This window comes from Zea mays, chromosome 7 (genome assembly GCF_902167145.1).
Source record: "Zea mays cultivar B73 chromosome 7, Zm-B73-REFERENCE-NAM-5.0, whole genome shotgun sequence".
Lineage (NCBI taxonomy): Eukaryota > Viridiplantae > Streptophyta > Magnoliopsida > Poales > Poaceae > Zea > Zea mays.
The window spans coordinates 37144933-37289111 of NC_050102.1; the positions used below are offsets into that span (position 1 = coordinate 37144933).

General features: G+C 45.8%; 1 protein-coding gene and 1 pseudogene across 1 annotated transcript; one reads left to right on the plus strand and one right to left on the minus strand.

Annotated features, from left to right (window-relative positions):
• Window positions 1-3113: 3113 nt before the first annotated feature.
• LOC103633828 (uncharacterized) lies at window positions 3114-35050 on the minus strand (annotated as a pseudogene).
• Window positions 35051-57521: 22471 nt separating this feature from the next.
• On the plus strand, window positions 57522-111403 carry LOC103632253 (myosin-6-like). The gene is given in 39 exon segments (NM_001301539.1): window positions 57522-57767; window positions 59315-59443; window positions 59869-60012; window positions 60237-60382; window positions 60462-60618; window positions 60822-60880; window positions 61009-61168; window positions 61353-61502; window positions 61588-61724; window positions 61803-61949; window positions 62049-62150; window positions 67135-67192; window positions 67275-67376; window positions 67708-67745; window positions 67816-67942; window positions 76337-76501; window positions 76578-76709; window positions 77557-77666; window positions 77749-77809; window positions 78393-78570; window positions 78661-78866; window positions 81302-81421; window positions 85550-85648; window positions 86974-87183; window positions 96591-96730; window positions 96830-96938; window positions 97098-97136; window positions 97215-97292; window positions 97392-97562; window positions 97797-97946; window positions 98511-98684; window positions 100511-100663; window positions 100737-100807; window positions 100898-100997; window positions 101584-101640; window positions 109840-109896; window positions 110194-110274; window positions 110612-110697; window positions 110777-111403. Coding segments are annotated over 39 exon segments (4521 nt in total). The 5' UTR covers window positions 57522-57764; the 3' UTR covers window positions 110892-111403.
• The last annotated feature ends 32776 nt before the right edge of the window (window positions 111404-144179 follow it).

Consider the following 144179-nt stretch of genomic DNA (forward strand, 5'->3'; position numbering starts at 1 on the left):
GCTGTATGTGGAGTTAAGGTTAAGCAGTTGCTTTTAGTTGGCCCCGTATTTATTATTATTAATTGAGCCAAGTTTTAGTAATAAACCCAGTTATTACCCAAATGTACTCCCTCAAAGAGGAAATACCAGAGATCATAATTATAATCATCATCATTAAACATCATCATAAGAGTATACAAAGTTCTTCTAATCAAAGAGGATCCCAAGGCCGCTCTTAACCATGAGCTCAGCTGATATACCAGTTTCTAACACTCTGCAGCGGTTGCACACTTTACCCACAAGTCATGGTTCTCATTCTGCTCGGAGATCATGACTCTCCATTCATCACTACCAAGGTGACCTAGCAGGGTCTCACTACGTAGTCGTTACAAAGACTCACTACGTAGACTGTACAAAGACTCCCCTGGTGCATTGCTACAAAACCAAATCGAATGAACCACTGCACCACCCCCTTGGCAGAGCGAGCACTACGCCCTGACCCCCATTGGCGGTCCTCCGGCAAAGCCAACTACAACCCCAGGTTCATCTAATTATTTAGCTAAGGGCGTCCCATTCCACCTCATGATTGCACTGTTATCCCGGGTGGTCACTCAACGAACATGTCCTTACGGAGAGGTACTCAGGAAAATGGCTTGGGTCCTCTAAAATATCACAAGATCATCATCGGGATAACATCATCGTATCATAAATATTCATGTCATGTTCATTGATTAAGTTGAAGCAATAGCATAAAGCTAACCATGATAACCCAAAAGGTAAGCAAGGACAAGATAAATACAGACTAGTCAATCCTTAGGTTTCAATAATGTAATGCAGGACGGTGAATTATAAAGTAAGTAGGACATAATAGGTCAGAGGACACTTGCCTTCACCAGGTTGTTGCTCAGGAAGATCTTCGGCAACACACTCAGGAACCATGCTCGTCGTCTAAATAAAGCGATCATACATTCAATACATTTGGAAAATGACAAATGAACAACACACCAATCGTGTACAAACAATGGAACACATCTCAAAAAGAAAAGTATAAACTCAAAAAATTCTAGGTTACACTCAAGAAATTTTATACCCCAAATTTAGGGTGTTACACCGACCCAGGAGCGTGATGGGCCCACGCCCGAACTAGTCGAGGTTTGGGCGTGATCATGTTGAGGTCGTTCGTTTTCCCCCCGCCCGACATCCTCAAAGGCCGGAGATAGCTCGGAGCGGAGGCGTCGGGTTTTCCTCGGGACAATGAAGGTTGTTTGCTATTAATTAGGAGATAAGCAGGAAAAGTATGATCAGCATGTACGCGGGAAGCACCCTACGATCCAGTTATGATCTGCGACACCGTCCTATCCAAAAGCACCACGAGGGTACCCCGGGTGTGCAGTCGGACACAAAACACCGACATTTACATTAAGTTCTTAGAATATTAATGTTATAAGATTTATAAATAACATTTTAACGATACATATACTTTCTATTTAGAAAGAAAAGATAAAACCAAAAGAATATTATTGGTCATAAAGAAAATGATTAATTAGCTATTTATTTCTATAGAATTTGTTAAGTCATTTCATCTAAGCTATGCTAGGTGAAATACTTTTGTAGTCACACGCCCATATAATTTTCACCAATGATAATTCAAAGTGGAGATTTTAGTGGATTAATAAGATAATTATGATTTAGGCATTATTTATAAGTGTGATTTGTGTGGTATATGATTGTTCATGTAATGGTGAATGTTACCCATGTAATGGCATAAGTTTATTTATTTGGTGTATGTTCTCTTTTGTATGTACTATATAGTAATCGATATTAGAAGCTGACTGTGTGGTACACAAACCAAACACGTTCGAAGACGACCCGCAAGACACGTTCGAGCAAGACAAGTGGATTCTCCCTCTGCATTTCTATGTGTACCCAAGTAATGCATATAATAATGTTTAATTTTTGGATATTGCATAATTTGATGGGATTTGCCTAAATATGATTTTCCTAGAATTACCAACCCTATTCCTTGATTACCCTAGGATAAACACTATCCTTAGCAATTTGTGCTACCGCTCAACTTGATAATTATGATGTCACTCGTTAATGATACTAATGTTCCGGAAATGAAGTTTATATTATGATGTTAACCCGATGGTTAAACAAGATCATTTCGTATTAAATGGAACATGGAGTGGCCACCCAGGATAACAGTGCAACCACGAGTGCTATAATGGCTCTGGCTTTGGTAAATAGCTCTATAGACTTAGTGCTTAGCAACCCTACCTGAAAGAAGGGCAAGAGGGGGCGGGAGTGGTTTGGTGACAGCTCATGTTAACATGTGGTGGTAGTCTTGGCTAAGTTATCTCGCCCAGAGGGCCATCAATATTGACGTGGAAACCTTAGCGAGTGGCTTTGTACTAAGGATATTTTGTGAAAGCCTCATAGTGAATCCCTAGCCATTCACCTAGGAAGTGTTTATGGGTCTGATCAACCCAGGCTAGAGGGGATACACGGCTTGTGGGTAAAGTTGTACCACCTCTGCAGAGTGTAAAACTGATATGTCAGACGTGCTCACGGTTAAGAGCAACCTGGACCCTCACATGATAATTGAACTTAAAGATGGAAAATAAATCATGATTCGATGATTTATAAATGGTTTGCTTAAGTGGTTTCGCTTGAGTGCTTTTGATATAATTTTTTACTTGTGTTTAATTGGGAATTTTGAGATACACTTACAATTAGTAAATCAGGCATTGTTAATAAAATATTGACCAACTAAAATGCTTACCACTTATCCATAGCCTACCTTGTTAAACTTGCATTACTCCTCCCACTTGCTGAGCCCCAACCATAAGTGAGCTTACCCCTTGCTAATATTTTTATCAGAGGGTGATGAACAAGACTTTGCAGATGATGTCGACGAGTACTAAGTCTAACGATGCCCCAGTCACCTTCCTGTGGAAGAGTGTCTATGTTTTATCCGATGTACTTTGATGATGATACTTTTAAGACACTATTGTCTAGATGATGTAATAAAGTTACTCTACTCCCTTTTACGCCTTTATTGCATTGTCTTTTGATATATTACACTTGTGACGTCAACATATGTGTGGAAAATGAATCCTGGCACACATATGCTATGTGTTTGGTTTTTCCCCCAAAACCGGCTGTGACAAACTTGTAGCAAAATGACTGCAATGGGAGGTACACTCGGTGTTGCTGGATTGGAATAAGTCTCCTCTAGCAGGTAGGTCAATTCTTATGTGCCTAAATGGCAGCCTTGATGCACGTCTGGTGGAAATATGATCACAGACGGCGGACGCCACTTCGGTTAGCTCATTCATGTAGATCGCATATCTGAACTTTGGAACCTCCTTCACATGTTCAGGAAGCACCTGGATCAACATTAGCATGAAGAATCATTTGAGTGGGCATTGCAAAATTGATGTTTACTGATCTTATATAGATTTAGGACACATAAGAGTTCTTACCTTGAAGGTGTGTGCCTGTGTGTTTCCACAACAGTGAAAATTAGTATAAAATCTGCCTACATTATCTTCACATGTGTATAGAATTTTATATATGAACATAGAATGTACAAATTCTTGTGTTCCTAGAAACAAGTTCCTCTTGTTATAAAAATTTGTTAGAGCCATAATATGTTTGCTAGCTATTCACATCTAAACAACCAAACTTTTTTAGGGCTACCACTGACATATAGAAAATATGGTGAAAAAAAGTTCTGATGCTTCAAGAGAGGATAATGTTACAATTGGAGATTATAACTGAAAGTTCACAGTATACTCAAAATGAAATATTTGCAATGTCGAAATTCAGTTATATGATTATGCTCACCTGAGACATCATTGGACCAACATTATCATAGCAAGGGGATACATCATTGCTGGGGTTGGCCAATGTGGGTAAACAACAGCTCTAGAAGACCCCATTATTAGATCAGGCTGTCAAAAGTACACATTATGCTGGTTTGTGGACATGCCAGGAGACACATAACCAATGCCATACTGCATAAACTGAGGCACAACAAAGTTGAAAACAAATGGGCTCAAGTTGAAGTCAGGCACTGAGCTCCTAACATACTTGCAAGAAAATAAGTGTTACACCTTACCATCTCATTATTAACACTAATGTTGGAAAATTAACAGGGCCTAAGGTTAATTTGACAATGCAGCATAAAACAAAAAACCCAAATCTATTGACAGATAATATCCACGACATTAGAACAGAACAGATCTGAACTAACTCGATAAGATTAACGCATAAAAGAAGAATCGACAACGGATCTAACCAGAAGACCGTCATTGCAACAAACTGAAACTGCAGATTTACTCACAATGATTTCCACGAGTTTTGTAGAGGAACCCGAGAAGACGTGCGCGAAGCACTTCCCAGAAACCTGATTCGTCGGCACCCGTGCAGGTCGTCGAAACGCCGATAGTCGTTCGTAGACGTTGCTCTCTCTTGATCTGCTGCACGACAAACGAAGGGACGGCGGGGCAGAAAAGCGGTGGCACAGAGAATTGAGAAGAAGAGGATGAGTCGGTTGTTGTTTGCCTCTATCCTCCGACTGAAGGACATCTACCCTTTATAGACCGGCCGCCGCAGCCCTTGATTCGATCTGCTAAATTCTAGAAACCGCCCCCTAGAATATCTCTACATGCAACCGTCCGGAGATATCGCACATAACATGCATGCTCGTAACTCCTAGTTTACATGGCAATTTAGGTGTGATATTTGATAACCAAATAAATAAAAGGAAAAAAATAAGGTGTTGTTTAGAACACGCCACGACGCGATCACGCATCGTCGCAAGTCACAAGTCACGCGATAAATAACGCAAAAAATGTGAAACGCGAGCGAGAGCGCGCGCGTGTGGCAGCCTCCATAGCCCTTTATTTGTCTCATGTGAAGAGTAGGGATCACTCCCGCTGTTGGGGACTTGTTCTCAAATGCTATGAATTAAGAACAAGGCAACATGAAATGTTAAATGTTAACATCCTTCGTCCATGAAACATTATTCTCTTGAGAATAATGTTTTCGAACGAAGGCTGACAAGAGCATAGTTACGAAGCTTAAACCTTCGTAATAAAATTTCAGCGGAAATTATAAGATAACATAAAATAAAAGGTATGAGAAGGACAAATAAAACATGTACAAATCACATTATAATTACTTAATATATTGAATTATTGGATACAGAAATACCTTTGCCTTGGCAAAAGGTTGAATTCCGACAGATGCGATTGCAAAAATACCAGAATCTGTGAACAGCAACGGAATACTGTTCACTATTTATAGGCACAGGACGCAGCCTGTGAGGAATTACAAGTATGCCCCTTATAAAAGCTTACAACATTGACTCAGACCTTCATGGACTAAAAAGTCATTCTATCTTTAAGTCGGTTTATACTGTCGAAGCTTCATGGAAAGGAACCTTCGGCCATCTCATGCAAACAGCTTCAGCCGAAAGCCGCTTCTCCCTTGAAGACCTTCGGCGACGAAGCATAGACCCAACAGTAGCCCCTTTCGCGGTGCTAGATCGTTTTTCGTAACGAGCTTGATCCGTGAAAAAAGTCTCTTAAGCTTCGGGGAGCCGAAGGTCCAAAAAACACCTTCCCTGAGCTCGTTGCCGAGAAACGATTTAATTTCCCAGCACGTAGCGGTCCCACCTTGCAGAGTTTACTGTTTGTCCCTGCGGTCCACCGCGCAGCGAGCGCAAGCGGGTGTGCGCCTGGTGTAAAAACTCTGGCGCTTCGCCTTCTTACCTGCAGCACTATATAAACAGACGAGTAGGTGTGAAGTTACCACAGCATTCATTGCTATTTGCATTGTTTTCCTGCCAAAATTTTTAACCATCACCGAAGCTTGTCTGTTAGAATCGAACGAAGCTCCAGTTTGAAACCTGCTTCGGAGGAAGAAAATATTAAAGTTTCACAAGTTCATAATTGAATGGCCAGAGTCCGCTCTACCGCCAGGGTTGAGCGCGAGGGGGAGGAAACTGAAGCTTCGGAGACTCTCCCCATCTCCGAAGCCATGCAACGATCGGGTCTAGTGACTTCGGAAAAGATCCCTCATGATGATGCAGAACAAGCAGAACAAGCAATCGCTGAAGCAGAGGAAGAAGATATTGAGGAAACTGATTCCGAAGATGATTATCGCATTGCCATGCCAAGCAAGCCGAGCCACTTGGACTTCGGAAAATCTACTGTTTCGAAGGCTGATCTGTCCAAGATGGTAAAATCGGGCTTTTTCACTGAAAATCAGAAGAAGCTTTTGCGCTTCGGGGGAGAAGAGACTACCCCAAAACCGGAGAAAGATGAAATTGTTATTTTCAAGAGCTTTTTAAAGGCTGGATTAAGATTCCCCCTTCATGGGATCATTGGAGAGGTGCTGAAGAGGTTCGGTATCTATTTTCATCAGCTGACCCCTAACGCTATCGTTAGGCTTATTGTTTATATCTGGGCACTCCGAAGCCAAGCAGTGGAACCATTTGCGGACAGCTTCTGCCGGGTTCACGAGCTGCATTATCAAACAAAGGCTAGAAAAGATGGATTGCACGATAATTTTGGTTGCTATAACTTTGCCTATCGGAAAACTACAAAGTTCCCTGTAATTAGCTACCGAAGCAAGTGGGCAACAGGCTGGAAATCAGAGTGGTTCTATGTCAAGGTTGATGACGACAAGGAAAAGCTTGTACAAAGCCCGCTGGAATTAATCTTCGGAGAAACCCGACCTCGCTGCAACATGACACCCGAAGGTCCAACACAACAAGCAATGAGTGAATTCAGAATTATTGCAGAGCATATCAGCACAAGGGACCTGGTTCAAGAGTTTTTAGCATTCAAAGTTTTTCCCAGTTTGAAAGAATGGGAAATGCCGAAGCTACAGGGGGAAAAGAAAGAAGGTGAACTCGTACGTTTACCTTACTATTTCAAGTTTAAAAAGTTCTTTAAAGCACCTTGCCAAGAGTGGCTAGATACGATTGAAGCAATGTGCAATGAAATACTTGGCAATTACTCTAAAAAAGAAGATCAATTGATGACTGCGGCCTTCGGCACCCGTCCGAAGCGAAGGCTAAACCGAGTGTTGGACGCTCTGGAGTTTGAATACCCAGACTATGAAAATTTAAACAAAAATGCCGGAGGCCAAAAAAGGAAGAGGATGACCGAAGCTTCAAACAAAGATGAAGAAGAGACACCGAAGAAGAAGATTCCAAAGAAGAAGAAAGCATCTTCTCCGAAACAAAAAATATCTGATGAAGAAAAATCCCCCGCATCACCCTCTACCACTGATGTAGAGGCCATTCTGCAGGTAATGACTGAATCCATGCCTGCGAAGCTAAGTCCACTAGGGCCTCGACTGACAAAATTTTTTCCGAAGGAAAAGGAGCCCGAAAGAATGAAGAAAACAACTAAAGTAAAAAGACAGAGGATGATCGGTGTGACAGAAGTTATCGACAAGACACCGCCAAGAGCTTCAGCTCGAAAAATACCAGCGGCTGCGGAAGAGACAAATATTGAAATTGCACCTTCGGAGGTCACAGCCGCCGAAGCTGCCTCAGTTGAAGATCTGAACCTAGAGAGCACATTTGAACATATTGACCAAATACTGCTAGACATGACTACAGAAGAAGTTACCACCACCGCCGAAGAGGCCGCGACCGTAGCGTCGGTGAAAGGGAAAGAAATTGCTGATGAAGCTTCGGAGAACGAAACTTTCATGTTCCGGAATTTAATCGGAGAACAATTATCAAAAGCGGAAATAAAAGAGCTTAAAGAATACGCCAAATCGTGCGGATACAAGCCTGGAGCGCTCCTCTTCGGAGGCGTTGATGATGAAAAATTGGGCTGTATCCGAGATCAAACTGGAGCCAAAATTATCAGTACTCTGTCCAAGAATATCGGATTTCCGAAGCTAGAAACGGACATCAGCCGCTACCGACGACAACATGTCGTTGGCAGCTTATTTTATTCCAACTTCAAGGTGAACTGCTTTTCCCTTAACCTTTATTGTTTCTAAGAACGAAAACATGTCTGACGAAGGTTGTTTTCGTGCAGAGTATGCTTCTGAGCAAAGCCTTGCAGATGCAACAAGATTTTGAAGATAAAAAGCACGAAGTCATGATTGAAAATTTGGAAAGCAAAATAAAGGAACAATCAGATGCCTTCGAGAAAAAGAACTTTGAGCTCCAGGCAACCGAAGGACTATTGGCGGAAGCTGAAGCAAAAATAACAGAACTGAACACGAAGCTTCTCCGCCAGTCTGAGCAGTTCGAACAAGAAAAACAAGATCTTAATGCAAAACTTAAAGCCGAAGCTCAAAAGAATTCAGATTTGAAAAAACTACTGGCAAGTCTTCAAGAAAACTGCTTGGAATTCAGCCACAGATGCATTCATCGGTTAAAAAAGATTTTTTACTCAGTTGGAGCCAGCAGTGGAAAATTTACCCCCTCAGCTGAAGATCTACCAAAAACCTTCGAACATATTGAGGGGGAGATTGACGAGCTCGACGAAGTCATAGCTGGGCATGGTGACTTCTGTGCCTGGGTGGCTTCTCGAGGCACTGCTGCGGCTTTCCTGAAGGCTGGCTGCGAGCATGGAAGGATTGTGAATAGGCCAAATTTCACTTTGTCGCCATCAATCCTGGACGACATTCCTGATCTTGCCCGAAGTATCTCGAATAGATTTATAAAAATGATATGGACAAAAGGTGGGCGAGAAAAGGCAGGAGACGAAGCTCGTAGCCACCTTGAACCAGTAAGAAACCATACCTTGTGCTTACCTTTTCTTGTAAGCTCGATTTTGACTTACAACGATCTTATTCATGTAGGATGACGAAGCTGAAGTCGAAGGTCAAAAATGATGCCGAAGCCGCCGAAGCCGAAGCTCCTTGGGGATTAGATAGTAGACTGTAAACAATGCTTGAGAAACTTTTGAGAGCATTTGTAAACATAACTTTTGTAAATGTAAACAATGCCGAAGGTCTTTAATGAATTCTGTTCATACCTTATTATATATCCTTACCCTCCCATTGCTGTATAGGAAATGCTTTGATGTGGACGAAATTTTTCTTTTTTGAGCCGTCGGCGAAAAAACACCTTCCCTTCTTTTCGTACGCAGCGAAGCATAGAGAACAACATTTTCCCTTTTTCCGAAGCTCTCTTTTTTGTGCACGAAGCTCTTTCTTCCCCTTCTTTTTCCTCTTTTTGCTGAAGCAACCATTTATGCCATGAAGATGACTATCCTACTTATGCCTAGATGAATGTTTATGAATGCAAATGTTATGATGTAATGTGATGTGCAAATGCATGGCCAAACATGTATCCGAAGTCATATTCATAACCATTTTAAGAACAATCACACCTCAGCTCTGCATTCCCTTAGGAACGACTTTGGAGCTTCTTCGCCTTTACTTTTGGCGGAATCAGCGTCGACTTTTCGCTGTAAGCTCTGCATTCCCTTAGGAACGACTTTGGAGCTTCTTCGCCTTTACTTTTGGCGGAATCAGCGTTGACTTTTCGCTGTAAGCTCTGCATTCCCTTAGGAACGACTTTGGAGCTTCTTCGCCTTTACTTTTTGGCACTCGATGGTGCGTTCTCAGCTTTTACATTTACATTCTTTGGGGGATTTTGCTCTTATAGAACTAAAAAAGAAAATTACACGTGATGGCCCCATTAAAAACCTTTCTCCCCCTTCGGAAAGGAAAAGGGTGCCATGAAAGAAAAAATAAAAAATAAAAAATATGAAAAATTACATCGAATTATACATAATATCGCCGAAGCTCATCCGCATTCCAAGATCTGGGAATGTCGTTGCCGTCCATATCCTTCAATCTGTATGAACCGGGTCTTGACGAAGATGCTACTAAGAAAGGTCCATCCCATTTCAATTGTAACTTGCCCACTGTTTCTGGATTGGCCACTCTCCGAAGCACCAAGTGTCCTGGCTCAATATTCTTTAGTCGAACCTTTCTATCTCGCCATTTAATTGTTTCGGCTTGATATTTGTTGATGTTTTCCACGGCTTGCAACCTGATCCCTTCTAAAGCATCTTTTTCCACAGAATAATCAGCTTCGGAACCTGATGCTGCCGAAGCTATTACCCTTATTGATCCGGTTTTAGCTTCTTCTGGAGTTATTGCTTCGTCACCAAATAATAACTTGAATGGGGTAAAGCCGGTAGACCTTGATGTTGTTGTATTATGGCTCCACACCACTTTGGTTAACTGATCTGGCCACTTTCCCCTTGGTTGATTGAAAATTGACTTCATTATTCCTGTCATTATAATACCATTGGCTCTTTCAACAAGTCCATTTGACTCCGGATGTCTGACTGATGCAAAATGGATCTTCGTACCAATTTGATCACAGAAATCCCTAAAAGCTTCGGAGTCAAACTGTGTTCCATTATCCACAGTGATAGCCTTTGGTACCCCGAAACGACAAACAATATTCTGCCAGAAAAACTTTTGGACGGTGGCCGAAGTTATTGTAGCTAAAGGCTTTGCCTCAATCCACTTAGAAAAATATTCCACCGCCACTACAACGTATCTTAGGTTCCCTTGGGCCGGTGGTAACGGACCTAACAAGTCAAGGCCCCACCTTTGCAATGGCCAAATGGGTTGTATGAGTTGTGTTAAGGACGAAGGTTGTTTTTGATCTCGTGCACATTTCTGACAACCTTCACACTTTTGAACTAACTCCGCTGCATCCGAAGCCGCCTTCGGCCAATAAAATCCTTGGCGGAAAATTTTTCCAAGCAATGGCCTGAATCCAATGTGAGATCCGCAGAGGCCTGCATGTATTTCTTTCATCAACTCAATACCTTCGGTTCTGGATAAACATTTGAGTAGCGGAGCACAAACTCCATGCTTGTACAATTCTCCTTCTATCATGACATATGGACGAGCCCTTGCCTCTATCCTCCTGTTATAAGCTTCGTCATCTGAAAGGAATTTTCCCTGAAGGTAGGAGATGATCTCAGTTCTCCAATCCTCGCTATAAACAGGAGATATGTTGAGGACTGCTCTTTCAAGAAGTTCTACCGAAGGAGCTTTTATTGTTTCAAAGAATACATCCGAAGGTAAGGGCAGCCCCTGTGCTGCTGACTTAGCTAGCAAATCAGCATGTTCATTTTGTCCTCTAGGGATATTTTTGACAGAAAACCCTTCGAAGGAAGCTTCAACTCTTCGAACCATATCCAGATATTTTTCAAGCTTCGGATCCTTAGCCTTGCAACTCTTGTCAACATGACCCGAAACAATCTGGGAATCAGTTTTAAGTATGGCCCTTCTTATTCCCATTGCTTTTAACTTCCGAAGACCTAAAAGCAAGGCTTCGTACTCGGCAATGTTATTTGTGCAACTAAAGTCAAGCTTTGCCGCATAACAAGTTTTAACCTTGGAAGGTGAAACCAACACAGCAGCCGCTCCTGCTCCGAAGGTTCCCCAAGATCCATCGCAAAACACTGTCCATGCTTCGGCATCTTTATTTGTTTCTTCCTCCTGAGCCCCTGGCGTCCAGTCAGCAATGAAATCTGCTAATGCCTGAGACTGAATCGAAGATCTATGAACATATTCAATACAGAATTCGTTGAGTTCTGCAGCCCATTTTCCAATCCTTCCAGTAGCTTCTCGGTTCCTCATGATATCCTTCAGAGGTTGTGAAGAAGGAACAATTATGTTGTAAGCTTGGAAATAGTGCCGAAGCTTCCTGGAAGCCATCAAGACAGCATACAGTACCTTCTCCAACTCTGTATAATTTTTCTTTGATAAACTAAGAACCTCGGAAACAAAATATATCGGGGCCTGCCTCTTGTCTTGACCATCGATCTTTTCCTGGACAAGTGCTGCACTTACCGCTGAGTGCGAAGCTGCCACATATAATAATAAAGGAGCGCCTGGCATTGGTGGAGTCAATGTTGTTAGGTCTATCAAATACTGTTTCAGTTCTTCGAAAGCCTTCTGCTGGATTGGTCCCCATTGAAAGACTTCGGCTGACTTCAGCACTTCGAAGAATGGTAAGTTTCTCTCTGCTGATCTAGATATGAATCTATTGAGAGATGCCAATCTCCCTGTCAATCTTTGAGCCCCCTTCTTTGTAGTTGGTGGCTCCATCCGAAGTATAGCCTCAATTTTACTTGGATTAGCTTCAATTCCCTTTGTTGAAACCAAGCATCCAAGAAATTTCCCCTTCTTCACTCCGAAGACACATTTTTCTGGATTTAACTTTAAGCCAGCTTGCCTGAAACTGGCGAAGGTCTCCTGCAGATCAGCAATATGATTTTCCTGCTTCGTGCTTTTTACAATGATGTCATCAACATAAGTTAGCACATTTCTGCCTATTTGAGATTGGAGAACCTTCGCAGTCATTCGGCTGAAACTTCCTCCAGCGTTTTTGAGCCCTTCAGGCATCCGAAGATAGCAATATGTGCCACTTGGAGTTATGAAGCTAGTCTTCGGCTCATCTTCCTTCTTCATCCAAATTTGGTGATAGCCTGAATAACAGTCTAACAGACTCATGAGCTCTGAAGAAGCTGCTGCATCAACTAAAGAGTCTATCCTTGGTAATGGGAATTCATCCTTCGGACAAGCCTTGTTAAGATCTGTAAAATCGATGCACATTCGCCACTTGCCATTGGCCTTTTTTACCATAACAGTGTTAGCTAGCCATTCTGGGTACTTCACTTCTCTGATAACTCCTGCACTGAGGAGTCTTTTGACTTCGTTGCGAGCACCTTCAGCTTTATCATCTGACATTTTCCGAAGCCTTTGCTTTCTGGGTCTAAAGGATGGATCGACATTGAGCGAGTGCTCAATAACATCTCTATTAACTCCACAGAGATCATTGGCTGACCATGCAAAAACATCTTTGTTGTTGAACAAGAACCTTAGCAAGGTTTTCTCTTGTGCTTCGGATAACTGAGAGCCCAACAGCACCTTCTGTTCTGCTACATCCTCACATAAGAGCATGGGCTTCGGCTGATCTGCTGAAGCTGCTTTCTCCCTTCTGAATTTGTATTGTTCGCAAGCTTCAGCTCCATCTATGTTATGGATTGCTTTTGAATCAGTCCAGTTTCCTTCGGCCCTTCTGGCAGCTTCCTGGCTTCCATGAATAGCGATGGGTCCCTGATCCGAAGGTATCTTCATGCAAAGATAAGCGGGGTGAAGGATTGCTTCGAAGGCATTGAGGGTACCACGACCAATAATTGCATTATAAGGGTATTCCATGTCAACAATGTCAAACACAATTTGCTCAGTTCTAGTGTTATTGATGAATCCGAAGGTCACTGATATGGTGATCTTTCCCAGTGCTACAATCTGTCTCCCTCCGAAGCCACAAAGAGGATGTGTAGCATCATGAATCTTATCTTCTGGCTCTTGCATTTGCCTGAAGGCTTTAGCAAATATGATGTCAGCTGCACTGCCTGTGTCAACCAAGACATTGTGAACCAGAAATCCTTTGATAACACAAGAGATAACCATGGCATCGTTGTGTGGGTAATCTTTGAGCTGAAGGTCCTCTTGGGAGAAGGTAATAGGAATGTGAGACCATCTTGACTTGATGAAGGGTCCTTGCACCCCAACATGCTGTACCCTTCTCTGTACGTCTTTTTTCTGCTTCTTATTGGCTGGCTCTGAGGACGAACCGCCTGTAATCGGGAGCACCAGCTTCGGGTCCGAAGCAGCCCCAGCTCGATCATTGAACGAAGCCATCAGCTCAAAAAGTGGAAGTGAGTTCACCGGAGGTGGGCGCCAATGTTGGGGACTTGTTCTCAAATGCTATGAATTAAGAACAAGGCAACATGAAATGTTAAATGTTAACATCCTTCGTCCATGAAACATTATTCTCTTGAGAATAATGTTTTCGAACGAAGGCTGACAAGAGCATAGTTACGAAGCTTAAACCTTCGTAATAAAATTTCAGCGGAAATTATAAGATAACATAAAATAAAAGGTATGAGAAGGACAAATAAAACATGTACAAATCACATTATAATTACTTAATATATTGAATTATTGGATACAGAAATACCTTTGCCTTGGCAAAAGGTTGAATTCCGACAGATGCGATTGCAAAAATACCAGAATCTGTGAACAGCAACGGAATACTGTTCACTATTTATAGGCACAGGACGCAGCCTGTGAGGAATTACAAGTATGCCCCTTATAAAAGCTTACAACATTGACTCAGACCTTCATGGACTAAAAAGTCATTCTATCTTTAAGTCGGTTTATACTGTCGAAGCTTCATGGAAAGGAACCTTCGGCCATCTCATGCAAACAGCTTCAGCCGAAAGCCGCTTCTCCCTTGAAGACCTTCGGCGACGAAGCATAGACCCAACACCCGCATATAAGTTGGTTCTCTCCTACCTAGATGGGCAATATGGGACTAAAGCCCTATGCCATCTCTACACACCACCTTGGCTTTCTTATTGATTTGGGCCACACACTAGTGGGCCTAATTCCAACAACTAATTGGTAGCAACAAAAAACACTGATGAATATGCTAACCTTTTGTAGTTTTGATCGTAGTCTAGGTCACTATGATCCTTTTAGTATCCTTAAAAACAACAATATGAAATAGTTGTTCATTGTGCTGACTTTGATTTCATCAACAGAAAGCTCAACATTTACCGGTTCATCTTTGCCAGTAGAAAGAGTTCCCAAAATACTTGCACAATTAGAATCTGTAGAAATGGAACCATGGAAGATGTGTGCTCATGCTTTATTATATTCCTCTATTCTCTGCTCAATAGTTTTTAGTGCACCATTATGGTTTCTAGAATTAGCGCTTCCATTTTGGAATGCTTTTGGCCTTTAAGCTTCTCCTTCTCAGCTGCTTCATGATCATTTCTTGCTTGTTAGCTAGTGTAGGAAACGGGTGACGCCTAAGAGGGGGGTGAATTAGGATTTCTAAAACTTTTACTAAACTAGGCCACAATTAAATCCCTAGAGCAAAACCTATGCAAATAATCAAACTAGAATGTGCAAACTAGGTTTTGTCTAAGTGTTGCTATCTCTACCGCATAGTCTAAGTTTCAATCTACACTAGATAAGTATGAATACAAGATTGAAACTTAAATGCTTAATATAAATGCGGAAACTTAAAGAGCAAAGTAGAGAAGCAAACTCTCGTGGATGACGCCGGTATTTTTTACCGAGGTATCCAGAACCGCGCAAGGTCCCGACTAATCCTCGTTGGTGCCCCTACGCAAAGGGAAGCCCACGTGAGGGCCAAGCACCTCGGTCGAGTAACTCCGTAGAGAGTCGCGGGCCTTCTCCACGCGCAAGTGGTGCTCCGCTTCCGGCTCCTCTCGGACGCTCCACGCCGTCTCCACTTCGCAAAGCACCTACGCTAATCACCGAGTGATTCTATTAAGCACTTGGGTGTAAGAGCACTTGGGAATGTCTACTATATGCCTTGGTATGTCTCTTGGGATCCCACACTTAGAAATGGCCGGTTGGGGGTGTATTTATAGCCCCCAACACAAATAGAGCCGTTGGAGAAAAGCTGCTGCTTTCTGTGTCACACCGGATAGTCTGGTGGTGCACCGGACAGCGCACTGTAGCATGTCCGGTGCACCTAGGCATTGCCCTGTCAGAGCAGGTGACCGTTGGCGCCACAAGCTTTTCACACCGGACAGTCCGATCCTCACACCAGACAGTCCGGTGGTCTTCTCTCCGGGTGCCACCTGGAACTAGCCGTTGGGCTGTTGTTCCCTGGTGCACCGGACAGTCCGGCGTGTGGGCACCGGACAGTCCGGTGCTCCACGCACAGACAGTCCGCAGGTAGCACACTTGGACTTTTCTTAGATCTCTTTAATGTCTTCTTTTGAGGTGTTGCTTTCCTCAATTTCTTAGTCCAAGTTAATCTTGCATCCTGTGAACTACAAACACAAACACTTGAAAACTTATATGTTCACGGATTGTGTTGAACATCAAACACCAAAACTCATTTAGCCAAATGGTTCGGGGTCCATTTTCCTTACAATCTCCCCCTTCTTGGTTATTGATGACAACACAACCAAAGCAAGTAAATAATACAATTATTTGAATGACAATAAGCAGTCTACTTGCTAGGATGCATGTATGTCCCCACAATGTGATATTATAGACTTAAGCCTCCCCCTAACTCCATAATTCACTTACTTCCTATTCTTGGACCAAATAACCAAAACCACTTGAAAAACCATTAAAATTTTAAATTGGTGGTGTTTGGTGTTTGATATAGTTTTCATTGCTTTGGTCCCTAAACTTCTTCCCCTTTGGCATTAACCACCGAAAAGGAAGACATTAAAAGCATGTAGGAAGTAAAAAAAATTCCCTCAGATGATTACTCCCCCTAAATGAGTGTTCTCCTTTAGAAAGAATTTTCTCCCCCTTTAAAGACGAAGAAAAACTCCCCTGACAGAGATCTTCTACTTAGGAAAAAGCATGTGAGAAATAGAGGTGCAAAACTTGATTTGAAAAGACTAACTTCCTTTATGCATAGGTAACAGAATATGAGTTAACCACTTATGCATTTTTAGCAACATGGAAGTATATGATATGAAATATAGTCTAATCAAATATTGGAGAAGACATGTAAATGATGCTAGTTGTAGTCTCAAAAGATACCGATTGAAATTCAATGGCGAGCTTGAGAGACATGCGAGTTATTGGAGATTTTGTAGTGGAAGATTGTTGTCTTTCTCCGGGGACTTCATTTTCCTTACAATGAGACTATCACATAAAAATAGACTTGAAAAGGTGTTAGTCTCAAAGTCTTAGATTATAGATTAACCTCCCCCTGAAGGTGTGCATACAAGTTTTGAATACTTGCAGGAGACATGCACTTTGATTTGATATCAAGAGGGGCAAATGATCTATAATCTGAACTTTGGCACATATAAGTTAAATGATACAAATTGTAGAATATGAGTGTTTTACCACTTGAAGAATTCACAGTTATCAATTGATGTATCATTTACTATGGTGTTATATTGAAGCTATGTGCCGTGCTTAAATAAACATTTTAAGCCATGTAGGTTTGCTTAAGTGTATGAATTGAGAGCAAGCAATCCTACCATGTGATTTACCTAGTATGCATAATTTTAAACAAGAGTAAAAACCAAATGTAATACTAGGCATGAGAGGTAAACTAGATACAAGGTAAATAGATATGCATATATAAAAACAAGAAATACAATAAATCTAGTTACCTTAGTCATGGGTGGGGAAATTTGGGTCCAAAATTTTTACTAACCCATTTGGAAATAAACTTGATCCAACATGATGTATCCCATGATATACATCCCAACTTTGCCAAGTCTCCAAATTCCCCGACGACCTTCGGTCCACTCACTTACCTTTCGGGATCCAAACCTTCTTGGTGCTTTTCATGGTTGAAATTATTTCCTTTGGCACCCAGATGTGTTTGGCCCCCTTTCCTTTGTTGGCTTGCTTGTTGGCCTTGATTGCTATCACCTTTCCATTCTTTTTCTTCTTGATCAAGTATGGTGTAGCAGCCTTTTTGTCCACCTTTTTGATTTAGGTGTTGGAGATTTTGCTTGATGGTTTTTGCTTGAGCTTTTGCCTTTGTTTATCCCCGGTCATCGCCTTGCATTAGAAAGAGTTATGGCCTTCTGAAAGGGAATTAGGCTTACACCTATTTCCTAATTGATTTTGGTGGTCGAATTGCCTAACACAAATAATTTGACTAACTAGTTTGCTCTAGTCTATAAGTTATACAGGTGTCAAAGGTTCACACTTAGCCAATAAAAAGACCAAGAAATGGGTTCAACAAAGAAGAGCAAGGGATAACCGAAGGCTGCCGTGGTCTGGCGCACCGGACTGTCCGGTGTGCCACCGGACAGTGTCCGGTACACCAGGGAACTCGACGCCCAACTTCGCACCCTCGGGAATTTTCAGAGGCGCTTCGCTATAATTCACCGGACATGTCCGGTGCACACCGGACAGTGTCCGGTGCTCCAGAGGAGAGCGACTCTGAACTCGCCAGCTTCGGATTTCTGCTCCGCTATAATTCACCGGACATGTTCGGTGCACACCGGACTGTCCGGTGACCCAGCCGAGCAACGGCTACTTCGCGCCAACGGTCGTCTCCAATGCATTAAATGCGCGCCAGCGCGCGCAGAGGAGCAGAGCACGCGCGGGTGGCACACCGGACAATCTACAGGACTTGTCCGGTGCACCACCGGACAGCCAGGCGGGCCCACACGTCAGAGCTCCAACGGTCGGAACCCAACGGCCTGGTGATGTGGCTAGCGCACCGGACAGTGCCCGGTGCGCCATGCGATAGCAGCCTCCACCAAACGGCTAGTTTGGTGGTTGGGGTTATAAATACCCCCAACCACCCCACATTCAAGTCATCCAAGTTTTCCACCTTCCAACTACTTACAAGAGCTCTAGCATTCAATTCTAGACACACTCAAGTGATCAAATCCTCTCTCAATTCCACACAAAGCATTAGTGACTAGTGAGAGAGATTTGTTGTGTTCTTTTAAGCTCTTGCGCTTGGATTGCTTCTTTTCTTTCTCATTCTTTCTTGAGATCAAACTCACTTGTAATTGAGGCAAGAGACACCAATCGTGTGGTGATCCTTGTGGGAACTTTGTGTTCCAAGTGATTGAGAAGAAAAGCTCACTCGGTCCGAGGGACCGTTTGAGAGAGGGAAAGGGTTGAAAGAGACCCGGTCTTTGTGACCACCTCAACGGGGAGTAGGTTTACAAGAACCGAACCTCGGTAAAACAAATCTGCGTGTCACACTCTTCATTCGCTTGCGATTTGTTTTGCGTCCTCTCTCTCGGAGTCGTTTCTATTTCTAACGCTAACCCGGCTTGTAGTTGTGATTAATTTTGTAAATTTCAGTTTCGCCCTATTCACCCCCCCTCTAGGCGACTTTCAATTGGTATCAGAGCCCAGTGCTTCATTAGAGCCTAACCGCTCGAAGTGATGTCGGGAGATCACGCCAAGAAGGAGATGGAGACCGGCGACAAGCCCATCGGCGACAAGCCCACTACAAGCCACGGGAAGGCTTCATCGGAAGAGTCCCGCAAAAAGGGGAAGGGGAAGGAGAAGAAAGCCTCTTCCCACAAGTCGCATTGGAGTGGCGACAAGAAAAAGAAGATGAGGAAGGTGGTCTACTACGAGACCGATACTTCATCACCTTCCACCTCCGGCTCCGACGCGCCCTCCGTAACTTCTAAGCGCCATGAGCGCAAGAAGTTTAGTAAGATCCCCTTACGCTATCCTCGCATTCCTAAACATACGCCTTTACTTTCCGTCCCATTAGGCAAACCACCAACTTTTGATGGTGAAGATTATGCAAGGCGGAGTGATTTAATGTGATTTCATCTAACCTCACTCCACAAAAGTATATGGGATGTTGTTAAGTTTGGCGTACAGGTACCTTCCGTAGGGGATGAGGATTATGATGAGGACGAGGTTGCCCAAGTTGAGCACTTCAACTCCCAAGCCACAACTATACTCCTCGCCTCTCTAAGTCGAGAGGAGTATAACAAGGTGCAAGGATTAAAGAGCGCCAAGGAAGTTTGGGACGTGCTCAAGACCGAGCACGAGGGAGATGAGCTAACCAAGATCACCAAGCGGGAGACAATCGAGGGGGAGCTCAGTCGCTTCCGGCTTCGCAAAGGGGAAGAGCCACAAGACATGTACAACCGACTCAAAACCTTGGTGAACCAAGTGCGCAACCTCGGGAGCAAAAAGTGGGATGACCACGAGATGGTTAAGGTTATTCTTAGATCACTTATTTTCCTTAACCCTACTCAAGTTCAATTAATTCGTGGTAATCCTAGATATACACTAATGACTCCCGAGGAAGTAATCGGGAATTTTGTGAGCTTTGAGTATATGATCAAGGGCTCAAAGAAAATCAATGAGCTAGATGATCCCTCCACATCCGAAGCACAACCGGTCGCATTTAAGGCGACGGAGGAGAAGAAGGAGGAGTCTACATCGAGTAGACAACCAATCGACGCCTCAAAACTCGACAACGAGGAAATGGCGCTCGTCATCAAGAGCTTCCGCCAAATCCTCAAGCAAAGGAGGGGGAAAGATTACAAGCCCCGCTCCAAGAAGGTTTGCTACAAGTGTGGTAAGCCCGGTCACTTTATAGCAAAATATCCTATTTCTAGTGACAGTAACAGGGGCGGCGACAAGAAGGGGAGAAGAAAGGAGAAGAAGAAATACTACAAGAAGAAGGGTGGCGACGCCCATGTATGCCGCGAGTGGGACTCGGACGAGAGCTCCTCCGACTCCTCCTCCGACGAGGACGCCTCCAACATCGCCATCAACAAGGGTCTTCTCTTCCCCAACGTCGACCACAAGTGCCTCATGGCAAATGACGGCAAAAAGAAGAAGGTTAAATCCAAATCCTCCACTAGATATGAGTCTTCTAGCGATGATAATGCTAGTGATGAGGAAGATAATTTGCGTACACTTTTTGCCAACCTAAACATGCAACAAAAGGAAAAATTAAATGAATTGATTAGCGCTATACATGAGAAGGATGATCTCTTGGACTCCCAAGAGGACTTCCTTATTAAAGAAAACAAAAAGCATGTTAAGGTAAAAAATGCTTATGCTCTAGAAGTAGAAAAATGCAAAAAATTATCTAGTGAGCTAAGCACTTGCCATGAGACTATTGACAACCTTAGAAATGAAAATGCTAATTTGTTAGCTTCAAATGTATGTAATGTTTCAATTCCCAATCCTAGAAATGATAATGATGATTTGTTTGATAAGATTGAAGAATTGAACATTCCTCTTGCTAGCCTTAGAGATGAAAATGAAAATTTGCTTGCTAAGGCTAAAGATTTTGATGTTTGCAATGCTACCATTTCCGACCTTAGAAGTAAAAATGATATATTGCATGCTAAGGTTGTAGAATTAAAATCTTGCAAACCCCCTACATCTACCATTGAACATACTTCTATTTGCACTAGATGTAGAGATATTGATATTAATGATATACATGATCACATGGCTTTAATTAAACAACAAAATGATCATATAGCTAAACTAGATGCTAAAATTGCCGAGCATGAACTTGAAAATGAAAATTTTAAATTTGCTCGTAGTATGCTTTATAATGGGAGATGCCCTGGCATCAAGGATGGCATTGGCTTCCAAAAGGGGGACAATGTCAAACTTAATGCCCCTCCTAAGAAATTATCTAACTTTGTTAAGGGCAAGGCTCCCATGCCTCAGGATAACGAGGGTTACATTTTGTACCCTGCCGGTTATCCCGAGGACAAAATTAGGAAAATTCATTCTAGGAAGTCTCACTTTTGCCCTAACCATGCTTTTATGTATAAGGGTGAGACATATAGTTCTAGGCAACTAACCCATGCTAAGTTGCCTAAGAAGAAAACTCCTAGTGCATCAAATGAACATAGCATTTCATTTAAAACTTTTGATGCATCTTATGTTTTAACTAACAAATCCAGCAAGGTAGTTGCCAAGTATGTTGGGGGCAAACACAAGGGGTCAAAGACTTGTGTTTGGGTACCCAAAGTTCTTGCGTCTAATGCCAAAGGACCCAAAACCATTTGGGTACCTAAAGTCAAGAACTAAACTTGTTTTGTAGGTTTATGCATCCGGGGGCTCAAGTTGGACTATCGACAGCGGGTGCACAAACCATATGACAGGGGAGAAGAAGATGTTCTCCTCCTATGAGAAAAACCAAGATCCCCAACGAGGTATCACATTTGGGGATGGAAACCAAGGTTTGGTCAAAGGTTTGGGAAAAATAGCTATATCTCCTGACCATTCCATTTCCAATGTTTTTCTTGTAGATTCATTAGATTACAATTTGCTTTCCGTATCTCAATTATGTCAAATGGGCTACAACTGTTTATTTACTGATGTAGGTGTCACTGTCTTTAGAAGAAGTGATGATTCAGTAGCATTTAAGGGAGTGTTAGAGGGTCAGCTATACTTGGTATATTTTGATAGAGCTGAACTCGACACTTGCTTAATTGCTAAGACTAACATGGGTTGGCTCTGGCACCGCCGACTAGCCCATGTTGGGATGAAGAATCTTCATAAGCTTCTAAAGGGAGAGCACATTTTAGGATTAACAAATGTTCATTTTGAGAAAGACAGGATTTGTAGCGCATGCCAAGCGGGAAAGCAAGTCGGTGCTCATCATCCACATAAGAACATCATGACGAATGACAGACCACTGGAACTCCTACACATGGACCTATTCGGCCCGATAGCTTACATAAGCATCGGAGGGAGTAAGTATTGTCTAGTTATTGTGGATGATTATTCTCGCTTCACTTGGGTATTCTTTTTGCAGGAAAAATCTCATACCCAAGAGACATTAAAAGGATTCTTGAGACGGGCTCAAAACGAGTTCAGCTTAAGGATCAAGAAAATAAGAAGCGACAACGGGACGGAGTTCAAGAACTCACAAATCGAAGGCTTCCTTGAGGAGGAGGGCATCAAGCATGAGTTCTCTTCTCCCTACACGCCACAACAAAATGGGGTAGTGGAGAGGAAGAATAGAACTCTATTGGACATGGCAAGAACCATGCTTGATGAGTACAAGACTTCGGATCGGTTTTGGGCCGAGGCGGTCAACACCGCCTGCTACGCCATCAACCGGTTGTATCTACACCGAATCCTCAAGAAGACATCATATGAACTCCTTACCAGTAAAAAGCCCAACATTTCATATTTTAGAGTCTTTGGTAGCAAATGTTTTATTCTTGTTAAAATAGGTAGAAAATCTAAGTTTGCTCCTAAGACTGTAGAAGGCTTTTTACTAGGATATGATTCAAACACAAGGGCATATAGAGTCTTTAACAAGTCCTCTGGACAAGTTGAAGTTTCTTGTGACGTTGTGTTTGATGAGACTAACGGCTCTCAAGTAGAGCAAGTTGATCTTGATGAGATAGGTGATGAAGAGGCTCCATGCATCGCGCTAAGGAACCTGTCCATTGGGGATGTTTGTCCTAAGGAATCCGAAGAGCCTCCAAATGCACAAGATCAACCGTCCTCCTCCACACAAGCATCTCCACCAACTCAAAATGAGGAGGAGGCTCAAGTTGATGAAGGAGAAGATCAATAAAATGAGCCTCCTCAAGATGACGGCAATGATCAAGGGGGAGATGCAAATGATCAAGACAAGGAGGAAGATGAACCAAGACCGCCACACCCAAGAGTCCACCAAGCAATCCAACGAGATCACCCCGTCGACACCATCCTCGGCGACATTCATAAGGGGGTAACCACTAGATCTCGTGTTGCACATTTTTGTGAGCATTACTCTTTTGTTTCCTCTATTGAGCCACACAGGGTAGAGGAAGCACTACAAGATTCGGATTGGGTAGTGGCGATGCAAGAGGAGCTCAACAACTTCACTAGAAACGAGGTATGGCATTTGGTTCCACGTCCTAATCAAAATGTTGTAGGAACCAAATGGGTCTTCCGCAACAAGCAGGACGAGCATGGTGTGGTGACAAGGAACAAAGCCCGACTTGTGGTCAAAGGATATTCACAAGTCGAAGGTTTGGATTTCGGTGAAACCTATGCACCCGTAGCTAGGCTTGAGTCAATTCGTATATTATTAGCCTATGTTACTTACCATGGCTTCAAGCTTTATCAAATGGACGTGAAGAGCGCCTTCCTCAATGGACCAATCAAGGAAGAGGTCTATGTTGAGCAACCTCCCGGCTTTGAAGATAGTGAGTACCCTAACCATGTTTATAAACTCTCTAAGGCGCTTTATGGGCTCAAGCAAGCCCCAAGAGCATGGTATGAATGCCTAAGAGATTTTCTTATCACTAATGGATTCAAAGTCGGAAAGGCCGATCCTACACTCTTTACCAAAACACTTGAAAATGATTTGTTTGTATGCCAAATTTATGTTGATGATATTATATTTGGGTCTACTAACGAATCTACATGTGAAGAGTTTAGTAGGATCATGACACAAAAATTCGAGATGTCAATGATGGGGGAGTTGAAGTACTTCTTGGGATTTCAAGTGAAGCAACTCCAAGAGGGCACCTTCCTAAGCCAAACAAAGTATACTCAAGATATTCTAAGCAAGTTTGGAATGAAGGATGCCAAGCCCATCAAGACACCCATGGGAACCAATGGGCATCTCGACCTCGACACGGAAGGTAAGTCCGTGGATCAAAAGGTATATCGGTCGATGATTGGGTCTTTACTCTATTTATGTGCATCACGACCGGATATTATGCTTTCTGTATGCATGTGTGCAAGATTCCAAGCCGACCCTAAGGAAGCTCACCTTACGGCCGTAAAACGAATCTTGAGATATTTAGTTTATACTCCTAAGTTTGGGCTTTGGTATCCTCGGGGATCCACATTTGATTTAATTGGTTATTCGGATGCCGATTGGGCGGGGTGTAAAATTAATAGAAAGAGCACATCGGGGACTTGCCAGTTCTTGGGAAGATCCTTGGTGTCTTGGGCTTCAAAGAAGCAAAATTCCGTAGCTCTTTCTACCGCCGAAGCCGAGTATATTGCCGCAGGCCATTGTTGCGCGCAATTGCTTTGGATGAGGCAAACCCTTAGGGACTACGGTTACAAACTAACCAAAGTTCCTCTTCTATGTGATAATGAGAGTGCAATTCGCATGGCTGATAATCCCGTTGAGCATAGCCGCACTAAACACATAGCCATTCGGTATCATTTTATAAGGGATCACCAACAAAAGGGAGATATCGAGATTACATATATTAACACTAAAGATCAATTAGCCGATATCTTTACCAAGCCACTTGATGAACAAATTTTTAACAAACTTAGGCATGAGCTAAATATTCTTGATTTTAGGAACTTCTTTTGTTGATTTGCACACATAGCTCATTCATATACCTTTGATCATGTCTCTTTTATATATGCTATGACTAATGTGTTTTCAAGTGAATTTCAAACCAAGTCATAGGTGTATTGAAAGGGAATTGGAGTCTTCGGCGAAGACAAAGGCTTCCACTCCACTCCATAACTCATCCTTCGCCGTCGCTCCGAGCAACTCTCCGGCTTTGGTATAATCTTCACTCATATGTTTTATTTGCCAAAGGGGAGAAAAGTAGTTCAAAGGGCTCTAATGACTCCGTTTTTGGCGATTCATGCCAAAGGGCGAGAGAGTATTAGCCCAAAGCAAAAGGACCGCACCACCACCCTAATTTTAAAACTAATGATTTTCAATTGGCAATTTCAAATTGGTATCCTATTGTGTTCAAAAAAAGGGGAGAGAGTAGTATTTTCAAAATCAATATCTTAAAACCCTCTTGAACACTAAGAGGAGAATTTATTGAGGGGGGGTTTTGTTTAGTCAAAGGAAAAAGCATTTGAAACAGGGGGAGAAAATTTCAAATCTTGAAAATGCTTCACAAAATCTTATTCATTTACCTTTGACTATTTGCAAAAGGACTTTGAAAAGGATTTACAAAAGAATTCGCAAAAACAAAACAAGTGGTGCAAGCGTGGTCCAAAATGTCAAAAATCAAAGAAACAATCCATGCATATCTTATAAGTATTCATATTGGCTCAATTCCAAGTAACCTTTGCACTTACATTATGCAAACTAGTTCAATTATGCACTTCTATACTTGCTTTGGTTTGTGTTGGCATCAATCACCAAAAAGGGGGAGATTGAAAGGGAATTAGGCTTACACCCATTTCCTAATTGATTTTGGTGGTTGAATTGCCTAACACAAATAATTGGACTAACTAGTTTGCTCTAGTCTATAAGTTATACAGGTGCCAAAGGTTCACACTTAGCCAATAAAAAGACCAAGAAATGGGTTCAACAAAGAAGAGCAAGGGATAACCGAAGGCTGCCCTGGTCTGGCGCACCGGACTATCCGGTGTGCCACCGGACAGTGTCCGGTGCACTAGGGAACTCAACGCCCAACTTCGCACCCTCGGGAATTTTCAGAGGCGCTTCGCTATAATTCACCGGACATGTCCGGTGCTCCAGAGGAGAGCGACTCTGAACTCGCCAGCTTTGGATTTCTACTCCGCTATAATTCACCGGACATGTCCGGTGCACACCGGACTGTCCGGTGACCCAGCCGAGCAACGGCTACTTCGCGCCAACGGTCGTCTGCAACGCATTAAATGTGCGCCAGCGCGCGCAGAGGAGCAGAGCACGCGCGGGTGGCACACCGGACAATCTACAGGACTTGTCCGGTGCACCACCGGACAGCCAGGCGGGCCCACACGTCAGAGCTCCAACGGTCGGAACCCAACGGCCTGGTGATGTGGCTGGCGCACCGGACTGTCCGGTGCGTCATGCGACAGCAGCCTCCACCAAACGGCTAGTTTGGTGGTTGGGGTTATAAATACCCCCAACCACCCCACATTCAAGTCATCCAAGTTTTCCACCTTCCAACTACTTACAAGAGCTCTAGCATTCAATTCTAGACACACTCAAGTGATCAAATCCTCTCCCAATTCCACACAAAGCATTAGTGACTAGTGAGAGAGATTTGTTGTGTTCTTTTAAACTCTTGCGCTTGGATTGCTTCTTTTCTTTCTCATTCTTTCTTGAGATCAAACTCACTTGTAATTGAGGCAAGAGACACCAATCGTGTGGTGATCCTTGTGGGAACTTTGTGTTCCCAGTGATTGAGAAGAAAAGCTCACTCGGTCCGAGGGACCGTTTGAGAGAGGGAAAGGGTTGAAAGAGACCAGGTCTTTGTGACCACCTCAACGGGGAGTAGGTTTACAAGAACCGAACCTCGGTAAAACAAATCCGCGTGTCACACTCTTCATTCGCTTGCGATTTGTTTTGCGCCCTCTCTCTCGGAGTCGTTTCTATTTCTAACGCTAACCCGGCTTGTAGTTGTGATTAATTTTGTAAATTTCAATTTCGCCCTATTCACCCCCCCCCCCTCTAGGCGACTTTCACCTTCCATGTGGCATAGCCTACAAATCACAGTTTCTCCCTCCATAGGCTTGTTCACTCCCGCAGTGGTGTTATCCTGTGGAGGTTGGATTTGTTTGGCTTTGCCTTTCTTGTCATACAAGACCTTGCCAAGAAGATCCACTTCTTGCCTTAATTGCTCATTTTCCTTTGCAACCTCATTCGAACATGTTTCTACAACAATATTCTCAACAAGAACTTGGTTGCAGGAGTTAGAATCATCAATTAAATCAAAGCAAGAAATAGAAGCATCATTTTTAATAATTTCAGGAGTTTCAACCAAAGATGCTTTTGGGGTGCTACCAATGTTTTCTAGCTTAGTAGTTAGCTCATTGTTGTGTATGCTAAGAATTTCTATTTTCTCTAGCAAATTTTCAATAGCTTTTTGAGAGCTAGCTAACTCAGCCTTAAGTTTTTCATTCTTTTTAATAAGCCCATCATCAGTAGCTGTGGATGGAGCACTAGACTCTATTAGCTCAATTTTAGTTGACAGCTCACAATTTAAGTTTGCAAAAGTTTCAAATTTTTGTAGCAAACCTTTGTAATCATTTTGGGAGCTAATAAACTTCTTTTTCAAAGTTTTAAGTTGAGCTTTTTGCTTAGTGCAAACATCCTGGAAAAATTTAACGGCTTCCGCAAGTTCATCTACGGAGGGCTTTCCCTCACCATCATCATCACTACTACTATCATCACTAGAGGATGGAATGCTCATTTTACCTCTTGCCATAAGGCATTTGTGTGATGACCGTGATGAGCGTGATGAGGACTGATGGTTGCGCGTCCTTGGAGGTTCATCTTCACTTGAAGAATCATCCCAAGTTCTAACACTTGTTAGCGCCTTGCCTTTGCTCCTCTCCTTTTTGGGTTCGGCCATAGTTGGACAGTTGTCCCTGAAGTGGCCCTTCTCCCCGCATGCGAAGCATCCTCTCTTTCTTTGCTTTTTCCTGTCAATGTTAAAGAGAAGATCCTCTACCTGCAGGGGCACACTCATTAGATTAATCTTGCGGATCATCCTTATTACCTTTCCGACGCGTCGGATTGTTTCTTCGTCCTCGGAGGATGATGTGCATGATTGATTATCTTCATCATCATCACTTTCTTCTTCTTCCTATTCTTCACTTGAGGAACTTGGAGTGGGAGCCTTCTTTTTGCCCTTCCTTTAATCACATGCAAAAGCATATGGCTTTGAGGAAGTTGGCTCCTCTCCCCGACACATTTTTTGCGACATCTCAAAAGTCGCGATTTGCCCAATTACAATGGTCGGGTCATGTTACTCAAGTCCTCCATGTTGTGAAGGATGGTGATGATGCTCCCATATCTTCATTGTGGTAGCAGGGAGATAATCTTCCTCACAATGTCCGCATCACCTAGCTTATTAATGCCAATAGAATTGAGCTCATTGATAATTATATTCAACCAATAATACATGTCTCTAACAAGCTCATCATCTTTCATAGCAAAAGAATTATACTCATTTAAAACTAGGCAATGTTTTTCCTCATGGACATTTGATGTGTCGTCATGGAGCTCATGCAATTTTAGCCAAATCTCATTAGCAGTTTTCAAGGTAAATACTTGATTAAAAATATCCATGCTAAGAGATTCATACAAGCAATTTTTGGCTCTAGCATTTAAATGAATTTCTTTTTCCTCACTCGCGGTGGGTTTCTCGGGATTCTTGGGGGGTTTCATCCCGTCACGAGTGACTCTCCAAACACCTAGATCAACGGCCTCTAGGTAACAAGCCATTCTAGCACTATAATATGGGAAGTTAGTGTCGTCGAAGTGTGGTGGCCTATGGGTATCCATCCCTTCCTCTAAAGCGTCGGCTCTTTTAGCGGGGAAGCTAAAGCGTTTCAAATGAGCCAAACCAGGCTTCGATACCACTTGTAGGAAACGGGTGACGCCTAAGAGGGGGGGTAAATTAGGACTTCTAAAACTTTTACTAAACTAGGCCACAATTAAATCCCTAGAGGAAAACCTATGTAAATAGTCAAACTAGAATGTGCAAACTAGGTTTTGTCTAAGTGTTGCTATCTCTACCGCATAGTCTAAGTTTCAATCTACACTAGATAAGTATGAATACAAGATTGAAACATAAATGCTTAATATAAATGTGGAAACTTAAAGAGCAAAGTAGAGAAGCAAACTCTCGTGGATGACGTCGATATTTTTTACCGAGGTATCCGAAACCACGCATGGTCCCGACTAATCCTCGTTGGTGCCCCTACGCAAAGGGAAGCCCACGCGAGGGCCAAGCACCTCGGTCGAGTAACTCCGTAGAGAGCTGCGGGCCTTCTCCACGCGCAAGTGGTGCTCCGCTTCCGGCTCCTCTCGGACGCTCCCCGCCATCTCCACTATCGAGCTTCTGGCCGAAACGCCGCGGGCCTCGTTCCCTCCGGTACACGGTGGCGGCCGTGACACAAACGCGGTTGTCACGGTCTCGCAAGACTCTTGCCCCACTCGATACAATTACAACGACTCACGCAATAGCCGAGGGGTTGTGAGGTTTATCTAAACTCACTCAAGAATCTAGGGTTCACCTAGAGCAAGCGCTAAAGCGGTCTAACTAACCTAAGCACTTCGCAAAGCACCTACGATAATCACCGAGTGATTCTATTAAGCACTTGGGTGTAAGAGCACTTGGGAATGTCTACTATATGCCTTGGTATGTCTCTTGGGCTCCCACACTTGGAAATGGCCGGTTGGGGGTGTATTTATAGCCCCCAACACAAATAGAGCCGTTGGAGAAAAGCTGATGCTTTCTATGTCACACCGGACAGTCTGGTGGTGCACCGGACAATGCACTGTAGCCTGTCCGGTGCGCCTAGCCGTTGCCCTGTCAGAGAAGGTGATCGTTGGCGCCATAGGCTTTTCACACCGGACAGTCCGGTGGTCTTCTCTCCGGGTGCCACCTAGAACTAGCCGTTGGGCTGTTGTTCCCTGGTGCACCGGACAGTCCGGCGTGTGGGCACCGGACAGTCCAGTGCTCCACGCACAGACAGTCCACAGGCAGCACACTTGGACTTTTCTTGGATCTCTTTAATGTCTTCTTTTTAGGTGTTGCTTTCCTCAATTTCTTAGTCCAAGTTAATCTTGCATCCTGTGAACTACAAACACAAACACTTGAAAACTTATATGTTCATGGATTGTGTTGAACATCAAACACCAAAACTCAATTAGCCAAATGGCTCGGGGTCCATTTTCCTTATAGCTAGGAACTTCTGATAAAAATTTACAGGATACATGCTTTTTGGTGTTTTTCTTGCAACAATCCTGCTAACTGAGCCTTCTACAAAACTATCTGCTACTATGGTGTTTTTCTTGCAACAATCCTGCTAACAGTCCTACTAACAAAAACACCACAATGACATGCATGCACACTGAAAATTCTTTACATGCAGGCACAAAGGGCCATTACCAGGTATATCATACCATTGGATCAACAATGTTTGCTAATACCTTCATAAAAGGGCCTGTCACACCTGGTTTTAAGGGCAGAGCCGGGCGCATAGCATATGTGTTCCAGGATCTATTTCCACACATATGTTAATGTCACAAGTGTAATATATCTAAAGAACAATGCATAAAAGCATAAATAAAGATTATATTAACATATTACACTTCGAACAGACATAATGTCTTAACCTTTATTCATCAAAGTACAGCGAAACATGGACATCCATCCATAAGAAGATGACCAGGGGTATCACTAGACTAGCATCCATGGAGCTCAGCATCATAACTTCATCTGCAAACTTCTGATCAAAATTTAAGCAAGGGTGAGCTCACTTATGGTCGGGGCTCAACAAGTGGGGGAAAAATTAATGCAACTTTAACAAGGTGAGGCTAAGGTTGAGCAGTAAGCATTTTAGTTGGTCAACATTTTATTAACAACACATGTCTTACTAATAAGTGTTAATCCCAAGTATTTGAGAGCACCTAGAGGGGGGGTGAATAGGTGATCCTGTAAAACTTGAAACTTAAGCCACAAAAACTCGGTTAAGTGTTAGCACAATAATCGCCAAGTGGCTAGAGAGGAGTCTCAACAAAACACAGTAACCACAAAGATGTCAATCACAGAGATGGCACGGTGGTTATCCCGTGGTTCGGCCAAGACCAACGCTTGCCTACTCCACGTTGTGGCGTCCCAACGGACGAGGGTTGCAATCAACCCCTCTCAAATGGTCCAAAGACCTACTTGAATACCACGGTGTTTTGCTTAGCTTTTCTTAATCCCGTTTGCGAGGAATCTCCACAACTTGGAGCCTCTCGCCCTTACACTTGAAGTTCACAAAGAAGCATGGAGCAAGGGAGGGATTAGCAACTCACACAAGACACAAAGATCACAACAAATACGCACACACAAGACCCAGACTTGAGCTCAAGAGACTAGCACACTAGAACGGAGCTCAAATCACTAGAATGTCGAACAAGTGCGCAGGAATGGAGTGTGACTGATCAAGAGTGCTCTAGGAATGCTTGGTGTACTCCTCCATGCGCCTAGGGGTCCCTTTTATAGCCCCAAGGCAGCTAGGAGCCGTTGAGAGCAATCTGGGAAGGCAATTCTTGCCTTCTGTCGTCTGGCGCACCGGACAGTCCGGTGCACACCGGACAGTGTCCGGTGCCCGATTTCTTTCCTTCTACGGCGAAGCCGACCGTTGGCAGCCAGAGAGCCATTGGTGCACTGGACATGTCCGGTGCACACTGGACAGTCCGGTGCCTCCTTCTAGCCGTTGGTTCGGCCACGTGTCCCGCGCAGATCGCGCGACCGACCGTTGGCTCACCGGACAGTCCGGTGCACACCGGACAGTCCGGTGAATTATAGCCGTACGTCGCCGGTGAATTCCCGAGAGCGGCCAGTTCGCTCGAGCCAGCCTGGCGCACCGGACACTGTCCGGTGCACCACGGGACAGTCCGGTGCTCCCAGACTGAGCAGACTTTGGCTGAACAAAGCCATCTCATTTCCAATTCGATTTTTCCTTTTGACATGATTTGTACTTGGTCCACCCATTTTCATAGTTTAACACAAAAGCACTTGCGTTGGCACTCAAACACCAAAGTACTTAGAAATGGCCCAAGAGCACATTTCCCTTTCAATCTCCCCCTTTTTGGTGTTTTATGCCAACATAACATAAAGCGAGTAGAACAAGTGCAAAATCACTTCAAATAAAACTCAATTTTGTTTTGAATCAGATTTGGCATATATGGATCATCCTTTGCCACCACTTGGTTTATTTTTGCAAATCAAACTTAATTTTCTTTCTATATATCAAACATACTTGTAGAGACATAAAGAGAGGTATTCCAAAAGAAATTGATCAAGGATTTCAAAAACTCCCCCTTTTTCCCATAATCAACACTTCTCCCCACGAAAGGCCAGCTTTTGACAAAAGAAACAATCAAAGAGTTTTGACAAACCAAAAGCTCTATTCTACTATTTTCAAAATTACTCAAGTGGTAGCTGATCCATTTATTGCTTTGGCCTTTATTTTCTCCCCCTTTGGCATCAAGCACCAAAACGGGATCAATCTTGGCCCTAGAACCCCATTGCCTCACCAAAATCTTCAATAAGAATACAAAGGCAATAAGAGTACATGAGATGAACTTGGAATAAGTTACTCTCTCATCGGAGTGCAGTGGAAGTCTTTCATGGTCCAAGTCCATCTTTTCCCTTTCAAACCTCCTTTGAGACTAAAACAAGCAAACTCAAGCACATGGTTAGTCTCAAAGGGTCAAGTTGTAACACACCTCCCCCGAAATATGTGCATCACATGCATAAGGACTTGTGAGGTCCGGGGAGTGTTTGTACAACTTGAGCACCATAAGTAAGCAACGAAACACATAAGGAACATGATCAAAGGCATAAACACATGTATGCTATAAATCAATCCAGGTTCTGCGAATCTAAGACATTTAGCTCACTACGCAACCTGCAAAAGGTCTGCTCATCTAGAGGCTTGGTAAAGATATCGGCTAGCTGATTCTCGGAGCTAACATGAAACACTTCGATATCTCCCTTTTGCTGGTGGTCTCTCAAAAAGTGATGCCGGATGTCTATGTGCTTTGTGCGGCTGTGCTCAACAGGATTTTCCGCCATGCGGATAGCACTCTCATTATCACATAGGAGTGGGACTTTGCTCAAATTGTAGCCAAAGTCCCTGAGGGTTTGCTTCATCCAAAGTAGTTGCGCGCAACACTGTCCTGCGGCAACGTACTCGGCCTCAGCGGTGGATAGGGCAACGGAAGTTTGTTTCTTAGAACTCCATGACACCAGGGACCTTCCTAAGAATTGGCACGTCCCCGATGTGCTCTTCCTATCGACCTTACATCCAGCATAGTCGGAGTCTGAATACCCAATCAAGTCAAAGGTAGACCCCTTTGGATACCAGATCCCGAAACAAGGCGTAGCGACTAAATATCTAAGAATTCGCTTCACAGCCACTAAGTGACACTCCTTAGGATCGGATTGAAATCTAGCACACATGCATACGCTAAGCATAATATCCGATCTACTAGCACATAAATAAAGTAAAGACCCTATCATAGACCGGTATGCTTTTTGATCAACAGACTTACCTCCTTTGTTGCGGTCAGTGTGTCCGTCGGTTCCCATCGGAGTCTTTGCGGGCTTGGCGTCCTTCATCCCAAACCTTTTGATCAAATCTTGTGTGTACTTTGTTTGGGAGATGAAGGTTCCATCCTTGAGTTGCCTCACTTGGAACCCAAGGAAGTAGCTTAACTCGCCCATCATCGACATCTCGAATTTCTGAGTCATCACCCTGCTAAACTCTTCACAAGACTTTTGGTTAGTAGAACCAAATATTATGTCATCGACATAAATTTGGCACACAAAAAGATCACCATCACAAGTCTTAGTAAAAAGAGTTGGATCGGCTTTCCCAACCTTGAAAGCATTAGCAATTAAAAAGTCTCTAAGGCATTCATACCATGCTCTTGGGGCTTGCTTAAGTCCATACAGCGCCTTAGAGAGCTTACACACGTGGTCAGGGTACCGTTCATCCTCGAAGCCAGGGGGTTGCTCCACGTACACCTCCTCCTTGATTGGCCCGTTGAGGAAAGCGCTCTTCACATCCATTTGGAACAACCTGAAAGAATGGTGAGCGGCATATGCTAGCAAAATACGAATGGACTCTAGCCTAGCCACAGGAGCAAAAGTCTCCTCAAAGTCCAAACCTGCGACTTGGGCATAACCTTTTGCCACAAGTCGAGCCTTGTTCCTTGTCACCACTCCGTGCTCGTCTTGTTTGTTGCGGAACACCCACTTGGTTCCCACAACATTTTGCTTAGGACGAGGCACCAGCGTCCAAACTTTATTCCTCTTGAAGTTGTTGAGCTCCTCTTGCATGGCCAACACCCAGTCCGGATCTAGCAAGGTGTAACACTATGAAAATCATTAAGTAAAATAATGAATTTAGTTAATAATGACATTAATAGTAATGAATTTTCTTTTAAGCGTGTGTCAATTATTTGCCTTTGGAATGATTTTTTTGGATGCTCATGATTGATTTTGGTCATTTAATAGCATTTCGTTTTAAATAAAAATCCTAGTAAATAATATATATAATAATATTAGTCCAAGAATTAATATCTTATTTATAAATAATTTTAGTTTGATTATTATGATTTTTAGGGTTATTTCAAAATGTATTTCGAATTTGGAAAAGGGAAATAAAAAAAAAGAAAAAAAACCTAATCCTACCGGCCGTGTGGCCCATTAGGCCCAACAGCCGCGCGCCCCCTAACCCTAAGCAGCCGCTCCCCTTGCCTTCCAAGCCAGCCGCCGCCTCTGCTTCTCTCTCCCTCTCCTCTCTCGTTTCTCTCGCCTCCCCTGCTCTCTTCCCTGACCCGACGCCGCTCGCCCTCCATCCAGGCCGCCCGCGCGAGGACCGAGCCGTGCGCGCCCCTGCGCGACGACCCGCCGCCCCAGCCATGGACGCCTGCAGCCACCAAGCCGGCCGAGTGCCCACCCTGGAACCCGGCCACCCCCGCGCACACTGCCGAGCAGCCGCACACACCCGCCCGGTGCCCGGACCGCACGCACCGTGCACCGCGCGCCAGCGCCCGACGCAGCCGCGACGCCGCGACACCAAACGCCATGCACATCGAAGACCAACCGACGAACCCCGCGCCGTACGTGCGTTATTGGAGTTCAATACTGCCGTTACCTCCGTTGATGAATGCCATCAATGGCGCCTTGAACCGACCGACCGTTTCTAGCTCTCTCTCTCCCTCCCATCGCCTATAAAATGGACGCCGAGTTTTCTCCCTTCTCCCACAGCCGAGTTGCCCCTCTCTCTCACTTTATTACTCGCTATCGATCGCCGGAACTAGTCCGCGCAGCACCACGCTACCCGCAGCAACGCCACGTGCCCGTCGTCGAGCCCCTGCTCGTCGGCGTGCCTCGCTTCTCGCCGGAGTTCGTACTCACTATCCACGTTCCCTGCCGGAGCTTCGCCGTCCGCGCAGCACCCCGTGACCGTGACCACGTCGTTCGTCAACCGCCCGCCATCCGTGGAGACTCACCGGAGTTCGTCCACGTCGCTCGCCGTCGTACCTCGCCATCCGAACGCTCACCGACGACTGTGTCCGTTCTTTGCCTACCAAGACCGTCGTTCATCCCAAGGTTGAAAATAACCCCAACCCGTTAATGTATTTTCTAAATCGTGTTTGAATTACTTAATTGATGTCATGAATTATTGTTGTAATGTTGATGCGATTTGGCGATTCACGCATATGATTTTTAGAGATTTCGACGTATACGTGTGACAAAAATCGAACCCCGCGACAATACTTTGAAAATGCGTATGATTTTATAATTCTAAAAATGAACATGGTCACTATTTACTAACTTAGTGATTTTCATACTAGAAAATATTTATTTGATTTCACTTTAGTGTGTAGAGCGATAATCGGTTAGTATTGATTTAAATGATATAAGAAATTGAAATAGGTATTGAGCCACGTATTTCCGGTCAAATATAAATATAGATTTCACTAGTCATGATAAATGTATTCATAAGTTAACACTTAAATACTTAGAATTAGTAAGACATTTATTTATGTTATAATAACCATGATTATGTTATTAAAAGTCTAATTTAGTAATTTACAATTAATTCTTAGTATATTAATGTTAGAAGAATTAAATAAACAATTTTTTAGTTATAATGTTAAAATGACTTAACTAGGCACTCATACTTTTCTAATAAAGAAATTGATAGTTATGTTGTTAAACATAGGTTTCTTACTAATGAGATAGATAATTCGTTTCTAATTTAAAAATGACCTTTTTAATAGATATCATATTTAACAAGGTTTGTTATAGATATTTAAGAATAGCCGTGTTAAATAGAAACTTAAAAGAATATGTAGACCATATGTTTCTTATTAAAAATAGAAGATACATGTATGTCCAATTAATAGATTATTTATATTTTCTTAATAACAAGGGTCATTACTTTTATAAACTAAAATGATAGTTTATACATAACTTCCTTCTAATGAATTAGATCATTTATTCCTACAATAGAAGTAAAGATAATTAATAGGTTAATTATCCTTTATCATAATTTATTAATCAAACCGATAGTCAATTTGGTCTTAACTAGATTTATGGCATGATTAATGATTTCATAGAATTTACTGCACATTATATATGAATCACGTAGCTTTTTCTAAAGGATAAAATAAAGTAATAAGAGTTTAAGATCTTTTATAACTTAAAATGTTACTTTATATATTGACTTCGAATATAATAATATAGGCTATGGGTTTTCTAATAAAATAAAAGATAGTTATTTGTTTATTATCTTTTGCATGAAAATCCACTTAAGGCCCATAACCTAACTCGTCTTAAATAAGTGATTAATAATATGATCTTTTCACATAAAACCTATTTAGACTTATATCTTAATTTATCATAAGTGAAGGTTTAACAATGAATTATAATATGTTCCACAATGTTTACAAATAAATAACGTGTTTCGTAGCGCATTAACCTTAGATATAGAACATATATCTTTTATAAATGGTTAAAAAGGTTTAATAATGTTATAATGTGTTTTATCTTATGAACTCTTAATCTTAGACATATCACGTATGACGTTTTATAAAAGATTAATTTGGTGAACCTAATACTTGTATATTTTAATTAAGATATTTTTAAGCTCATGCTTTGTTTTATAAAGTATAGATCACACATTTTTGAAAAGAATACCTTTTTTTATATAACCCTTGCGTGTAATGTTTTTGAAAAGCGAACGCTCTTTTCGTTAGGCTTTCTGTTAGCTTTACGTATGGTGAATGTTGTATGTTATTGAATGGTGTTTGTTCTTCTTGTTTGTTTGTGTGATATTCAGTGGTTGATCTAGTAGTTAAGAATCAAGATCTATTCCGATCCGTGGAAGAACCTCAAGCTTTCAATAAGCAAGGCAAGTGGACTTCTCCCTCTGCATACTCTGTTTGATCCCAAACAATACATTTAATAAAGTTTATTCTTTTGGATATATATGCATAATTTGACGGGTTACCTATTTAGATAACCTTTCCAACCTTATTCCTTGATCAAACCTGGGAATTATACTTTACCTTAGTAGCTATGCTATTGCTACAACTTAACTTTATGCAGTCACTCCCGCTTATGATATTAATGTTCCAAACTTGGTAAGTTTACATTATGGTTGTTAACCCGATGGTTAAACAAGATTATTGCATATTAATTGGAACATGGAGTGACCACCCAGGAAAACAGTGCTACCATGAGAACTATCATGGCTCTGGTCTTGGCTAAATAACTAGGGAAGTCTTATGTTGGGTGTTGGTCGTGGTCGACCGGAACGGGGGCATCTGGCAAGCGCTTATAGTTCCGACTCAGGCAGATTGGATACGGGCATAGTTCCCAAAGCTTTACCCTGTAGTCTGGACTATAAGTTGGTTACAGTAGGTGTACCTTATGCAGTTGACCATTTCCAGCATTTGCGTAACGAGAACTCTAGGGAGAAGCCTCGTAGTGAGACCCTGGCCATTCACCTCGGAAGTGAATAAGGGTCTAGCTAACCCGGGCTAGAAGGGAATCGCGACTCATGGGTAAAGATGCGCCACCTCTGCAGAGTGTAAAACTGATATATCAGACGTGCTCACGGTTATGAGCAGCCTGGACTCCTCACATGATAATTGAACTTGAAGATGAAAATAAATCGAGATCCGATGATCTGCCAATGGTTTTGCTTAAGTGGTTTCACTTAAGTGTTTTTGATATACTCTTATACATTTGCTTAATGGGAATACTTGGGATTCACACTTATTATTAAGATAGGTGTTGTTAATAAAATGTTGACCAACTAAAATGCTTACTGCTCAACCACAGCCTCACCTTGTTAGACTTGCATTAGTTTTTCCCCCACTTGCTGAGCCCCGACCATAAGTGAGCTCACCCTTGCTTAATTTTGATCAGAAGTTGCAGATGAAGATTATGATGCTGAACTCCATGGATGCTAGTCTAGTGATACCCCCGGTCATCTTCATGTGGATGGATGTCCATGTTCGCTGTACTTTGATGAATAAAGGTTAAGACATTATGTCTGTTCGAAGTGTAATATGTTAATATAATCGTTATTTACGCTCTTATGCATTGTTCTTTTGATATATTACACTTGTGACGTCAACATATGTGTGGAAATAGATCCTGGCACACATATGCGATGCACCCGGCTCTGCCCTTTGGAAACGGGTGTGACAGAAGTGGTATCAAAGCAATGTGACCGTAGGTCGCTAGATTAGTTAGAAATGGAAAGCCCAGTCAGTCTTTCAAAGCTTGATATATTTTCCTCCATAAAAAAAAACTTACTTTATATCAAACTCGTCTCTTTTTCTTCAACCCTTCTTGTCTGATTCTTCGTCTATCAGAAGGCTCTCCTCAGAAACACTTACAAAATGATCAAGCAAGATTATGGAACTTGAAGCGAAGATTGCCAGAAGAAACCCTTTCGAAGCTATTGACGATGCCCTATTCTATGTCTTATCCCCACTCCACAAGAAGTTTTGTTGTGGATCCCCTGGATCTATTATTTGACTTCTTGGCTAGGTTGATAGGATTGTTCTTTAGTATTAAGATTTTCGACTAGATCGGTAAGGACGATATTATATTATAATGGTTTTCTAATCCCTAATATTGCTATATAACCCTTGACTTCTTATACTTTTGTCTTCTTGCCATTGTATTGCCATCCTTAGGCAATATCTACCTTGATATATTAAACCTTTGCCTCTCTACTTTTCTCCTTCATAACGCTTTCTCCCTAACTCATTTCATATCCTTGGTTGTATCATTTATCCTCACTTTAATAGTTCATGGTTATCTTATTTCACTCTTGTCCATGAACAAATATATCTTGTCTAACTCCTTGATAGTTCTTACCCAACTCCTTGACTTTATAATATCTTTCTTATTCCAAACCCTTGTCTCACCTTTTGTTTTGGTTGAAAGAGTAGAATTGGATTGTGTTGTGCTGGTATGCTTGAGTTCATTATCCTTTGTGTTCATATTTGATTTGCTTCTTTGAAATGATTGTTGGTGTATTGTGTGACTTTTGTCCACAATGGCATCAGTTAGCTAGGTAAAACCTTAGATGGATGGTTTTTTCTCTACTCTCTGCACCCTATCTTTGCTCAACCCTTTTTGTCCCTTCCATTCTTCCATATCCATATAGATGTCAGACCTTGGAATGTCAACTGCAAGTGATGTCACTAAGTGCAAAGAATGCGGTGTGTTGGCAAGTCAAAACAACACTATAAATAAAACAACTGACGAACAGACATTCAAGACCCAAAAGGATGCACAACCAAACCAACAGACAAGTGAACTTGGAACATGTTGTTGTTGTGAGTACTATGGAATTCCTTGTCACCAGATCAGTACGAACGAAAGTGAAACTACAAAACAGAAGAACCAAATTTTGTTTTCTGGTATAAAAAGACAATGGTCTCCCCAAGAACAACTAATAGCAGATGCACTATCAGACGATGAATTGTCAGGTATTCCAAAAAGGAAACATCACAAGGATGCCCAGCCCCAAGAAGAAATACATGAGTGTTACATTGATGGATGGACTATTACTTGCACACAGTTTCAGCCTCGTCGTCACATCAGATCCAAGAAACAAAAAGGGAAACATGGAAAGAGTCAAGAAATAACTTCAAGAAAAGCTTGCTATCAATGTGGACGTGAAGGTCATTACTTCCGTAACTGTCCTGAGAAGAGTTCACTATCGGACACCCCCGAGATAAAGCAACCTCAGTCTCCAGACATGGAATGTGAACAAAAATGCACGGAAACTTCTACCAACAACGTAAAGACAACTCCACCATGTAACTTATCAATTCGTGCTTGCTTTGGCTGTGGTGATATCGGCCATCTTGTTAATGGTTGTCCTAAGAAGGATGTGGAGATCAATAAGGTCCAAAAGAAAAGACAACACCCTTAAAACCATGCATCAACAAAGAATAAACAACAGAAAGAGTCCACAGGAAGGATAAGTTATGCAGTGACAGGAACTATTCCATATGATGATGCAGTGATTTTTGGAACACTAGTCATTCACAAAACCATCGCCACCGTGTTGTATGATCCTCGTACAACACATTCTTTTATCAGTGCCCAGTTTGCAACAAAGTATGGTATCTTTAAGTGTCCCTTGAGATCAAGGAAGACCATCAGTACACCCGAAGGAAAAATGTTAGTAAACTACATATGTCCAAAAGTAAGTGTTAAAATCAATGGTATAGATTTTCAAGCTGATCTTATAGTGATGGAATCATTGAGAAAGGATGTGATTCTTGGAAATAATTGGTTACAAAGAACTAAGGCAGTAATCCAACATACTGAGAGAACCATGTGTTTGGAAACCCCAGTTGGAGAAAGAATAGTAGTTGAAGATAATCGACCTCCAGCTCAGATTGGTATAACTATCAAGGAGGAATAATATATCGTTTAGCTAGAAGAAGGAGTATGTCTCACGAAGAAAAAAAAACGTCAAAGTGTTGCCCCTTTCAATATTTGTAATTGTGCTAAGTGATAAAATTGGAGAATATCTCGCACCTATTGTGTTTTGCCTCTTTATAAAGAAAATAAAGTATGGTGTCATCTAATATATGCAAACAATGTGATGCTCTATTTGCCCTAAAGTCCCGCTCAAATATTTCTCTCAATTTGTGCTCAAAGAAATACTCTTGGATCAGAAAGATGATTTGGATATCATGCTCTGTAATTTATAAGGTTCAAAAGGATCTATGTTAAGGATTATAACACTTGTACGCTCTTGTAGTATGATGAAGCTAGGAGAAATATGAAACCACCCTTGTTCCTTGACTAATCTTGGAAATCAAAAAGTTGTGTTCGCCCTTTATCTTCATATCGTACAAGCCTCTTATGTAATCTTGTCTCACTATCTCTTTTACTCTCTAACCAGATGATGAACCCCAATGGAAATGAAGTAAATGATGCCAACGACAATATTCCTACCTTAACAACTATGAACGAGAAAAATGAGTCACAGAGATATTCGATGAATGAAAAGAAGAACAACAAAAGGAATAGAAAAATGTTTGGATACATGATTAGTTCACCTCAACCACAAGCAAAAGCCACAAAACACCTGGATACCCAAACAGAAGAATCAAGTCAGACTCAGTTATATGAGATACAGACACCCAGTCAACCCTCACCCCCTGTTGGTCAAGCAAAGTTGACTCGCAAAGAACTCAAAGCAAGAGGTGCTTGCTACTACTGCAAAAACGAAGGACATCTTATTCGCGAATGCCCCAAGAAGCGTCTAGACCGACTAGAGAAGAAAGCTGCCAAGCACGACCTAATCAATAGTTCAGAAGACCCACCATTTTATAAGTATGATGATGAAGGTCGCTTGATTAGTATACATTGCGGAGCAAAGAAGTAAGGAAGTTCCTTAAGTTTGGAAGAGTTCAATGTGAACTGAGAACCTACAAATAAACCATGTATCACCTTTGTTTTCTTGCTAGCCTTCCCTAATCTCGAGGACGAGATTCTTTTTAAGAGGGGTAGATTTGTAACACTATGAAAATCATTAAGTAAAATAATGAATTTAGTTAATAATGACATTAATAGTAATGAATTTTCTTTTAAGCGTGTGTCAATTATTTGCCTTTGGAATGATTTTTTTTGGATGCTCATGATTGATTTTGGTCATTTAATAGCATTTCGTTTTAAATAAAAATCCTAGTAAATAATATATATAATAATATTAGTCCAAGAATTAATATCTTATTTATAAATAATTTTAGTTTGATTATTATGATTTTTAGGGTTATTTCAAAATGTATTTCGAATTTGGAAAAGGGAAATAAAAAAAAGAAAAAAAACCTAATCCTACCGGCCGTGTGGCCCATTAGGCCCAACAGCCGCGCGCCCCCTAACCCTAAGCAGCCGCTCCCCTTGCCTTCCAAGCCAGCCGCCGCCTCTGCTTCTCTCTCCCTCTCCTCTCTCGTTTCTCTCGCCTCCCCTGCTCTCTTCCCTGACCCGACGCCGCTCGCCCTCCATCCAGGCCGCCCGCGCGAGGACCGAGCCGTGCGCGCCCCTGCGCGACGACCCGCCGCCCCAGCCATGGACGCCTGCAGCCACCAAGCCGGCCGAGTGCCCGCCCTGGAACCCGGCCACCCCCGCGCACACTGCCGAGCAGCCGCACACACCCGCCCGGTGCCCGGACCGCACGCACCGTGCACCGCGCGCCAGCGCCCGACGCAGCCGCGACGCCGCGACACCAAACGCCATGCACATCGAAGACCAACCGACGAACCCCGCGCCGTACGTGCGTTATTGGAGTTCAATACTGCCGTTACCTCTGTTGATGAATGCCATCAATGGCGCCTTGAACCGACCGACCGTTTCTAGCTCTCTCTCTCCCTCCCATCGCCTATAAAATGGACGCCGAGTTTTCTCCCTTCTCCCACAGCCGAGTTGCCCCTCTCTCTCACTTTATTACTCGCTGTCGATCGCCGGAACTAGTCCGCGCAGCACCCCGCTACCCGCAGCAACGCCACGTGCCCGTCGTCGAGCCCCTGCTCGTCGGCGTGCCTCGCTTCTCACCGGAGTTCGTACTCACTATCCACGTTCCCCTGCCGGAGCTTCGCCGTCCGCGCAGCACCCCGTGACCGTGACCACGCCGTTCGTCAACCGCCCGCCATCCGTGGAGACTCGCCGGAGTTCGTCCACGTCGCTCGCCGTCGTACCTCGCCATCCGAACGCTCACCGACGACTGTGTCCGTTCTTTGCCTACCAAGACCGCCGTTCATCCCAAGGTTGAAAATAACCCCAACCCGTTAATGTATTTTCTAAATCGTGTTTGAATTACTTAATTGATGTCATGAATTATTGTTGTAATGTTGATGCGATTTGGCGATTCACGCATATGATTTTTAGAGATTTCGACGTATACGTGTGACAAAAATCGAACCCCGCGACAATACTTTGAAAATGCGTATGATTTTATAATTCTAAAAATGAACATGGTCACTATTTACTAACTTAGTGATTTTCATACTAGAAAATATTTATTTGATTTCACTTTAGTGTGTAGAGCGATAATCGGTTAGTATTGATTTAAATGATATAAGAAATTGAAATAGGTATTGAGCCACGTATTTCCGGTCAAATATAAATATAGATTTCACTAGTCATGATAAATGTATTCATAAGTTAACACTTAAATACTTAGAATTAGTAAGACATTTATTTATGTTATAATAACCATGATTATGTTATTAAAAGTCTAATTTAGTAATTTACAATTAATTCTTAGTATATTAATGTTAGAAGAATTAAATAAACAATTTTTTTAGTTATAATGTTAAAATGACTTAACTAGGCACTCATACTTTTCTAATAAAGAAATTGATAGTTATGTTGTTAAACATAGGTTTCTTACTAATGAGATAGATAATTTGTTTCTAATTTAAAAATGACCTTTTTAATAGATATCATATTTAACAAGGTTTGTTATAGATATTTAAGAATAGCCGTGTTAAATAGAAACTTAAAAGAATATGTAGACCATATGTTTCTTATTAAAAATAGAAGATACATGTATGTCCAATTAATAGATTATTTATATTTTCTTAATAACAAGGGTCATTACTTTTATAAACTAAAATGATAGTTTATACATAACTTCCTTCTAATGAATTAGATCATTTATTCCTACAATAGAAGTAAAGATAATTAATAGGTTAATTATCCTTTATCATAATTTATTAATCAAACCGATAGTCAATTTGGTCTTAACTAGATTTATGGCATGATTAATGATTTCATAGAATTTACTGCACATTATATATGAATCACGTAGCTTTTTCTAAAGGATAAAATAAAGTAATAAGAGTTTAAGATCTTTTATAACTTAAAATGTTACTTTATATATTGACTTCGAATATAATAATATAGGCTATGGGTTTTCTAATAAAATAAAAGATAGTTATTTGTTTATTATCTTTTGCATGAAAATCCACTTAAGGCCCATAACCTAACTCGTCTTAAATAAGTGATTAATAATATGATCTTTTCACATAAAACCTATTTAGACTTATATCTTAATTTATCATAAGTGAAGGTTTAACAATGAATTATAATATGTTCCACAATGTTTACAAATAAATAACGTGTTTCGTAGCGCATTAACCTTAGATATAGAACATATATCTTTTATAAATGGTTAAAAAGGTTTAATAATGTTATAATGTGTTTTATCTTATGAACTCTTAATCTTAGACATATCACGTATGACGTTTTATAAAAGATTAATTTGGTGAACCTAATACTTGTATATTTTAATTAAGATATTTTTAAGCTCATGCTTTGTTTTATAAAGTATAGATCACACATTTTTGAAAAGAATACCTTTTTTATATAACCCTTGCGTGTAATGTTTTTGAAAAGCGAACGCTCTTTTCGTTAGGCTTTCTGTTAGCTTTACGTATGGTGAATGTTGTATGTTATTGAATGGTGTTTGTTCTTCTTATTTGTTTGTGTGATATTCAGTGGTTGATCTAGTAGTTAAGAATCAAGATCTATTCCGATCCGTGGAAGAACCTCAAGCTTTCAATAAGCAAGGCAAGTGGACTTCTCCCTCTGCATACTCTGTTTGATCCCAAACAATACATTTAATAAAGTTTATTCTTTTGGATATATATGCATAATTTGACGGGTTACCTATTTAGATAACCTTTCCAACCTTATTCCTTGATCAAACCTGGGAATTATACTTTACCTTAGTAGCTATGCTATTGCTACAACTTAACTTTATGCAGTCACTCCCGCTTATGATATTAATGTTCCAAACTTGGTAAGTTTACATTATGGTTGTTAACCCGATGGTTAAACAAGATTATTGCATATTAATTGGAACATGGAGTGACCACCCAGGAAAACAGTGCTACCATGAGAACTATCATGGCTCTGGTCTTGGCTAAATAACTAGGGAAGTCTTATGTTGGGTGTTGGTCGTGGTCGACCGGAACGGGGGCATCTGGCAAGCGCTTATAGTTCCGACTCAGGCAGATTGGATACGGGCATAGTTCCCAAAGCTTTACCCTGTAGTCTGGACTATAAGTTGGTTATAGTAGGTGTACCTTATGCAGTTGACCATTTCCAGCATTTGCGTAACGAGGACTCTAGGGAGAAGCCTCGTAGTGAGACCCTGGCCATTCACCTCGGAAGTGAATAAGGGTCTAGCTAACTCGGGCTAGAAGGGAATCGCGACTCATGGGTAAAGATGCGCCACCTCTGCAGAGTGTAAAACTGATATATCAGCCGTGCTCACGGTTATGAGCAGCCTGGACTCCTCACATGATAATTGAACTTGAAGATGAAAATAAATCGAGATCCGATGATCTGCCAATGGTTTTGCTTAAGTGGTTTCACTTAAGTGTTTTTGATATACTCTTATACATTTGCTTAATGGGAATACTTGGGATTCACACTTATTATTAAGATAGGTGTTGTTAATAAAATGTTGACCAACTAAAATGCTTACTGCTCAACCACAGCCTCACCTTGTTAGACTTGCATTAGTTTTTCCCCCACTTGCTGAGCCCCGACCATAAGTGAGCTCACCCTTGCTTAATTTTGATCAGAAGTTGCAGATGAAGATTATGATGCTGAACTCCATGGATGCTAGTCTAGTGATACCCCCGGTCATCTTCCTGTGGATGGATGTCCATGTTCGCTGTACTTTGATGAATAAAGGTTAAGACATTATGTCTGTTCGAAGTGTAATATGTTAATATAATCGTTATTTACGCTCTTATGCATTGTTCTTTTGATATATTACACTTGTGACATCAACATATGTGTGGAAATAGATCCTGGCACACATATGCGATGCACCCGGCTCTGCCCTTTGGAAACGGGTGTGACACAAGGCCTCTTCTATCCTGAAAGGCTCAATAGAAGAGACAAAGGAGTAATGCTCACAAAAATTAACGAATCGAGATCGAGTAGTTACTCCCTTGCTAATATCACCCAGAATTTGATCGACGGGATGATCCCTTTGAATCATCGCTCGAACTTGGGTTGGAGGTGCCGGTTGCGCTTCTTCCTCCATCACATGATCATCTTGTGCTCCCCCTTGATCACACGCCTCCTGTTGATGAACCTGTTCATCGTCTTGAGTTGGGGGTTGCACCATAGTTGAGGAAGAAGGTTGATCTTGCTCCTTTTGTTCTTGTGGTCGTACATCACCAATCGCCATGGTTCGTATAGCGGCCGTCGGAATATCTTCTTCATCGGTTAGAAGCTCATATGACGTCTTCTTGAGGAGACGATGAAGGTATACCCTGTTGATGGCATGGCAAGCCGTGTTCACGGCTTCCGACCAAAAGCACTCGGGGGTCTTGAACTCTCCAAGCATCGTCCTCGCCATATCGATGAGCGTCCTGTTCTTCCTCTCTACCACACCATTTTGTTGTGGTGTGTAGGAAGCGGAGAACTCGTGCTTGATCCCTTCCTCCTCAAGAAACTCCTCCACTTGAAGGTTCTTGAATTCGGACCCGTTGTCGCTTCTTATCTTCTTCACTTTGAGCTCAAACTCATTTTGAGCTCTCCTTAGGAAGCGCTTGAGGGTCCCCTGGGTTTCGAATTTATCCTGCAAAAAGAATACCCAAGTGAAGCGGGAAAAATCATCAACTATAACAAGACCATACTTACTTCCTCCTATACTTAGATAGGCGACGGGTCCGAAGAGGTCCATATGAAGCATCTCCAAGGGTCTTGTTGTGGTCATCACATTTTTGGTGTGATGAGAGCCTCCCACCTGTTTCCCTGCTTGACAAGTTGCACAAGGTCTATCTTTTTCGAATTGCACATTAGTTAAACCTATCACGTGTTCTCCCTTTAGAAGCTTGTGAAGGTTCTTCATCCCCACATGTGCTAAGCGGCGATGCCACAGCCAGCCCATGCTAGTCTTAGCAATTAAGCATGCATCTAGACCGGCCTCCTCTTTTGCAAAATCAACTAAGTAAAGTTTGCCGTCTAATACACCCTTAAAAGCTAGTGAACCATCACTTCTTCTAAAGACAGACACATCTACATTTGTGAATAAACAGTTATATCCCATTTTGCATAATTGACTAACAGATAGCAAATTATATCCAAGGGACTCAACTAAAAATACATTAGAGATAGAGTGCTCATTTGAAATTGCAATCTTGCCTAAGCCTTTCACCTTGCCTTGGTTCCCATCACCAAATATGATTGAATCTTGGGAATCCTTGTTTTTAACGTAGGAGGTGAACATCTTCTTCTCCCCTGTCATATGGTTTGTGCATCCGCTGTCGATAATCCAGCTTGAACCCCCGGATGCATAAACCTGCAAGGCGAATTTAGGCTTGGGACTTAGGTACCCAACTCTTGTTGGGTCCTACAAGGTTAGTCACAATTGTCTTAGGGACCCAAATGCAAGTTTTATCACCCTTGCATTTTGCCCCTAATTTCCTATCAACTATCTTCCTATCCTTTCTACAAATAGCAAAGGAAGCATTTAAAGCATGATATATTGTAGAAGGACCATCCATAACTTTCCTAGAAACATGAACAATATTCTTTCTAGGCACATGATGAACATATCTCCTATACATATCTCTATCATGCATATAAGAAGAACTAGAAGCGAACATAGCATGTGAATCATAACTTCTATAGTCATTTCTAGCATGTCTCTTATTATGATACATAAAAGCATGGTTTTTAGTACTACTTGCCATAGGAGCCTTCCCTTTCTCCTTGGCGGGGATGGGAACCTTATGGCTTATTACGTTCTTGGCTTCCCTCTTGAAGCCAAGTCCATCCTTAATTGAGGGGTGTCTACCAATCGTGTAGGCATCCCTCGCAAATTTTAGCTTATCAAATTCGCTCTTGCTAGTCTTAAGTTGAGCATTAAGACTAGCCAATTCATCATTAAGTTTGGAAATTGAAACTAGGTGTTCACTACAAGCATCAATGTTAAAATATTTACACCTATTACAAGATGCAACAATTTCTACACAAGATGTTGATTTACTAGCTATTTCTAACTTAGAATTCAAATCATCATTAATGTTCCTTAAGTTAGAAATTGTCTCATGGCAAGAAGATAATTCACAAGAAAGCATTTCATTTCTTTTAACTTCTAGAGCATGAGATTTTTGTGCTTCTACAAATTTGTCATGTTCTTCATACAACAAATCCTCTTGCTTTTTCTAAAAGCCTATTCTTATCATTCAAGGCATCAATCAACTCATTATTTTATCTACCTTGGTTCTATCTAGGCCCTTAAATAAACATGAATAATCTATTTCATCCTCATCACTAGATTCGTCCTCACTTGAAGAAGCATAAGTAGAGTTTCGAGTACATACCTTCTTCTCCCTTGCCATAAGGCATGTGTGACGCTCGTTGGGGAAGAGGGATGACTTGTTGAAGGCGGTGGCAGCGAGTCCTTCATTGTCGGAGTCGGAAGAGGAGCAATCCGAATCCCACTCCTTGCCTAGATGTGCCTCGCCCTTTGCCTTCTTATAGTTCTTCTTCTTCTCCCTCTTGTTCCCTTGATCCTGATCACTATCATTGTCGGGACAGTTTGCAATAAAATGACCAAGCTTACCACATTTGAAGCATGAGCGCTTCCCCTTTGTCTTGGTCTTGCTTGGCTGCCCCTTGCGACCTTTTAGCGTCGTTTTGAATCTCTTGATGATGAGAGCCATCTCTTCATCGTTAAGTCCGGCCGCCTCAATTTGTGCCACCTTGCTAGGTAGCGTCTCCTTGCTTCTTGTTGCCTTGAGAGCAAGAGGCTGAGGCTCATTGATTGGACCATTCAATGCGTCGTCCACGTATCTTGCTTCCTTGATCATCATTCGCCCGCTCACAAACTTTCCAAGTATCTCTTCGGGCGTCATCTTGGTGTACCTAGGATTCTCACGAATATTGTTTACAAGATGAGGATCAAGGACAGTAAAGGACCTTAGCATTAGGCGGACGACGTCGTGGTCCGTCCATCGCGTGCTTCCATAGCTTCTTATCTTGTTGACAAGGGTCTTGAGCCGGTTGTACGTTTGGGTTGGCTCTTCTCCCCTTATCATAGCGAATCTCCCGAGTTCGCCCTCCACCAACTCCATTTTGGTGAGCATTGTGACGCCATTCCCCTCATGAGAGATCTTGAGGGTGTCCCAAATTTGTTTGGCGTTATCCAAGCCGCTCACTTTGTGGTATTCATCCCTACACAATGAAGCTAGAAGAACAGTAGTAGCTTGTGCATTTTTATGAATTTGCTCATTAATGAACATGGGACTATCCGTACTATCAAAGTGCATTCCACTCTCTACAATCTCCCATATACTAGGATGGAGAGAGAACAAGTGACTACGCATTTTGTTACTCCAAAATCCGTAGTCCTCTCCATCAAAATGAGGAGGTTTGTCAAGTGGAATAGATAATAAATGAGCATTTGTACTTTGAGGAATACGAGAGTAATCAAAAGAAAAGTTTGAATTGACCGTTTTCTTTTTCTCGTAGTCGTCGTCGTCCTTTTGGGAAGAGGAAGATTCGTCGCTGTCGTAGTAGACGATCTCCTTGATGTGCCTTGTCTTCTTCTTCTTCCCGTCTTTGTGCTTGTGGCATGAGCCCGAGTCGGTAGGCTTGTCATCCTTCGGCTCGTTGAAGATAGACTCCTTCTCGTTGTTGACCACCATCCCCTTTCCCTTAGGATCCATCTCTTCGGGCGATTAGTCCCTTCTTGAAGAGAACGGCTCCGATACCAATTGAGAGCACCTAGAGGGGGGGGTGAATAGGTGATCCTGTAAAACTTGAAACTTAAGCCACAAAAACTCGGTTAAGTGTTAGCACAATAATCGCCAAGTGGCTAGAGAGGAGTCTCAACAAAACATAGTAACCACAAAGATGTCAATCACAGAGATGGCACGGTGGTTATCCCGTGGTTCGGCCAAGACCAACGCTTGCCTACTCCACGTTGTGGCGTCCCAACGGATGAGGGTTGCAATCAACCCCTCTCAAGTGGTCCAAAGACCTACTTGAATACCACGGTGTTTTGCTTAGCTTTTCTTAATCCCGTTTGCGAGGAATCTCCACAACTTGGAGCCTCTCGCCCTTACACTTGAAGTTCACAAAGAAGCACGGAGCAAGGGAGGGATTAGCAACTCACACAAGACACAAAGATCACAGCAAATACGCACACACAAGACCCAGACTTGAGCTCAAGAGACTAGCACACTAGAACGGAGCTCAAATCACTAGAATGTCGAACAAGTGCGCAGGAATGGAGTGTGAGTGATCAAGAGTGCTCTAGGAATGCTTGGTGTACTCCTCCATGCGCCTAGGGGTCCCTTTTATAGCCCCAAGGCAGCTAGGAGCCGTTGAGAGCAATCTGGGAAGGCAATTCTTGCCTTCTGTCATCTGGCGCACCGGACAGTCCGGTGCACACCGGACAGTCCGGTGCACACCGGACAGTGTCCGGTGCCCGATTTCTTTCCTTCTACGGCGAAGCCGACCGTTGGCAGCCAGAGAGCCGTTGGTGCACCGGACATGTCCGGTGCACACCGGACAGTCCGGTGCCTCCTTCTAGCCGTTGGTTCGGCCACGTGTCCCGCGCAGATCGCGCGACCGATCGTTGGCTCACCGGACAGTCCGGTGCACACCGGACAGTCCGATGAATTATAGTCGTACGTTGCCGGTGAATTCCCGAGAGCGGCCAGTTCGCTCGAGCCAGCCTGGCGCACCGGACACTATCTGGTGCACCACCGGACAGTCCGGTACTCCCAGACTGAGCAGACTTTGGCTGAACAAAGCCATCTCATTTCCAATTCGATTTTTCCTTTTGACATGATTTGTACTTGGTCCACCCCTTTTCATAGTTTAACACAAAAGCACTTGCATTGGCACTCAAACACCAAAATACTTAGAAATGGCCCAAGAGCACATTTCCCTTTCAGTATTCCCATTAAACAAAGGTATAAGAGTATATCAAAAACACTTAAGTGAAACCACTTAAGCAAACCATTGGCAGATCATCGAATCTCGATTTATTTCCATCTTCAAGTTCAATTATCATGTGAGGAGTCCAGGTTGCTCTTAACCGTGAGCATGACTGATATATCATTTTTACACTCTGCAGAGGTGGCACATCTTTACCCATGAGTCACGATTCCCTTCTAGCCCGGGTTAGCTAGACCCGGATTCACTTCCGAGGTGAATGGCTAGGGTCTCACTACGAGGCTTTTCCCTAGAGTCCTCATTACGCAAATGCTGGAAATGATCAACTACATAAGGTACACCTAACATAACCGACTTATGGTCCAGACTACATGGTAAAGCTTTGGGAACTATGCCCATATCCAATCTGCCTGAGCCAGAACTATAAGCGCTTGCCAGATGCCCCCATTCTAGTCGACCATGACCAGCACCCAACATAAGACTTTCCTAGTTATTTAGCCAAGGGCGTCCCATACCACCCTCATGGTAGCACTGTTTTCCTGGGTGGTCACTCCATGTTCCAATTAATATGCAATAATCTTGTTTAACCATCGGGTTAACGACAATAATGTAAACTTACCATTTGGAACATTAGTATCATAATCAGGAGTGACTGCATAAAGTTAAGTTGTAGCAATAGCATAGCTACGAAGGTAAAGTATAATACCCAGTTTGATCAAGGAATATGGTAGAAAAGGTTAGGTGTATCCGAATAGATAACCCATCAAATTATGCATATATATCCAAGAATAAACTTTATTAAATGTATTGTTTGGGATCAAACAGAGTATGCGGAGGGAGAAGTCCACTTGCCTTGCTTATTGAAAACTTGAGTTTCTTCCACGGATCGGAATAGATCTTGATTCTTAACTACTAGATCAACCACTGAATATCACACAAATAAACAAGAAGAACAAACACCACTCAATAACATACAACATTCACCATTCGTAAAGCTAAAAGAAAGCCTAACGAAAAGAGCGTTCGCTTTTCAAAAACATTACACGCATGGGTTATAATAAAAAGGTATTCTTTTCAAAAATGTGTGATCTATACTTTATAAAACACGACATGAGCTTATCTTAATTAAAATATGCAAATATTAGGTTCACCAAATTAATCTTTTATAAAATGTCATATGTGATATGTCTAAGATTAAGGGTTTATAAGATGATAAAACACGTTATAACGGTATTAAACCTTTTAAACTTTTTAGAGAAGATATATGTTATATATCTAAGGTTAATGGGCTACGAAACACGTTATTAATTTTAGAAGCATTATGGAACATATTATAAATCATTGTTAAACATTCACTTATGATAAACTAAGATATAAGTCTAAATAGGTTTTATGTGAAAAGATCATTATTATTAAATACCTATTTTATGAAAAACTAGGTTATAGGCCCTTAAGCGAATTTGTCATGCAAAAGATAATGAACAAATAACTATCTTTTATTTTCGTTAGAAAACACATATCCTATATTATTATATTCGAAGTCAATATACAAAGTAACATTTTAAGTTATAAAAGAACTTAAACTCTTATTACTTTATTTTATCCTTTAGGAAAAGCTAAGTAATTCGTATATAATGTGGACTAAATTCTATGAAATCATTAATAATGCCATAAATCTAGTTAAAGACAAATTGACTATAAGTTTGATTAATAAATTATGATAAAGGATAATTAATCTATTAATTACCTTTAATTCTATTGTAGGAACAAATGATCTAATTCATTAGAAATGAATTATGTATAAACTATCATTTTAGTTTATAAAAACAATGACCCTTGTTATCTTTTAATTTAAAAATATAAATAATCTATTAATTGGACATATATCTTCTATTTTTTATTAAGAAACATATGGTCTACATATTCTTTTAAGTTTCTATTTAATACGGCTATACTTAAATATCTATAACGAACCTTGTTAAATATGATATCTGTTAAAAGGTCATTTTAAACTAGAAACAAATTATCTACTTCATTAGTAAGAAACCTATGTTTATCAATATACTACCATTTTCTTTATTAGAAAAGTATGAGCGCCTAATTAAGTCATTTTAACATTATTATAAATTATACTCTTTTCGGTTTTCTCCTTTCTTTTCTAAATAGAATTTATACGTATAACTAAAAATTGTTTATTTATAATTTTTCTGACATTAATATACTAAGAATTAATTGTATATTACTAAATGGGACTTTTAATAACCTATTTATGGTTATTATGACATAAATAAGTATTTTACTAATTCTAAGTAATTAAGTGCTATACTTTTGAATACATTTACCATAAATAGTAAAATCGATATTTTCATTTGACCGGAATTACGTGGCTTAGTATTTCTTCTATTTCTTCATGCAAATAAGTTTACACTTAAAATACTACTAACAATTATCGTTCCACACACACTAAAGTGTAATTAAATCTGTAAACGTTTTCTAGTATGAAAATCACTAAGTTAGTGAATAGTGACCGTATTCATTTTTAAAATTATAAAATCATACACATATTCAAAATATTGTCGCGGGGTTTGATTTTGGCTACACATATACATCGTAATTTCTTTTCACAATCTATAAACTGAAAATCCCAAAATTAATTCAATTTACAAAATAGGGACTAAACTGAAAAATCGTCTTCTTCTACCTTGGACTTGCTCGTGTGTAGGGGGAGCTCGACGGGGGGTATCGACCGGCAGGGAAGGGACAGGTGTTTCGTCCAGGAGACGCGGACGGTGAGCACGAACTCCGGCGAGGTACAAGCTCCGGCGAGGCTCCACGGACGGTGGGGTGGATATTAGTATCCGATAAAACACATATGTTGAACTATACCACTCTTAGGAGGCACACTTGGGAAGCTCTAAATTTCAGCATAACTCTTTTTAGCAAAGTATATGCAGCATCACTTGTTGAGGGGGTTAATGTAATCTAGAAGAGGGTACATGTGTCAAGAGGTAATTTAGCAAGAGGCATGTTAAGAAGTTGTAGTATCCTAAGGCACAACTCTCTTAAAGGCAAAGCATTGACTTCCCTATAGGTTTTTTTGTAGTCAAAACTGAACTAAAATGGACATAAAAAGGACATAATGACAGATGAGAGTTGTCGCCTCATCATTGCAAAGAGTTGAGCGAGGAGGACGCATTAATTATGTGTACACATACTGAAAATTTAGAAGTGGTGTTTACCTCAGTGAGGCATAATCACATAGTGTACTCTAGATTCAAAACAGTGCTGCAAGAATATTGTCGACTTCTCAACAATTACAAGAGGAAGTCTGAAAATTCAGAATATTGTGCGTCTATCCTCATTCTCATTCAAGTGAAAATGTCCAAATTCAAATAGTGGACATGAGGATTGTGACGGAACAACTGGTGCTTGTGAAAGTTGTCGATTTCAAATCATAGCTTCAGATAAAACATGATTGATCAATCTCCATGAACACAAGTTCACCAAGCATATCATAATATGAGCTCATACACAAAACTTTACAATCATGTGAATGGGCAACTATGAACATGCTTCAAACCATAATGTGCTCATAGTACTAATTGCATCATGTGCATTGCGATGACGCACAAATTATTCGATAATAAATTTCCTCGTACGAAAACGAATGTTTCATTTCCCAGGTACGTGCATGCATGACCCATCTATCTAAGCAAGATAATAAAAAGGAAAAAATATTTGGAACTTGGAAGGACACACCCAATGCCAACTTTAGTAACTTATAACCACACAAGCTCAGGCCCGGGAATATATTGAGAACACCAACACCAGTTACATATAAGCAGATAACATAATTAAAATGCTATCTCTGCCATGGTGATCAGCTTCATCAGGTTGGGTCCAAAAATTCTCTGAAGAAGATTTCGTGCACCAGGAGAAAGCCACTCTGGGATCTGAGTATCACCATTAAAAATCTAGACCGTGCAAGGAAAAAGTAGCATCATTAAAATGATGTCACAGAAATACTACAACTGAACTATAAAGATCACTTCATTTTTATCTGATTCAGTATCTTCTGATAGAGAACAACAATGTTTTGGTCATCAAACGGAAGATATCGTACGAGCATTATATAAATAATCACACCATAAGACCAAATATCTGATAATGATACATCGTATCTTCTGTTCTACAGAACCTGCAAGCATTTGGCACAAGAAATTAATAACTAGACACCAAGAATTATTTGACCTGGTAGTGGCCAGGCTTTCTTCACCTCAAGGGCAATGTAATTGGGGCTACCACAGGTTGTATGCAACAATCCATCAATCTAAAAGTAAATATAGCGGTCAACTTGCTGAAATCGTTTCACGGTCTAGAAAACTATTTATCATATACCCCGAGATATGATGGTAAAGCACTGAGACAAAAATCAGAGACCTTGATGTTTCCTTTTCGGTCAACAAGAACCTTCTTCGGATGTAACAGTGGAGTCCCCACGAGAGGATTCCTCCAAGTAGGACAAAGACATTGACAATGTGTGGGCAGATCATTCTTGCACCAATGGAAGTCGTCGAGAAATCGAAGTAGAACATATCAGTAGCAAAGACAATTTTCATGAAGCATAGGAACTAACACACACCAAGTCGCCCTTAGCGTTGCTGGCCTCCAGCTCGGCCTGCGCGTTGGAGAGCTAGGCCTTGACCTGCTTCGCCTCCACGGCGACCGCGGACAGCGCTGCGGCGAGCTCGTCGGTCGCCTTCTTGCTCCTCTCCTCGGCCTGCTGGGCCGCGCAAAGCTTGCCCTCAGCACATTGTCTTTTTCATCGCACGCGAGCTGGCTCAGGAGCTCCTCGGCGCGCTCCCTCGCAGCGACCTCACTGGTCTTGAGGCCCTCGTTGTCCCCCCGCAGGTCTTCTAGGGCACGCTCTTTCTTCACGACGACCACCTGCAGGGCGACGTCGGTTGCCTTGAGCGCCTTGGCGACCACGTTGGCCTCCTCGACCGCCTGCTTAAGCACACGACGCTGGGCGGCGTTGTCGGCACCGAGATCCCGTGGGCGTTGGTGGTGCGGGCGACGAAGGGGAACAACGAGAAGGAGCGCGACTGGAAGGAGGGATCAGGGCCGAAGATGCGGTCCTCACCAACGAAGTACCCGGTGGAGACCTCGCAGACATGGACCCGAGCACCGAAACTTCGCCGTCGGGCAGGTCGAGCGTGGACAGGAAGTTGAGGCAGTGGCGAGGGTAGGATAAGGTGCACAGGGAGGCATCCTCCGCCGCAAGGCGCCGAACAATGTGAGGCGGGGGGGGGGGGGGGGGCAAGGGCGGGGTATGACCTTCCGAGGCGGTGGCGGGGGTGGGGATGACGCGAAGGTGGAGGTGGGGGGGAGCGAGGTTTCGGATAAGCGTCACGGGGTGAATGTCACGTGGGATAAAATCATAATAATGTCGTGGTTTATACTATAATAGATAGTAGAGATATAAGATATATATTTGCTAGAAAAAAAATCTTATCCCTGTTACTATTAAGAACGGAAGGTGGGCACCCGGTGCTACCACGACTTCATCCCGTGCTAACACACTGGGCCCGCCCCACACACCCCCACCTTAGCGTCGTGCCCTATTGGCCCCACGCTTCGCACGCTCTCAGCTACTGCCCTATGGATCCCAGCGCTCGCGCAGCCACCACCAGACCACACGTAGTTTAGAAATCTATATCTATATTACTCTATTGAGAATCTAATGTAGGTACCTGGTGCTACCACAGCTTCATCTTTCTCACGCTCAACACCCGCAAAAAATAGTGTCACCACACCACACGTACCTTAGTGCTTAGAAATAAAAAAAGTTATATTAGTAGCCTAAGCGCTGTTCCCCACACTTCCCGTCTAATGAAAACGTACGAACACATCACTAGTATAATCTATAAGCCCTGTATTATATATAATTCGGAAGGAAGGGCCTTCTTCCCCTTCCCTCTCACCCACTCGTGGACTCGGTCCTCGCTCTTCACCTGCCCGCGCCTCGGTAGGCGCTAGTCGCCTTCCTCCCTGGAAGGAAAAACAAACAAACACGAAACGCAGGTCCGAATCCAAATCTAGCGGCACGCTTAACGTCGCGATCCCGCGGACTCCACCCACGCCCGCGGCGGCAGCGCGGATCCCGCCTAGGGCTCGCGTGTCGGTCGCTCCGGCGCTAACTAGTAACTACCCCCTCGCGGCGACGGGAGGTCGGTAGCGGCGATCGCGCTAGCGGAGCCGCTTCTTCGCCCTCGACGCCGCCGGCCTCGATCAGGCCCCGCCGACGGAATGGTACGCGCTGCAATTTGCTTTTCTTCCGATTTTTTTGTGCTTTGTTTGGGTAGTAGTGTGTTGGGGACTGCCTCGCTTGATGAGGGCGCCGAAATGCAGGCTCGGTTCGGGGTGTTTCCACGCCGTTTGGTGTGATCGTTTAGTTGAAGCAGTTGACATTTCAATAAACACGTCTTACTGAACCGGGCATAATTTCGGGAAATGGTGGACCTAGGATACGAATGTGGGCAGCCTTTTGTTGTCCTTCCTTCTTCCGACCTTGGTTGTGCAATGTGGTGAGGTTGGGGTCTCTACCTCAGCCCCTCATACTGTCTTATGGTGGATTCCAAGCTGTTCTTCTCACTGAGACACTCGGATCATCTCATGGAACTTGATCAAGGTTTTGTGAAACTGCTGGGCTAGCATTAATCAAGAATTGTTAGGACCTTCATTCTCTGTTTGGTTCATTATTTGTGCAAAAATGGGCACCTAAATCATGGGACAATGTCTATGGATGCTTTATATATACTTCTTTCTTCACACTTTTAGTATTTTTTTTTCTGTCAACTAGAATCTTAGTTTATGTGTAGGGCTGGATAACGAGCTAGGTTATAGGTAGAGCTGGATAACGAGCTAGCTTGCCACGTTTTGGCTCGTTAAGATAATGAGCCAACTCGGCACATTCTAACGAGGCAGCTTGACTCGGATCGGCTCGTTATCTTGACGACCTGGAAGGGCAGCTGGTCTCATCTCGTTTACGAGCTCGAGTTGGCTTGTTAATCTCACGAGCCAGATATAAAAATAAACAAAATATAATATTTTCATTTTACCTAAAGTTTGAGAATATATATGCTAACATATATACAAGTGTAATATAATACAGAACTAAAACATCCAATAGCCTTAAATCAAACAAAAATATATATGCTAACATATATACAAGTGTAACAATATACTATAGCATTGCACTATACATCAATGATCCATACTCTATACCACATACATAAAGCATCCATACGCCCATTAAGAACAAAGTGTAAAGTCATAATAATCCCAAGTTACAGGATCTAGATCAGTCATCAACCAATTGTAAAGTGCAAGACATGAAGTAATTGAAAATAATATAAATTCAAGATCAATAACTTTGGCTTGTTAGGTTTGCAAGCCAGCTCACGAGTTGGCTCGTTAACTACATGGGCTAAAATGCTGTCTCAGCTCATTGAAAATATAAACGAGCCGAGCCGAACCAAGCCACTAAGCACTAACGAGCTGAGTTGAGTGAGCTGCCGAGCTTTGAGATTTTTGTCCAGCCCTAGTTATGTCCTATTATTACCAGATGTGGATCCTCATATGGCATTTGTAAGTTCAAACACAATGGAAGGATCTGATATTCAGGAACTTCTCAACTATTTACTTTCTCAATAAATGTTTCTCCTCACTGTATTTTTGGATTGAGATATTGTAGGCTTTTCCATTCTTTATTCACTCATCATTCTTCACACTTGTTAGTTTACTGTAATGACTTGTCAACTGACATTGGTTGTGTTCTTGTGCATATTCTGCTTCAGGCATCCAAAGTCCGCTTTACAGTGGGTTCTCAAGTTTGGGTTGAGGATGCTGAGGTGGCTTGGATTGATGGGTTGGTGGAGGAGGTACAAGGAGATGAATTAATTATAAACTGCACTTCTGGGAAGAAGGTCAGTTATTAGTTCTGTGATATGTTTCTCTTTATGTATTGTTTTGGCCACCGTCGGGTGGTTGTTTTACTCTTGTACCAGTCTATTTTGGACCTTATCTTCTTAATATAAAGGTGCATAGCTCTCCTGCGCTTTCGAGAAAAAATATGTTTCTCTTTTTATTTTCTGCCAAAATTGACATTTTGTTAGTTTATTTGGTCCTGATGGTTTGTCACTTTCTATTCATGCTTTACCGAGGCTGTTGCATTACTTTTCTCTTAAAATTTCTTTTTTATGCCTCAGGTTAATTGTCTGTATGTCTCAGTTTGTTAATTCACGAGTGCCAATGTGCCAGAATATACTACTATAGCTTATACTAGTAAATTAATTTATTGAAGTAGATGGATAATGATAAATAAAAATAAATAAACATATTTTGTTTACAGGTTACTGCAAATGTCTCAAGTGTGTATCCTAAGGATGCAGAAGCGAAGCGCTGTGGCGTTGAGGATATGACGAGGCTAGCTTATCTTAATGAACCAGGAGTTTTACAGAACTTAAAGTCTAGATATGGAATGAATGAAATATATGTAAGTTGAGTTATTCAACATATCAACACTTTTATTATTTTTACTCATGCATCATTGCTGTTCTTATGTTTATTGGTGTTAAGGTGTTTACTGTTTCTAGTTTCTATATTAGAGGAGTTTGGAATTCTGTAACACTACATATGTTTGTATTCCATAATATGCTCTAGTGCACAGAACAACCTTGTGGCCTGATCTAACCACTTAATGATGTTTGTCCTTTCCAGACTTATACTGGCAACATTTTAATAGCTGTTAATCCATTTCAAAGACTTCCCCACCTTTATAACAATCACATGATGGGAATCTATAAAGGCGCAGAATTTGGCGAGCTGAGCCCCCATCCTTTCGCTATTGCAGATCATGCATATAGGTGTGTTTCAACCCCTAGGAAAGCTTGAATATTTTATGCATTTATTGTGTTGTATGTACCTGACATACCGACTATGCAGGCTTATGATGAATTGTGGAAAAAGTCAAGCCATATTAGTGAGTGGCGAAAGTGGAGCTGGTAAGACAGAAAGCACTAAAAGCCTTATGCAGTATCTTGCATTTATGGGTGGTAAAGCTCAATCTGGGGGAAGGTCAGTGCAACAACAAGTACTGGAGGTCAGGGCTCCAATTTCTCTTCTTGCACTTGGGAATATTAGCAACTAAAAATAGTGGATGCATGGATTATGAACTGGCATCTTGGAATGTTTGTAAAGGAACAAGCTGATATTTCTGAATGATTGCATCAAACTCACATTTCACCAATCTTAATGCCATTCTAGTGTCTTATACTATCCAATCTATCTATTTGATTGATGCAGTCAAATCCTGTTCTTGAGGCATTTGGAAATGCAAAAACAGTCAGGAATAATAATTCAAGGTAATGAACTTTAAAAACATGGTTACTATTTGCTTTTTCCTGTTTCCAATAGTTGGCATTTGCTCATTTAGCACAATTTTTTTTATTTTTCCTCATACTTTGTCACTTTCTTTTATCTTATTACACAGTCGTTTTGGAAAATTTGTTGAGATTCAGTTTGACAAGAATGGGAAGATCTCAGGAGCTGCCATAAGGACTTACCTCTTAGAAAGGTCTCGTGTCTGCCAAATATCTGATCCAGAAAGGAACTATCACTGCTTTTACATGCTATGTAATGCACCAGCTGAGGTAAAAAGTTGAACACGGCTACAAACCAAATTCTAAACATCAACTTTGTAAACAAAAACAATATATGTGCGGCAACTGTGTTCCAGCTTACTACATTGTAGTACTGCTTTTCTTTTGATGATGTAGATTTTGCCATCAACTGTGTTTTCAACTTTTGATCTGAGTTAAAGTGTTGCCGTTTCAGGACCGTGAGAGATATAAACTGGGAGATGCCGCATCATTTCACTATCTTAACCAGTCTAGTTGTATTAAGCTTGATGCGATGGATGATGCTTCAGAATATATCATAACTAGGAGGGCAATGGACATTGTGGGCATCAGTTCTGATGAACAGGTATGCACATGTGTATGGTTGAAATTAATTTATTTTATCTGAAGTTAAAATATTTGCTTATAACTTCTGTTGTCATTTCGTGCAGGATGCAATATTTAGAGTTGTTGCTGCTATTCTTCATTTGGGCAATGTGGAATTTTCAGAAGGGAGTGAAGCAGATTCTTCTGTACCCAAAGATGACAAGTCCCAGTTCCATCTTAGGACAGCTGCGGAGCTTTTCATGTATTAGTGCTTTCTTGTGCTCTCTCGATAATATTAGCTTGTCATCTTTTGCATGACATGCATTTGACAACATTTCAGGTGTGATGAGAAGGCTCTTGAGGAATCTTTGTGTAAGCGTGTTATGGTAACACGTGGTGAAAGTATTGTTAAAAATTTAGATGCACGAGCAGCAGCTCTCAGTAGAGATGCACTAGCCAGAATTGTTTACTCTCGTTTGTTTGATTGGTAAGTTCTCACATTATCAAGAAGTTTATTATTGTTGCTTTATAGTATGTTACTACCGTAACATAAAAAGATAATTCACTTATGTTGCTGTTTTTTCAGGCTTGTAACTAAGATAAATACTTCAATAGGACAAGATCTAAGCTCGAAGCTTTTGATTGGTGTACTGGATATATATGGTTTTGAGAGTTTCAAGACAAACAGGTGCTTAACTGGTATGCCTTTGCGTTTAATCTTCTGTTTATCTTTATCGATGTCTTAATATAGTGTAGCAAAGTCACATCAACAATTTTTTATTGGAAACTGGATATTGGTGCTAGTGTGTGGTGCTGGTGTGCAATACATGTGTAATACCGAAGCCAATCTTCAGTGCTTGTGCGTCCACAGAGAGAAGCTAGTAGGCTGTGTTCCATCATGTGTTCTTCAACTTCCTTTTCTTAGATCCAAGAGGGTCAGTGAAAATCCCGTGAGTGCTCAAGTGAGAGAGTTGGGCCAACATTTGGTATCGGAGCCTTGTTCGTGAGATGGCGAAGATCGGCGGCGACAAGAGCGACAACAGCGCCGACGAGGTGCAGATAAAGGAGGCGGGGGTGACACTGCGTTATCCCATGCTTTCGAAGGACAACTACAGCGTGTGGACGGTGAAGATGAAAATCTTCATGCGCGCACAAGGTGATGGCCATATTTGAGCAAGAGACGACGAAATAGGCATGGGACGCGCTCAAGGAGATGCGCGTTGGTGAAGATCGCTTTAAGAAGGCCCGAGTACAAACTCTCAAGAGAGATCTTGATGGTATGTTCATGGGTGAGTCTGAAAAATTCAGTAAATTTGCTTTGGAGACCATTGTTGTGAATGAGATACGTGCTCTCGGCACGAAAGTGGAGGAGTCAAGCGTCGTGGAGAAGCTCTTGCGTTTCGTCCCCGACAAGTTCTTGCCCATTGTGAGCACTGAGCACCATAGAGAAATGGTGGGATGTGTCAACGATGTCGGTGGCGGAAGTTGTCGGGCGCTTGTGGGCGTTCGAGGAGTCTTCCAAGGGGCGACAACGTGACAATGATGTGGAGAAGCTGCTGACGGCGCAAGCTGAGCTGCGACTCACTCGTACCGAGTGGGAAGTCTGAGTTGTTGAAGAGAAGCACAACGACGCAGGCTCTAGCAGCAACAATGGTGGCAAGAAGTTTTCTCTCTCGAAAGCGCAGGAGAACTGCACAATTATATATTTAAGGAGAAAATGGTCCAATAGGACCACAAGTTACAGATAAAGGCCCCCCTACGGTGGCCAGTAACAGGCATAAAGGAACCCATCCATGACTAAAAAATACTGCTACAAAACAGCACAACTAGCTAGTTAGCAGGGAAACCTAGGATGGGGGCAGAAAGCAAGGACAACTTCTTTGCACCAGCCATTACCCATAGATCGATCTCCAAACCCACACTTCTAATAGCATCAGCAACACTAAGACTCTTATTGTCAAAAACACAGCCATTGCGATGTTTCCATAAGGTCCAAACACCAAGAATGACAAGGGAGTTGATGCCATCTCTTGCAATCCCTGGAACGTGGGTGCTCAATTCTTGCCACCATTCCATGAAAACCCCTTCACAAGTGTTGGAATATAATATAAGTGAATTGTCCACCCTTTCTATCAGCTTAAGCTTTTGGGTTGAATTGGTTGGTGCATGCAACTTAATATGGTATCAGAACCAGAGGTCTCGAGTTCGAATCCTGGTTAGTGCAATTAAATAAAATATCTGTTGCTCACTCCTATTCCACGCCTAAGACCCAAGAGAGGCTCGACGTGAGGGGGAGTGTTGGAATATAATATAAGTGAATTGTTGTTATGACTGACATCCCTACACCAGGCACAGGGCCATTAGTGGCTAGGAGGGCTAAGGCCCACGGCCAAGAGATCGGCTAGGATAGATTAGATAAGGGTTAGCTAATAAAAAGGAGAGATTATCTCTAGTTAGTTGGATAGGGATTAGAAGAGATCTCATAGCTCTTATCCTTAGATCAGATAAGCATCAGCTGGGACATAAATACTTGTAAGAGGTCATCTGTGGAATTAAGCAGAAACATATTATTTTTGGCTTCCCCTAGGGAGCTGGGAGATTGAGAGATCAAATCTATTATTGTCCCAGCCGCCTTTACCTTCTTGCGCCCTAACCTTCTGTTGACAGCGACAACAGCCAACACGCCCAGCCCTCTCTCATCCCTACTTCCTGCGGCAGCTCCCTGGTAGGGTTAGGAAACCTACCAATTTGGTATCCAGAGCCTCTGATCTTCCGACCACCATGAATTACCCACCACCAGCCCCAACCGCCTCCCTGCCCTCTTCCACCCAACCGTTGCCCAGCACCACCATCACCGCACTCATCCAGCCCACCTCCGGCGTGTCCACCACCCTTCCCATGATGACAAACGAGCAACTGACGGCGTCCCTTGTCCACTTCTCCAACAATCTGGGAGTCATACAAGCCCAGATGATGGCGCTGCAATCTGACGTAGCCACGCTGAAGGCCATCATGCTGGGCTCCCAGCCGCCGCCATCCAAGGCTGTAGCGGCTCTGTCATCATTGTCGCAGCCGGCCCTAACAGCCACCCGACGCCCTCGCAGCCGCCGAGCGTACCAATCCACCAGCTGCAGTTTCCGCGATCGCTGTCTCAAATTCCGGCATGGGCGCTGGGATCCGATCCGCCGCCGATCACTACGGCAGTACAGCAGCCGCCGGCGCCTACTACTGCCCTAGGGCCTTGTGGCGGCGTGCAGCCACCGGGCGCCCGGTACGGGGGGCGAGGGGTGGATGGGACCCTTTTCTCCCCCTCCAGGGGCGCCACCTCCAGCCGATCCCAGGAACAATTGGGATCTGCAAGCACTGTTTTAAAGGCGTCGCCTCGCCTAGGCGTCCATGCCGTGGTCCAACACCTAGCCGCCTACCTCGCCTAGGCGTCCAGGCGGAGGTCCAACACATTGTCTCGCCATACCACTTTAAAAACCATGGCTGCAAGGACTTTTAAGTGAGTATCAAACATAGTTGTCTTGAACATATTAGCATACTCCTCTTGTGCCCTCTGGTCAATACCTTGATTTTCAGCAATTATGCCAACTGCCTCCATGATTTTCATGGTAGCTCGTCTGTCAAGATCAGAAGCATTAAATTCAACGCCCACACCAGCAACTCTACGACCGCGTCATGGTAATGATATGGTGGGCAACATGTTATCCTTCTTCAAGATGACCTGAGGAGCAGGAAGCAGTTTAGAAGGCTGCCGGGTAACAGAATTAAGGAACTCTTCCCTCTGCAATGACTGGAATGCTTCCTGCTCGACAAATCGGGATGATTGAAGATTGGAATTGAATCCCAAAGGGGGGGGGCTACAGATGGGCGTAGGAACCACCACAACTGGAGACATCTGCGTGTCTGCCATAGCTGGAGTAGGCTCAACCATTCCCAAGCTAGGTTTAGGGTGGGAAAAGGTTATCGCCGTGGTTGGAGACACCATAGCATCTGCCACAGCCCTGGCAATGACTGGATCATGACATTCTTGATCAGTCTTTGAAGAAATCTTCTTGACAACTTGCTCCACACTCCTATCATCTTCACTGCCATCATCAACCAGATCATTAGGGGGTAAGGTTCTCGCCGTGGTTGGAGACACCATAACATCTGCCACAGCCCGACACTAACTGTATCATGGCAATCCTGCTCAGTCCTTGATGCATCATTCTCAACAAATTGTTCCTCTGTTCTGTCAACTTCCTTACCATCATTCTCAACAAATAGTATTAGTAATTTCCAAACATGCACTTTTGGGATTACCTCTTGACATAAAACAGGCGGGGGAGAGCCAACCAAAGCATCTACAGTAACAACAATACTATTAGAAGCTTCCAAACATGCACCTTCATCCATTGGGATAACCTCTTGACATAAAACTGATGGGATTACCTGCTCATAATTTTCTTCCTCTGGGCCCAGTCTCACACGAACTGGAAGCGGAGGCACTATAGGAGACGATGACTTGGGAATCCAAACGGACGCAGTCGACTTCAACTTCCTCTTGGGAATCCAAACACTCTTCATCTTCTTTAATGCACCTTTCTCAGCGTTGAATATCCCTATGGTTCCTAGCTGTCTATGCACCGATAGACGAGACACCCTAGATCCTGCCATCTCAAAGGACTGCACGCGCGGGCCAAGCCGCTGGTGAACCGGTAGCCGAGGCATGGCCACCGCCGTCGAACTTTTTCCGAGAACATTATTACCAAAGGACGACCTCCTAGACCGACGACACCTTCGCCGCTTGCTCTGGTCGAAGACATCCTCCGCCAATGGAGGTGGCAGCGGGAGGGACTGCAGCTTGTCTGGACGATTGAAGATCTTCACTAACGCCCGAATAGGGTAGACTAAAGAACGGCGCAACATCCCACTGAGTCAACTTCTTGCCACTGAGTATGTTATCCGAAGAGACCAACTTCTTGGAACTTTTCTCCTAGTCTACTTTTTTTTGGAGTGGCTCTTTGTTGTTACAACATTATTAGGGAACTAAAAATATATGAATAAAAAGCAGATTGCATATTGTGACAATCATTCAATATGTGTGTTGATTTCATTTTTTATATAACAATATGCTTTATCAGGGGAAAAAACTCCCCCATGTTGCTTCAAAAAGATTCATCGCTTAAGTTGCTCTTTTGTGAAGCAGAAAAATAGCTTATTTGACCAAAGAAGAAACAGTAATTCATATATGTGATTACATGCCCAAATCATGCTAAATTAAATCCACATATTGAAAGTGTTGTAATTGCGAATATTCAAAAGAATAAAAAGGGATATGTAGCTATAATCTTGACTCACAACACTTGCTGCACAAAAGGAAACCTTAAGGAAATCGTCATCATGTTGTTGTTGACATGAATGGGGACTTTGGGTTCAAAATTTGGCATGAATATGTGCTCTTCTATTCTTTTTAGAGGTCGTAGCATGTAGTTTCTGAAGCTAATGACTGCACTGGTTATGGTGATGCATAGTAATAGCGAAGTTACATACTCTCCTTGTTAAGCGCCTTTAATCTTTCATAACTCTACTTAGCTAAGGTCATGTATGACATGAAACCATCTTGTTATCTTTTGATGATATGAATCATAACAACTGTTATATGGTTATATTATGATATGCCTCAGTTTCGAGCAGTTTTGCATCAACTTAACTAACGAGAAGCTGCAGCAACACTTTAATCAGGTTAGAGAAAGGAAGTCTCAGTTCCTGAGAATGTTCTGCATTGGTCATTGTGTGTAATCATTCTTTTACATCCCATTTGCAGCATGTGTTTAAGATGGAACAAGAAGAATATACAAAGGAAGAAATTGATTGGAGTTATATCCAGTTTGTAGACAACCAAGAGATTCTTGATCTTATTGAGAAGGTGAACAACATAAGGTGTTCTTTGTAATGCTTTCTTTCGATATCCATATGTATTTATTTTCTGCATTGATATGATCATTTTTGCACCAGTGTGAATCTGTGACATTTTCCTTCACCTGCCTTCAGCTAGTTATTGCCTTTTTAAATTACTATTGTAGGCTCATGTAACCTAGGATTGAATGTGGAATTATCCGATACAAATAATTATTGAACAAACTGGACGGGTCTGAGTTCCATGAGCAATTTTTTTAATCATCTAGAGATGTTATTTTAAAATTTCCATTGTAGTTTGGCTATGCTGTGAGCTTACATTTTTACATCTTTTAATACAGAAACCTGGGGGTATAATTGCTCTACTGGATGAAACTTGGTAAGTAAACTGTGAGTATTCTTGCTTGTGGTTCTGAGCCTTTCTAACATTTTCCTGTTTTGTGCTTCAGCATGCTGCGAAATTCAACCCATGAAATATTTGCTGAAAAGCTGTATCAAAAATTTAAGGGGAACTTGCACTTCAGTAGGCCAAAGTTCTCACGGTCTGATTTCACTATTCATCACTACGCTGGAAATGTAAGGAACACTTGTTCTGTCTGCCCTACTATTGTTTGAAAGAATAATTCTTACATTTTTCACGAAATGTAAGATGCATTCGTTGTGGACTTCGTGACAATGTCTGATAGGATTGCAGATCCTACCGGGGGTGCTACGAAGGTTGTATGGATGAGAGGTGGGAGGACGGGAACGACTACGACACAGAGATCCGTGGCTGATCGTGCGCAGTGAAGTGAGGGAGAGGAGAGAGAGAGCCGATGGCTAGGGGTGTGCCCAACTTCCTGTGGCCTCCCTTCCCCACTCGCTGATAATGGGCTAGAGTTTGATAGCTCCACATCTCGTACCTTCTTTCTCTCCCACGACGTACAACTGTGGATGTCGTGTCTTCACACCTCCCCTCAGATTAGCCAGGCCGAGCGCATGATTCGCACCACCACCAATATGTTGTGTTGCCTCCTCTTCTAGGCTTCTCTTTCCCATCCGCTACTGGGCTAGGGCACTGAACACTACCACCTACCTCCTCAACCGTCTTCCCTCCAAGGCGGTCAGCCATCCCACTCCGTTCTTCACCCTCTTCAGCACCACCCCCACCTATGAGCACCTTCGCGTCTTCGGGTGCGCTTGCGACCCCAACACCTCTACCACCGCTCCCCACAAACATGCACCCTGATCCACTCGTCTTTTCCTTGGGTTCTCCTCTGATCACAAGGGGTATCGATGCATCGATCTTCTCACCCGGCATCATCACCTCTTGTCATGTTGTCTTCAATGAGGATGTTTTCCCCCTTGCTAACTCCTCCCTACCTCCTGACCTCGATTCCCTCCTTGAACTTGATTATGTCGACGTACCTCCTCTTCCCCTACCCTCTTCCATGCCACGCGCGACCCCGTTGCCTCCGCCTGCGCCACACAGCCGGGTCGCCTGCGCCAGGCATGGCCTTGTTGCCTCTGCCCGTGCCACGCGCGGCCCTGTTGCCTCTGCCTGTGCTGCACACGGCCCCGTCGCCTTCGCTTGCGCCACGTGTGGCCCCGCCTCTCCGACCACTTTCGGCTAGCTTCGTCGATCCCGCCCGCATCTATCAGCGGCGTGCGCGGTCTGGTCTTCTCCGACGAGACACTCTGTGCCCCGACCCACTCTTGTGACGAGCCGCCTGTGCACCCTCCGGTTGCCATCCATCACGACCTTTGCCACATCCACCTGATGGTCACCTGACGTTCTCCGACCAGTTGACCGTTTGGTGCTCACGACTGCCTCTGCTCCAGCTCCCTCTCCTGTCCCCTCCTTCGCTCGTACCACGCTCGCCGATCCCAACTGGCAATGTGCTATGGAGGAGTATGAGGCCCTGCTGGCCAACCACACCTGCGACTTGTTGTCGTATCCTTCAGGCACTAATGTACTCACCGACAAATGGATTTTTCTTCACAAGCTCAATGCCGATGGTACTCTAGATCTTTATAAGGCCGTTGGTTTTTTCGGAGCTTCACTCAGCGCCCCAGAGTGGACTACGACGAGATCTTCAACCCCGTCGTCAAGCTCGCTACCGTTCGACCATCCTCTCCCTTGCCATCTCTCGGGATTGGGCGGTCCACCAGATAGACATCAATAATGCCTTCCTTTAGGGCACTCTGATCGAGACGGTGTACTGCACCCAGCCTGCCGGCTTCGTCGACTCCACTCGTCTGGGTATGGTCTGTAAGCTTAGCTTCTCTTTGTATGACCTCAAGCAGGCGCCGCAGACCTGGTACAGTTGGTTCGTCTCCTACTTGGTCTCCCTTGGTTTCGTCGAGGCCAAGTCAGACACGTCCCTGTTCATCCTTCAGCGTGTCAACGACACCGTCTACCTCCTCTATGTCGACGACATCGTGCTTACAATGTCCAGTGCCGCTGTCCTCCAGCGCACGTTCGTCGCTCTGCAGCGTGAGCTCACTATGGACATGGGTCCTCTTCACTTCCTCAGGGTCACCGTGGAGCGCAGCCCCTAGGGCCTCTTCCTTCACCAGCGCCAGTGCGACATCGTTATTTTGGTGCGGGCTGGCATGTCTGACTGCAAGTCCTGCTCCACGTCTATTGGCAATCAGGTAAAGGTCTTTGATGATGACGGCGCCTCGATCGGCTATGTGACGGCCTACCAAAGCCTAGCTGGGGATCTACAGTATCTCACCTTCACTTGGCCTAACATCGTCTATGCGGTCCGGCAGGCGTGCCTTTATATTCACATTCCACAGGAGCCCCACCTCACCGCTGCTAAGCGGATTCTTCGCTACCTCCGCAACACCCTTGACTACGACTTTCTTCTTTGGCCCTTTGACTTCTGAGCTGGTCGTCTAAACCGATGCTTGGCTGCCCCAGCACGCACCGGTCCACCTCTGGCTACGTCGTGTTTCTGGGCGCCAACCTTGTCTCTCGGTCGTCGAAGCGGTAGCCCGTTGTCTCCTGCTCCAGTGCTTAGGCCGAGTATCGCACTGTGGGCCAACGGTGTGGCCGAGACTTCTTGGCTTCGTCAGCTGCTCCATGTGCTCCACAGCCCCCTCACATGCGCCACCCTCGTCTATTGCGATAACGCCAGCGCGGTCTATTCTCCAACCTCATGCAACACCAACACATGAAGCATGTGTAGATCGACCTCCACTTCGTCCGCGAGCGAGTCGCTATCGGCCATGTCCGCTCCTAACCACTTCGCAGTTCGTTGACATCTTCACCAAGAGGCTCCTCTCTATGGAGTTTAGGTCCAGTCTCAAACATCTGTAATGCCTAGAGTTGCAACTGTGCGGGTGGGGTAGACATATGTGTGTGTGCTGTAATGGGCTTAGGCCCAACCCATATTCTATTCTATCTAATAATATAGCAGCCCAACCCTAATTAGGGTTTTGGGGTTTCCAACAGTCGACTTGCTCGATTAGTCGAGCCTAGTCAACTCCTAGTCGTCCTATAGTTGTCCACCTATACCAGGACCATGTGTGTGTGTATATATATATCAATATATGCATATATTATATATAGTCATAGTTGGGAGGAACGTGTATATACATATATCAATATATGTACATATTATGTAGCCATAGTAGGGAGGAACGTATTGTAAAGAGAGAATAAAAAGAACCCTTACCCATTACGTCCCGACCCAAAAAAAGGCTAGCAGCTCAGGTCAGAAACCAACCCAAAAAATTGCACTAATCAGGATTCGAACTCGAGACTTTTGGTTTTAATACCATATTAAGTTGCATGCACAAATCAGTTCAACCCAAAAGATTAAGCTGATGGAGAGAGGTGTGCAATTCACTTATATTCTAACATAGGGTCCAAGGTTTTAAAGTCGGTTAGTCGACTCTAGTCGCCTGAGCACCGATAAGGTGACTAATCGCGATTAGTCGTCGATTTGCTCGATTAGTCGAGCCTAGTCGAGTCCTAGCCGTCCACATATAACAGGACCATGTGTGTGTATATATATCAATATATATAGCTGTAGCAGGACTGCAGGACAACAGTACACTATAGCTGTAGCAAGACAACATTATACTATATTGCAGATCAACAGATCTATTAACAATATCACAATATAACTGTACAAACATGTTTTTACTAAAAAGTAAAAGGTAAAGATCATTTACCTTGGATTGTACAGCAGCACACTGATTTCAACTCCAGGAATTATTAGAATGCCAAACTTGTAGGCTGTTGTCAGTGACTACAACAGGAGGTCAGGACTTCAGAAGCATATGTAGAGGGCTGCCGGAGCACAATAGGGCGATAGGAGAGGAGGGCGGCGGCGATGGAGAAGGGGCGGCTGCGCTGGAGAAGGGATGGCCCTGGAGAAGGGCGCACGCGGTGCGCTGCGTAATGTGTACCGTATTGGTACAGGTAGGGCAAAATAGTGTTTGTGATGTGCAGATGGTGGGCTGGCCCATGTAACAGAGACCGGATTAGTGGCCCAAAACAGGCATAACTAGTCGACCATTACCCCTAGTCGGATGACTAATCACGATTAGTTGGTGGCTAGGACGACTAATCGATTCCTAGTCGCTCTAGTCGAGTCGGAGACCCTAATCGAGCTCGCTCTAGCGATAAGGCCGACTAATCGCGACTAACACGATTAGTCGGACGACTTTAAAACTTGGATAGGGTCTTATATCAAGCAAAAGAAGTCAATCCATTCTTGGTTTATATTTGAAACTCAATAAGTCAACCTTTGAAAAAACTCAACCTGCAGGGGGTAAGACCGCCCTCGGGCATTGTATTAAGAGAAGACCTCACACAGGTCGAGAAAACCCCGAACCCCTGTTCCACCCATACACAACGGTACTATAGCCCATGTGAGAACGACCGCGACCAGGGCCGGGACCTTGAATTTGTGCTTTTGGTGTGGAATAGACAAGGGGATTTTTTAACCCCAACCTAAAATTCGCTCCCACTGGGAGTGGGAGTCGAACTCAGGACCTGAGGAGTGGTACTCAGACCACCTAACCAACTTAGTTAGAGGCCCTTTCGCATAAGTCAACCTTTACACGTGTAACATTTGAATACAAGTAGGGTTTGTCAGATGCTTTGTGTCAAATGATTAAACACAGCTAGTATCAGTTTTTGGTCACTAGATCCTGATTATTTGTTGAAAAAAATATGTCTGTGTATTATTTGGAGCATCATAGAGGGTGATATAATTGATTACAACAATAAACAAAAGATATGCCTGTCCTACAATTGGATTGACAAATGCAATTTTTCACGTTGAGTTTCAAATTGGAGGGATTAGTCATGAAGCCCTGGATGAATATGCTAAGCTTTTCAAACATCCCGTCACAAGCCCAGGTGGAGGCTTTATCGACACTTTTGGCTGGTCCATTCCAGCAGATTTGGTGTCGTAATAGAACTCTAGTTCTCTCTTTTGGTTGTTTTCTGTTGTCTGTTTTTTGATGGATGCTTCAAAACCTTTGATCTGGAATGTGAGGGGTTTGAACTCCTGTAAGACAAGATTCAGTAAAAGAGCTTGTGGAATCCTCCCAGTGGATGTGGTCTGCTTTCAGGAAACTAAAATGCAAATTGTTAAGACGAACTATCCTTTCTATGCTAGGTGCAGAGTTCACTGAATTTGTTTTTCTCCCATCAATTGGGGCATGTGGGGGGATTCTTGTATCCTGGAAGCGACATATAGGTTATACAGGACAACACAGAATTGACAGTCACTGCATTTCAGTTCAATTCTGCAAGGAGGAAGGGCAAGCTTGGTGGTTGCCTTGTGTTTATGGTCCACAAGGAAACAATTAAAAGATTCATTTCCTTCAGGAAATCAGATATGTGAGAGCTATCTGTGATGGGCCATGGATGTTGGCTGAAGATTTCAATCTCATTTACAAGGCATCTGACAAGAATAACTCCAACATGAACAGGGTAGAAGAGTGATTAATGATTTAGTTCTTAAAGAAATCCCGCTGTATGGTCGCAAAATACACATGGTCTAATCAACAAGATAACCCTGTCCTGGTTAAGCTGGACAGAGTGTTTCATTCAGTAGATTGGGAAATAGCTTTCCCCAATGTGATTATCCAGAGTGCAGCATCTCAGGATGCTGACCACTGTTCCTTGCTCTTGGGCTTTAGGGATAATATGTATGGGAAATGAAGATTTCACTTTGAGTCCTTTTGGACCAAGATTGAAGGCTTTCATGAGACTGTCCAGACAACATGGAGCTCCGTTGAGGCTGACAGTTCCCCTTTTCTAACCCTTGAGAAGAAATTAAATGTGACAACTAAAAGATTGCAGGGATGGAGTGAGAAGCAGATGGGTCATGTTAGATCCTAGTTAGCTTTGGCAAAGGAATTGTTACATATGCTTGAGATGGCATAGGATGTTAGAGCCCTCACCCTGGCTGAAGTCTGGCTCAAGAATAAGCTTAAGAAACAGCCCCTGCTGCTAGCTTCTTTCAAACACACTGGCAAGAGTGAGATCAAGGATCACATGGCTTAAAGAAGGAGATGCTAACTCCAAGTTCTTCCACATGCATGCAAGGCATCGCAAAAGGAAGAATCTGGTGGCTAAATTGGTTGGAGACCATATCCTAACCAACCATACGAAAAAAGCAACAATGGTGGATCATTTCTATACCAGCCTCATTGGGCAGTGTGGGGACAAAGAAAGGACAATTGATCTGGAGGCTCTTGGTCTACCAAGACATGATCTGTTTGCACTTGATTCTCCTTTTTTCTGCACTTGATTCTCTTTTTCAAAACAAGAAGTATGGGAAACTGTTAGACTGTGTGTGTGTGGGCCGACACCACTGTTGGGCTGCCGGCTCATTAGGGTTAGGGTTTTATGTCTATATATGTATCCACGACCTCTATGCAATACAATAAAGGAGTTCCAGTTTCCTACATGGTATTAGGCTAGGTTAGGGTTTTCTCTCCCTCCCCACAACCGTCGCCTCCTACCCCAGCCGTCGCTGCCCCTGGGAGGCTCAGCCTTCCCTCCCGGGGCGCCCCTCAATTTCTCCCTCTTCTCCCTCCTCTCTCCGACGGTAGCAGGCCGACACAGGTAGCAACAATTCCATCTCCATCCCATGGCGCTGTCCCTTCCTCTGGTCGTCGGCACAGACTCCCCCGCCAAAGGCCACCGCACCCGGTAGTAGCAGGTGCCGTCGGCGCGGACCCCCACCCTCCGTGATCGCCAGTCCCGTCGCGCCCGGTAGCAGCAGGCGCCGCCGACGTGGAACCCCACCCTCCGTCGCCAGCCACTGCTCTACGACCGCCGGATTTGCGCCCCCTCCGTGCCGCCACATCGAACATGCGGGTGCAGGCCGCCGTCGATGAGCAGGCGTCCGGGCCCGAGCCGCCGCGAGGCTGGCGTGTAGCGTAACCACAACCCTCTTCTCCGGCCACGACGCGACGGCCCCTCCTCGCACGCGGGCCCCTCCATCCACGCCTCGCACGCTGCTCTGCGGGCGTGCAGGCAGGCCGCCGCTGCCTCTCGAGCATGTTGGCAGGCTGCCGCTGCCTTGCGGACGCGCGTGCATTCTGGATTTGCGCCGGCATCACCTTGATCTCCTCTGACCGGCCGCCATGAGCGCCGCCGCGACTCCTCCATTGGCCCGCGCTACTGCCGCAGCTCTTCTTCTCCCAGTGCCAACCTTTAAGCTTCTCCCGTCGTCGGCGTCCAACCTCCCCTGCCTGGCCCGATGCAGGCCCCTGCCCGGTTGGAGTCGCCCCTGTCTCCCTTCCCCTTCATTGCCTTCATTGGATCCATCGGTGCCACGGCCTTCCCGACCGAATTCATCGTTGTTGCGACCTTCCCGGCTAGATCCGCCGTCCCTTTCGCCGGATCACCGTCTTCCCTGCTAGATCCATCGCTGTCGTGGCCTTCTCGGCCGGATCCGCCGTTACCCCTTTTATTCTGACGCGAGCGTGGCCACCATGACCGGCGCAGACGCGTGCGCTACCGCCGGCCTCCCTGGCGGGTCTCCTCGACGTCCAGACGATCGAAGAAGCAAGGTCGGCCTGCTGGTGCTCTTTTGTTGTATGGCCCTTCCGACCGTTTACGCTTGAATGTCAACCCCTCCTGAAGAACAGGCTACCGCTACGTGTCTCCCGACCAGACCACGACCACCTCGACTTCGGCTACCTCGACATTCAGGGGCTATCGTCTTCTCGGAGTCCACACCGGTCTTATACATCTTTATTTTTCTTTTCTTTTTCGGGAACGTATCTGGTGCAAACCACCCCCTCCGTGCAACCGTGCAAACTTTTAATTTGAATCACATGATGTTGATCCAAGTGGACGTGCGTAGGAGTGGGAGGGGGATTTAAAAAAGTGTGATTAGCAGCGGGCGGTTAAGTGTAAAATTATCCACGCCCCTGCGTCCCTTGGATCAACATCATGTGGTTCAGATTAGAAGTTTGCACGGTTGCACGGAGGGGTTGGTTTGCACCAAATACATTCCCTTCTTTTTCACATAGTGCACAACTGCACATATGGAGATATTTTTGCAGATATACATGTTTTGTAATGTAAATGCACTGAGTTTTGAGGTATACTAGTGCATAAACCTAATTTACGTGTAGATGAAAGGATGTAAGTTTAGAATAGTTACCCCTTTTCTAACACGTCAAAATAAACAACTTTTTAGCTTATGTTTTGTGTTGGAGTGTGTGTGTTCCTATATATGTAGTTGGGCTGGTACCACTGTTGGGCTGCTGGCCCCATTAGAGTTAGGGTTCTGAGTCTATATATATGTAACCATCCTATGTAATACAAACAAGCCTTTACTTCCTACACTTTGTTCCTGTCGCTGGCAACAAAACCACTTACTGCACATGATCCATACATTTAAACTGGAGATGAATTAGTTCTGTGGTGCCACAGTATTTTTTTTATAATTGAACACAGCGCGTTGCACACATTATAAACACCATTTTCTTCTTTTGCAGGTTACGTACCAAACAGATCTGTTCTTGGATAAGAACATTGATTATGCTGTGAATGAGCATCAAGTTTTGTTACATGCTTCGAGATGTTCGTTCGTTTCCAGTCTTTTTCCACATGAAGTATCAGCTAAATCTACGAAATTTACATCAATAGGTTCAAGCTTTAAGGTAAAATAGAGTGTTGCTTGTTCCATCTTTTGTAGCTTTGTTATCAGGAAACTTATTGTTTCTGATAACATCACAGCAACAATTACAAGCTTTGCTGGAAACTTTGAGCGCAACAGAGCCACATTACATCCGCTGCATAAAGCCCAATAATGTTCTCAAGCCAGCGATTTTCGAGAACAGTAATGTTCTCCAGCAGCTTCGATGTGGGGTAAGACATTGTTACAAGTATTTTCACTGGAAGTACATGTTTTGACAGATATAGAATGGTTTAATAGAAAAATAACGATAGGCTTATTCTGGTAAATCAAAATGATTTTGAACCATCCGCCCTTCTTCCCTATTCAACCATATATGGAGGCTGCTAGACGTTTGTTCATTTGAAACTGATCTAAGGACATAGACAATCATGTGGACAAAACAATATAGAATATACAGCATACATGCACTTCTGTCCTGAAAAGAGTGCACATTTAGATTTGTCAAAGTCAAAGTATTTCATGTTTTACTAAATTTGTCGAAACTAGTGTCAACAATTATAATTCCAGGTAATACTATAAAAATGCATTCCATGATGAATCTAAGGACACTTATGTCAACAATCATAGTTCCAGGTAGGTATACTTATAAGGGCATGCCCACCCACCTGGTTACCTATAAATGCACCCACACTGTACACTTATGGGACACACTTAACAAAACACCACAGTTCCCTGCCTACTGTTTTGTTGAGCACCTGAATACTCCCGTGTCCTAGCGCTTGGGCCCACTTGACCACGTGTCAGTTGGTTCCAACAGTCTTCAATTAGTTCTGTGGTTTGAAGTGCACTCTTTCTAGGACTTCTTTTTTTCATCGAACTTGCAGGAGAACTGCATATCATTGTATAAGAAGGTAAAGAAGGGGGTATATTATAAAATATTGACTTTCTCCTGTGCACATGATGGCGGTATGCCCAGGGATTTTTATGCTTTTAAATCTTGCTCCGATGCAGTTTTTTATGAACTAACTGTTGAAGATAGAGATGCTAAACTGATACATTACCTAATCTTGTAAACAGGGAGTATTAGAGGCAATAAGAATAAGCTGCCTTGGATATCCAACAAGGAGGAGATTTGATGAATTTGTTGACCGTTTTGGTGTTTTACTACCTGAAGTTCTTGGTGAAAGGTATTCTTAATACCTTGATCTGTCTCTTGCATTTTGGTTTCCATTTTGATCTTACAGTTTGTACTTACTGTTACATTGGCAGTTATGATGAAGTTACTGCTACAAACATGCTTCTTGACAAAGTCAATCTCACAGGATATCAGGTCAGCTACAAGTGGCTGACATTTGTAGTTTTTATGTGTTTAAATCAATCAAGTACTATGTTTGGTTTTTCTTTGTCTTCTCTATTGTTTTCCTTTATCTTGATTCATCATATTTCCTGTATTCTTGTAATCTTGTAAATGCAAAAAGATCCTGTTTGGAATGCGTTTTTTCCTGTTCCTGCATTTTTCCTGCGAAATTGAACTTATTCTTGTGAAATTCCTGCTTGATTCCTGTGTCTGAAACAGGCCCTAAAAGGCCACTCCAGTAAGAGTTCTAGTTGAATGGTATATACTTTCTTGTCTCAACCTTTATGTTGCTCCTAGAAAAATCCCATGCGGAGGTTAGTTCTTTAGTATTATGGTTTGATGGCTTAGGAGACTCGGGCAATTTCAACCCAAGCAATGGACATGTTGTCTTGATGTCATGACAAAAATATAATAAAGTCAAGGACATCCTTGTATATATTTTGTTGTTAATAAGAGAAACATTAAGTGCAATGCAATATCTCCATCCTCATCTGGACAAGTTGCTGCTTCTGTAGTTCTAGCTTTAATATTTTAATTTGAATTCTATAAATTACAGATAGGGAAAACTAAAGTGTTTCTGCGTGCTGGTCAAATGGCTGAATTAGATGCTATGAGAACTGAGGTCTTGGGATGTTCTGCTAGTAAAATCCAGAGAAAAGTACGGTCATACTTAGCTCGAAAAAAATTCATTCAGTTGCGAATATCTGCTACTCATCTCCAGGCTATTTGCAGAGGTACATCTTAAATAGTACTGAAAATATTTTTTTAGTATTATCTCTGATTTTGAAGGGGAAATAATGATTGCTGAACTGTGATAACTGAAGGGCAAATTGCAAGGCATTATTACGATGATCTCCGCAGGGAGGCTGCTTCATTGACCATACAAACCTGCTACCGTATGTACTTTGCAAGGAAGAACTACATAAATCTCTGTACTGCATCAACTACTATCCAATCTGGTCTACGTGGTATGGCTGCTCGCAAGAAACTCCAGTTCCGTCAACATACAAAAGCTGCGGTGACCATTCAGGTATGATTTCAAGTCTCCTTTTTTACAACAACAACAGCAAAGGCGTTTAGTAGGCTAGAGTTGAAAAAAAACCCAACGGGAACTATGAACCAAGATTCAGGTACATGGTAGCTGTATTCCTTCTCTCCTATTTAAGGCTAAATCTTTATGTACATTTCATCCTTTGAACTCTTCTTTTACTGTCCCTTCCCATGTCAACTTCAGTCTTCCCGGTCTCTTTCCATTACCATGACGCCTTAAGGTCTTACTACGCAGTATGCACTGGTGCCTCTAGAGGTCATCGTTCGACATATCCAAACTATCTCAATCGGTGTTGGATAAGTATTTTTTAATTGGTGTTACCTCTAACCTATCACATGTATCATCGTTTCTGACTCGATCTCTTCTTGTATGGCCACAGATCCAACACAATATACACATTTTCGTAACATTTATCTAGTAAATATGATGTCTTTTTGTAGGCCAATATTTTGCGCCATACTACATAGTAGGTCTAATTGCGGTCCAATATCTTTTCTTTTAACTTATGTGGTACTCTCTTGTCACATAGAACGACATATGCTTGTCGTTATTTTCTTCACCCTGCTTTGATTCTATTGCTAACATCTTCATAACATCTCTATCTCTTTGCAACATTGATTTTAAATAACGAAGGTATCCTTCCTGGGCATTACTTGACCTTCAAAACTAACATCTCGTCATGTGTACTAGTGCCGAAGTCGCATCTTATGTATTTAGTTTTAGTTGTACTCAGTCTAAAACCCTTTGGACTCTAGAGTCTCTTGTCATAACTTCAGTTTTCTATTTATTTCTGCTTGATTTTCATAAACTACCACTACATGGTCCACAAAAAGCATACATCAAGGGATTCCCCTTTATGCCCCTTGCGACCTTATTCATCACCAAGGCAAAAAGGTAAGGGTTCAAAGTTGACTCTTGATGTAGTCATATTCTAATCGGGAGTCCCTTTCACTTGTTCAAACACTATCACAATGTACATGTCCTTAATGAGTCCAACATACTTCGTTGGAACTTTACGTTTGTGCAAAGCCCATCGTATAACATTTCTTGGTATTTTGTTATAAGCCTTCTCTAAATCAATGAAAACCATATGTAGCTCCTTCTGCTCTTTATACTGCTCCATCACTTTTCTTATTAAGAAAATAGCTTCCATGGTTGACCTTCCGAGTACGAAACCAAAATGGTTCATAGAGATCCTTGTTATTATTCTCAGAGACGCTTGATAACTCTCATATAGCTTCGTAGTGTGGCTCATCAACTTAATTCCTGAGTAAATGTTATAACTATGAATATCTCCCTTATTCTTTTAGATTGGTACCAATGTACTTCTCCACTCATCATGTATCTTGTTTGACCAGAAGGTATGATTGAACAACTTGGTTAGCCATACTATAACTATGTCCTCGAGGCATCTTCATGCCTCGATTAGATACCATCAGGTTCCATGGCCTTACCTCCTTTCATCATTTTCAATGCCTTTCTAATCTTAGATTCATGGATCCTACACATAAAGCGCATATTGGTATTATCAAAAGAGTCATCTGACTGAAAGGTTGTGTCCACATTCTTTCCATTGAGCAATTTGTCAAAATACTCTCGCCATCTATGTTTGATCTCACCATCATTCACTAGCAGGTGCTTTGTTTCATCCTTAATACACTTAACTTGATTGGAGTCTCTTGTCTTTCTCTTGGAGACCCTAGCCATCCCATATGTGTCCTCTCCTTTCTTTGTACTCAAACGTTGGTAAAGATCCTCGTACGCTCTACTGTTTGCCACACTTATAGCTCGCTTTACGGTCTTTTTATTACCTTGTACTTCTCTATGTTGTCCACACTCCTATCATGGTACATACATCTATAACATTCTTACTTCTCCTTAGCCCATTGTACTTCCTTGTTCCACCATCAAATATCTTTAGCTTCGCCTCTACTCCCTCAGGTCTCCTTTTTAGTTTCTTTAAATTAAAAGCATATAACTTTTAATCATCTTATCATCCATTTAAAGTCTTATCTTTTTATAAATAAATGGTTTGGATCATGCTACTAGGGCAGGCAAACTATGATTATGTTTCTTATGTTTTCGTATCCATATTCAATTATTGACTAAAATCTATACCTAGGGATTGTTATATCTTTTTGTGCACCTCCATTTCCTGATGAAGTTTGTATACATGATTATAATTTCTAACTACATGTTTTATCAATTGCCTCTATACCATTAAGAAATTACCAGGTTAAGAATTTCAGACGGCATTCTTTTCAATCTTGGGTAGCTTTATTTCTTCAAGTATCGTGATTCAATTAGATGCTTGTTCAATCATGTGGATTTGTATCCATATTTTACTAATCACTCTTTTACTTCATTTATGGTTCAATACATGGACCTCACTTTTACTGATTTCTCTTCCATAGAGTTTCTGGCGTAGTTATGTAGCACGCTCTCGATTCATGAGTTTGAAGAAGGCAGCCATTGCTACTCAATGTGCTTGGAGAGGAAGAGTGGCCAGAAAAGAGCTTCGAAAACTTAAAATGGTAAGAATTTGTTGTCAAAGACTTGACTATATTTTATTGTATTATTCATTGGCGTGCTTGTGCAATATATATTTTTATTCCAATGTCTGTGCATAAGAGTTGTCTAACGAATTATCGAAAAAAGATGTTCACATTGTTGGAGAGGATAAAATCAGATATCAGTTGATTAGATTGGGGGTTACATTTTATAGACATAACCCTAGGGTATGAGCCAAGTAATAGGCCTCATGGGCTGGGATCTAGGTCCATACATATAGATAAAGCTAACACAATCTAATGGTGGGCAAACTTATGGTGGGCTGTGGCAGAGAGATTTGGGTAACACACACACCCAAAGATCTGAAGGAGATCGTAGGAGGGGGTGCTGTTGAACGGGGCAAAGTGAGGTGTGGGAACAAGAATTGTCTTAATATGGAGGCAATTTAGGAGATAGCTAGCGGTGTGTAGATTCTTGACCTAGTAATAAGCAGGGACTGAGGCTTGAAACAACAAGGAGCACATGATATTGTTGGTGGTCTAAATCATGCTGCCAACCTTACCGTTCTAGAGCGAGGTGTACGGGCATGACATCCGTAGCTGAACACCGTGGGAAAGAAAGAAATCATTGGAGGAAGAGTTATTGAACTCACCTCCATTGTCACACTGGACAATCAGAATGGTGCGATCCAACTGAGTGGAAACCCAAGCGAAGAAATAAGAGTGATGAAAGTGTCAGACTTCAAGCACAAGGGAAAATCCATGAGTAGTGAGAGTAATAATCAAGAACCACCAAGTAATACTTATAGCCCGAAACATTGAGAACAAGGAGATCCATAAATCACAATGTATGAGATAAAAAACATGCACAACCTGAGAGGAGCTAGGGAAGAAAAGTCTAGTATCACGACCTAGATGATAGGCGTGGCATAAATGCTTATGGGTGCCCCCTAGTACAAGAGATGATTGAGCTACTATGCAACCTGGACAACACTTCTGAACTAAGGCGACCAGTTGATGATGCCAAGTGTTAGATGTAGTCGTAGTAGTTAGTGTGTGCGGCTGCGTCATGGACGACAATGATTATGTAGTGGAAGCAATGGATGGAATAGTGGAAGCTGGAAGCCGCAAGGTGTACATGAGCCCAAAGTTAGCACATCGTGTGAGGAGGCTCCAGGTGGCTAGATCCTTCATGGACAGGCCAAAGCGTCAAATTATCAGTGATAAACTCATGGACATATAAAAGCTTATGAATGATGTTGGGGGCGACAATAACGTTTCAGAAGCGAAAGGAACCAATAAGGACCGAATCACCTACTGAGGTGACCCGGCAAAGGTGCCCATTGCCAACTACGATAGAAGAAAGATGAGATGAGTGGGTGTGGGAAGAATCAACATGTGGAGTGGTGTGTTATGAGGCATGAGAGTCAGCCACTCCGTCGATGAGGGCAAGCTAGCGAGTGAGTGTCAATCCACCCACTATGGGCCATGGTTGAGTCTGGTGAGGTTTCAGCAGGAGGAGCAATGGTTGTAGTGGTGCTAGAAGTGTTGTGGGGGCGGTCTGAGGGGACACCTAGAGTTGTCGATGGATGGGCTAGGCCACATGGAGATGCGACCGACCTACATGAAGATGTGGCTGATCCATTGGTTGTAGAGGGACGACCAAGGTGCATCTGCTTCCCCTCCACCACCACATCTCTGCTGGTGACGACGACCACCATCTAACCCGCAGCCAGTGGCACCACTTGGATTGGAGCTGATACACTGGTGGACTAGGCGGTCGCGAGGACGAACCTCCTAAAGTTTGCTCAGAGGTGGGGGTAGTGCGAAAGAATTCCCACTAGATCCAAAGATGTACATGGTCGTGGCAGTGTTCAAGTAGATCTAAGCCCCCTGGTGAGCTCCTCGAGAAGACCGTTGCCAACCTTTTGGAACGAGGGAAATGGGATAGATCGTGTGATCTAAGATCGCAGGTAATCTTTGTGCTCGATGAGGCCCAATAGAAGGTTGAGGATGAGCGTGCGATCCGAGATAGACTCCCCGATATCACGAAGAGGGTCCACAATGCCCTTCATTTGGCGGTAATACTTGGTTAGGGAGAGACCCCCCTCCATAGACGAAGATTCGAAAGCTCCACGATTGATAAGGAACTGCTCCTCAAAAGCAACCCAAGATAGGCGCGTGGCGCCGCCAAGCTCGCAAATGACGTCCTACAACTCGATGGTGATAGTGGGGCATGTGGTGTCGATGAGGACATGGTTGTCGAGGGCGTAACACTGTATGTTGATAAGGACGACGTAACACTAGCGGATGTAAGGCGAGGAAGCCGAACCGAGAACTATAGAAACCAAGGACTAGATGTTCTGAACTCTGACCTCCTGAGCTTGGTGGTTGGTGGTGATAGTGGCCTTGTACGCTAGGGAGGGGCTTGACTTCCTCGTAGTCAGGGGAATGGTCGATAGGGTAGTCGATAGGTCCTATAAGAGGGTAGCCCTTTGTTAAAAGTGTCAACGATGAATCACTCATGCTCCAAGAGGGTAGCCGCACGTTCACGCTCTAGGGCAGTAGCACAACGGTTTGGCGTCTACAAGAGCCATAGAGAGCATGGAGGAAGACACAACGATGTCGTGGAAGGTGAACATAGCAATGTTGGCTCCGAGGATGTGGTGGGGCACTATGGACGGAGCTGTGTCTGATGGGAGCATTGGAGCAGCGAGCGAGGAGGGAGATGGGGGAGCCGATTTCCACGCGATGTGCGCTGGAGGGACTGGCCTAGGGCCGAATTCTGGCGCCTTGCCACCCGACGTAGCCAGCTCATCTAGGGGGGGTGCTCAGCTCTGGAGGGGGCGGAGTAGGGCCATTGTGGTCGGCACCCGGCGACGGTGCGTGTAGATGGGGGTGGTGGCCTGCCACCCAATGTGACCAATCCGACTGATGGGGAGGGGGGCAACTAGCCCTACAGGAGGCGAAGCAGGGACGTCGAGGGTGGCACCCGACTAGCTCGAGTGACGGGGGGTGGGGGTGGGTGGCACATAGCCTTAGAGGGGGTAGAGCAGCGCCGTAGAGGGTGGCACACAACAGCGCACTTGCGGAGGGGGTGTCAGTGAATGCACCATGGTGATAAAGATCGGAGCTTCGCCGACGTCGTGAGCCCCTGTTCGGTGAGAGCTCGTGGGGGCGAGAGGGGGGAATGGATCTTCTGGGGGTGCAGGCGATCTAGCCATGGAAGGAGAGCCATCAGAGGCCGGCGATCTGCTGCCACTTGGCCCCTCGGCAGAGAGGTGATTTGGTGGCAAAGAGGAAGAAGTCGACACCCAGCGGCAGTTACTAGGGAGGGACATGTTGGGTGGAGTGGGGTGACGATCGGTGGCTAGAGGAGGCCGACGACCAGTTAGGGTTGGAGTTGGCTCTGTGATACCATGTTGGACAGGATAAAATGAGATATCAATTGATTAGATTGTGTTAGACAGCTGATTCCCTACCATATACAGGACTTGCGCCAGGCTCTATAGCCGGTCAACCCTAGTAGGCATCGTAGAGTGTTATGGTTAGTGAGATCTTGATTGAGGGCTTGCTTTGTATAGGATCCTGACTAGGAGTTTCCTTAGTGTAGGATCTTGATTGGGGGTTTCCATCTTTGAGGAGATCTTGTCTATGGGTTTCCTTTTGCCCAAGATCTCCTTACCCCTATATATTGTAACCTTTGTGTCTCTCATTAATCAATCTACTATTGCACACAGATACCATCTCTTTCAGATTGGGGGCTACAATGTATAGGCATAAACCTAGGGTATCAACCAAGTAATAAGCTCCATGGGCCAGGCTCTAGGCCCATAAATATAGATAGAGCTAATTACATCATTACCTTATCGGTTGACAACTAAGTATATATACACATGAAAATATGGCCATGTATTCATAGGCCAACCTCAATATATAGGCCAACTCCTTATGGAGTTATGGTTAGTAAAAGCTTATGGTCCTTATGGGCCAACTCATCTGCAATTGCAACTAATGGCCATTAGTCTAGCTATTACACTTCTGGTACTTTGGAGCCTGGATCAACATTGAGAACTGAGATAGAGTTATGTAAACTACTCATTGTTTAAGCTACATCATCTACTACCTTCACCTCTTTTTTTCTATTTTCAGGCTGCTAAAGAAACTGGTGCTCTCCAAGCTGCTAAGAATAAATTAGAGAAACAAGTTGAGGAGCTCACGTGGCGGCTGCAACTAGAGAAACGCATGAGGGTAAAGTTTTGGTTTACTTTATTTGACAGATGCTCTGGCTTTGTTTATTTGCATGGAAGAGACATTAAAAAAATGATCAACTATGTCAAATTCACCCTGCTGACCACACAACATATGCCTATAGAGTATAGACTCAACTTTTCTGAATGGGTCCAAAAATATGCAGTTGCTTTTTTTTTCTCGAACTGCGCAGGAGATCTGCTTGTCATTTCATTAAGAAGAGTAGAAATAGGAATGTCCAGCATGGCCGGACAGGGAACATAACAACCATACACAACCTTACAAACCAACCTGAAAAAAATAGAAAAAACAGATAGAAAAACCTGAAACTAGACCAGCAACAAAACTCTAAAGAGAAAGACCTGCTGTAATTCTAACTACACGACCAACAGGGAGCACCAAAACCCGGTGAAAAACCTCCAGAAAGAGACTGGAGAATCACCCATTCGTGGACAGGGCCTAGGCAGTGAAGTCCAGAAGCTCCAACGCACCCCCACTTTTTGCACCCCCCCCCCCCCCCCCCCCCCCCCCAAATCTGTGTAAGGAGGTCAGGAATGCAGGGCCTTGCATTTTCAAAGACACATGAATTCGTGTGCTTCCAAGTCTCCCAGGCTGTCAAGATGATTAATGAATCTTGCTTCCAACTTGGTCCTGGTGAGCCTTCTCCCTTGCGGCCGTGTCTTTGGCATGCTGCTAGGCCTCAGCGACGGCAGGAGCAGTCGGAGGGTTATCAGGTGGCATTGTGGCAGCATGACACTAGGGAGGCGATACAGTTTGATGAGATTTATGTTAGCTGTCATGGAATCGTGACAGTCCCTTGATACCATGATAGTGCGAATATTGCTTGCATTCAATTGAATATCAGGAGTACAATATGTTGATCTCTACCGATGACCAGGAGGTGATCTGGGAGATCAGGTACATAAGCCAACCAGAGAATCACGTAAACAGGGAAATAAGGTAACCAATCAATCACCTAAACAGGAAAAGGGTGCCTAAGGCAACTACCCAATCACCTAAACAGGAAAGGACATAAACTCCCTAACACTAATCATATGCTAATTCATCATTAACCTGCCAAATACATTGCTTCGCTTAGGCCTGGCTCTAGAGAAATGGATCTCATTCTTGGGGAGCCAGGCTCTCTGTTCCTTTTTGCACGCCACAGGCAGGCCCAAACCATGGCCTAGGCAACCAAACACAGGGCACCTGCGTCCATGGAGCCTCGCTGGTGTAGAAATAGGAAAGCAAACACACCCTAAACATATAGCTCTAGTCATCTAATGCCTCTGTAAGTATCTTATGTATGTTTTCCCTGCCTGCAGACTGACATGGAGGAAGCCAAGACACAAGAAAATCGGAAGTTGCAACAACAACTGCAGGAACTGCAATTACAGTCCAAGGAGACCAAAGATCTGTTGAAAAGGGAACGGGAAATTGCAAAAGAAGCGCTGGAGAAAGCTTCATTAGTACCTGAGGTCCAAGTTGATACAACTCTTATTGATAAACTCACTGCTGAGAATGAGAATCTTAAGGTATGTATGGTGAATGAGTTTGCTGTTCATTGCATCAAATTTGTTCATCTTCTGGTGTGATATATTATTGAGAACCTTCAGTTTGAGTGAAAAGCATATTGTATAACGCTACATCATAAATTTGTGCTGAGTTAAAGGCATACTTATTTGATGATAATTGAGTACACTTTGTAGACTACAATATTTAGTATCCCAGCTGTGAGAAAATGCTAATGAGCTATTCCCCGAAGCATGCTAATCCTCCATATGGTTGATGGTCCTGCTGCCTTGAGCAGACCAGGAAACTTTAGTCAAGAATGGGAATAATTTAGTTTTACATGTGCTTATGGATGCTTGAATCATATGAAACCATATTGTTTGAACATAACCATGTTGCTAGAAGTTGTGGTATTGTGTTTAAATATTTTTCCCTCGAACATGCAAGAAAGTAGTGCATCATTTCATTAAGAGAGAAAAAAGAAGAAAAAGTACAAAGGAGGGAGAAGAATCCCCCTCCCCAAGGAAAACACTAGAATAGAGAAACTATCCTTCCACAACTAACCAGACATATGACTATGGGATGAAAATAATGTAGATTTGAAGGAATAGTTATTTGAATTGATAGAGAGGAAATACATGTACATATATAGGGGAGGAGGCCATGAGGCAAAAGGAAATCTACTCAATCAAGGGATCTGACAGGATCCTGATTGATGGACTCCTCCCCTTTATCACTCTATCATATCCTTCTATACAAGGCCGGTCTGCTATGGAGGCCACACAAATATGGGGACACAAGGCCAAAGAAACAAGTCAACAGAGAGTACCAACAAAAACATGGGAAAAATTAACCCACAACCAGCAACCCAGCCGATAGCTCCTGGAACCTTTTTGCACCAGCAGAGCACCATACGATGCATATTTGTGATTGTCTGCAATAAAATTGTGCTGTTAGGACTTGCACCACTAAAGATACTTTCCTGTGCTTCCAAATTTCCCAGGCCACCAGAGAAATGAGTATATTAAGCCTTTTTTCATCTTAGCTACGTTGGTTCTCCAAAGCATGTGCTCAGTGGCGGAGCTCTATAAAATTAAAGCCCCGGGCCACTCTATAAAACTTGAAGGTTATTTTAAAGAGCCCCTAATATAATGTGCGGCTAAATAACGCTAAAACAAAATATACCACAAACATAGACTAAGATAGTATTTACTTCAATTTAGCATCTAAAAATACAATAAACTTGATAAAAAATATAAGAGTACCTAATTAGAGACGATTTGGTCCTTCCCCGCCTCAAATAACTTCATCAACATTAGCACGTGAATTTGAACCTACACATTGCAAGTTAAATATTTATATAAAATGAGAGATACAACATGACAATATAACTATTTAATGCAAAAATGTATGAGTGAGCACAAAAATATACCACTTGAACCTTATGGAGGTAGCTTTTTCTTAGATCTAGACAAGAAATGCATTTCAATAATTGAGTAGATCTTTCAATGAAACGAATTTTTAATTCCACAATAACTTGATCATACACAACAATAAAGATCTCATTTTTGAAATGATGATAGTAAGTCATTAACTGACCTCCATGTCCCCTTGAGCGACCTTGAACAGTAATTGTATCATCCATCTTTGGTACAATAATGTTATGTTGGTTATAAAAGGTCTTACCTTCTCAAACAATTCTTCCCATCCATTATATTAATCAACCATCACAGAAACATTTAACAATCTAGTATCTAGCTCGTTGTTCACTAGTAACAAAAAAAAGAACCTAAGAAAATGAGAAGATGCTTACAGTTAGTAGGACTGTTGGAGATTTGAAGGCTTGGAGCAGTGGATGGAAATCAAACGTAACGGAGAATTGGAAATTGGAGGGAGCCAGGGAGGTCGACTGCCACTGTCAGATTGGGACTTGCTGGCCGACTGGGCACTGGACGTTGCTGAGCCGTCGAGGGGCGAGCGGCGCCCGACGCTGCCCCTGGCCGGTTGGCTAGCTGGCCCGCCTGGCCAGACCTCGGGACCTGAATGCTGGACCGGACGTGCAGACGACCGGATGGGGAGGCGCTGGGCGCGGACGACAGCACGGACGCTGGAGGGCGAACGGCGGACGGGACGGACGGACAACGAACGGACGCCGGAGGGCGGACGACGGACACCGGAGGTCGCAGCCAGAGCCAAGCTTTGGAGGCGGCGCCGTCAGCCGCGCGGATGCACAGCGCATCGACTGGGAAGCCTGCCTTGTGTTAGGCCCGTTTAGATTTCTTTTGGGCCAAAACTCTATACACATATAAAATTGTTTCTGGGCTACGACCCGGGCCACGGCCCAGGTGGCCCGGGCCCAATATCCGCCCCTGCATGTGCTTAAATATAGTTGATGCGAGTTAGCCTAGTAACTTTAGTTACCTGTAATTCGAAACCTAAGCATGGTCTATTTTGACCATTAAATTGCTAAATTGTATTTTTGGATTTTAATCCACTACAATCATCTCTAGGTGCTTATCTGTGGAAAAAGTTTATTAATCTTTTTTTTTGGTTTCCCATCATGGTTTCAACACCAATATTAAACAACCACCATTAAACCATCGTATTGCTTTGGAGAAACTTCCCAATCTTACCTGGTGAATTCTAGCAAATGGCCATGGTGAAATGCTCATTTTTTCCTTGTAGTCCTTGCTTTTAGGAAAGCTAAATGTTAAGAGTATGTTTGTATCTGTGTATATGGGCCTCAGGCCCACTAGGGTTCCATATAGTCTTGTACTCCTGCAGCTAGGGTATTGTATTCTATACTACAACATGGTACCAGAGCTTTAGGTTTCCTCTCCCTTCCTACAGCCGCCGTCGCCCCCAGCTTTCTTCCAGCCGCCGCCACCCCTCCATGGCGGGTCGGCCGCCGCCCCCTCCATTCTCCCCACGCGCCGGCGAGCCCTTCCCTCCCCTTCCTCTCTCCTATCGTGCTGCTCTTGTCGCGCCCCCGGCGGCCATCTTCCCCGCGGCCGGCGCGTCGTCGGGCTTTTCCACGCCCACGGCGGCCTCCTCCCCTGCAGCCGGCGCGCCGTTGGATCTCGCCGTCACTCCGGCAACCAGCTCCCTCGTGGCAGGAGCGCCGCTGGACCGCGCCGCCCCTCCGGCGCCCGTCTCCCCTGCGGCCGGCGTGCTGCCGGTACCCACCACCCCTCCGGCACCCCTCCCCTCTGCGGCAGGAACCTCGCCGCGCACAGCCGCGTCCCTGGCGACCCTCCCCTATGTGGTCAGCACGTCGGCGGCAGCCGCCGCGCCCCTGCGGCCCCCTTCCCCACCATATCCGCTGTCTCCATTTTGCGCGCCCCATCGCCGCTCCCGGCGCACCGACGGGGCACGCCTTCGTCATCACTACTGCGCTGCCCCCCACCGCCGGGCCGCCTCTACCCGCGCTGACCCAATCCGCCACCCTCGCGGCCGCCCCTGGCCCCGACGGGTCTCGGCCGGCTCCTATGCTCTCCCTGCCGGATGCCGCCCTGCTTCGCTCCCAGCTGCTGGCGCCGGGGTTTCCACATGTCCCACTTGACACGCCTGGCAGGGCTCCCGTGCATAGCGTCCCCCTGCCGACGACTGTCTACAGCCAGCCGTCTGCCATCACCTCCTCCCTGCGCGCTCCTTCGGATGACGCTGCCGCCATTCTCGCCGCCACCCGCGCAGCCGTTATGGCTGCTCGCCAGCGGGCCCAGGACGCCGCCCGTGCTCTTCAGCAAGAGCAAGCGGTTGTCGACGCCATCGAGAGTCAGTACGCCGAGACCTACCGTCGTCTCGCCGGCAAGGGCGTGTCGGATGGCTCCCACACGTCCGCTCGCCACAACGCCGACACCTTCGAGCCCACGCCAGCCCCGGCCTCAACCCTTCGCGCTTCTCTTCACGCTCAGGCGGCGGCGCTCACCAGCATCCTGTTGACCATCACCGACGTTCTTGCGCCGCACTCCACTCAGTACCCCCCGGTGGCGCGACCAAGTCCTGCAGACCCTCCGCCGCTACGCCCTCGCCGACCACGTCCTCTCAGCTAGGGATGGAAACGGTCGGAAACGGTCGGTAAACACTAAAACCATTACCGTTTTCATATTTTTTATCGGAAACAAAATCGAAAACGGTAACTCCGGAAACGGAAATGATATCGGTATTTCGGAAACATCGGAAACGAAAGTTTGGTGCGGAAAATACACCGGTAACGGTCGAAATCTAAAATACGATCGGTAAACATATCAAACTTATAATACAACAAAGTTGACAAATGATCACAAAGATCACAAGTTCACAATTCATGATATAACAAGTTCACAAGGATCACAAATTTATAATATAAAAAGTTTACAAAGATCACAAGTTCACAATATAACAAGTTCACAGTATAACAAGTTCATAAAGATCACAAGTTCATAGACTCAAAGTTCACAATATCCACTCGATCTAGCTGACATGACATGCTTACTTATGAAATATTTTTTCCTCACATAAAGAGTTTTTCACAACCTCACAGGAAAACCCTAAAACCTAGTGTGTGGAAAAGACCAAATCGTTAATCTCAACTGCCTTCGAACACCATCTTTTTCCCAAAAAAATCTTAAGGCGTCCAAAAAATACAAAAAGTAAGTAATCCTTATCTAGAGACGTACAGGCGATGCGAAAAATCACATGCTGGAAAATTCCTAAAAATTCCGAGACAATTCCGGAAAATTCCGAGACACAAATCGGTAATTTTCGACAAAAACCGGTAACCGATGGAAACGGTCGGTAAAACACCACGCCGATTCCGATAGAAAATTCCGAAAATCGATTCTGTTTTCGAAAAATACCGTTACCGATGAATTCGATCAAAAATTTTGAAATCGGTTTCCGGAATACCGAAAAATTCCGAAACCGTTTTCATCCCTACTCTCAGCGGTCCCTGGCCCGTCAGAGGATTGGCTTCTGATGGACGAGGTGGTGCTTTCCTGGATCCATGGCACCCTCATGGCCGAACTTCAGGACATCGTCCGCGTGCCGGACGATACTGCTCACCGGATCTGGGGTGCCCTTGAGGCTCAGTTCCTCGGCCACTGCTAGACTCGGATCCTATAACTCGAGACCGCCTTCTGTCAACTTGCTCAGGGCGATCTCTCTGTGGACGAGTACTGCCTTCAGATGAAGACGATGGCGGACACTCTCCGCACCCTCGGGGCCCCCATCACCGATGAGTGCCTCGTGCTCAACCTCCTCCGCGGTTTGAGCCCTCGCTTCGATCGTGTGATGCCCATTCTTACCCGCAAGAAGCCTTTTCCAACCTTTGCGGAGACCAAGAACGATCTGCTTCTCGAGGAGCTTCGCCTCTCCGCCACTACGACCGCCGCTCCCGCCACGGCGCTCTACAACGCTCCTCGGGCTGCACCCTCTGCCTCCGGAGGGGGGTTCCTCTTCACCGCACTTCGGTCCCCCGCCGCCTGGAGCTCTTCGGCAACCTACTGGCTCCGGGGGGGGGGGGGGGGTTCGCGGTCGTGGTCGCAAGAGTGGAAGAAGTGGCACGACAGGCGGCCGAGGCATGACAGGTGGTTCCCAATGGCCATCTGTCTACAACCCGTGGACTGGCACCATCCACATGTGGCCTGGGCCGTCCGCGGGTGCCTCGGCCCCTCGCCCCGCCACCCCTCAGTAGGTCTTCTTTGCCGCTCCACCTCTGGCAGCGCCCTCGGCACCTCCTTAGCCTCAGCAGGGGCTCCTTCCCCTTCCGGGGCCTCCGACCCACCCTGTGTGGGGGCCCTGGATAAATGGGTGGGACACGCAGTCTCTCGCTAACTCCTTCTCCACGATGACGCTGGCCGCACCCACCTCGGTCTCTAACTGGGTGGCTGACTCCGGTGCCTCCTACCACACCACCCCGGACGCAGGTATTATGTCCTCCACCTCTCCCCCCACCCTTCCCTTCTTCGATCGTGGTTGGAAACGGCTCTGCCCTTCCCGTCACCTCCGTAGGTGACGCGTTCCTTCCCGGTCCTTTCCGTTTATCCAACGTTCTTGTTGCCCCCCACATCATTCAAAATCATCTTTCCGTCCGTCAGTTCACTACTGACAACTCTTGTTCCATAGAATTTGACCTGTTTGGTCTTTCTGTGAAGGATCTTGCCACCAGGACCCTTCTCGCTCGGTGTGACAGCCCCGGGCCGCTCTACACACTCCGCCTGCCTGCTTCCCCTACATCGACTTCTGCCCCACATGTCCTTGCCGCAGCCGCCTCTTCTGTGACTTGGCATCGTCGTCTTGGTCACCCCGGCCGCGATGTGATGTCCAAGCTCTCCAGCAGCACCTCTGGTTCAGGTTGTCGGGGATCTTTTGAGCACCTTTGTCATGCTTGTCAGTTAGGTCGCCATGTTAGGCTCCCATTCCCCACCTCCTCTTCTAGAACAGCAGACACTTTTGATCTGATACATTGTGATGTATGGACATCTCCTGTAATCAGCATTTCTGGATGTAAGAATTATTTACTCATTCTTGCTGACTTCTCGCATTATCTGTGGACTTTTCCTTTACGTCAGAAGTCCGACACTTATCCCACCCTGTCTCACTTCTTCGCCTGGGTCTCCACTCAGTTTGATCGCACCATCCGAAGCATCCAGTGTGACAACGGATGCGAGTTTTATAACAATGTGTCTCGTGAATTCTTCCTCTCTCGCGGCGTCCACCTCCGCATGTCATGCCCCTACACGTCTCCTCAGAACGGCCAGGCTGAGCGTATGATTCGCACGACGAACGATGTCGTGCGCTCTCTACTTTTCCAGGCTTCTCTTCCTGCTCGATACTAGGCTGAGGCCCTCACCACTGCCACCTACCTCCTCAACCGTCTCCCCACCAAGGCAGTTGCCACGCCACTCCTTACTACGCTCTCTTCGGCATCCATCCCTCTTACGACCATCTTCGTATCTTCGGGTGCGCTTGCTACCCCAATCTCGCTTCCACTGCTCCTCATAAGCTCGCCCCTTGCTCCACTCGCTGTGTCTTCCTCGGTTACTCCCCCGACCAAAAGGGGTATCAGTGTCTTGACCTCACCTCCCACAGAGTCCTCATCTCTCGTCACATCGTTTTCGACGAGTCGGATTTCCCTTTTTCCTCCTCTCTCGCTGCCTCTCTCCTCGAGCTCGACGTGTCCCCCTACCTCGGCCCTGTGCCCCCCACAATCATGCCCCCCTTTCCCGCTGGTTTGTCCACTTCGCCGCCTCGTGCGGCCCTGCCTGCGACGCCCTCCCCCGCACAACCACGTGTGGCCCCGGTGCTCCCTGAGTCGCCTCGCGCGGCCCTGCCTGCGTCGCCCACCCCCGGACAACCACGTGCAGCCCCGACGCTCTCTGAGTCGCCTCGCGTGGCCCTGCCTGCGCCGCCCACCCCCACACAGCCACGTGCGGCCCAGGCGCTCCCTAAGTCGCCTCGCACGGCCCTGCCTGCGTCGCCCACCCTCGCACAGCCACGTGCGGCCTCGGCGTCCTCTGCACCGCCTTCCACCGCACAGCCACGTGCGGCCTCGGCGTCCCCTCTGTCGCCTCGCGCGACCCCCACGTCTCCCGCACGTCCCTGTGCGGCACCGGCGCCTTCTGCACCATCCTCGACACATCCACCCGATGGTCACCCGGCGCGCGGCCGGTGTCCTTCGGACGCCTGATTCTCTCTGCGACCTCTTCTCCGGCTCTTCCGTCGGTACCGACGACTGTCCGTGGTGCGCTTGCCGACCCACAGTGGAGGCGCGCCATGGAAGCGGAGTACGAGGCTCTCTAGGCTGACCATACCTGGGACCTGGTGCCTTCTCCCCCTGGCGCCAACGTGGTCACTAGGAAATGGATCTTCAAGCTGAAGCTGCACGCCGACGGGTCCCTGGAGCGGTACAAGCCCGTTATGTGCTCCGGGGCTTCACCCAGCGCCCTAGGGTCGATTACGACGAGACCTTCAGTCCGGTGGTCAAGCCTGCCACCATCCGGACTGTTCTGACTCTGGCACTGTCCAGGGACAGTCTACTGCACCCAGCCCGTTGGATTTGTCGACCCTGCTCACCCCGACATGGTCTGCAAGCTCAACAAGTCCCTCTACGGCCTCAAGCAGGCCCCCCGGGCTTGGTACATTCGCTTCGTCACCTTGTGTTCGCAGGGTTTCGTCGAGGCCAAGTCGGACACGTCCCTGTTCATCCTCCGTCGCGGCTCCGATACAGCGTACCTCCTCTACGTCGACGACATCGTCCTCACCGCCTCCTCCCCTGAGCTTATGCGTCGCATCATCTCCTGCCTCCAGCAGGAGTTTGCGATGAAGGACCTGGGGGCGCTCCACCACTTCCTGGGAGTCACCGTCGAGCGCCCTCCCGTGGGCTTGTTCCTCCACCAGCGGCAATATACCGTCGACATCCTTGAACGCGCTGGCATGGCTGAATGCAAGCCCTGCGCGACTCCGGTGGATACGCAAGGCAAACTCTCCGTCGTCGCCCCCCCCCCGATCGCCGATCCCACTGGCTACCAGAGTATTGCTGGGGCCCTTCAGTACCTCATCTTCACCAGGCCCGACATCGCCTACGCCATCCAGCAGGTGTGCCTCCACATGCACGACCCTCGGGAGCCGCATCTCACCGCGATGAAGCGGATCCTGCGATACTTGCGGGGCACTCTCGACTTCGGTCTCCTTCTACGCCAGTCCTCAGTCACGGAGCTTCGCGTCTACACCGATGCCGACTGGGCGGGTTGTCCAGACACGCGTCGGTCCACCTCAGGCTACGTCGTGTTCCTCGGCAACAGCCTCGTCTCATGGTCGTCGAAGCGCCAGCCGGTTGTCTCCCGCTCCAGCGTCGTGGCTGAGGCGGCTTGGCTCCGTCAGCTGCTCCACGAGCTCCACAGCCCGCTGGCCACGAGCACTCTGGTCTTCTGCGACAACGTCAACGCCTTCTACATCTCCACCAACCCCGTCCAACACCAGCGCACGAAGCATGTCGAGATCGACCTTCACTTCGTCCGCGAACGGGTCGCCTGTGGAGCTGTTCGTGTTCTTCACGTCCCGACCACCTCCCAGTTCGCCGACGTCTTCACCAAGGGGCTCCCATCAGTGGTGTTGACGGAGTTTCGATCCAGTCTCAACATCTGCAATGGCTAGAGCTTCGACTGTGGGGGGTGTTAGAGTATGTGTGTATCTGTGTGTATGGGCCTCAGGCCCACTAGGGTTCCATATAGTCTTGTACTCCTGCAACTAGGGTATTGTATTCTATACTACAACACTAAAAAATGCTGATTGGAAGTGCTTCTTGATCTATCTTAGTTCTTTCACTGAAGCTTGTGATATCATCTGGCTCTATAAATTCATTTCATTTCCCTTCATTTACCTCTTTCCTATCATTCCTTTGTATTACTACAAAAGATGGTGACATGGCCCTGTTGTTTTAATTTTTTAGGCTTTAATGGGTTCTCTTGAGACCAAAATTGATGAAACAGAACAGAAGTTTGAAGAAATGAAGAGAGCAAGGGAAGAGTGGCTGAAGAAAGCTACAGATGCAGAGTCAAAGATAAATGAACTGACCAACACAGTGCTAAGGTTGGCGTTGTCTATATGTGTAATCTTTTTTTATGGTGATGCATCATGCACATGTTTTACAGATTTCATTGAAAATTGTCTTTTCTGCATGGTGAGCAGTTTTCAAGAAAAGGTAACTAATATGGAAGCAGAAAATCAACTACTTCGGCAGCAGGCACTGTTGCGTACTCCTGTTAGAACAATACCTGAAAACACATCTCCAAAATCTGTATGTGGTTTCTCCATAACTTGAGTCATACAAACATTTCAGTACAAATGTTCACCTGTTGATGTTTTCAATTTTTTTCTACTGCATATTTTACTTTTTAATATTTTAAACTACACATTTTCATTGTTGAAATGTTTCAATGTCTTTCTACATTTGCAGAATTTGACTAATGGCAGTCCGCGCATTGATGAACAAAAGGTCAGATGCATATAATATATTCAATTGCCAACTACCAGTTCTGTTTTGTTTGAACCTAAAATTGATCACTCTCTTCAGACACCTCATGGAACTCCTGCTCCCAAAGATTATGGGAGCTTTGGACAGCCTAGAGCATCCTTTTTTGAGAGGCAGCATGTATGTTAAAACTTCCATATCTGTATGTTTTAAAACATTTAGTGTGTTTATAGGACGGTGTATCATGTGAAGCTCCCTTGAACCATATACTTTTTGCAGGAGAGTGTTGATGCACTTATAAACTGTGTTAGTGAAAATATTGGCTTTAGTGAAGGAAAGCCGGTTGCTGCAATAACCATATATAAGTGTCTTGTTCATTGGAAGATCTTTGAAACAGAGAAAACAAGTGTTTTTGATCGGCTTATTCAAATTTTTGGTTCTGCGATGCAGGTATTCTGTGCTTTGTGTTCTATATGTTTTTACAAGGATTCATTTCCACAAACATTTTCTAGTCTTGGTGTGTAATGTGTGTGATGTAATGAGGTTCTCTCCCCCTTTCTTCTTCTATTGATACAAAGATGCGCAGCTCTCCTGCGTGTTCCAGGAAAAAAAATTCCACAAACATTTTCCAAGGTATATCTCAGTAAACTTCTTCTTGAACAATTGATGTTGTTTGTATTTCAGAAACACGATAGCAATGAGGATCTTGCATACTGGCTGTCAAATTCATCAACTTTATTGATCATGCTTCAAAAGAGCCTAAAAGCTGCTGGCTCAACAGGAATCAGTCCACAGAAAAGGCCACAGACTCAATCATCATTTCTTGGGAGGATGGTTCGTTTCATCAATTACTCTTGGAGTTGACTCACATGCTCTCTTTTTTTCTCAAAGACATGCCTGTCCTCTTGACAAGAATCAATATTGTAATTTTGAGTACATTTTTGTGTAAAAATAAAAGGTTTACATTGAACATGGAGTAAGTGGGGTACAAGGTGCAAATACAATAATTTGGAACACTTTCCTCTGGTTCATATTTTATTGTTTAGGATCCAAAGTCTTCATAGTGCCATCTGTGCATGATGTATTCTGAACGTGTCGTAGTTTTGTTACTCTCATCATATAAGACTATCTTCAGCAGCTTACTCATATCTATATTTAAACTACACTCTACAAACAGTGTAATGTACATTGCAAAATAGTATTTTGGGTGACCATATGAGTGCAATGTACATCAATTCACCTATATGGTCATCCAAAACACTGTTTTGCACCGTTTTGCACTGTACATTGCATTGTTTGTATAATGTAGTTTGAATATGTGTATGAGTATGGGTAAGCAGCTGAAGATAGTCTAAGGTTGGCACTTGATGATCACATCTGCTGATGTCATTTTTACAGGTATTCCGCTCTTCAAACATCACGGTTGATATGGACCTTGTGCGCCAAATCGAGGCGAAGTATCCTGCTTTTCTTTTTAAGCAGCAACTTACAGCATTTGTGGAAGGCTTATATGGTATGATACGAGACAATGTGAAGAAAGATCTGTCTTCATTGTTGGCATATGCTATTCAGGTATCTTACTAACCATGCAATCTTCATTCGTAACCTTGTGTCAATCGATTGTGTTAGTAACCTTTAGGATTTGAGAAGATCAACCCTCCATTAATTTGAGATAGCTATATATAGAGAGAGCTTCATGGGCCATATGGGCCTACAATATATAGGCCTTCATACACTTAGCACCCCACCTCAAACTCAAGATGGAAATGGAAGATCTAAAGCATTGGGTTTGATCAAGTGAAGCTGGTGCCGCTCTCAAGTCGATGCTTTAGTGAAAAAGTTGGCCAACTACAACTCTGAGGGCAGTAGGGCGGGCACATACTGGTTCTCTGACCTTCAGACACTTAACAGATTGCACACTCCCTCTAGGCTAATATAAGGCGTTCGGCTGCAGCAAACAGCTGCTGCTCCTGCAAGCCCCCCCACACGGCTACTATAGCAGACACTGTAGCAACAGCTTCTACTTTGAGGAGTGGAACATGGTCAGACTGTTGTTTTAGGACGTACATCATTGTTTTGGAAGTCCCCAATTCTATGATCGTCATTGTTGCTAACGAGAATTGTTGCTAATGAGATTTGGAAGCATCGTAACAATTGCTTCTTCAGCTCGGTCTCTACATTGAGGAGGATTGCAGCCGCAGCTGTTTGCTATACAATCGAACATGGTCAGACTGTTGTTTTAGGGCATACATCATTGTTTTGGAAGTCCCCAATTCTCTGATCGTCATTGTTGCTAACGAGATTTGTTGCTAATGAGATTTGGAAGCATCGTAACAATTGCATCTTCAACTTGGTCTCACTTGACGTAAATATAGTTGCAATGGCTATTGTATAGGAAGGTGCTTTGTGGTTCGCTGATGGAGCAAAGCATGGCTATTTGATCTACTCTTGGCCTCTATCCTGGTCCTGAGTTTGTTTAGGTTGGGACATTGAGTTGTCGTAGTTTGAGGTAGTTGCACAATTGTTATAATCGGTTGAGTGGTGTGGTGTGTTGTTGGGTTTGTATGCGGTACTTATTTTCGTCTTCAATTAAATGATACATTGCTCTCCTGAGTGTTTGAGGGGAAAAAGTTGTATTTTTTTTCTTTTGTTAGAATACAAGTTAATTGCCCACCTCTTACCATTAGCTTAAACTTTTAGGTTAAATTGGTTAGTGCATGCAACTTATTATGGTATCAGAGCCAAAAGTCTCGAGTTTGAATCTAGTGAGCACAATTAAATAAAATAATTGTTGCTCGTTCTTATATCACGTCTGAAACCTGAGAGAGCTTCGACGTGAGGGGGTGTTACACCTATCACCATCACCTTAAGTTTTTTGGTTGATGCATGCAACTTAATAACTGACATTTACTGCTCCCAATTATTTTTTTGGTTTCTGACTTTCAGTGGCTTAACTGCATGATATAGGTCTTACGTTTGCAACCTAGGGTAGTTGGGCTAGGTCGAGTCTTGGTGTTCGCTATGTGCAAGGTTGAGTCTGTGTAATAGCCTCACTGTATGAGTGAGGATCCTGTTGGGGACCATCCAACCTCTCTAATACAATGAAACACAGCTCTCCTGCGCTTTAAAAGAAAAGACTTTCAGTGCCTTCACCTTCTAGTACTTGCTGTGTTTTTAGTTTTTTGTCCTCGCATACATAGGAGAGCTGATAAAAAATACAACACAACCCCACACCTACAATACGTGCACTCCTTGGACTATTAAGGACATCTACCAAGCTACCAAGTCAAAATTGGGAGCTACAACTCATTATTCCTCCAGTATCTTCAAAGGATGAGTTGTTACTGTGTTTTTAGCGTCTTCATTAGTTAAACTTTTGGATCATGTTGTGACTGCAGGTCCCAAGAACTGTGAAAGCTAGTATGGTGAGAGGCCGTTCTTTTGGGTCATCAAGTTTGCCAAGGGGACGTTCATTTTCGACTCAAGGTAGTTATTGGCAAGCAATAGTCGACAATTTGAGTGAACTCCTGAAAATTTTGCAAGACAACTGTGTAAGTTTTAACTTATTCGACATAACTTCCCCATAACTCTAGGCATTGTTCTAAACATCTGCTGAACTTCTAGGTCCCATCTATTTTTATCCAGAAGATATTTACCCAGGTTTTCTCATTTATCAATGCACAACTTTTCAATAGGTAAGTTATATGCTGACTTCAGCCATCTAGTGCTTTGCCATTTTTCTTCAATGCATAGATTGCTTACTATGTCACTACACTGTTCTGCAGCCTTCTTGTACGTCATGAGTGCTGCTCTTTCAGTAATGGAGAATATGTGAAACAAGGGTTGGCACAACTAGAGGTGTGGTGTGGAGAAGTGAAGCCAGAGGTAATCCACAATCATACATGTGCAGTTGCTGCATATATCTGAACCTGAGCTTTTCTGTACCAACTTCCTCTGATGCACGTTGTTGAAATCTTTTTTCCCTAGTTATATAATCCGTAACTTTAAAAGTTAAAATGAGTTTTGAATTCCTATGTACCCTAGAGACATATTCTTTGCAGAATTTATAGTAATATAGGGGGTCCTCTTGGGAATATTTGCAATTTTGCAACCACAAGTGTTGCCTCTTTGCTATTATGACATTTGTGTCTATGATTTGTGAGTCCGTCTGTGTCTATGATTTATGGGCCCGATGATATTTTATCAAAGCCCACTGCCAGTGATGGTGAAATTGCAAATCCCTCCTCTTGTGAGGTGGAGCAAAATTGTCCATTACACTAGCATCTCTTGGGTGCGATATATGCTCATCTTGTAAAAGCCCTGTATTTCCCCTCTCTAATCTTGCGTTCTTGCTATCATTTTACCTGGCTATTATCATTGCATTTCTTGTGGCTTTATATGGAAATGCAAATATAACATTAAGTATGCATTTTGTTTATTTTGCTCCCGCATAACTGTTATATGCTAACAGTATGCAGGATCTGCGTTGGATGAACTCAAGCATATCAGGCAAGCTGTCGGTTTCTTGGTATGTGACTTCTATTTTAGTTCCAGTCTTTACTATCTTGGACAGCTTACCTGCACATTTTGTTCGGACCTATGCTTAGAGATTGTCCCAGTCGCATAAGACATGGTTAGCTAGTGTGAACCCAGAAATTGTTAACCCAGGTAGCAAGCTATAGTGTTGACTTAGTCATGGTTGGTGTGTCCAGATTATTGAAGGTGTCACTTTTTTACATCATACCTGAATAGAGGGAAGTGAGTATCATAGCTTTCGCGAAAGGGCCTCTAGCGTAATGGTTAAGGCTTCCGAGTAGCACATTCAGGTCCTGGTTCGATCCCCTTGGGGGCGAATTTCGGGCTTGGTTAAAAAAAATCCCCTCGCTGTGCCCCGCCGCTCTCGGGGATCGATATCCTGCGCGCCACCCTCCGGCTGGGCCGTTGTAGAGTGGGCAGTTGATCGGCCTGTTAGTGATGGGGGCTAGGGTTCGGGGGTTTTCTCGGCCGGGACCATGTTTCGGTCTCTTCTTAATATAATACCGAGAGGGCGGTCTTTCCCTCCCTGGCCGAGTATCATAGATTCATAGCTTTCTAGAGTGGATCTTTTTTAATTGGAGAAAAACAAAAGGTGTCATGGTTCTGTGATGGATGCTTTTCGTGGTCATGTCTGTAGGCATTGTTTGTGTGTAGCTGTTAGCAGCAGAGCATCACACCTGGCCTGCTGACCATTGTGTCACATCCGGTTTTAGGGGCAAAACCGAATGCATAGCATATGTGTGGCAGGATCCATTTTCCACACATATGTTGATGTCACAAGTGTAATATATCAAAAGACAATGCAATAAAGGCGTAAAAAGGGAGTAGAGTAACTTTATTACATCATTCGGACAATAGTGTCTTAAAAAGTATCATCATCAAAGTACAGCGAAATAAACATGGACACTCTTCCACAGGAAGGTGACTAGCGCATCGTTAGACTTAGTACTCGTCAACATCATCTGCAATGTCTTCTTCATCACCCTCTATCAAAAATTAGCAAGAGGTGAGCTCACTTATGGTCGGGGCTCAACAAGTGGGAGAAGTAATACAAGTTTAACAAGGTAGGCTATGGATAAGCGGTAAGCATTTTAGTTGGTCAATATTTTATTAACAACGCTTGACTTACTAATTGTAAGTGTATCCCAAAATTCCCAATTAAACATAAGTACAAAATTATATAAAAACACTTAAGTGAAACCACTTAAGCAAACAATTTATAAATCATTGGATCACAGTTTATTTTCCATCTTTAAGTTCAATTATCATGTGAGGGTCTAGTTTGCTCTTAACCGTGAGCACGGCTGACATATCAGTTTTACACTCTGCAGAGGTGGTTCAACTTTACCCACAAGCCGTGTATCCCCTCTAGCCTGGGTTGATCGTACCCGTAAACACTTCCTAGGTGAATGGCTAGGGATCCACTATATGAGACTTTCACAAAATATCCTTAGTACAAAGCCACCCGCTAAGGTTTCCACATCAGTATTGATGGCTTTCTAGGTGAGGTAACTTAGCCAAGACTACCACCCCATGTTAACATGAGCTGCCACCAAACCACTGCCTTCCCCTCTTGCCCATCTTTCAGGTAGGGTTGCTAAGCACTAAGTCTATAGAGCTAATTATCAAAGCCAGTGCCATTATAGCACTCGTGGTTGCACTGTTATTCTGGGTGGTGACTCAATGTTCCATTTAATACGAAATGATCTTGTTTAACCATCAGGTTAACATTATAATACAAATTTTCATTTCCGGAACAATAGTATCGTTAATGAGTGACATCATATTTATCAAGTTGAGCGATAGCACAAATTGCTAAGCATAGTGTTTATCCCAGGGTAATCAAGGAATAGGGTTGGTAATTCTAGGAAAATCCTATTTAGGCCAATCCCATCAAATTATGCAAATATCTGAAAAGTAAACATTATTATATGCATCACTTGGGTACAAATAGAAATGCAGAGTGAGAATTCACCTGCCTTGCTCGAACGTGTCTTGCAGGTCGTCTTCGAACGTGTTTGGTTCGTCTATCACACAGTCAGCTTCTAATATCGATTGACATATCGTATATACAAAAGAAAACATACACCATTACATGGGTAACATTCACCATTACATGAACAATCACATACCGCACAAACTATACTTATAAATGGTAGCTAAATCATAATTATTTTATTAATCCACTAAAATCTCTAATTTCAATTATTACTAGTGAAAGTTGCGACTACAAAAGTATTTTACTTAACGTAGCTTAGATGAAATGACTTAACCAATTCTACCGAAATAAATTATCAAGTAATTATTTCCATTATGACTAATGATATTCTTTTAGTTTTATCCTTTCTTTTCTAAATGGAAATGATACGTATCGTTACAATGTTATTTATAAATCACATAACATTAATATTCTAAGAACTAATGTAAACTACTAATTTTGGACTTTAGTAACATAATCATGGTTATTTCGACATAAATAGATATTTTACTAATTCTTAGTGAATAAGTGATGTGTATGAACACATATATCATGACTAGCAGAAATCTATATTTTAACCTGACAAAAAAGATGTGGCCTAGTACCTCTTTCAATTTCTTATATTAGTAAAACTATACTTAAACAAGTACTGAATATTGTTTTATGCGCTAAAATGAGAAATTAATCGCAAACGTTTCTGGTATTAAATCACAAAGTCAATGAATCGTGACATTATTTATTTTCGAAATATAAAATATCCATATCCAAAATATTGTTCCAGGGCTGGTTCACAACTAAACGTATACATCAGGGAGTAGCAAGAAATAAACATGGGTCTAGTTTTAATGGTTTATGAACTGAATAATATTTGAACTAATTATACACAATTCCAGGGGCTAAACGCAAAATGATTGTCTTCTACCTTGGGCTGACCGCGCACAGGGGAGACTCGGCGAGGGGGAAGCGGACTCTGGCGAGGCTAGACTGGGACGGGGTGGCACGACACGGCGAGGCTCGACCACAGACAGGGTAGCGCGGCACGACTTCGGTGAGCAGGGGCTCGGCGCGGACGGCGACGAGATCCGGTGAGCAGAGCGCAGGGAGAGAGGAGAGGGGAAGCTAGGCGAGTTCGGTAGGGAGGGGCAGGGCTCGACCGATCCTATTTATAGAGCGAGAGGGGGAAGGGGAGAGGGCTCCGAGGGAGGAGGAGGGGCACCGGCGGCTCCATCAATCGACCAATAATGGCGAACGTTTCTCCAATAATGGAGAGAGGAAGTGGGGGTGGGAGTGGAAGAGGGAAGGGCTCAGTAGTTTCAGGCGCTGGGGAAGTTGAGGGGACGCCGAGGCGTCTCGACCGGTGGGGGTGCGGCGTGGGCGAGCGCGCACAGGGCACAGCGACGACGCGACTGGAGGTACAAGAAAGACCTGACGGGTGGGGCCCGCGTGGCGGTGAGTGAGAGGGGGATGCCTCTAGGTTGCATAATAATGTGCAAAAGTCAAATGTGTATCCTATCAGATGCTCTGATGAGGTTCTGCTCGAAGTCCAAACCTTGATGCCATGTGAAATTTCAACCTTTCATTGTCGTTATTTGGGGCTCCCTTTATCCTTACACAAGTTGTCTAGGCAACAGTTCCAACCAATTGTTGATAAGATAGCTGATCAGCTCCCTAATTGGAAGGCCGACTTGATGACAAGGGCTGGAAGAAGAGTGCAAGTTTAGCATGTTCTTACAAGCATGACTGTGTAATTACCTATGGCAGTGGAGTTTGGATGCTATTGATAAAATTAGAAGGGGTTTTCTATGGAGAGGCCGCAAAGAAGCTAGAGGTGGCCATTGTCTTGTTTCCTGGGGAAAAGTCTGCCGCCTCCTGGAGCTTGGAGGGCTTGATATTTCTAGTTTTCCTAATTATGTTGGGCGCTTCGAATTAGATGGCTTTGGCTACAAAAGACTGATCACTCCCGCCCCTAGTCTGGTCTTCAAATACAAGTTCCAAAAAAGGCTAGAGCTTTCTTTTCTGATGTAGTGACCACTGAAGTAGGGGATGGAACCAATACCAAATTTGGAAGGATAAATGGCTGCATGGAGAAAGAATTGCAGATCTGTTCCTAAGGTTGTTTAGCGCAATTCCAAATCGGTTTGTCAATTGTAGGACAGTTCAGGAGGCAATTGTTAGCACCAAATGGATTTCTGATATCAAAGGAGCTTTGTCAGTTGGTGTTTTGACAGATTACCTTCAGCTTTGGGATTTGATTTCTGCCATCGAGCTGCAACCTGAGGTTGAGGATAAGCATATTTTCAGTATTGCTCCAAATGGTGCGTACTCAGCCAAATCTACTTATGAAGGTTTGTTCCCAGGATCTGTGGGCCTTGCCAAAATGTCGTTTTTTCATATGGTTGGTTGCCCAGAAGAGGTGTTGGACAACTGATAGGTTGGCAAAACGAGGCCTAAATCACTCGGAGAAGTGTCTTTTATGTGACCAAGGGGAAGAAACTTTGGACCACCTTCTTGTCCATCTTTTGAAAAGCAAGCCGGGTCCAAATGTTGTGAACCCTGGCGGCCTGAGCATGGAGGGCAACGATAGTGTCGACGTCGAGCCCGGAGGCATGTGGAGCCTTAGGGGCCACCGGGGGTGGCGTATTGCCACGATCGAGTAGGAGGCGCTGAGCAGTGGCCAGCAGAGTGGTCAAGGCGGCGCCCATGGCACGCTTCTGTTCCCAGGCGAGGGCATGACCACATGCGATGGAGGGGAGGGAGCCCAGATGACGTTGGCGATAGGCGGACGAGAGGCTGCGAAGCCGGCAGCGGCTGTCGGATGCGCGGCGGCTGCAGGGAGAGGCCGGTCGGGGAGAAGGCGTTAGGCTCAGCTGCTGTGTCCACAGCAGCGAGGGTACTTGTGCTCGTCGGATAACCGGGGAGGTCGAGGTCGCTGTAGTTGCTAGTCAGGAGGAGGCCGGTGGTGCGTGCACTGGACGCGGCGGCGGCGACACTGTTTGGTGTGAGGAGGTCCGCATCGCGCACGCGCCAGCAGTGGCAGTCGCGACAGTGGGGTCAAGGAGGGCAGTCGTGCCAGCCTGGAGAGAGCTGGCCGACGGGGCTCGGCGGATCCATGTCCGGCTGGAGAAGAGGGGGAGAGGGGGTGGCCGGCAGGGGAAGGGGAGAGGTCTGTCGGCGGGGAGCAGGGAGGCCAGCGGCGGGCTGGGGCTGCTGGTCGGCGGCGGTTGAGAGAGGGAGGGTGGGAGAAGGAAGGGGAAGTGGAACCTAGCTCTATACCATGTGGGAAACCCTAACCCTAACAAAGGTCGGGACTTGTATATATAGACAAGAGTTCTTGGGCCTGGCTCATTACCAATGGCATGCCGGTAATTACAAGGGGCTAACCCCAAATCCTAACCGTGGCTCTAACAATTTGCACAACAATATGCCTTATCCCTTCCTGTTAAATTGTGTGTTCCTATATTATCCATGTATGTGTGGATGGGCTAGCACCATTGTTGGTACACCAGCCCATTAGAGTTAGGGTTCCCTGGGTCTATATATGTAACCATCTTCTATGCAATACACAAGTGTTCCATTCTCATATATGGTATCGGACTAGGCTTCCTCCTTGCCTTCTCCCTAGCCGTCATCTGCTCCAGAGGCAGGGGCCTCCACGTGATTCCGCGCCGCCGTCCTCGGGAGGTTTGTCCTTCACTCTCGAGGGCGGCCCCCACTCCTCTGCCTCCAGCCTCGCCTTTTCCTAACCCATAGCTGGACATAAGCTGAAGTCGCGGCTGTCGTGCGAGCATGTGTCCAGGCGCGAGTCATGGGCCGTCACCGCGCAAGCAGGCATGCGCGCATGAGCCGTCGTGGCCAGTACCCTCTCCGCTCGTCGTGGCTAGCCCCGTCATCATGGTATGCCTCCCCATCCCCAACGTTGGCGCCTCGCTTACCGGTGCGGGTGCCCTCCACGGTGTGTGCTTCCTCGGCTCAATGGGCGAGCCAGCTACTGCGCCGCCGAGCGGGCGTGCAGGCAGGCCACAATTGCCTCTCGGGCGTGCAGGCTGACCGCCACTGCCTCGTGGGCGCGTGTGCACGCGGCGCCGTCGTGCACTCTCGTGGCCACGTCTTTGTCTTCTCCACCGCAGGCGACGCGCTGCTCAAGCTCAAGGCCTTCGCCTCCAGTGGCGAGTTCTGCGTCACTACACTCTTTGCCTGGGCACCCTCGACGTCAGGCAAGCGCGCTAGCAGTCGCCCCTAGTGCTGGCCACCTCCTCCCTGCCTATGTTGACGCCCAGCAGTGCCTCACTCTTCTTCAAGCTTCTCATGTCATCAGTCTCGCCCCCTGCCAAGCCCAGCGTACCCCCTGCACGGCTGGACCCCCCTACCCACCCCCTTCTTTGTCGCCGCCACAACTGGATCCATCGTTGTCGCGGCCTTCCCGGTCGAATCCACCGCCTCTTTGGCCGAATCTGCCATCTTTGTGGCTAGATTCATCGCTGTCGCGGCCTTCATGGCCGGATCCGCCACTGCCCCCTCTGTCTCTCCACCATCTCCCCTAGCTGGAGGCTGGCACGACCTCTCTAGCCGGCGCAGCCACCCTGACCGGTGCAGACGCGCGCGCTGTCGACAGCCTCCTTAGCAGGGTTCCTCGACCGGACGAGAGAAGAAGCAAGGTCTACAGGGTTGTTGGTGTCCTTTTGTTCCGTCGCCCCGCCTACCCTACTTTTGACGCTCGAATGTCGACCCCCCCCCCTCGAAGAACGAGGTTGCTGCTGTGTCTCTTAGCCACAACAGCGCCGCTTGTGATCTAGCTACCTTTGTCGGATCCGGTGCCCTCCTAGGCGGTGGAACCACCCGTGCCTGCTCTTCTTCGTTCAAATTGCTCACGGTCCAAGCCCGGCATTGTTCACCACCCTCTAGGATGTGCCACCCTCTCTCTTTGGCCTATCGTCTAGCTAGGCATTGCGCTATCGTCTACTCGCCACAATGACTTCGGACCAGCCCTCCCCCACTCGTCAGCTACGACCATGACCACCTCGACTTAGGCTACCTCGACATCTAGGGGCTATCATTTATATGGAGTGCACACCGGTCTCAGATGTAGGGAGTGCACACTGGAGCAGATGACGGCTAGGGAGAAGGCAAGGAGGAAGCCTACATCTAGGGGCTATGCAATAAAACAGAATCAGGACTGTTGAGACTGTCTCCAGCAATGTCCTCTATATTCATCATCTATATCTGTCCTTTACAGTCTCATCTAAAAGACTCCCTCATCTATATCTTCTCCATCTCCAGCAACGCCCCCTAAATTTCATCCTCTATATTGCACTCCCTACATTTTCCTTCGAAACCGTATTTATTTACAAAATTCTGAGACATTTAAATACTGCAAATTATTTTTTATTCATATTAATAAATATGTTGTACAGCTGCACTCGATCACACAGTGTGGCACAATTGCATTTTTTCTATTTGTTGGATGCTCGTCCGGTGACTTTCGCATCGCGGTGCTGCTTTTTCTCACTGGCCGAGCTCGTCCGTGCTGCTGCTCCTCCCCGACGCCGCAGGCGAGCTCCTCCGTTCTGCTGCTCCTCGCCTACTGTCGCGCTCGTCCTCCTAGCCGACTGTTGCATGGTCGTCATCCTCGTCAGTGGCCCCACGCGCTCGTGCTCCTCCGCGGCAGTCCGCCGCACAAGCTCGTCCTCGTCCCTGGTGATTCGCTGCGCGGGCTGCTTCTCGTCTTCGGCGATCGACACGTGTGCTCCTCCTCATCCCTGGCGATTCAATTCACTAGGCGGGCTGCTTCTCGTCTTCGGCGACGGCCGGTGTCGGGTGGTGTTGCCCGTGCTCGTTGGCCGGATAGCGGACGCACAGCCATCCGCCACAAATAGCGTGTGCAAGGACCATCCTCTATTTTACCGGAACCTTTATAGTTTATTGTTGGACGCGATACAGGATGTTTGGTTCTCTAAATTTGGCGTACAGGACGGTATAGCGTTCTTTGTTGGAGAGAGTAACACCTAACATGTAATAACCTTTATTTCTCCCACAGGTTTGAGAAAAAGTAGTCGGTCCTTAATTAATTCCACTTGTTAAATTTGATACATGCATTCATTGCAGCTGATGGTTATATTTTGTCTCCTTAAAAAATATGCAATTTGAATTCTCATTATGACAATACTGATATATGAATTCTCAATACAACAATACTGATGCATTTATCTTGTCTAGGTCATATTCAAAAAGTTCAGGATTTCATATGATGAGATTGTCAATGATCTCTGCCCAGTAAGTGTTCTCTGTCACGCACACAACTCACGTTCTTTCACTCGCTAAGAGCAAGGCTACACATATAGTGGTTGTCTTCTCTTTCACTCGCTAAGAGCAAGGCTACACATATAGTGGTTGTCTCACTTAGGACCTATATTTCTGTCTCACAAAGTTTATTGGTTCTTGTGCATAAGCTAGCTGTAAGCTTACAGCTAACTTCACTTCTCCCTCGTTCCCTCTCTCCTCAACCTTAGCATTCAGCCCACCTGTGGCGCTCTATTATACTTGCTCAAAATCTATTCTGGTATTTTGCAGGTACTAAGTGTGCAGCAGCTTTACAAAATATGCACTCAGTACTGGGATGATAAATATAACACAGAGAGTGTGTCAGAAGAGGTAACAAGGGAATGTCATTTTCTTATGCTAAAAGTCAATAGTTATAGCAAGTTTCATTCCGCCCTGGATGCAAATGAAATGCCGTAGGCGCAATTTCTGCAAGCAGTTTTATGGGAAATTTATTTGGATTATAAGTTCATGTAATATGGAATAATACAGTTTTGAATATAAGTAATACCACTTATTCCGGCCAAATCTTATTTCTTTCGTATTTCACGGTTTCTATTGTATCTTCGTTTATGCTCTTTGAATTTGACATTTTTCCTATTCATAGGATATAGAGCAGCCGATTAATAGCGGCGTAGCGGGTCCTGATTGATTTGCTACTTGACTGTAGGTCCTTGAGGAGATGCGAACATTGATGACCAAGGAATCAAGCGATGAAACTCTGGGGAACACCTTTCTACTGGATGATGAAATTAGGTGTGTAAAGGATTTACTGTGCCATTATTATGTTGCTTGCCGAAGATATACCTAATCCTTGACATTTTACTTGCTGTAGCTTGCCCATATCACTTGAGGAGATAGCAGATTCTATGGATGCCAAAGAATTTCAGAATATTGCCCCACCACAAGAGCTTACTGCAATTCCTGCCTTTCAATTCTTGAAGAGCTAAGCCCTGGAAGGCCTAGGCCTACGTTGCTGCACGGGCATACGCAAATACATCTAGATTCTTCCATCAGATGTTATAGGGTTTCGATTCTCCTTGTGCTGTGTAATTATGTTGTCCTTGTAGATTGGTTTTGTTGTGTTAAGTTTCAGTTGGCTCGGTTGGCATTAGATAAGTTGTTAGTTGAGGTTGGGATAGGTTTTTTTTTTGTTCTGCCTCCTGATATGCGTTTGTGCAGTACACTTAGACTAAAATCTTCATGTTTTTGTTATATATGACGGTGGAAGCTAGGGATCCGTTGGAAATCATTCTTTTATCCAGATTTGATTGGGTTTGGTTATGCAGAGAAATGTCAATAACTTGTAATGGCTGGGGCAGCTAGATCGTGAGTTGTTGCCTCCATGGGGGCAGTTGTAGACTTGTAGTGGCGTGAGTTTGTGGCAGTCACTGCCCTGGGCTGTTTATATTTGCCCACTTTACATTTTATCTCTCTTATGCAGCTCTAATGCGTATTCAAGAAAAAAAAACTATTATATGGAATGTGTTGTAGAATTATCTGTTCTGTTTTCTAAATGTATGGAGCTTGATTGCTACATTAACATTCAAACGCCTCGTTTGTGTATATATTTGTTGGTCACTTGTTCTCAAATGCTGTGATTGAGCAACAATGCAATACAATTGTTAAAGATTAATGACATTCGTCCTTCGAAGCATTATCTCCTTTCGAATATAATGAGCTTCGGACAAAGGTTATGAAGGACATGCCTTCATCATTTATAAGAATAAAAATCTATGAAGATAATATATGCATCATCCATTCATTCATATATTCATTTCATAACATATTGTCGGGGACCATAATTAGGGGTACACCCAAGACTCCTAATCTCAGCTGGTAACCCCCATCAGCACAAAGCTGCAAAGGCCTGATGGGTGCGATTAAGTCAAGGCTCGGTCCACTCAAGGTTCACGTCTCGCCCGAGGGCCCCCTCGAGCAACGGACACACCTTCGGCTCGCCCGAGGCCCAGTCTTCGCCAAGAAGCAACCTTGGCCAGATCGCCACACCGACCGCACCGCAGAAGCATTTAATGCGAGGATGGCCTGACACCTTATCCTGACGCGCGCCCTCCAGTCGACAGAGCCGAAGTGACCGCAGTCACTTCGCCGCTCCACTGACCGGCCTGACGAGAGGACAGCGTCGCCTGCGCCGCTCCGACTCCTGTGCCACTCGACAGAGTGAGGCTGACAGTAGCCAAGTCTGGCCTGGGGCGCCATAGGAAGCTCCGCCTCGCCCGACCCTAGGGCTCGGACTCGGCCTCGGCCCCGGAAGACGACGAACTCCGCCTCGCCCGAGCCCAGGGCTCGGACTCAGCCCTGGCCTCAGCCGACAGTCTCCGCCTCGCCCGACCCAGGGCCCGGACTCGGCCTCGGCCACGGAAGACAGACTCGACCTTTACCTCGGAGGAGCCTCCGCCTCGCCCGACCCAGGGCTCGGACCGACCACGTCACAGGGGGGGCATCATTACCCTACCCCTAGCTAGCTCAGGCTACGGGGAACAAGACCGGCGTCCCATCTGGCTCGCCCCGGTAAACAAGTAATGATGACGCTCCGCGTGCTCCATGACAATGGCGGCTCTCAGCCCCTTACGGAAGCAAGGAGACGTCAGCAAGGACTCGACAGCCCCGACAGCTGTCCTTCCGCCAGCCTCCAGCACTCCTCCGACGGCCACGACATCTCATGAAAAGGGTGCCAAAACCTCTCCGGCTGCCACGACGACATGTACTTACGGCGCTAGCTCCTCTCTGCTAGACACGTTAGCACACTGCTACACCTCCCATTGTACACCTGGGCCCTCTCCTTACGCCTATAAAAGGAAGGGCCAGGGCACTCGTACGAAAGGTTGGCCGCGCGGGGGAGGACGGGACGGCGCGTGCAGGCCTCTCGCTCCCTCCCACGCGGACGCTTGTAACCCCCTACTACAAGCGCACCCGACCTGGGCGCGGGACAAACACGAAGGCCGCGGGTTTCCCCTTTTTACGCCTGTCTCCCTCTGGCTTTTCCCCCCCCTTCGCGCTCCGTCTCGCGCCGACCCATCTGGGCTGGGGCACGTGGCGACAATTTACTCGTCGGTCCAGGGACCCCCCCGGGGTCGAAACGCCGACAGTTGGCGCGCCAGGTAGGGGCCTGCTGCGTGTTGACGAACAGCTTCCCGTCAAGCTCCAGATGGGTAGTCTCCAGCAACCTTTCCAGCCCGGGACGGTGCTCCGTTTCGGGAGTCTTGAGTTCATGTCCCTCGACGGCAGCTACGACATGATAATCCTTCCTCCGCCGCGCGACGGCGACAATGGCGGCCGACAACCCGTCCGCCGGCGGCGGAATCGACGACGTCTTCCCCACGTGGCGAAAGAACAACATTCGGGTTTGTCCCGTCGCCTCCCCCGCCGACGGAGGAGGAGGCGGGGCAACCAAGGCCAAGCAGGAGGCGGCACCTCGTCGGCTGTCGAGCGAGTCGACGGCGTCGGCGCCCCAACGGGGGACATGTCGGGCATCGACCTCACGTCTGAGACAAAGACGAGCGTCGTTTCCCCGCAACACGCCAACTTCAAGCAAATGAACGACGCCAGCACGCTCGCGAGGGACTTGCTGGGCGTCACCCTCGTACCTGAGACGACGGTGCAGTCCGCCCCCGACGTGACTTCGTCACCGTCCGTCGACAAAGAGGTACCGACCGATTCCTATCTCGTGCCTTTTGGATTCAGCCTCGACCCACTAAGCGACTTCGCTTCGGTGGACGCTTTCATAGAGGCGTGTCCAAACCCTCCGGGGTACGTGTGCGGTCACCCTGGGGCCGGCTGACAGCCGTCTCGACCTACGGGCCCTCGGGTTCCGAGGAAGATGACGAGCCCGACTTTTGTTGGGATTTCTCCGGACTTGGCAACCCCAGTGCCATGCGGGACTTCATGACCGCATGCGACTACTGCCTTTCCGACTGTTCCGACGGTAGCCGTAGCTTCGGCGACGAGGACTGCGGCCCAAGTTGTGAATGTTTCCACGTCGATCTAGGGGGTCCCGGCGAAGGCAACCATCTTGGTATACCAGAAAACGGTGGTCCCCCTAGGGCTGCATCTCGCATTGACATCCATCGGGAGCTAGCTGTGGTCCCAGTCCCTGCGGGGGGTCAGGACACATAGCTCGAGCAAATCCGCGAGATGCAGGCCAGGCTCGACGAGGGAGCAGGAACACTTGAGCCGTTCCGCCGGGACATCGGGCAGGAATGGGCAGGCCAACCTCCGGCCGGAGAAGCGCGTCATCTACCCCAGGGCATCCAGCACCGCAGCGCCAACGACGTCAGGGCAAGGCCGCCACCGACTTCCAGTGGGGTCGGCCAGAACCTGGCTGCAGCGGCAATACTTCTCCGCGCGATGCCGGAGCCATCAACCACCGAAGGGCGGTGTATGCAGGGAGAGCTCAAGAATCTCCTGGAGGATGCCGCGGTCCGACAGGCCGAAAGCTCTGCCTCCCGAAGGAAGGGCTACCCCTCGGAGCATCGCGACGCGACTTCCCGATTCGTGCGGGAAGCCTCGGTCCATACCGGGCGCACGCGCAACACAGCGCCTGCGGCCCCGGGTTGCCTCGGCAACGAGCACCACCACCGCAACCGTCGAACCCACCTCGACGAGAGGGTGCGCCGAGGCTACCACCCCAGGCGTGGGGACGCTACGACAGCGGGGAGGATCAGAGTCCCTCGCCCGAACCACCCGGTCCGCAGGCTTTCAGCCGGGCCATCGACGGGCGCCGTTCCCGACCCGGTTCCGAACCCCGACTACTATCACAAAGTACTCGGGGGAGACGAGACCGGAACTGTGGCTCGCGGACTACCGGATGGCTTGCCACCTGGGAGGAACGGACGATGACAACCTCATCATCCGCAACCTCCCCCTGTTCCTCTCCGACACCGTTCGGGCCTGGCTGGAGCATTTGCCTCCGGGGCAGATCTCCAACTGGGACGACCTGGTCCAAGCCTTCGCCGGCAACTTCCAGGGCACGTACGTGCGCCCTGGGAACTCCTGGGATCTCCGAAGCTGCCGCCAGCAGCCAGGAGAGTCTCTCCGGGACTACATCCAGCGATTCTCGAAGCAGCGCACCGAGCTGCCCAACGTCACCGACTCGGATGTCATCGGCGCGTTCCTCGCCGGCACCACCTGCCGCGCCCTGGTGAGCAAGCTGGGTCGCAAGACCCCCACCAGGGCGAGCGAGCTGATGGACATCGCCACCAAGTTCGCCTCTGGCCAGGAGGCGGTTGAGGTCATCTTCCAGAAGGACAAGCAGCCCCAGGGCCGCCAGCCGGAAGATGTCCCCGAGGCGTCCACTCAGTGCGGCACCAAGAAGAAAGGCAAGAAGAAGTCGCAAGCGAAACGCGACGTCGCCGCCGCGGACCTTGTCGCCGCCGCTGAGTACAAGAACCCTCAGAAACCTCTCGGAGGCGCCAATCTCTTCGACAAGATGCTCAAGGAGCCGTGTCCCTATCATCAGGGGCCTGTCAAGCACACCCTTGAGGAGTGCGCCATGCTTCGGCGCCACTTTCACAAGGTCGGGCCACCTGCGGAAGGTGGCAGGGCCTGCGACGATGATAAGAAGGAGGATCACAAGGCAGGGGAGTTCCCCAAGGTCCACGACTGCTTTATGATCTACGGTGGGCAAGTGGCGAACGCCTCGGCTCGGCACCGCAAGCAAGAGCATCGGGAGGTCTGCTCGGTGAAGGTGGCGGCGCCAGTCTACCTAGACTGGTCCGACAAGCCCATCACCTTTGACCAGGGCGACCATCCCGACCGCGTGCCGAGCCCGGGGAAATACCCGCTCGTTGTCGACCCTGTCATCGGCAACGTCAGGCTCACCAAGGTCCTCATGGACGGAGGCAGCAGCCTCAACATCATCTACGCCGAGACCCTCGGACTCCTGCGGATCGATCTGTCCTCGGTCCGGGCGGGCGCGACGCCTTTTCACGGGATCATCCCCGGGAAACGCGTCGAGCCCCTCGGACAACTCGATCTACCTGTCTGCTTTGGGACTCCCTCCAACTTCCGAAGGGAAACCCTCACGTTCGAGGTGGTCGGGTTCTGAGGAACCTACCACGCAGTGCTGGGGAGGCCATGCTACGCCAAGTTCATGGCCGTCCCCAACTATACCTACCTCAAGCTCAAGATGTCGGGCCCCAACGGGGTCATCACCGTCGGCCCCACGTATCGACACGAGTACGAATGCGACGTGGAGTGCGTGGAGTACGCCGAGGCCCTCGCCGAATCCGAGGCCCTCATCGCCGACCTGGAGAGCCTCTCCAAGGAGGCGCCAGACGTGAAGCGCCATGCCGGCAACTTCGAGCCAGCGGAGACGGTCAAATCCGTCCCTCTCCATCCCAGCATCGACGCCTCCAAGCAGATTCAGATCGGCTCTGAGCTCGACCCCAAATAGGAAGCAGTGCTCATTGACTTTCTCCGCGCAAACGCCGACGTTTTCGCGTGGAGTCCCTCGGACATGCCCGGCATACCGAGGGATGTCGCCGAGCACTCGCTGGATATCCGAGCCGGAGCCCGACCCGTGAAGCAGCCTCTGTGCCGATTCGACGAAGAAAAGCGTAGAGCCATAGGCGAGGAGATCCACAAGCTAATGGCGGCAGGGTTGAAAGTCGCCTAGAGGGGGGTGAATAGGGCAAAACTGAAATTCTCAAAAAATAATCACAACTACAAGCCGGGTTAGCGTTAGAAATATAATCGAGTCCGCGAGAGAGGGTGCAAAACAAATCGCAAGCGAATAAGGAGTGTGACACGTGGATTTGTTTTACCGAGGTTCGGTTCTTGCAAACCTACTCCCCGTTGAGGTGGTCACAAAGACCGGGTCTCTTTCAACCCTTTCCCTCTCTCAAACGGTCCCTCGGACCGAGTGAGCTTTTCTTCTCAATCACTTGGAACACAAAGTTCCCACAAGGACCACCACAAGATTGGTGTCTCTTGCCTCAATTACAAGTGAGTTTGATCGCAATGAATAATCAAAGAAATAAGAAAGCAATCCAAGCGCAAGAGCTCGAAAGAACACAAGCAAATCTCTCTCACTAATCACTAGGGCGTTGTGTGGAGTTTGGAGAGAATTTGATCACTTGGGTGTGTCTAGAATTGAATGCTAGAGCTCTTGTAAGTAGTTGAAGTGGGAAAACTTGGATGACTTGAATGTGGGGTGGTTGGGGTTATTTATAGCCCCAACCACCAAACTAGCCATTTGGTGGGGCTGACTGTCGAATGGTGCACCGGACAGTCCGGTGCACACCGGACATGTCCGGTGCGCCAGCCACGTCACCAGGTTGTTGGGATTCGACCATTGGAGCTTCTGACTTCTGGGCCCGCCTGGCTGTCCGGTGTACACCGGACAAGTACTGTAGATTGTCCGGTGCACCGTCTCGCGCGTGCCTGACTTCTGCGCGCTTCTGGCGCGCATTAAATGCGCCTACAGGTGACCGTTGGCGCGAAGTAGTCGTTGCTTTGCTGGTTCATCGGACAGTCCGGTGTACACCGGACATGTCCGGTGAATTATAGCGGAGCAAATTCCCGAGGCTGCCAAGTTCCAAAGCCGCTCATTCCTGGGGCACCAGACACTGTCCGGTGTACACCGGACAGTCCGGTGAATTATAACGGAGCGCCTCTGGATTTTCCCGAAGGTGAGGAGTTCAGCGTGAAGTCCCCTGGTGCACCGGACATTGTCCGGTGGCACACCGGACAGTCCGGTGCGCCAGACCAGGGCACACTTCGGTTATCCCTTGCTCTCTTGGTTGAACCCAATTCTTGGTCTTTTTATTGGCTAAGTGTGAACCTTTGGTACCTGTATAACTTGTACACTAGTGCAAACTAGTTAGTCCAATTATTTGTGTTGGGCAATTCAACCACCAAAATCATTTAGGAACTAGGTGTAAGCCTAATTCCCCTTCAATCTCCCCTTTTTTGGTGATTGATGCCAACACAAACCAAAGCAAATATAGAAGTGCATAATTGAACTAGCTTGCATAATGTAAGTGCAAAGGTTGCTTGGAATTGAGCCAATATAAATACTTATAAGATATGCATGGATTGTTTCTTCAATTTTTTGACATTTTGGACCATGCTTGCACCACATGTTTTGTTTTCGCAAATTCTTTTGTAAATCCTCTTCAAAGTTCTTTTGCAAATAGTCAAAGGTAAATGAATAAGATTTTGCGAAGCATTTTCAATATTTGAAATTTTCTCCCCCTGTTTCAAATGCTTTTCCTTTGACTAAACAAAACTCCCCCTAAATAAAATTCTCCTCTTAGTGTTCAAGAGGGTTTTGATATATCAATTTTGAAATGCTACGTTCTCCCCCTTTTGAACCCAATAAAATACCAATTTTAAACTTATCAATTGAAAATCATACCATTTGAAAAACTCTTTATAAAATTAGGTGGTGGTGGTGCGGTCCTTTTGCTTTGGGCTATTACTCTCTCCTCCTTTGGCATGAATCGCCAAAAACGGAGTCATTAGAGCCCTTAGAAATACTTTCTCCCCCTTTGGTCATAAATAAATGAGTGAAGATTATACCAAAGTAGGAGAGTGATCTCTCCCCCAAAGATGGAGAGTTGCTTGGAGCGACGGCGAAGGATGAGTTATGGAGTGGAAGCCTTTGTCTTTGCCGAAGACTCCAATTCCCTTTCAATACACCTATGACTTGGTTTGAAATAGACTTGAAAACACATTGGTCATAGCATATGAAAGAGACATGATCAAAGGTATATAAAAGAGCTATGTGTGCAAGTCAACAAAAGAAGTTCCTAGAATCAAGAATATTTAGCTCATGCCTAAGTTTGTTAAAGGTTTGTTCATCAAGAGGCTTGGTAAAGATATCGGCTAATTGATCTTTAGTATTAATGTATGAAATCTCGATATCTCCCTTTTGTTGGTGATCCCTTAAAAAGTGATACCGAATGGCTATGTGTTTAGTGCGGCTATGCTCAATGGGATTATCCGCCATGCGGATTGCACTCTCATTATCACATAGAAGAAGGACTTTGGTAAGTTTGTAACCGTAGTCCCTAAGGGTTTGCCTCATCCAAAGCAGTTGCGCGCAACAATGTCCTGCGGCAATGTACTCGGCCTCGGCGGTAGAAAGAGCTACGGAATTTTGCTTCTTTGAAGCCCAAGACACCAAGGATCTTCCCAAGAACTGGCAAGTCCCCGATGTGCTCTTTCTATTGATTTTACACCCTGCCCAATCGGCATCCGAATAATCAATCAAATCAAAAGTGGATCCCCTAGGATACCAAAGCCCAAACTTAGGAGTATAAACTAAATATCTCAAGATTCGTTTTACGGCCGTAAGGTGAGCTTCCTTAGGGTCGGCTTGGAATCTTGCACACATGCATACGGAAAGCATAATGTCCGGTCGAGATGCACATAAATAGAGTAAAGAGCCTATCATCGATCGGTATACCTTTTGATCCACGGACTTACCTTCCGTGTCGAGGTCGAGATGCCCATTGGTTCCCATGGGTGTCTTGATGGGTTTGGCATCCTTCATCCCAAACTTGTTTAGAATATCTTGAGTATACTTTGTTTGGCTTAAGAAGGTGCCCTCTTGGAGTTGCTTCACTTGAAATCCTAAGAAATACTTCAACTCCCCCATCATAGACATCTCGAACTTTTGTGTCATGATCCTACTAAACTCTTCACATGTAGACTCGTTAGTAGACCCAAATATAATATCATCAACATAAATTTGGCATACAAACAAGTCATTTTCAAGAGTTTTAGTGAATAAAGTAGGATCGGCCTTGCCGACTTTGAATCCATTAGTGATAAGGAAATCCCTAAGGCATTCATACCATGCTCTTGGGGCTTGCTTAAGCCCATAAAGCGCCTTAGAGAGTTTATACACATGGTTAGGGTACTCACTATCTTCGAAGCCGGGAGGTTGCTCAACATAGACCTCTTCCTTGATTGGTCCATTGAGGAAGGCACTTTTCACGTCCATTTGGTAAAGCTTAAAGCCATGGTAAGTAGCATAGGCCAATAATATACGAATTGACTCAAGCCTAGCTACGGATGCATAGGTTTCACCGAAATCCAAACCTTCGACTTGGGAGTATCCTTTGGCCACAAGTCGGGCTTTGTTCCTTGTCACCACACCATGCTCATCTTGCTTGTTGCGGAAGACCCATTTGGTTCCTACAACATTTTGATTAGGACGTGGAACTAAATGCCATACCTCATTCCTGGTGAAGTTGTTGAGCTCCTCTTGCATCGCCACCACCCAATCCGAATCTTGTAGTGCTTCCTCTACCCTGTGTGGCTCAATAGAGGAAACAAAAGAGTAATGTTCACAAAAATGTGCAACACGAGATCTAGTGGTTACCCCCTTATGAATGTCGCCGAGGATGGTGTCGACGGGGTGATCTCGTTGGATTGCTTGGTGGACTCTTGGGTTGAAAGGGAAATGTGCCCTTGGGCCATTTCTAAGTATTTTGGTGATTGAGTGCCAACGCAAGTGTTTTTGTGTTGATCTATGCAATGTGGTGGACAAAGTGCAAATCATGTCAAAAGGTATGTTTCTAGACTTAGTACATTATTTTATGGACTAATGTGTTGTGTCTAAGTGCTGGAAACAGGAAAAATCCAATTGGAAATGTCTTGGCTCGAGCAGCCAAGAATCTGCCCAGTCTGGGAGCACCGGACTGTCCGGTGGTGCACCAGACAGTGTCCGGTGCGCCAGGCTGACTCGAGCGAACTGGCCGCTCTCGGGAATTCACCGGCGACGTACGGCTATAATTCACCGGACTGTCCGGTGTGCACCGGACTGTCCGATGAGCCAACGGTCGGCCGGGCCAACGTTCGGCCGCGCGATCTGCGCGGGACACGTGGCCGAGCCAATGGCTAGAAGGGGGGCACCGGACTGTCCGGTGTGCACCGGACATGTCCGGTGTGCACCGGACATGTCCGGTGCGCCAACGGCTCTCTGGCTGCTAACGGTCCGCTGCACCATTTAAGGAAGGAAATCGAGCACCGGACAGTGTCCGGTGTGCACCGGACTGTCCGGTGCGCCAGACGACAGAAGGCAAGATTTGCCTTCCTAGATTGCTCTCAACGGCTCCTAGCTGCCTTGGGGCTATAAAAGGGACCCCTAGGCGCATGGAGGAGGATACCAAGCATCCTTTGAGCATTCTTGATCACTCACACTCCACTCTTGCGCACTTGTTCGACATTCTAGTGATTTGAGCCCCGTTCTAGTGTGCTAGTCTTTTTGAGCTCAAATCTGGGTCTTGTGTGTGCGTATTTGCTATGATCTTTGTGTCTTGTGTGAGTTGCTCATCCCTCCCTTACTCCGTGATTCTTTGTGAACATCAAAAGTGTAAGGGCGAGAGGCTCCAAGTTGTGGAGATTCCTCGCGAACGGGATAAGAAAAGAAAAGCAAAACACCGTGGTATTCAAGTTGATCATTGGATCACTTGAGAGGAGTTGAGTGCAACTCTCGTCCGTTGGGACGCCACAACGTGGAGTAGGCAAGTTTTGTACTTGGCCGAACCACGGGATAAACCACTGTGTCATCTCTGTGTTGAACTCTTTGTGGTTATCGTATTGTGCAAGATCTTCTCTCTAGCCACTTGGTGATTATTGTGCTAACACTTAACCAAGTTTTGTGGCTTAAGTTTTAAGTTTTACAGGATCACCTATTCACCCCCCCTCTAGGTGCTCTCAATTGGTATCAGAGCCATTCTCTTCAAGAAAGGGACTAACCGCCCGAAGAGATGGATCCTAAGGGGAAGGGAATCGTGATCAACGACAAGGAGAAGGAGTCCTTCGTCAACGAGCCGAAGGATGACAAGCCTACCGACTCGGGCTCGAGCCACAGACGCAAAGATGGGAAGAAGAAGACAAGACGCATCAAGGAGATCGTCTACTACGACGACAGCGATGAGTCCACTTCTTCCCAAAAGGACAACGACTGCGAGAGAAGGAAACCAGTTAATTCAAACTTTTCTTTTGACTACTCTCGTATTCCACATAGTACAAATGCTCATTTATTATCCATTCCACTTGGTAAACCTCCTCACTTTGATGGAGACGACTACGGATTTTGGAGTCACAAAATGCGTAGTCATTTGTTCTCTCTCCATCCAAGCATATGGGAGATAGTTGAGAATGGAATGCATTTTGATAGTAATGATAGTCCCATGTTTATCAATGAGCAAATTCATAAAAATGCACAAGCTACTACTGTTCTTCTAGCTTCTTTGTGCAGGGATGAATACCACAAAGTGAGCGGCTTGGATAATGCCAAGCAAATTTGGGACACCCTCAAGATCTCTCATGAAGGGAATGATGCCACAATGCTCACCAAGATGGAGTTGGTGGAAGGCGAACTCGGGAGATTCACTATGATAAGGGGAGAAGAGCCAACTCAAACATACAACCGGCTCAAGACCCTTGTCAACAAGATAAGAAGCTATGGAAGCACGCGATGGACGAACCACGACGTCGTCCGCCTAATGCTAAGGTCTTTTACTGTCCTTGATCCTCATCTTGTGAACAATATTCGTGAGAATCCTAGGTACACCAAGATGACGCCCGAGGAGATACTTGGAAAGTTCGTGAGCGGGCGAATGATGATCAAGGAAGCAAGATACGTGGACGACGCATTGAATGGTCCAATCAATGAGCCTCAACCTCTTACTCTCAAGGCAACAAGAAGCAAGGAGACGCTATCTAGCAAGGTGGCACAAATTGAGGCTGCCGGACTTAATGATGAAGAGATGGCTCTTATCATCAAGAGATTCAAGACAGCGCTAAAAGGTCGCAAGGGGCAGCCAAGCAAGACCAAGACAAAGGGGAAGCGCTCATGCTTGAAATGTGGTAAGATTGGTCATTTTATTGCTAACTGTCCCGACAATGATAGTGATCAGGATCAAGGGAACTATAAGAAGGCAAAGGGTGAGGCGCATCTAGGCAAGGAGTGGGATTCGGATTGCTCCTCTTTCGACTCCGACAACGAAGGACTCGCCGCCACCGCCTTCAACAAGTCATCCCTCTTCCCCAACGAGCGTCACACATGCCTTATGGCAAGGGAGAAGAAGGTATGTACTCGAAACACTACTTATGCTTCTTCAAGTGAGGACGAATCTAGTGATGAGGATGAAATATATTATTCATGTTTATTTAAGGGCCTAGATAGAACCAAGGTAGATAAAATTAATGAATTAATTGATGCCTTGAATGATAAGAATAGGCTTTTAGAAAAGCAAGAGGATTTGTTGTATGAAGAACATGACAAATTTGTAGAAGCACAAAAATCTCATGCTCTAGAAGTTAAAAGAAATGAAATGCTTTCTTGTGAATTATCTTCTTGCCATGAGACAATTTCTAACTTAAGGAGCATTAATGATGATTTAAATGCTAAGTTAGAAATAGCTAGTAAATCAACATCTTGTGTAGAAAATGATGTCATTTGCAATAGGTGTAAAGATTTTGATATTGATGCTTGTAGTGAACACATAGCCTCTATTGCAAAATTAAATGATGAAGTTGCTTGTCTTAATGCCCAACTTAAGACTAGCAAAAGTGAATTTGACAAATTAAAATTTGCAAGGGATGCCTACACAATTGGTAGACACCCCTCAATTAAGGATGGTCTTGGCTTCAAGAGGGAAGTCAAGAACTTAACAAGCCATAAGGCTTCCATATCCACAAAGGAGAAAGGGAAGGCCCCTATGGTGAGTAATGCTAAAAAGAACCATGCATTCATGTACCATGATAGAAAATTTTCTAGAAATGTTCATGATGATAGGAGTTGTAATGCTTATAATGCTTTTGACTCTCATGCCAAGTTTGCTTCTAGTTCTTCCTATATGCATGGTAGAAATGTGTTTAGAAGAAATGTTGTTCATCATATGCCTAGAAGAAATGTTGTCAATATTCCTAGGAAAGTTAATGAACCTTCTACAATTTATCATGCTTGTGATGCTTCATTTGCAATTTGTAGAAAGGATAGAAAGGTGATTGCTAGGAAATTAGGGGCAAAATGCAAGGGAGATAAAACTTGCATTTGGGTCCCTAAGACAATTGTGACTAACCTTGTAGGACCCAACAAGAGTTGGGTACCTAAGTCCCAAGCCTAAATTTGCCTTGCAGGTTTATGCATCCGGGGGTTCAAGCTGGATTATTGACAGCGGATGCACAAACCATATGACGGGGGAGAAGAAGATGTTTACCTCCTACGTCAAGAACAAGGATTCCCAAGATTCAATAATATTCGGTGATGGGAACCAAGGCAAGGTAAAAGGGTTAGGTAAAATTGCAATCTCAAATGAGCACTCTATTTCTAATGTGTTTTTAGTTGAGTCTCTGGGATATAATTTACTATATGTTAGTCAATTATGCAATATGGGATACAATTGTTTATTCACAAACATAGATGTGTCTGTCTTTAGAAGAAGTGATGGTTCACTAGCTTTTAAGGGTGTATTAGATGGCAAACTTTACCTAGTTGATTTTGCAAAAGAAGAGGCCGGTCTAGATGCATGCTTAATTGCTAAGACTAGCATGGGCTGGCTGTGGCATCGCCGCTTAGCACATGTGGGGATGAAGAACCTTCACAAGCTTCTAAAGGGAGAACACGTGATAGGTCTAACTAACGTACAATTCGAAAAAGATAGACCTTGTGCAGCATGTCAAGCAGGTAAACAGGTGGGAGGAGCACATCACAGCAAGAATGTGATGACCACATCAAGGCCCCTGGAGCTGCTACATATGGACCTCTTCGGACCTGTCGCCTATCTAAGCATAGGGGGAAGTAAGTATGGTTTAGTTATTGTGGATGACTTTTCCCGCTTCACTTGGGTATTCTTTTTGCAGGATAAGTCTGAAACCCAAGGAACCCTCAAACGCTTTCTAAGGAGAGCTCAAAACGAGTTTGAGCTCAAGGTGAAGAAGATAAGGAGCGACAATGGATCTGAGTTCAAGAACCTTCAAGTTGAGGAGTTTCTTGAGGAGGAAGGGATCAAGCACAAGTTCTCCGCTCCCTACACACCACAGCAAAATAGTGTGGTAGAAAGGAAGAACAGGACGCTCATCGATATGGCGAGAACGATGCTTGGAGAGTTCAAGACCCCCGAGTGCTTTTGGTCGGAAGCCGTAAACACGGCTTGCCACGCCATCAACAGGGTCTACCTACATCGCCTCCTCAAGAAGACGTCGTATGAGCTTCTAACCGGTAACAAACCCAATGTATCTTACTTTCGTGTATTTGGGAGCAAATGCTACATTCTAGTGAAGAAGGGTAGAAATTCTAAGTTTGCTCCCAAAGCTGTAGAAGGGTTTTTGTTAGGTTATGACTCAAATACAAAGGCGTATAGGGTCTTCAACAAATCATCGGGTTTGGTTGAAGTCTCTAGCGACGTTGTATTTGATGAGACTAATGGCTCTCCAAGAGAGCAAGTTGTTGATCTTGATGATGTAGATGAAGAAGATGTTCCGACGGCCGCTATACGAACCATGGCGATTGGTGATGTACGACCACAGGAACAAAAGGAGCAAGATCAACCTTCTTCCTCAACTATGGTGCATCCCCCAACTCAAGACGATGAACAGGTTCATCAACAGGAGGCATATGATCAAGGGGGAGCACAAGATGATCATGTGATGGAGGAAGAAGCGCAACTGGCACCTCCAACCCAAGTTCGAGCGATGATTCAAAGGGATCATCCCTTCGACCAAATTCTGGGTGATATTAGCAAGGGAGTAACTACTCGATCTCGATTAGTTAATTTTTGTGAGCATTACTCTTTTGTCTCTTCTATTGAGCCTTTCAGGGTAGAAGAGGCCTTGCTAGATCCGGACGGGGTGTTGGCCATGCAAGAGGAGCTCAACAACTTCAAGAGAAATGAAGTTTGGACGCTGGTGCCTCGTCCTAACCAAATGTTGTGGGAACCAAGTGGGTGTTCCGCAACAAACAAGATGAGCACGGAGTGGTGACAAGGAACAAGGCTCGACTTGTGGCAAAAGGTTATGCCCAAGTCGCAGGTTTGGACTTTGAGGAGACTTTTGCTCCTGTGGCTAGGCTAGAGTCCATTCGTATTTTGCTAGCATATGTCGCTCACCATTCTTTCAGGTTGTTTCAAATGGATGTGAAGAGCGCTTTCCTCAATGGGCCAATCAAGGAGGAGGTGTACGTAGAGCAACCCCCTGGCTTCGAGGATGAACGGTACCCCGACCACGTGTGTAAGCTCTCTAAGGCGCTCTATGGACTTAAGCAAGCCCCAAGAGCATGGTATGAATGCCTTAGAGATTTCTTAATTGCTAATGCTTTCAAGGTTGGGAAAGCCGATCCAACTCTTTTCACTAATACTTGTGATGGTGATCTTTTTGTGTGCCAAATTTATGTCGATGACATAATATTTGGTTCTACTAATAAAAAGTCTTGTGAAGAGTTTAGCAGGGTGATGACCAAAAATTCGAGATGTCGATGATGGGCGAGTTGAACTACTTCCTTGGGTTCCAAGTGAAGCAACTCAAGGACGGCACCTTCATCTCCCAAACGAAGTACACGCAAGACTTGCTAAAGCAGTTTGGGATGAAGGACGCCAAGCCCGCAAAGACTCCGATGGGGACCGACGGACACACCGACCTTAACAAAGGAGGTAAGTCCGTTGATCAAAAGGCATACTGGTCAATGATAGGGTCATTAGTTTACTTATGTGCTAGTAGACCGGATATTATGCTTAGCATATGCATGTGTGCTAGATTTCAATCCGATCCTAAGGAGTGTCACTTAGTGGCAGTGAAGCGAATCCTTAGATATTTAGTTGCTACGCCTTGCTTCGGGCTCTGGTATCCAAAGGGGTCTACCTTTGACTTAATTGGATATTCAGATTCCGACTATGCTGGATGTAAGGTCGATAGGAAGAGTACATCGGGGACGTGCCAATTCTTAGGAAGGTCCCTGGTGTCATGGAACTCTAAGAAACAGACCTCCGTTGCCCTATCCACCGCTGAGGCCGAGTATGTTGCCGCAGGACAGTGTTGCGCGCAACTACTTTGGATGAGGCAAACCCTCAGGGACTTTGGCTACAATCTGAGCAAAGTTCCACTCCTATGTGATAATGAGAGTGCTATCCGCATGGCGGAAAATCCTGTTGAACACAGCTGCACAAAGCACATAGACATCCGGCATCACTTTTTGAGAGACCACCAGCAAAAGGGAGATATCGAAGTGTTTCATGTTAGCACCGAGAACCAGCTAGCCGATATCTTTACCAAGCCTCTAGATGAGAAGACCTTTTGCAGGTTGCGTAGTGAGCTAAATGTCCTAGATTCGTGGAACCTGGATTGATTTATAGCATACATGTGTTTATGCCCTTGATCATGTTCCTTATGCATTTCGTTGCTTACTTATAGTGATCAAGTTGTACAAACACTCCCTGGACCTCACAAGTCCGTTGCAAAGTGATGCACATGTTTAGGCGGAGCTGTGCTACAACTTGACCCTTTAAGACTAACCATGTGCTTGAGTTTGCTTGTTTTAGTCTCAAAGGAGGTTTGAAAGGGAAAAGGTGGACTTGGACCATGAAAGACTTCCACTGCACTCCGATGAGAGGGTAACTTATTCCAAGTTCATCTCATGTACTCTTATTGCCTTTGTATTCTTATTGAAGATTTTGGTGAGGCAATGGGGTTCAAGGGCCAAGATTGATCCCGTTTTGGTGCTTGATGCCAAAGGGGGAGAAAATAAAGGCCAAAGCGATAAATGGATCAGCTACCACTTGAGAGATTTTGAAAATAGTAGAATAGAGCTTTTGGTTTGTCAAAACTCTTTTATTGTCTCTCTTGTCAAAAGTTGGTTTCTTGTGGGGAGAAATGTTGATTATGGGAAAAAGGGGAATTTTTGAAATCTTGAATCAATTTCCCTTGGAATGACTCTCTTTATGTCTTAACATGTGTGTTTGACTTAGAGATAGAAATTTGAGTTTGATTTGCAAAAACAAACCAAGTGGTGGCAAAGAGTGATCCATATATGTCAAATCTGATTCAAAACAAATTTGAGTTTTATTTGAAGTGATTTTGCACTTGTTCTACTTGCTTTATGTTATGTTGGCATAAATCACCAAAAAGGGGGAGATTGAAAGGGAAATGTGCCCTTGGGCCATTTCTAAGTATTTTGGTGATTGAGTGCCAACGCAAGTGTTTTTGTGTTGATCTATGCAATGTGGTGGACAAAGTGCAAATCATGTCAAAAGGTATGTTTCTAGACTTAGTACATTATTTTATGGACTAATGTGTTGTGTCTAAGTGCTGGAAACAGGAAAAATCCAATTGGAAATGTCTTGGCTCGAGCAGCCAAGAATCTGCCCAGTCTGGGAGCACCGGACTGTCCGGTGGTGCACCGGACAGTGTCCGGTGCGCCAGGCTGACTCGAGCGAACTGGCCGCTCTCGGGAATTCACCGGCGACGTACGGCTATAATTCACCGGACTGTCCGGTGTGCACCGGACTGTCCGGTGAGCCAACGGTCGGCCGGGCCAACGGTCGGCCGCGCGATCTGCGCGGGACACGTGGCCGAGCCAACGGCTAGAAGGGGGGGCACCGGACTGTCCGGTGTGCACCGGACATGTCCGGTGCGCCAACGGCTCTCTGGCTGCCAACGGTCGGCTGCGCCATTTAAGGAAGGAAATCGGGCACCGGACAGTGTCTGGTGTGCACCGGACTGTCCGGTGCGCCAGACGACAGAAGGCAAGATTTGCCTTCCCAGATTGATCTCAACGGCTCCTAGCTGCCTTGGGGCTATAAAAGGGACCCCTAGGCGCATGGAGGAGGATACCAAGCATCCTTTGAGCATTCTTGATCACTCACACTCCACTCTTGCGCACCCGTTCTAGTGTGCTAGTCTTTTTGAGCTCAAATCTGGGTCTTGTGTGTGTGTATTTGCTGTGATCTTTGTGTCTTGTGTGAGTTGCTCATCCCTCCCTTACTCCATGATTCTTTGTGAACATCAAAAGTGTAAGGGCGAGAGGCTCCAAGTTGTGGAGATTCCTCGCGAACGGGATAAGAAAAGAAAAGCAAAACACCGTGGTATTCAAGTTGATCATTGGATCACTTGAGAGGAGTTGAGTGCAACTCTCGTCCGTTGGGACGCCACAACGTGGAGTAGGCAAGTTTTGTACTTGGCCGAACCACGGGATAAACCACTGTGTCATCTCTGTGTTATCGTATTGTGCAAGATCTTCTCTCTAGCCACTTGGTGATTATTGGCTAACACTTAACCAAGTTTTGTGGCTTAAGTTTTAAGTTTTACAGGATCACCTATTCACCCCCCCTCTAGGTGCTCTCATGGGTGTGGCGGCCTTTGTTCTTCATCCTCCTTGTCTTGATCATTTGCATCTCCCCCTTGATCATTGCCATTATCTTGAGGTGGCTCATTTTCTTGATCTTCTACTTCATCAACTTGAGCCTCCTCCTCATTTTGAGTCGGTGGGGATGCTTGCGTGGAGGAGGATGGTTGATCTTGTGCATTTGGAGGCTCTTCGGATTCCTTAGGACACACATTCCCAATGGACATGTTCCTTAGCGCGATGCATGGAGCCTCTTCAACACCTATCTCATCAAGATCAACTTGCTCTACTTGAGAGCCATTAGTCTCATCAAACACAACGTCACAAGAAACTTCAACTTGTCCAGTGGACTTGTTAAAGACTCTATATGCCCTTGTGTTTGAATCATATCCGGTTAGGAGTTCATAAGATGTCTTCTTGAGGATTCGGTGTAGATATAACCGGTTGATGGCGTAGCAGGCGGTGTTGACCGCCTCGGCCCAAAACTGATCCAAAGTCTTGTACTCATCAAGCATGGTTCTTGCCATGTCCAATAGAGTTCTATTCTTCCTCTCCACTACACCATTTTGTTGTGGGGTGTAGGGAGAAGAGAACTCATGCTTGATGCCCTCCTCCTCAAGGAAGCCTTCAATTTGTGAGTTCTTGAACTCCGTTCCGTTGTCGCTTCTAATTTTCTTGATCCTTAAGCCGAACTCGTTTTGAGCCTGTCTCAAGAATCCCTTTAAGGTCTCTTGGGTTTGAGATTTTTCCTGCAAAAAGAACACACAAGTGAAGCGAGAATAATCATCCACAATAACTAGACAGTACTTACTCCCGCCGATGCTTATGTAAGCGATCGGGCCGAATAGGTCCATGTGTAGGAGCTCCAGTGGCCTGTCAGTCGTCATGATGTTCTTGTGTGGATGATTAACACCAACTTGCTTCCCTGCCTGCCATGCGCTACAAATCCTGTCTTTCTCAAAGTGAACATTTGTTAATCCTAAAATGTGCTCTCCCTTTAGAAGCTTGTGAAGATTCTTCATCCCAACATGTGCTAGTCGGCGATGCCAGAGCCAGCCCATGTTAGTCTTAGCAATTAAGCAAGTGTTGAGTTCAGCTCTATCAAAATTCACTAAGTATAGCTAACCCTCTAACACTCCCTTAAATGCTATTGAATCATCACTTCTTCTAAAGACAGTGACGCCTACATCAGTGAATAAACAATTGTAGCCCATTTTGCATAATTGAGATACAGAAAGCAAATTGTAATCTAAAGAATCTACAAGAAAAACATTGGAAATAGAATGGTCAGGAGATATAGCAATTTTACCCAATCCTTTGACCAAACCTTGATTTCCATCCCCGAATGTGATAGCTCGTTGGGGATCTTGATTTTTCTCGTAGGATGAGAACATCTTTTTCTCCCCTGTCATGTGGTTTGTGCACCCGCTGTCGATTACCCAGCTTGAGCCCCCGGATGCATAAACCTACAAAACATGTTTAGTTCTTGACTTTAGGTACCCAAATGGTTTTGGGTCCTTTGGCATTAGACACAAGAACTTTGGGTACCCAAACACAAGTCTTTGACCCCTTGTGCTTGCCCCCAACATATTTGGCAACTACCTTGCCGGATTTGTTAGTCAAAACATAAGATGCATCAAAAGTTTTAAATGAGATGTCATGGTCATTTGATGCACTAGGAGTTTTCTTTTTAGGCAACTTAACATGGGATTGTTGCCTAGAACTAGATGTCTCACTCTTATACATAAAAGCATGATTAGGGCCAGAGTGACACTTCCTAGAATGAATTCTCCTAATTTTGCTCTCAGGATAACCAGCAGGGTACAAAATGTAACCCTCGTTATCCTGAGGCATGGGAGCCTTGCCCTTAACAAAATTAGATAACTTCTTAGAAGGGGCATTAATTTTGACATTGCCTCCCTGTTGGAAGCCAATGCCATCCTTAATGCCAGGGCGTCTCCCTCTATAGAGCATGCTTCTAGCAAATTTAAATTTTTCATTTTCTAAGTCATGCTCGGCAATCTTAGCATCTAGTTTTGCTATATGATCATTTTGTTGTTTAATTAAAGCCATGTGATCATAAATAGCATTAACATCAACATCTCTACATCTAGTACAAATAGAAGTGTGCTCAACGGTAGATGTAGAGGGTTTGCAAGATTTTAATTCTACAACCTTAGCATGCAATATATCATTTTTAGTTCTAAGGTTGGAAATAGTAGCATTGCAAACATCTAATTCTTTAGCCTTAGCAAGCAATTTTTCATTTTCAATCCTAAGGCTAGCAAGAGACATGTTTAATTCTTCAATCTTAGCAAGCAAATCATCATTATCATTTCTAAGATTGGGAATTGAAACATCACAAATATTTGAATCAACCTTAGCTAATAAATTAGCATTTTCATTTCTAAGGTTGTCGATTGTCTCATGGCAAGTGCTTAGCTCACTAGATAATTTTTCACATTTTTCAACTTCTAGAGCATAAGCATTTTTAACTTTAACATGCTTTTTGTTTTCCTTGATTAGGATGTCCTCTTGGGAGTCCAAGAGATCATCCTTCTCATGGATGGCACTAATTAGTTCATTTAGTTTCTCCTTTTGTTGCATGTTTAAGTTGGCAAAAAGAGTACGTAAATTATCTTCCTCATCACTAGCATTATCATCGCTAGAAGACTCATATCTAGTGGAGGATTTGGATTTAACCTTCTTCTTTTTCCCGTCCTTTGCCATGAGGCACTTGTGGCCGACGTTGGGGAAGAGAAGTCCCTTGGTGACGGCGATATTGGCGGCGTCCTCGTCGTCGGAGGAGTCGCTAGAGCTTTCGTCGGAGTCCCACTCGCGACAAACATGGGCATCGCCGCCCTTCTTCTTGTAGTACCTCTTCTTCTCCTTTCTTCTCCCTTTCTTGTCGTCGCCCCTGTCACTGTCACTAGATATAAGACATTTTGCAATAAAATGACCGGGCTTACCACACTTGTAGCAAACCTTCTTAGAGCGGGGCTTGTAATCTTTCCCCCTCCTTTGCTTGAGGATTTGGCGAAAGCTTTTGATGACAAGCGCCATCTCCTCGTTGTCGAGCTTGGAGGCGTCGATGGGTGTTCTACTCGGTGTAGACTCCTCCTTCTCTTCCGTCGCTTTGAATGCGACCGGTTGAGCTTCAGACGTAGAAGGACCGTCAAGCTCGTTGATCTTCTGTGAGCCCTTGATCATAAATTCAAAGCTCACAAAATTCCCGATTACTTCCTCGGGAGTCATTAGTGTATATCTTGGATTGCCACGAATTAATTGTACTTGAGTAGGGTTAAGGAAAATAAGCGATCTTAAAATAACCTTAACCACCTCGTGGTCATCCCACTTTTTGCTCCCGAGGTTGCGCACTTGATTCACCAAGGTCTTGAGCCGGTTGTACATATCTTGTGGCTCCTCCCCTTGGCGAAGATGGAAGCGACCGAGCTCCCCCTCGATCGTTTCCCGCTTGGTGATATTGGTGAGTTCATCACCCTCGTGCGCCGTTTTGAGCACGTCCCAAACTTCCTTGGCGCTTTTTAGTCCTTGCACCTTGTTGTACTCCTCCCTACTTAGAGAGGCGAGGAGTATGGTTGTGGCTTGGGAGTTGAAGTACTCGATTTGGGCCACCTCGTCCTCATCATAATCCTCATCCCCTACGGATGGTACCTGTGCTCCAAACTCAACACCATTCCATATACTTTTGTGGAGTGAGGTTAGATGAAATTTCATTAAATCACTCCACCTAGCATAATCTTCACCGTCAAAGGTTGGCGGTTTGCCTAATGGAACGGAAAGTAATGGAGTATGTCTAGAAGTACGAGGATAATGTAAGAGGATCTTACTAAACTTCTTGCGCTCATGGCGCTTAGAAGTTATGGAGGGCGCGTCGGAGCCGGAGGTAGAAGGTGATGAAGTGTCGGTCTCGTAGTAGACCACCTTGCTCATCTTCTTTATTTTGTCGCCACTCCGATGCGACTTGTGAGAAGAAGTCTTCTTCTCCTTCTTCTTTTCCTTCTTCTTCTCCTTGTTGCGGGACTCTCCCGATGAAGCCTTCCCGTGGCTTGTAGCGGGCTTGTTGCCGGTCTCCATCTCCTTCTTGGCGAGTTCTCCCAACATCACTTCGAGCGGTTAGGCTCTAATGAAGCACCGGGCTTTGATACCAATTGAAAGTCGCCTAGAGGGGGGTGAATAGGGCGAAACTGAAATTCTCAAAAAATAATCACAACTACAAGCCGGGTTAGCGTTAGAAATATAATCGAGTCCGCGAGAGAGGGTGCAAAACAAATCGCAAGCGAATAAGGAGTGTGACACGTGGATTTGTTTTACCGAGGTTCGGTTCTTGCAAACCTACTCCCCGTTGAGGTGGTCACAAAGACCGGGTCTCTTTCAACCCTTTCCCTCTCTCAAACGGTCCCTCGGACCGAGTGAGCTTTTCTTCTCAATCACTTGGAACACAAAGTTCCCACAAGGACCACCACAAGATTGGTGTCTCTTGCCTCAATTACAAGTGAGTTTGATCGCAATGAATAATCAAAGAAAGAAGAAAGCAATCCAAGCGCAAGAGCTCGAAAGAACACAAGCAAATCTTTCTCACTAATCACTAGGGCGTTGTGTGGAGTTTGGAGAGGATTTGACCACTTGGGTGTGTCTAGAATTGAATGCTAGAGCTCTTGTAAGTAGTTGAAGTGGGAAAACTTGGATGACTTGAATGTGGGGTGGTTGGGGTTATTTATAGCCCCAACCACCAAACTAGCCGTTTGGTGGGGCTGACTGTCGAATGGTGCACCGGACAGTCCGGTGCACACCGGACATGTCCGGTGCGCCAGCCACGTCACCAGGCCGTTGGGATTCGACCGTTGGAGCTTCTGACTTCTGGGCCCGCTTGGCTGTCCGGTGTACACCGGACAAGTACTGTAGATTGTCCGGTGCACCGTCTCGCACGTGCCTGACTTCTGCGCGCTTCTGGCGCGCATTAAATGCGCCTGCAGGTGACCGTTGGCGCGAAGTAGCAGTTGCTCTGCTGGTTCATCGGACAGTCCGGTGTACACCGGACATGTCCGGTGTACACCGGACATGTCCGGTGAATTATAGCGGAGCAAATTCCCGAGGCTGCCAAGTTCCAGAGCCGCTCATTCTTGGGGCACCGGACACTGTGCGGTGTACACCGGACAGTCCGGTGAATTATAGCGGAGTGCCTCTGGATTTTCCCGAAGGTGAGGAGTTCAGCGTGAAGTCCCCTGGTGCACCGGACATTGTCCGGTGGCACACCGGACAGTCCGATGCGCCAGACCAGGGCACACTTCGGTTATCCCTTGCTCTCTTGGTTGAACCCAATTCTTGGTCTTTTTATTGGCTAAGTGTGAACCTTTGGTACCTGTATAACTTGTACACTAGTGCAAACTAGTTAGTCCAATTATTTGTGTTGGGCAATTCAACCACCAAAATCATTTAGGAACTAGGTGTAAGCCTAATTCCCCTTCAAGGGTTCATCAAAGAGGTATTCCATCCCGAATGGCTTGCCAACCCTGTGCTTGTGAGAAAGAAAGGAGGGAAATGGCGGATGTGTGTAGACTACACTGGTCTAAACAAAGCATGTCCAAAAGTTCCCTACCCTCTGCCTCGCATCGATCAAATCGTGGATTCCACTGCTGGGTGCGAAACCGTGTCTTCCTCGATGCCTACTCAGGGTATCACCAAATCAGGATGAAAGAGTCCGACCAGCTCGCGACTTCTTTCATCACACCTTTCGGCATGTACTGCTATGTTACCATGCCGTTTGGGTTGAGGAATGCGGGTGCGACATACCAAAGGTGCATGAACCACGTGTTCGGTGAACACATTGGTCGAACGGTCGAGGCTTACGTCGATGACATCGTAGTCAAGACGAGGAAAGCCTCCGACCTCCTTTCCGACCTTGAAGCGACATTCCGGTGTCTCAAGGCGAAAGGCGTAAAACTCAATCCTGAGAAGTGCGTCTTCGGAGTCCCCCGAGGCATGCTCTTGGGGTTCATCGTCTCCGAGCGGGGCATCGAGGCCAACCCGGAGAAAATCGCGGCCATCACCAACATGGGGCCCATCAAGGACTTGAAAGGCATACAGAGGGTCACGGGATGCCTTGCGGCTCTGAGCCGCTTCATCTCTCGCCTCGGCGAAAGAGGCCTACCTCTGTACCATCTCTTAAGAAAGGTCGAGTGCTTCACTTGGACCCCTGAGGCCGAGGAAGCCCTCGGGAACCTGAAGGCGCTCCTCACGAACGCGCCCATCTTGGTGCCCCCCGCTGCCGGAGAAGCCCTCTTGATCTACGTCGCCGCTACCACTCAGGTGGTCAGCGCCGCAATCGTGGTTGAGAGACGAGAAAAGGGGCATGCATTGCCCGTCCAGAGGCCGGTCTACTTCATCAGTGAGGTACTGTCCGAGACCAAGATCCGCTACCCACAAATCCAGAAGCTGCTGTACGCAGTGATCCTGACGCGGCGGAAGTTGCGACATTACTTCGAGTCTCATCCGGTGACTGTGGTGTCATCCTTCCCCCTGGGGGAGATCATCCAGTGCCGAGAGGCCTCGGGTAGAATTGCAAAGTGGGCGGTGGAAATCATGGGCGAGACAATCTCGTTCGCCCCTAGGAAGGCCATCAAGTCCCAAGTCTTGGCGGACTTTGTGGCTGAATGGGTCGACACCCAGCTCCCAACAGCTCCGATCCAACCGGAACTCTGGACCATATTTTTCGACGGGTCGCTGATGAAGACAGGGGCAGGCGCGGGCCTGCTCTTCATCTCGCCCCTCGGGAAGCACCTACGCTACGTGCTGCGCCTCCATTTCCCGGCGTCCAACAATGTGGACGAGTACGAGGCTCTGGTCAACGGGTTGCACATCGCCATCGAGCTAGGGGTCCGATGCCTCGACGCTCGCGGCGATTCGCAGCTCGTCATCGACCAAGTCATGAAGAACTCCCACTGCCGCGACCCGAAGATGGAAGCCTACTGCGACGAGGTTCGGCGCCTGGAAGACAAGTTCTACGGGCTCGAGCTCAACCACGTCGCCCGACGATACAACGAGACTGAGGACGAGCTGGCTAAGATAGCCTCGAGGCGAACAACGGTTCCCCCGGACGTCTTCTCCCGAGACCTACATCAGCCCTCAATCAAGACCGACGACAGGCCCGAGCCCGAGGCACCCTCGGCTCAGCCCGAGGCACCCTCGGCCCCCGATGGTGAGGCACTACGCGTCGAGGAAGAGCGGAGCGGGGTCACGCCTTACCAAAACTGGCAGACCCCGTACCTGCAATATCTCCACCGAGGAGAGCTACCCCTCGACCGAGCCAAAGCTCGGCGATTGGCGTGGCGCGCCAAGTCGTTCGTCTTGCTGGGGGACGGGAAGGAGCTCTACCACCGCAGCCCCTCGGGCATCCTCCAGCGATGCATATCCATCGCCGAAGGCCAGGAGCTCTTACAAGAAATACACTCGGGGGCTTGCGGTCACCATGCAGCGCCCCGAGCCCTTGTTGGAAACGCCTTCCGACAAGGTTTCTACTGGCCGACCGCGGTGGCCGACGCCACTAGAATTGTCCGCACCTGTCAAGGGTGTCAATTCTACGCGAGGCAGACTCACCTGCCCAATCAGGCTCTGCAGACAATACCCATCACCTGGTCGTTTGCTGTGTGGGGTCTGGACCTCGTCGGTCCCTTGCAGAAGGCACCCGGGGGCTACACGCACCTGCTGGTCGCCATCGACAAATTCTCCAAGTGGATCAAGGTCCGACCCCTAAACAGCATCAGGTCTAAGCAGGCGGTGGCGTTCTTCACCAACATCATCCATCGCTTTGGGGTCCCGAACTCCATCATCACCGATAACGGCACCCAGTTCACCGGCAGAAAGTTCCTGGACTTCTGCGAGGATCATCACATCCGGGTGGACTGGGCCGTCGTGGCTCACCCCATGACGAATGGGCAAGTAGAGCGTGCCAACGGCATGATTCTGCAAGGACTCAAGCCACGGATCTACAACGACCTCAACAAGTTCGGCAAGCGATGGATGAAGGAGCTCCCCTCGGTGGTGTGGAGTCTGAGGACAACGCCGAGCCGAGTCACGGGCTTCACACTGTTCTTTCTAGTCTATGGTGCCGAAGCCATCTTGCCCACAGACTTAGAATACGGTTCCCGAGGATGAGGGCCTACGATGACCAAAGCAATCGAGCTAACCGAGAAGACTCACTGGACCAGCTGGAAGAGGCTCGGGACATGGCCTTACTACACTCGGCACGGTATCAGCAGTCCCTGCGACGCTACCACGCCCGAGGGGTTCGGTCCCGAGACCTCCAGGTGGGCGACTTGGTGCTTCGGCTGCGGCAAGACGCCCGAGGGCGGCACAAGCTCATGCCTCCCTGGGAAGGGTCGTTCGTCATCGCCAAGGTTCTGAAGCCCGGGACATACAAGCTGGCCAACAACCAAGGCGAGGTCTGCAGCAACGCTTGGAACATCCAACAGCTACGTCGCTTCTACCCTTAAGATGCTTTCAAGTCGTTCGTACACCTCGTTCACACACAAAGTCTAACCATCAAGGAAGGGTCAGCCTTGCCTCGGCAAAGCCCGACTCTCCCTCGGGGGCTAGAAGGGGGGACCCCCTCCGCGTCAAAATTTTCCTCGGAAAAGATCTTTTCTACCAGAACGTCTTTCGTGCTTTTCGACTACTTCGAAAGTGGGATCCTGAAAACGACGGAGTACACGTAAGCAGCCAAGGCTGACCGAGCCGAGGGACTCCTATGCCTCCGGGATACGGATACCTCACTCATCACCTTCTGCGATAAGTAACTCACGCTCGGATAAGCGATTCCGCGGACCGAACAAGTCTTCACGCTCGAAAACTCGTCTGCCGAAACGATTTTTCGGGCCTTCTCGACTATATCGATAGCAGAATCCTACGGACGAGTAAGAGTACACGTAAGCGACAAGGCCGACCGAGCCGAGGGACTCCTACGCCTCCGGGATACGGATACCTCACTCATCACCTTCCGTGAAAAGTAACTCTCGCTCGGACAAACAATTCTGTTACCGACAAATAAGTCCAGATACTCGAAACAAGAGGAAAGGAAACACAGCTTTACAACACGGCGACAGTATGTTTGGGCCTCGGCGGCCGCAGGAAACATACGCACACTACAAGATGAACCAATCCTGCAGGCTCAGACGTCGACGGAAGGGGAGCAGCAGCACCCTCGGCGTCAACTCCACCTTCGGCGAAGTCCGACCGAGCCTCGGACAGCAACGCGGTCGGAGGATCCCCACTCCGAAGGACGACGTCAGCACTGCGCCCGGGCCATCGCCGCCAGGGTCTCCTCCGGGAACCCGGCCCGAGCAGACGGCTCGGCCGGCCGCCCCGAAGCCTCAGCCAGCTGTCCTCCGAGGACACCAGCCCGGCTCGTGGCCTCGGCAATTCGACTCCGGCGTCGATCCCGCCAGTGGACGGCCTGGCCAGGCTTCGGTCGACGAAGTTTTCTTTTCGAGCCAACTCCGCCTCTGTCCATGCTAACACCACTGCCTCCGGCTTCGGCTCATCGAAGAGCGGCCGAGGTTTCCCTTAACTAAGTAAGAGAGGCCTCGGGCGGCAAGGCCGACCGAGCCGATGGACTCCTACGCCTCCGGGATACGGATACCTCACTCGTCACCTTCGCACGAAGCGACTCACACTTGGTTAAGCGGTTCAGTTAGCTGACAGGCGAGTCCTATGCTCGAAATGAGGAAAAAACACGGCTCCGTGCCGAAAATACATACATGTTCAGGCCCCGACAGCCACAATGAACAGACACCGGCACTCAAGGTGCCATTACAAACGGAACTCCGGTTCCGTCCCCGTGGGTACGAACAACCCCCCACATTGGAGGGCCCGCGGGGCGACAAGGCTCCAGGTGGCTCACCGCCGCCCGCTCCAGCAGCAGCGACAACGACCTCCGCTCTAGGTGGCCAAACTGCAGCGGCGATAGCCTCAGGGCGGACGCCGCTGCAACAATGCCCTCGCCCCCGTCTCCGCTCGAGGGGCGAGGACAAGCTATCAAAGCCAAAGAGCCGGAGGCCTGAGGCGCGGATGGTGGCGGTGATCCCGTCGACGACGAGGACTTCTTCAGCCGCCACCACCTCAGCGCCGACGACGGAAGCCATCTGCCCACCGGCAGATCCCCACTCGGATCCTCCCGGACGAGCGGAGCACTGACCTCCGCGCAGAGGCGTCGTACCGGGGCAAAGACAGGACAGCCCCAGAACACGAACGCCGCCCTAGCAGCACACGATGTCTTGGGCGGTCCTCCGGTGCGCGCGGCGCGACAACCGCTCTTGCGGCGGGAGGGGGCACCGGGAGCCGAGCCAGAGCCAGCTGAGCCAGCAAGCCCAACGCGCTGAAGCTGACGACGCTCGCTGCCGACCAGCCCCGCGTTGTCGAAGTTCGACCCTCCCGCTAGGACGGTGAGCGCCCTCTCCCTTGAATGCTGAGGGAGAAGGTGACCCGCAAACCCGCGCGGGAGGTAGAGCTCCGGCTCAGCCCGGCCTCCGCCCCAGCCAGGATGATGAAGATCCTTGAAGCTGAGGGCGGGACCAAGATCGCAGCCCGGCTTGCTTCTCCCCACCCAGGAGCTGGTGGTCACCGTCTTGGGTGACCACCGGCGAGGGGAGGCGGCCGGGCTGGCTGATGAAAATCCTTGAAGCCGAACGATGGCTGAAAGGTACCAACTTCCATGAAGTTGTGTTCCTCCAACGACAAGGCGGAAGAACTGCGAGTGTCCCCCATCCGAGGGCTCCGAAGGTGGAAAGACGCGATACGTAAGGGGAGCGCGAAGACATGGTTGCCTTTCAAGGGGATCACCCTCCTTTTAAAGGCGACTCTCCCCACTTGCGTCCTCAGCCATCGCGGGCTGAGTCTTCTCCAACACGCTCCAAGGTCCTCCCCTACGACACGGGGGCTGGGTCCCACGCGTCATGCAAGCTGGCCCAAGGCAGAAGAAGCCAAACCGCCATGTGCAGTGCGCGCAAGTGCCCAGCGGTTACGAGCATTCCTCCACTTTCGCCCAGACCAGCGGGTGAAAGGGCGGACCGCCATGCAGGCGGCATGCAACCGCACCAAGGGGGCGCACCCTTTCGACTTCGACGTGCCCAGCATGAAGGCCCAGGCCCACACGTCATGTAACCGGCGCGCCGGTTGCTACGTGCAAGAAACTGCACCGCCACTCGCGCCACTACCGTGCCTCCTCGACTGCGGAACCAGTACCGCGACTCGAGGCAACCCTGCGCATGACCCAACAATGCCAACCAGGCACATCGGTCACGGGTCAGTCAGCCGCGGGAGAAGGCGCGACGGTCGATACGACCAGAAATGGGCCGACAGTAATGGCGGTGGCAGGCGGGCGGAAGCAGCGGTCAAGTCGTCAGCCAAGCTCACGTCCCCTCCTGGGACAGCGAGAGAACCCTCTCTCACGACGTGAAGACGGCGCGCCCGTGTTCCGTTCCTCAAACGGCTCGCGCACGCGCAACGGCCGCCCCGTGAACCACTCGTCCCGTCGCATTAACTCTGCGGCAGGACGAGCGGCACCTTTGGTGGGCGAAGCAGGCGACGCTTCACCTTCGCTATAATGACCGCGTCAAAAAAGGTGCGCCACGTCATTCGACTTCGTATCCTTTTTCCACTTCCTCTTTCTCTCTCTTACAACAGGGACCGGGAAAGGGGACACCCCGAAAGGGATCCTTCTCCGCGAAGGAAACGGGCCCCGAGCCCCCCTACTGATCAGAGGTTCGAAGGCTGGCCCCTCGGAAGGGTTCAACAGCCGCCTCAGAGCACTCGGGCTCCGCGCCCACTACTGGTCAGAGGTTCGAAGGTCGGCCCCTCAAAAGAGTTCAACGGCCGCCTCAGGCCACTCGGGCTCCGCGCCCACTACTGATCAGGGGTTCGTAGGCTGGCCCTCGAAGGGTTCGACAGCTGCCTCAGACGCAGAGCGAGGGATGACCCTGGGTACGTTCGATACATAACCAAGGCTCGGGCTACGCTCCCGAGGTACCCTAGGACATTTCCGAGACCAACGGGAACGATTTTGTAACGGAATCCCACCAGAGGGAGGCATCGAGCCCTCGTACCCCGTCAAAAGGGGACTGGGTACGGCAAATCACCCGTAGGTACTTTTGGAGCGCGCCTCCGGGCCACTAGCCGACCCCTAACAAATGGGGCACGGGCTTCCGCTCGGATTACCCGTTAGCAGCTCACTGGAGACACCATGTTCGGCGCCCTCCGAGGGCAACATGGCGCTTTCCCCCCTCCTCCTTGCGGAAAGGCGACGCAGGGGCGTATGTAAAAAAGTCGAGTCTATCCTTGACCGTCCTCTTGCCCTGTGCGGAGGCTCGGGGGCTGCTCTCGCAAACCCGGCTCCGGCCAAACCGTTGACAGCGTCAACATACCAGCCCGAGAACTTGGGACTCGACTGTGCACCCGGGCTACGGCCAGTTCGCATGAGGGAACGACCAGACCGGCCGAAGCATCGCGAAACACATTAAGACCTCGAAGGAGTCAAACCACTCCTTCGAGGCCTCGGGGGCTACACCCGGCGGGTGCGCTCGCGCGCACCCACCGGAGCGAAACTCAACCGAGAAAGGTCGGTCCCCTTGCAAAAAAAGTGCGACAAAAGCCTCCAAGCGAGTATTAACACTCCCTTTGAGGCTCGGGGGCTACTGTCGGGGACCATAATTAGGGGTACCCCCAAGACTCCTAATCTCAGCTGGTAACCCCCGTCAGCACAAAGCTACAAAGGCCTGATGGGTGCGATTAAGTCAAGGCTCGATCCACTCAAGGGACACGATCTCGCCTCGCCCGAGCCCAGCCTCGTGTAGGATTACGGGGAGGCTACACTAGCGCAAAACAAAATTTTTCATCCCCATAATACCAAGAACTACTGCGGTTATAGGTCATGGAATTACCACTAGACGCGCAGAGCAGCGGAAGACGTCTCGATGTAGACGAACGCGTCGAGCAGTGCCGTGCAGTCGCCGGCGTCCTTCACGTCCTCGCACGGTTCGTCCAAGTGCTCCAGATGCAGCACCTCCGAGGTATCCACACGTACAGGGAGGAAGCGCCGCGTACCGAACTGCTAGGTTCGCGACGGCGGCTTGGCGAGGGCGAGAGGTGGGCGGCGGCTGTTAGTTCGCAGGTGGCGAATTAGGTTATCCTTAACCGCGCCCCCGCCCCTCATTATATAGGCGTTATGGCGGGCTTCTGACGCCGAGGCCCATCATTAACCCTAAAGCCCAGTCTAATTTCGGATCTAATCCGAATTAGGCTTCCTTCCCCTTAAGTGTGTGACCCTATAGGTTCACGTACAAATAGACATAGCCCGAGTACTCTTACTTGGCCCAATAATTGACAGCGGCCTCTAGCAAGACATGTCAACTCCTATGTGTACGTAAAGATCATATCAGACGAACCATTGCGACATTAAGTACATGCTGTTCCCTTTGTCTCACGATATTTGGTCTGGCTCTAAGCCGACCTCTCTTTCTCGATACTGTGAATTGGAATCCTTTCAATGGTTAACTCTTAACCCTAGCACGGCCATGCATTTCTTGATCCAATCACTCGAGGGGCCCAGAGATATCTCTCTCACAAAGAGAGGGACAAATTCCATCTTGACTGACCATGCCTCATAGCATGCTTCCTGACAAACCCAAAACTACCTTTATAACTACCCAGTTACGGGATAGCGTTTGATAGTCCCTAAGTAAGTCAATTCACATCTTGAGAACATGCGACAATCTCAGGTCTAAGGATACAGTATTCATGTTGCAAGAAGAGAACTATATTACAATATCTCACGTTGGGTCGGTCCAGCCTCATGTCATACATGCGCCCACATTATTAGTTTAACATCTCCATGTTCATGACTTGTGAAATGTAGTCATCAACTAATACATGTGCTAGTCATCGACTCTGACTAGGGACATCATTTAGAATAACCATATAAGTAAAGAATCTCACAAACAATTCACATAATTGCTAATCAATACAAGGTGCCTTCCATGGATATTCAATTAAGCAATATATATATCATGGATACAAAGAAATATGCTCATCTCTATGATTATCTCTAGGGCATATTTCTAACAGTCTCCCACTTGCACTAGAGTTAATCTAGAAGATATCTAATACCCATAGATCTCACGTGTGCCTCATGCTTAGGTTGTGGAAGAGGTTTTGTCAAAGGATCAGCAACATTCAAATCCGTATGTATTTTGCATATCTTTATCTCACCCCGCCTAATGAATTCCCGTATGAGGTGAAACTTCTGCAGTACGTGTTTGTTTTTCTGGTGGTTCCTTGGCTCCTTAGCTTGCGCAATAGCCCCATTGTTGTCACAGTAGAGGTTCAATGGGCTAGATGCATTAGGAAACACACCAAGCTCGATGAGGAACTTCCTTATCCAAACACCTTCCTTCGCAGATTCAGAAGCTGCAATGTACTCGGCTTCTGTTGTAGAATCAGTCACAGTCTCCTGTTTGGAACTCTTCCAACTAACAGCACCACCATTTATTGTGAACACAAAACCTGATTGCGATTTTAACTCGTCTGGGTCAGTTTGGAAGCTAGCATCGGTGTAACCAGTTACAACGAGCTCCTCCTTACCCCCATATACCAGGAACATATCTTTAGTCCTTCTTAAGTACTTAAGAATGCCTTTTACCGCTGTCCAGTGATCCTCACCTGGATCAGCCTGGTATCTACTCGTAGCACTTATAGCGTATGAAACATCTGGGCGTGTACTTATCATGGCATACATGATTGATCCAATCGCTGAGGCGTATGGTACTTTACTCATGCGCTCTCGCTCATTAGCCGTCGCAGGACATTGCATCTGGCTAAGGTGTTTACCATGTGACATAGGTATGAAACC